Consider the following 118,265-nt stretch of genomic DNA (forward strand, 5'->3'; position numbering starts at 1 on the left):
AACATTATGGGTCCGAGCTGACACATGTACAGTAACGGAAGAACTTCCTTGTAGCTTGCTATTGTGAGTGGAAGTGTGTAACAATAGCTGCAATCTATGTTTCCAACGTTATGTCATGTCCATCAAATTGAATGCTCACGTGACTCGATGGCTTCGCCATGTAAATGCGTCGCCGTGAACCGAGCATGGCGAGTAAGATCAGCGGAACAGCGGTTTTGTTTGACTACGGTATGATGCTAAATGCATCATGCCATCTTGTGATTCTGAAACTTTGCAAGGACCTTACTGTGTCCAGAGGAAGATGCTGTTCGTAGTGAATCAACGTCTATCACAGACAGCTTTGTGGCTGCTGAGGCAGAGTAGCTTGTATATGTATACTGTAGCCTGACAGCCTGGGACATGATTGACACATTTGCCGTATTTCTGCCCAGAGAGTAATGTTTAGTCATTCACCAAATTCCTCCCTTAATAATACTTATCAATTGATTGGATGCCTAATCATGATTGACAGCAAAGTCAGAGGATTGACAGCAAAGTCAGAGGAATGTAACATTAGATTGTAACCGTGTCATAATGTCATCCCCCTTTATGACGTTGTTCCGAAATTTGTACGTTTCATAGGATGAAGTATTGCCTGTGCATTTCACCTGTCAGTAAAGAACACAGCACTGAGAGTGTTACTGTTACACATACCCCCCAAATTGTAAATTTGAACCATACCTGGTTACCTTACAAAACAACAAGTGGACGTGTAGCGAATTAACTTTGCGATTCAAGTATTCGATTCTCCTCTTGACGGAATGCGTGATAAAACCGTGAGACGTTGTTGCTGCTATGGGTTTATTATAAGATATGAGAAGAATGATTTTCTATTCAAATACAACTCGACCCCATCTACAAAATGATAGGTAAACCATTGCTTCAATGCATGCACAGCACAATAGATCCCGACCCTTGCCCGTAATCACTATAATAGCAGACTCCGAACGTCAGATGATACTGCCACAGATCTGTTTCGAGTGACGTGAGCTCCTATCCCTCAAATGTGACAAAACACAGTCGCATACGGCCCACAACGTCGTCACCGCTCAGTGTCGTGCCTGCTTATCTAGAGGTTATAGAGGTAAGCTGAATCATCAGATAAAGAAACAAATGAAAAATGCAATGCATAGATTGATTTGAATAAGAAACAAAATAAAGGAGAAGCAGTCACTAAATCATCCGGTGCGTGTAAACAGATGATTTGGTACACGCATAGATGAGATTCGTTGACCGAGGTCTATCGCTGTGAACACTGTTGTTTAAGAACAAAAGAACAGTTTTTTAAATCGTTTTTGTTAGTTTCGTATAACTAAGGAAAAAACTCATTATTACATAAATGGGTCAACTCACAGTTTGGGAAACTACCTGTGGTTTTGACATTGATCACAGACTAGCTGTTTTGGGAGTCCGATATGGAGCCGACAGACCCACAAACACGAAGATTTGGGAGCTGCAGAGTAGATTACAATGTATGTATGAGTAGAACATCGTTACACTATTGGGACTATATGCTTCTGCACAGACACATCTTCAAACGCGGCATGATCTGAATCTAGTTGTTTAAGTCACGGCGGGCTTACGAGTACATGCAACAGACTGAGGGTCAGAAGAGGACCCTACTGGTATAGGGAAGGTGGTTCTCTCTCACCTGTTTATACGATAGACTGACAAGCTGTGCTTGATAATGCACCCCGAACTGGAAACACATAAACGTCATGGACGTAGCAGAGGCAATTCCTGTTCATGTTGTGGTTCTTCATCTCCTCTGCAATCACCCAGCATTTACAAATATTGAACTTGGTGGAATGAGGACGACATTAAACGATTATTCTTTACATGATTTGAGCATTTTGCAATGTCTCTATGTAAGTAGGTACTTAAAAGCTTCATTTGTTAGATGTGACAAATTCTACTTGCGTAACCCGTTTGTCAAGCCAGGGCCTCATCTTTCAATTTCTAAGATGGCAATTATTTTCTCCACAGAAGCACTTGCAAAACAACTCTATCAGAAGGTGCTATCTTTCAGTCCAACATATAGCGAGGCACTTAAACGTACTAAATCACAGGAAGCAAATACAAGCTGAATTAAAGGCAGCCCAACACACACAGACAAACTAAATTACAGACAATAAATCTCATCCATTAACAGGAACATACTAAATTACAGGAATCTCAGCACACACATACACACGCACACACACAGAGTTGCAGACACTCACACACAGAGAGGATGAACAACTTTAACGACCTTCATAAATTGATTTTTAAGTCTGAAAAATAATTGAAGGAGGCAGCTTTGTCCTTCGCCCATTCAAGTAAACTCGACATGTCACGCTGCCAACGCACCAAGTGGTTCACAGGAAATCGACATTGCAGCAAACTGTTATTCTTAATGTTACTCTTAATACGTGTGCAATCAAAATTATTCAGTTGTCATACCAGGTGTCAGTCCTGAGTCACAGGATGAGTCACAATTCATATACAGGAATATAATTCATAAACGAAATGCCTATTTCATATCACGTATTACCCCGCCAAGTTTGAACGATAGTCCTGTCAAACTCGACACTATCAGGCTTACAGCGGTTCAAGACAATTCCCTCTCAAACAGACACTGAGGCAGACGTGCCACAATCTGTTTCGTGTTCAACATGGTCTTGCATCTGTATTGGAGAAAGAACATCTACACTACCACAACCATCTGCTCATGAAGCAGTGATGAAGTGGACACCACCTTAGATCATAGCGACGCTCAGAATAGACAACGGGATTTTGTCCTCAGAAGTCGCGTTGGCTTAATTGCATACCTGGCGATCCTTCTTGCAAAGAGAGTAGCACTGGCAACAGCAGTTAAAGAACAGTAGGACGTTCTCTCTGCCGTCAATTTGGGACAGTGCACAATTTATTATTATATTATTTATATTTGTATATGTTTCTGTATGTATATATTTTGCACATATTTGAGACAAATTTCACTTTCATTCTATATTGAAATGTCACTTCAATTATCCTTCATGTCATGGCTCCGGCTCGGTGTCCGCCCGGGAAAGCCACATTTGAAAAATACCAATTGCCACTAAAGCCACAGTTCAAGGACAAACCTCGGTGCCGCGAATCGCCGCGAAAGCCACATTGAGTAAAGGAATCAATACCGGGTTTTTTTCAAATAAGCGTCACTCATTGTTTCAGTGACTTGTCCTTTGTTTAGTTAACATATGATGGGCGGCTTCTTTATTCTGGTTGAAGTTTTAAGTTAACATATGATAACATATGTTCTGAGATAAAATGACACATGCTAATAGGCTGTAACCCATGGCTCAATCTGATGTAACGCACTTTGCAAAGGTAATTAACATAAGCCTTATAGCATTGAAAGTGTCTACTTAAAACTATCTATTGTTTCTTGCACCAGTAAATTTCTTAATGACCACTGGACATACATCCAGACCACAACTGTAATAAATCGCATCCAGTTGAAGCCAATTATCACTGTGTCACGGTCCTGCGACATCAGCTATAAAAAAGACTAATTTGACATCCATACAAGGGCTGTAAAACAAACTGTAATTAAGCTGATGTAATTATCTTGTCACGGTCACGTGACTACACCTCCAAAAGCTCATTTCGGCTTGTCCAAATAGTTACTATTTTGTAAAATATCTGATCTATGTCACCAAACAAAAATCATAATTAAGACATATTATATGTTTTGGACAATCACAAAAGAATTCCAACATTGATCAGTGATGTTTCGTCTAGGTAAGTGATTTTCTGTCAACATACCTGACCTCACAATAAATGTTGAAACATATCCTTGACTTATCATTGACTTAAGGAATTCTACATTCTATTTTAAGGTAAGTTCATTGATACAGCTCTATGAATTATTTCAGATAATGTCATGACTGAAATGTATTCTTTATGAATAGAAAGTGGCAGTATCATGTATACAGCGTATTTGCATGAACATTGACATGCATATATCTCAGTCGTTATTGAATGTGTAAGTGAACTAGATGTGCTGTCATGGTTAGTTGTGCCTATATTACACTTATGTATGGACACATTAGATGTACTTTATAACATTTGCCGATAGTGAACTAATGTAAATATTTGGTTCAGTGGCAAATATATTTTGTGTACGTTTTATATAACGACAGCTGAGGCATAATTGAGATATGTGTTAAATGATTGTATGAATGATTCCTGATTATGGTTATTACTTGATGTTAGGTTGAAAGAAGAAACATTGTAACTGTTATACATACAAGGTCTACCGTTTGAGATGCTAATTCCCCATCAAAACGTGTATATAAGCTTATTGTTTGAATATTTTGATGTATATGTATTCATGTATAACACACTTGACCTTACAATAAAGGTTGAAATATCTCCTTGCCTGACCATTGACTGAAGGAATTCTACATTCTATTTTAAGGATTAAAACTTGTTATCCCATAACGAACCGGGTACCAAATTCATTAAACGCAACCTCACTTGCATACCAAGTTGGTACACGAACGCACGAAATGACCTTGTACACAGGTCACGATATTGAACCATGTTTATCACCTGCCCAGATACATGATGTCATGTCCTGTAACCCATCAGCATGTATTGTTGTCACCATGGGACACTGGCACACATTCGTTTCTGTTTCTGACATACTTTCTAATATCGACTGCACTGCAATTTATTTTTCGAAATATTTGCTATCTCTAATTTTCACATCAATGTTATCAATACTATGCATTAACAACCCCACATTTTTTTATTCCTGACTGTCATTGCTATTGGTACCTCTTGGTCCAGACCGATATTATTTTGAAATATTCCGGTATGCAATGTATCCCGGAATGTGTGTTGGCGTGTATTGGGCAAAACAGAATTGTGAAGTAAAGTTCATGAATCAAATCAACAGTTTTGTGTGCTCGTTTTAAACTCCACCTATATGACAGTAAGATAGTGCAGTCAATACAGCCAGTTGAGAATGGCATGTTGGTTGTTGACAGAATATACCAAACCACATGTCCTGATACTCTGTGTGTTGACTGGCGCTATGTGACGCCATGATAGGCTTGGTGTGCCTGATGCTAATTGCTGACCATACAGACGCAAAAGGCAGGTCAGAGGTCAGCACGAACTAATTCACACATTTGTTCCTGATTCCGTCCTCTGTGATAGTTATACAAACACTGGTCCCGGCAAGTTAACCAATGGTGTCCCACATTATTTCCTCGCCATTCACTATATCCACTGCTGTGTAAAACTACAGACATCATGTACTTGTAAGTAATCTACTTGGACACATTGTGATTTTACACAGGGCCTACATTGTAAGCCAACTTGTACTGGTGACATCAGAACCGGTTGAACCAAAGCTTCCCTTATCGACGACTAGGTTAATATTTGTTTGCTTGAAGGACGCGAATAGACTGTGAATCGTAAATGCTTACTTTGAAAACATCTCCACGGTTCAAATTATAAATATATATGTGTTAAATGAAAGCAATACATATTAAATGCACCAAGTAGTATTTCATGTTCACGTTACTTTCAGATTCTGCTGAAATTGTTCTGTTTTCACTGAATGTCTCAACCAGTTTAAATGTCAAATGACAGCAATAATAGGGTGTTTTACAATAACATAGTAATAAAGATAAAATAAAGGCCATTTCAGGAAAAATAATCACATTCCAGATTGGTAGCATTTGATCTTTCAGCGTCTTCTAAACGCAATCGATATTTCAAGATTCTACATTTCATCACAATAGGTGACCTATTTCCGTGTCAATGAGGTAGTGAGGGAACATTGTTTACTGTCGAATCGTCAGTCAGCAACATTCCAGACCTATCAGAGCGGTCTGTACAAGCGTGAGTGGGTTTAGTTTTACACAGGTTTTAGCGCTATTCCAGCAATATCATCTCGGGGGACACCACAAATGGGCTTCACACATTATACCCATGTGGGGAATCGAACCCGGGTCTTCGGCGTGACGGGCGAACGCTTTAACCACTGGGCTACCCCACCGTATGTACATGATGGAGAGTGGGTCGTACAAATCAATGGTCGATATTATGAGCAACGCCAAGCGAGTTCGGTCTGTGATGAGACACAGTTTACCTGATCACAGCAACTGACCAATGGCGTTTGTGATGACAAGCAGAAGGGTATAGGAGATCTAATGTAGTTCTAGGTGAACGACTAAAGAAAATCGCGAATTAAGGATGCCAACAAATATATATATTTATATATTTAATATATATATATATATATATATATATATATATATATATATATATATATATATATATATGTGTGTTTTCAATTAAAGAAAGTTAACCCACGCATTCTGCTTTCTTTTCCTCCTGTCTTCAAATCTGAATTGAAAGACTCATGATTATACTACAATGTATGTACATCAAAGTGATGTTCAACCAACATGGTGAAAGTAAACTAAATTAAATGCTCTGGAAATATCAGTCAACATGATATATGAGATATGAATGAAAAAGAAAATCATCATTGTGTAGTTCCATTGACCACGTTTTCAGAAATATTCAAAACGTAGGGTAATGTTGAAAAGGAATTATAAAGATAAACTAAAAAAATGACAAAGTGATGAAAATGTGGAGTCTGAGAGACCTTACACTTTAATAACTATTTTAAAGAGTTTGATTATACCAACACTTAATTATGTTTTCACCTCGCTAGCAAACCTTAAATTAGAAACAATAGTGAATCTTCAAAAGAAATGTTTCGACTTTATTTGGAAAGGTAAACCTGATACAATAAAACGATGTCGGATAACAAAACATACCAAGAAGGTGGTCTAAAAGAACCAGCTGTACATGAAACAATTAAGTCCCACAAAATATCATGGGTCAGAAGAGAATTCGTACATGACTTAAAATTAAATAATTTTTTTATATACTCCACAAACAGTGAGCAAACTAAACCCCATAGAAATGGGACCATTGTATCTGAGGACACATTATGTTCCCAAACTCATCAGCCCATTTTTTATGACGTATTTGAAGCTTGGTCTGAATTACAAGGACAAAGCAAATATGAAAATGACCATCTCAGCAGACAGTACATGTGGGCAAATGATAAGATAACAATAGGGAGAAAACTGCGGTGTATAACCATTACCTACAATCAAATGTAAAATTTACAAATGACTTCCTAGAAGATGACAATGCTTTTCTTTCTTATAAAGAACTCGTAAAACCATATAGGGTTAAAACAAATTTCCTTGTAAATACAGGATTATTATCTTCATTGAGAACATATTCAAAACAGGGTTCGTTCAAAATTAATATTCCGAAAGATTTACCTTTCATTCCTCCAAATTTGGAAATACCATTTAAGCTAAGAAAGGATGTAGCATATTTTACAACCGGCTTTTTCACAAGAGGTTATAAACCAAAAACTGCTCTATCAAAGTAAATGGGATAGGGAATTGAACATCACACCTTAATCTATGGAAAACACATAATTTTATTCCATTTCGAGCATCTTATAGTGCTAAGCACAGATGGCTTCAATACCGTTTTCTCTGTAGAATCCTCACAACAAATAAAGATTTATACAAATACAAACTAATAGAATCACTACTTTGTGCATTTTATGATTTTGAAATAGAATCGATTATTCATCTTCTATATGAATGCAAATATGTCCAAAAGATGTGGCAAGATCTACTAGAATGGATTAAAAATAAAACCGACACCCATTAGAAATTAAACGCAGAAACCATTATTCTCGGATTCAAAGGGAGAAGAAATGATGTACATAATTTTATTTTCATATCAACTAAAGAATACATATATTCCAGAAAAGTAGCAAACATTGTACCTCCTCTGGCTGGTTTGAAACCAATATTGAATTATCAATTACATAAATTTAGTGCCTACACTCACTTCAAATACGACACTTTTGTTTCAGTTTGGTCGTCTTGTCACAATCTATTTACGTAGATAATGACTGTAATTTGACTTGCTTTATATACTACAAGTATGCCGACCTATTAATCGTGTATGACCAAAAAGAAATAAAGTGATAAAAAAGAAGGGTATATAAAATGAAAAGGTGAAATAACCATTGTCATATATCGTTCATGAGATGAAACAATTAACATTGTAACTTGGACATCAGACTGAGATTTGCATTAGTTGAACGGATGACCATAAATTGCCTTAGATGAGTGGCCAAATCGCCCTACTGTGTATGAACCATGCATATTCGTAACAAAGATTAGGGGAACCTGAGTTTTCAATTTAGATAGGAAGTATAAGCGTTCATAAACTTTTCAAAGACAGACATCTTATGAATGCACTACCATTTCTCTTTATCACCACCCCTATACACATGGATGGGATGTACAAGCACAACGCAGTAGCCCCATATTCGTGCATGGGGTGTCATTCTTGATTTTGGCGTTTTCAAGAAGGTCGATATATCACTGTAGGCCTTTAATTTTGACAATCATCTTGCATTATACAGTTGTCTATCCATTTGTTTTGTTTGAAAAAGAAAATCGTACACATGCAAATTTCATACACCAATTACCAAGAGCGATTACAGTACAAACAACTATGGTCATAAGGAAGTGCAAGTAGTGATGCACTCTCGAAACATTCATTATTATTTTATCAACATTGATTGACTCCGATGTATCTCGTAGATCGTAAATTAAAAATGATGTTCCCCTGCTTTTTTCAGAGTATATATGTACAATGAAAAATCAAACACCTTTATATAGCGTGAGTTTGTCTATATTCTCAAGACAATCCCTGATTCGACGAGGTATAATCCTAAGCAAATGTCCAATGTCAGCTTGGTTCATTCCATCATTTTCGTCCAGTCAAGGTCAAGTCTACTGAGAGTGTTTTCGGTGATGTCGTCCAAGGATATCCCAGGCATGTGTGGTGTGTGACAAGTCTGAACTGGTTGCTAGCAATGGAAAGGTGATTGTGTTCTCATGTAATACGAACCCTGTTTGTTCTTACCTTGTCAGCCTGAAACAAAGTCCATGTCAGCACCACGTTTGCCTCCAATATGTAGTCATGGTAGTACTACCCTGCGACACATGGACAGGTGTTCCTCCAGTCACAGTGATTCCACCCCACACCAATACTGAGCCATCCCTACAACGATCGTTGTGCGCCCAAAAAAAGTCTTGTTCACCAGTTATCGTCCTTGGTCGACCAGATCGACGTCTTTCATCAGCGATATTTTTCTGTCGCTATGTGTTTATAATGTGCTAAATCGTGAACTCGTGCCACAATGATGTCTTCATCCCCCTTCACGTGCGCATCATGAAAAACGCTTTCAAGAAATTGGCATGTTTGCACGAAATTCGTTAAATGAAATTCATGTTTTGAATGAAATACGTATATTCTAAATCCATGTACAATGAACCTGGTTGCCAAATGATATCACCCCAAAAGGAATAGACCAAACTTTATGTTAAATATCCATCATCTAATAATGATTGAAGTGCCTTTCTTAAAAATAATTGCCCTATTGATTGTAAAGCTACCACAAAGTGGAACAGAATATCCACCATGAGCACCATGTTATATATATTGGAGAAATACAGGGTTGCGAGTTATAAGTGCGGTACCATCAAGTATCTTGCAATAAAGTAATACCCTCCTGGGCACAATCCACCAGTGCAACACAAGTACATCTGCTGTCAGTTGATACACACAACACAAGCAAATGGTCTTCATATCGAGAGCACAGTATGCCTACCCAATATTTGTACACATTGGTGCCATTGTTAACATCGTTATCATCAACCAGTATATGTTGTAATCAAATTGTTGCTGATTTCAACTTTGGGAATCGAATTACAGGTCGATATTGCTCTCCTGCCATGTGTCTGTATGTTACGTTGTACGTGATGTTTTAAATACATTATGACTATATTAGCAAGAAAAAGAGTGAATCTATTCAATAGATCATGAAGTAACGACCTCTTAAAGAGTAAAGCTGCTGCACAACGTGTCGTCCACTGTTGCACAAAGGTCATCTATGTCCAGGAATAACATCACTTTGTGACATAATGAGGTTGTCCTCATACATTAGATACCCTCAGACGATGCGGTGAATGACATGTATGTGTGGACATGTATGTGTGGACATGTATGTGTGGACATGTATGTGTGGAGGATTGCGTTGTGATTATTGTACTGGAAATAAATAATACGGTAAGTGTGGTTGATATGACTTATAAGAAGGTGTGGCAAGGTATCCTGGAGAGAACATGCCATGCCATGGCAGGCCTGCGTGCTTTGCAATAATACGTGAGTACAACTGCTGAAATCTGAAAGGTTACCGGGGTCACTTAATATCCCCTGCTGAACATAGATACACGTTGTGAGATAAATTAACATGCAGCTGATTCCTGTACACGCTGCGTTAACAAAAATCAGAAAAAAAGCGGAAATAGCAAATGTGCTTTAGAGAAACATGTTTGTCTCGATTCATATAATTTTCATCTCCCCCTTAATATACCCTAATTTCTCATGCTAGTGACAGAACAACCTACTTCAACGTTCAAGGAAGTGTATTGAAGGGTCTGTTTGTTGAAGCCTATTGGCGAAGAAAGAGGGCGTTTTCCATTGTGACGCCTATATGGGCATAAGTAATTACATATTTAACTGATACAGCTATGGCGCTGGGTGTACATGCTTGGGAAAAGGCTGTTTATATTTCATTTGTGAATTTCTGTTCATTCTCCCATCATTCTCAAGTACATAGACGTTCCGGGACCAGTAGGAGGTGCCTCCCTTTCAGACCTGTTCAGAGCAGTTCGACGGTTCGGTTTCAGATATCTGTGTCGAACATTGGAGACCCGGCTTTTATTATGCACTTATACACCTTCTTGTTGCAGGCACTTTGTGACTAACCGTATTCATTTCGTAACTGAAGGAATTTTGTCACACATTGAACATTTGAAATGATACCAAAACAAATAATTAAGGTATTTGGGAATGTGCATGACACCGCAGCAATCATAACCAGCCGGGCATTAAACGTTCCCTGTCAATGATGTCAGTACAGTGTACTACAGTATGACTGTGTCTGGGGCCTGGTTAAACACACACACACAGTGGTCACTGAGACATCACCGCTGGCGGTGCCAGCATGTCCTTGAGCGACAGACCGTGTAATGTGTGACGTTGTAATACACACCGGCTGACAGATGCTTCAGGTTTCCTGTTTAGTCTCAATCAGCATCTAATCTACTTACCACGATATCGGTTCTCTGGTGATGACTTTTGACATGGACTGTATAAATAGCCTCAGTAAGGGCGACAGGACCAACTACTCCTGCCCTTTACATGTATAGTAGCCGCACGCTGTTCCCAGTGTTTCCTGTGTTAATTGATTCTACAGAGACACCATCAGAGACACGTTAAGTTGGAATTGAGAATATACGTTGAAATCTGGAAATCGCGTTTTGAAACGTTACATAGGAATAGATCTCAATAGTCCACTGCTATGTCAGTGCCCTGTCATCTAATGAGTGGGAAATCGAACCCGAATTCTTCAGAGTGAAGAGCGAACGTCTTAACCACTAGGCTACCCTACCGCTCCTGTCATCTAATGAGTCTCCAGTGACGATCTACTGTTAACTAGCTGTCTTAAGACATAATCCAATCAAGTGACAATGCATTCAATACATTTCACTTACTAAACTGCCAGAGGCACTTTCAGTTCGTTCCTTGTTTGGAGTCCTTTGCTGAAAAATGAACACCCTGATAAAATATTTTCACATTATGCATCTACCTGAAATGATGATATTTGTGTTTCCCTCAGCAACGTGTTTAGGACATGTTGCCCGTTGACCACGGCTGGAGCTTATGCCATACGCTTCCGACAATAAGAAACATTTGTATTTATATCAGCTGTGAGTAGGGTTTCTTTCAGTGAGATATTTTAATGTGTCTACATTTCATAAAAGTTACTAAGCACTGGCGTGAATCTAACTACAAATTTCTTCATTAATTATCACTATTAAAGTCCGGTTAACTAAACTCGGATAAGTAAACAATACCGCTTAACTAAAAGTCTTCTCACAGTCCCTGTAAGTAAATTACTTAAGAAGAGACTGGATAACTTAATTAGCGATCACCACATAATCCGACATGAGGGGCACGTGTCAGTCTCCAGTTAAACAAACATCCTACTTACAGCTCGCTGGCGTCATGCAGTTGACAATACACTGACAACTGGAGGCCAGCCCTGATAAGTTGTTCATTGTTACATATGTATATATATACATGCATATGGTTGTCATTTGCAGGTTTTGATGAGTTTGGATAAGTAAAATACCTGATAAGTAAACAAGTAAACGAGTCCCTTGAAATTTTACTTATCAGGTTTCTACCGTATACGTGGACTGGAGAATGGCAGACGGTTTCCAGCAATACTTCAGGACTTTCAACGCGAGAATGCCAAGAGCCGCCATTATATGTTTGTTATATATGTGACAATGTATTTTGTAGTGGAGCGAAGACTTACTGCCTGTTATCATTTTGTAAATGCGTTTACTGAAATATTTAATGCTGTAGAAATATCATAACCTTCAGGATTGTTTTCACATCTTGAAATAAAGCCTTCCTAATTGCTTGGGATTCTGTTGTGTTTTGGAAAACAGGTTTATTGTTTTCAGCTGATCCATCTCTTTGTTTTATATTCAGAGTTTGCGATGTATGCAAGGAAGAAAATTGATTTAATCCTACTGTACTTCAATTGAACTTTTATAGTTATTGCCAAGACGAAGAGGCCTTTATATTATTATACGCAAGTTCTGTTTGTGAGTCCATGTATATTTACGATCTAGCTATTGTAGATTATGTGGTTGCGGAGTATATTTTACAGCTATTATTTTAAGTGAGTGAGTGAGTTTAGTTTTACGCCACACTCAGCAATATTCCAGCTATATGGCGGCGGTCTGTAAATAATCGAGTCTTGACCACACAATCCAGTGATCAACAGCACGAGCAACGATCTGCACAATTGGGAACCAATGACATGTGTCAACCAAGCCAGCGAGCAGCTATTATTTTAACCTCTATATAGCCATATATAGTCATGTAATAATTATGTTTGCTTCTATGATCATTTTGACCCTTGACATGCAAAATGCGTACTCATTATTAATCAAGTTTCAGTTAATTGTTCTTACAGCTCGTTAACTTGGAAGATCAATTCGTTCCTTCGTTGATAAGCAAATATGAGGCCTTTTCAAATGACAACTGATCAAATATGGCAAGTTATTGGTATACAGAATGCTGGTATGTCATTGAGGGCTGTTGCAAGAGCTGTTGCAGCCAGCTGGCCAGGAAAAAATCCGCATACTAATTACGTTAATGACCGTCAGCATTCATGTCGACATATAATGAGGATATATTCTCCAAATTACACCGTGCACATGCCGTTGGCGATTTCTTACGTCAGGAGGCAGTAGTTACTCCACCTTGGTCTCAATCTCAATCCCACAGAACATGTTTAGGACATTATTGGTCGAAGAATACGCCAGAAAGGTCTTCCAGAACAAGATCTTGATGTACTGGAACAAACCCTCCATCAAGAATAGAACCCAATACATCAACGTCAAATTCAACGTCTAATATGTTCAGGAGGGTCGGAGTCGTTACTGCAGTTGGTGGAGGTTACACCAGATACTGACATTGTGCTCGTTTTTTATTTGTTTATCCTTATGTGATTTCTTGAGGGTTGATTGCCGGAATACTGACGATGGCCGCAACTGTCCTATGACAGTTGTCATCTCTTCAAGACTTGTCCTTTTATCAAGATTTGCTTGGATAAATAAAGTGCCAATTTACACTCAGATCAGAGGGGTACACAAAGTCCGTAGTCTAGACTACCAATTGTCCGACTTCCATTTTCGTGGAAGCAGCGTTGGCTGAGTTGGTTAAGTGGATGACGCTTGTGTGCTGGCGATTAGATGCCTGGCTCTGAGGGTGGGGGTTCGAATCCCAGATGGGACTACAATTTGTACTTTACTGAGAAAGTGCAATCCCCAATATAACATTTGTTAAATTTGACCACTATTCTATATGGCATTGTGTATTCAAAATAAAGTACAGTTTTACGTTCTTTGACGTTCATATTTAAGTATTCCCTGAGGGCCAGTCTATCCAGGTACTGATTTTCCTTGCGGTTTGGGTAAGTCCCTTTGTTATGGTTAATGGTTACATAGTGATACTTTGAAGAATATGGGGTGTTACGATACGCTTTTCCTTGTGTTTATAACCGATCTCTTTGTAAAACACCCAATACTGCAATTCCAGGTTTGGGTTCAAGTCATTTCTGAAACTTCTGATGGTTTCCTCCAGATCTTTGGTCGTGTTTGTTTGCGCCTGTTATATGTCAGTAAGATTAGTTTTCAATAATTTCAATGACCAGTTTTCTTCTTTAATTCCATTTTTTATTCCCAGAGTCTGGTTCATGTTGAATATGGGTTCACCCGTTCACGACATTTACAATGGAAGAAAAAGTTAATTATGTTTGATGATAGCTTTACTATGGTAGAGTTTCAGATTACAGCGTGGTTTAGCGTGGTATTTCACAGTGCTATAATTCGTTGTAATCCTATACTTGAGTACAATACATCAGATTTGTTTTGTGATAGGTATACGGCTCATAAAATCGAGTATAGCTCGAATAATACTCGACAAAATACACATATCTGGTGATGACTATTCTACAGAGAGTAACTGTTCTGTGGGTCAGTGATGACTATTCTACAGAGAGTAACTGTTCTGTGGGGCGGTGATGACTATTTTACAGAGAGTAACTGTTCTGTGAGTCAGTGATGACTATTCTACAGAGAGTAACTGTTCTGTCTGTCAGTGATGATTATTCTACAGAGAGTAACTGTTCTGTGGTGCGGTGATGACTATTCTACAGAGAGTAACTGTTCTGTGGGTCAGTGATGACTATTCTACAGAGAGTAACTGTTCTGTGGGGCGGTGATGACTATTTTACAGAGAGTAACTGTTCTGTGAGTCAGTGATGACTATTCTACAGAGAGTAACTGTTCTGTGGGGCGGTGATGACTATTCTACAGAGAGTAACTGTTCTGTCTGTCAGTGATGATTATTCTACAGAGAGTAACTGTTCTGTGGTGCGGTGATGACGATTTTACAGAGAGTAACTGTTCTGTGGGACGGTGATGACTATTTCACAGAGAGTAACTGTTCTGTGGGGCGGTGATGACTATTGTACAGAGAGTAACTGTTCTGTCTGTCAGTGATGACTATTCTACAGAGAGTAACTGTTCTGCGGGGCGGTGATGACTATTTTACAGAGAGTAACTGTTCTGTGGGCCCGTGATGACTATTGTACAGAGAGTAACTGTTCTGCCTGTCAGTGATAATTATTCTACAGAGTGTAACTGTTCTGTGGGCCGATGATGACTATTTTACAGAGAGTAACTGTTCTGTGGGGCGGTGATGACTATTGTACAGAGAGTAACTGTTCTGTCTGTCAGTGATGATTATTCTACAGAGAGTAACTGTTCTGTTGGCCGGTGATGACTATTCTACAGAGAGTAACTGTTCTATGAGTCAGTGATGACTATTCTAGATAGAATAACTGTTCTGTGGGCCGGTGATGACTATTCTACAGCGAGTAACTGTTCTGTGGGCCCGTGATGACTATTTTACAGAGAGTAACTGTTCTGTGGGGCGGTGATGACTATTCTAGATAGAATAACTGTTCTGTGGGGCGGTGATGACTATTCTACAGAGAATAACTGTTCTGTGGGCCGGTGATGACTATTTTACAGTGATGACTATTCTACAGAGAGTAACTGTTCTGTGGGTCAGTGATGACTATTCTACAGAGAGTAACTGTTCTGTGGGGCGGTGATGACTATTTTACAGAGAGTAACTGTTCTGTGAGTCAGTGATGACTATTCTACAGAGAGTAACTGTTCTGTGGGGCGGTGATGACTATTCTACAGAGAGTAACTGTTCTGTCTGTCAGTGATGATTATTCTACAGAGAGTAACTGTTCTGTGGTGCGGTGATGACGATTTTACAGAGAGTAACTGTTCTGTGGGACGGTGATGACTATTTCACAGAGAGTAACTGTTCTGTGGGGCGGTGATGACTATTGTACAGAGAGTAACTGTTCTGTCTGTCAGTGATGACTATTCTACAGAGAGTAACTGTTCTGCGGGGCGGTGATGACTTTTTTACAGAGAGTAACTGTTCTGTGGGCCCGTGATGACTATTGTACAGAGAGTAACTGTTCTGTCTGTCAGTGATAATTATTCTACAGAGTGTAACTGTTCTGTGGGCCGATGATGACTATTTTACAGAGAGTAACTGTTCTGTGGGGCGGTGATGACTATTGTACAGAGAGTAACTGTTCTGTCTGTCAGTGATGATTATTCTACAGAGAGCAAGTGTTCTGTTGGCCGGTGATGACTATTCTACAGAGAGTAACTGTTCTATGAGTCAGTGATGACTATTCTACAGAGAATAACTGTTCTGTGGGCCGGTGATGACTATTCTACAGCGAGTAACTGTTCTGTGGGCCGGTGATGACTATTTTACAGAGAGTAACTGTTCTGTGGGGCGGTGATGACTATTCTAGATAGAATAACTGTTCTGTGGGGCGGTGATGACTATTCTACAGAGAATAACTGTTCTGTGGGCCGGTGATGACTATTTTACAGAGAGTAACTGTTCTGTGGGCCCGTGATGACTATTGTATAGAGAGTAAAGATTCTGTCTGTCAGTGATGATTATTCTACAGAGAGTAACTGTTCTGTGGAGCGGTGATGACTATTCTACAGAGAGTAACTGTTCTGTGGGCCCGTGATGACTATTTTACAGAGAGTAACTGTTCTGTGGGGCGGTGATGACTATTCTACAGAGAGTAACTCTTCTGTCTGTCAGTGATGATTATTCTACAGAGAGTAACTGTTCTGTGGGCCGGTGATGACGATTTTACAGAGAGTAACTGTTCTGTGGGACGGTGATGACTATTTCACAGAGAGTAACTGTTCTGTGGGGCGGTGATGACTATTCTACAGAGAGTAACTGTTCTGTGGGTCAGTGATGACTATTGTACAGAGAGTAACTGTTCTGTGGGCCCGTGATGACTATTGTACAGAGAGTAACTGTTCTGTCTGTCAGTGATAAATATTCTATAGAGTGTAACTGTTCTGTTGGCCGATGATGACTATTCTACAGAGAGTAACTGTTCTATGAGTCAGTGATGACTATTCTACAGAGAGTAACTGCTCTGCGGGCCGGTGATGACTATTTTACAGAGAGTAACTGTTCTGTGGGCCCGTGATGACTATTGTACAGAGAGTAACTGTTCTGTCTGTCAGTGATAATTATTCTATAGAGTGTAACTGTTCTGTTGGCCGATGATGACTATTTTACAGAGAGTAACTGTTCTGTGGGGCGGTGATGACTATTGTACAGAGAGTAACTGTTCTGTCTGTCAGTGATGATTATTCTACAGAGAGCAAGTGTTCTGTTGGCCGGTGATGACTATTCTACAGAGAGTAACTGTTCTATGAGTCAGTGATGACTATTCTACAGAGAATAACTGTTCTGTGGGCCGGTGATGACTATTCTACAGCGAGTAACTGTTCTGTGGGACGGTGATGACTATTCTACAGAGAATAACTGTTCTGTGGGGCGGTGATGACTATTCTACAGAGAATAACTGTTCTGTGGGCCGGTGATGACTATTTTACAGAGGGTAACTGTTCTGTGGGCCGGTGATGACTATTGTACAGAGAGTAACTGTTCTGTCTGTCAGTGATGATTATTCTACAGAGAGTAACTGTTCTGTGGAGCGGTGATGACTATTGTACAGAGAGTAACTCTTCTGTCTGTCAGTGATGATTATTCTACAGAGAGTAACTGTTCTGTGGGGCGGTGATGACTATTTTACAGAGAGAAACTGTTCTGTGAGTCAGTGATGACTATTCTACAGAGAATAACTGTTCTGTGGGTCAGTGAAGACTATTCTACAGAGAATAACTGTTCTGTGGGACGGTGATGACTATTCTACAGAGAATAACTGTTCTGTGGTGCGGTGATGACAATTTTACAGAGAGTAACTGTTCTGTGAGTCAGTGATGACTATTCTACAGAGAGTAACTGTTCAGAGGGTCAGTGATGACTATTCTACAGAGAATAACTGTTCTATGGGGCGGTGATGACTATTTTACAGAGAGTAACTGTTCTGTGGGTCAGTGATGACTATTTTACAGAGAGTAACTGTTCTGTCTGTCAGTGATGATTATTCTACAGAGAATAACTGTTCTGTGGGGCGGTGATGACTATTTTACAGAGAGTAACTGTTCTGTGGGTCAGTGATGACTATTCTACAGAGAATAACTGTTCTGTGGGCCGGTGATGACTATTTTACAGAGAGTAACTGTTCCGTGGGTCAGTGATGACTATTTACAGATAGCAACTGTTTAGTGGGTATGTGCTCTCTGATATTTATTGACTGACTAGTTGAAAGGTAATTCATAACTATTTCAGTGCGCATGACTGTTCAGCTAGGTAGCCTATGATTTCGCTGGACAAGGTTATGTTGCGTGTCAGCGTGAAAAGAGCAGAATTGAGTTGATAATTGTGGCAGAAATGGTATGAATATTGTATTAATGTGAACTGCGTATGGGGCTGGGAATGATTATCTCGTTCTGAGAGACTGTACAGTGGTAATGTCAAGTCTTATTAGGTGCGAGTGACTGTTCGGGGGTAATGTCATTGTTAGTGACTTTTTAGTGGGCGTGTCAAGTTTAGTGGGCATCTCATAATTTATTCATGGTACGTAAAGGGTGAACGGATTGGTTGTATTGGGTGTGTTTGTTCATAGGAGTGAATGCTTATCGGGCGTGCAATGAGTATGGGCAAATATTAGTGTTCCTGTTCATAAGACATGCAAACACTGACTCATTGTTAGTAACGGTTACGTGGTACCCTCTTCTGTGTTCTATGAACCAGGATTCATGAATTACCCACTCCACTCTGCCTACCCTTCGTATGGATTCATCCACTACTTACCCACGTCTGTCCACGCTCAACTAGGATTCATCCACTGCCTACCCACGTCTGTCCACGATCAACTAGGATTCATCCACTGCCTACCCACGTCTGTCCACGCTCAACTAGGATTCACTCACTGCCTACCCACGTCTGTCCACGCTCAACTAGAATTCATCCACTGCCTACTTCCGCCTGTCCACGCTCCAATTAGATTCGTCAACTGCCTACCCACGTCTGTCCATGCTCAACTAGAATTCACCCACTGCCTACCCACGTCTGTCCATGCTCAACTAGGATTCATCCACTGACTATACACTTCTGCCAACGCTCAACTCGGATCCACCCACTGTCTACCAACGTCTGTCTGTGCACGTTCAACTAGGATTCATCCACTGCCTACCCACGTCTGTCCACGCTCAACTAGTATTCACTCACTGCCTACCCACGTCTGCCCACATTCAAATAGGATCCACCCACTGCCTACCAACGTCTGTCCACGCTTAACTAGGATTCATCCACTGCCTACCCACGTCTGTCCACGCTCAAGTAGGATCCACTCACTGCCTTTCCACGTCTGTCCTCGCTCAACTAAGATTCATTTACTGCCTACCCACGTCTGCCCACGCTCAACTAGAATGCATCCATTGCATACCCACGTATGTCCACGTTCAACTAGGATTCACTCACTGCCTACCCACGTCTGTCCACGTTCAACTAGTATTCACTCACTGCCTAGCCATGTCTGCCCACATTCAAATAGGATCCACCCACTGCCTACTCACGTCTGTCCACGCTTAAGTAGAATTCATCCACTGCCTACCCAAGTCTGTCAACGCTCAACCAGGATTCACCCACTGCCTACCGACGTCTGTCCATGCTCAACTATGATCCACCAACTGCCTACTCCTGTCTGTCCATGCTCAACTAGGATTCACTCACTGCCTACCCACGTCTGTCCACGCTCAACTAGGATTCATCCACTGCCTACTCACGTCTGTCCACGCTCAACTAGGATCCACGCACTGCCTACCCAAGTCTGTCCACGCTCAACTAGGATTCACTCACTGCCTACTCACGTCTGTCCACGCTAAACTAGGATCCACGCACTGCCTACCCACGTCTGTCCATGCTCAACTAGGATCCACCAACTGCCTTCTCCTGTCTGTCCACGCTCAACTAGGATTCACGCACTGCCTACCCACGTCTGTCCCCGCTAAACTAGGATTCACTCACTGCCTACCCACGTCTGTCCACGCTCAACTAGAATTTCTTCAACTGCCTACCCACGTCTGTCCACGCTCAACTAGTATCCACTCACTGCCTACCCACGTCTGTCCATGCTCAACTAGGATTCACTCACTGCCTACCCACGTCTGTCCACGCTCAACTAGGATCCACTCACTGCCTACCCACGTCTGTCCATGCTCAACTAGGATTCATCCACTGCCTACTCACGTCTGTCCACGCTCAACTAGGATCCACGCACAGCCTACCCACGTCTGTCCACGCTCAACTAGGATTCACGCACTGCCTACCCACGTCTGTCCACGCTCAACTAGGATCCACGCACAGCCTACCCACGTCTGTCCACGCTCAACTAGGATTCACGCACTGCCTACCCACGTCTGTCCATGCTCAACTAGGATCCACCAACTGCCTACTCCCGTCTGTCCACGCTAAACTAGGATCCACCCGCTGCGCCTGTCCACGCTCTAATTAGATTCAACCACTGTCTACCTACTTCTCCATGTTTTCGTTAGTGTAATTTGAATTAAACCTCAGTGCTTCCTGCGAACGTGTGTGTTATGACAATACCTCACCGCGTAACTTACTGAAACACAGCAAACATCCAGATTGTCTGAGCTAGAACTTCTATTCAAGTCCTGCATGTCTGAACTAGAAACACGTCTTAACCCTTATATCTGAGTTAGCGACACTGTTCGTCTCCCGGAAGTCTAAGCGAGATACTCCGGTAAACCATGGATGGCGGTGGAGTAGTTCTTCCAAGAGCTAAATCTCCAGTCATTCACTAGTTGCTCATAGTTTTCTCGCCATTCAGCAGTAGTACGAGATTCATTGCTATACACACATACAAATATCACATGCTTCTGAATAATCTACAGGAATACAACATACCTATCACATTAAACAGGACCTACAGTTTAATCTAACGTTCAATGGTCACATCTGAATAAGTAAACTGGACAATCTTATCAACATCTAGGTCAATATTATGCAGTTGTTTTCTTGAAGCACGCGAACGGCCTGCGATACATAGCGCATTTTTTGGTTGTATTTTGTTTTATTAGAAATGAAGCTACAAACCGTTATTTGCACGGTTATTTATTTAGAGTCGTGTTTCATCTTCACCTTTCACATTCAGTTGAAATTGATTGGTATTCACTGATATCTCAACACGTTAAACTGTCAGATCAAAGCTGTAATATGGTCTTGCACTGTACCATGGTAATAAAACCTATTCGTTGACATGCTCTAAAAATCTCTCCATTTCATGAAAAAAACCAATCACATTCTACAAAGCTTACTTCTGATCTGTCAATTCCTCCTGAACGCTATCGATCTTTCAGACTTCTATATCCCTACACAATAGGCACCCTATTTCAGCGTCAGTGAGGTAGTGAGGGAGCATGATTCACTGCTCGACTAGTCAGTAAACATTCCAGATTTATCAGAGCGGTCTGTACATGATGACGTGTGGGTTGCACAACTCAGAGGTTGATAATATGAGCAACGCCCAACGCGTTGACGCGGTCAGGAAGGAGACGCCGTTACCCTGGTCACAGTCCCTGGCCACTGGATCAGAGTCTGACAGGGTATTGGAGAGGTACTATAACTCTGGATGAGTCCACATACGCCAAGATGTAATAGCAACCACTGAAGAACTTAACGAAGTAAGGATGACTACAAATATATATTTCAAATATGTGGACTCTACCTCTGCCATCTACCGTCGACAAATCTGAACTGAAAGAGTCAGGATTATATTATGTACATCAAAGTGAGGTTCCACCAACATGGTGAAAGTAAACGACATGCTCTGGAAATATCAGTCCAGCATGATAAACGTAATATCATAGATAATGTATTGCAAATCTGTTGTAACTCATGGTGAGTCCCCAAATCTATACATATACTAACGGGAAAAAGTAACTGTGCATAACATAAAATTGCATAAAATAACAGTTATTTGAAAAGGTACAAAAATAACCCTTAATAAACATGTAGCAAACCACTTTGCATGAAATTTGATGTTACGTATCGCGCGTGGCACGTGCTGTTTGAGCACAATGAACTTACTCACTTTTTGCATGCTTTTTCTACACCTGAAGTTCACAAGCCTGATATTGAAAACTGAAAAACGGTTGATTGTGCCTCTGAATGTTGTGCAAAATACGTTACTTTCAACCTAAACCTATAGATAATCAGCGTCTCCGCATTCTGAGTATGCCGGAGACTGGAATGGCCCAAAATGAAGTGGCCAGACATCTTGGTGTCCATCGAAACACGATCTCATCTCTATGGAGACGTTTTAAACACAATGGGAACACGAGAGATTTGCCTTGGACCGGCTGTCCACGCGTGACGTCAAGTCAACCAGACAACCACATTCGGCTTACCCATCAAATGACAGTTTGACTACTCGGACCATTCCTGGCTTACGTCTAATCAGTTCCAGGACTGTATGGAACAGACTGAGGTAGCACAACATTCGGCCCCACGTCCAATTACACTCCACCGTCACCGACAGGCACGACTTGCCTGGGTGCAGACAGTACCTACGGTACAGGAGACAAGATTGGGATGGTGTTTTGTTTACTGACGAGCTGAGATTTCATCTAGACAGGCAAGGGTGTACAGACGGCGAGGTGAACGGTATGGTGACGCGTGCGTTGTTCAGTTTGGTGGTAGGCGTTATGGTATGGGGGGAGCATCACATCTCTGACGTGCTCTGACGTATAACGTCGTAACGTTACCGAAAGTGTATAGCTTATATTATCAACCAACTCTATGAAAAGAAAGTCCAGAAAAGAAACCAGTAATATGAAATTCTTCATACCTTTACAGCTTTGAACGTGTAGTGCAGATTCAGATGTGATATTCCTGAGGCATTCCTGAGTAAAACGCTCCAATACAGCTACAAGTTACACTTGTCATTAACTTGACTGCTTTTCTTTCAACTGCGTCTAGGAATTTCAGTACAATGCTTAAATAAGTTAAATGAGATTTGGGAAAACATGTCTTGTCACGATTCGTATAAAACGTATGGTTGTGTTTTATGATCATGTGGCAACATATTGCGTGATCATATTGTTGCTGATTTCAACTTTGGGAATCGAATAAACATGTCGATATTTCTCTCTAGCTATATGTCAGTACGTCACGTTGTACGTGATGTTTAAATATAATATGACTATATAGGAAGAAAACCAGTAGATCTATTCAATACATCACGAAGTAACGAGCTCTTAAAGAGAAAACTGCTGCACAACGTGTCGTCAACTATTGTGCAAATGTCATTTCCTTCCACTCTAATGTGACACGTCCTGGTATACATAGAATACCACACGTAATCTCGAAAATGAGCAATATGTTTGTAATTAAGATAGCATGAGACGGTTTTCTGTAATATGTAAGCACAGAAATGTCACGAATGACCTTTTAAGGCCACTCATCATCAGTGCAAGAGAACTACAAGCAGTGTCAGGTATAGTTAAACGATCGACAGTTATTATCTATATGCACTTGAAGGCATTTGTGTGTAGTGAGTAGGAAATCAATTATCAGACTCAGGAAAATGTCACCGCTAACGTATGTGTAAACAGTAGCAATGCTCACTGTCGTTATTTGAGAATTAGTTCAGTTACAGGTAACCCAAAGGCTTAAGAGTTAGTAATCAGACAAATTGTAAGAAATTTTACTTTGTCAAACAGTAGGGCTGTAATAATCTCGAATGTGTCCAATCTGTCACTCGCATGGTCTCTTTTACAATGAAAGGTCCCATGATCTTCACCCATCTGCTAACTTTGGCTGTGGTTTGGACAAAGTAGATTATAGTGGCTACCAAAGAAGTTCGTGTTAACTGCACGGCGATGTTCTGGAGAAGTGAGAATCAAGACAACCACATCTGCTAGATAAGTATGTCAAGTGACACAGTTACGTAAATGTCAAGGTCAGCATTGAATTAAGATAAGATAACCGTGATGGCAACACAGTGTTCTCCACAGCTGACATGAATGTCTCTGTTCTTTCAAACTTCCAAAGTGCTACATTAGTAATTTCAGGGGTGGGGATCTACCCCAAGGCTTACCCAAGAAATAGTTGACATAACGACCAAATCAACATACTGCCCACGTACAAAAATGTCATCAGATGTCTATAAAAGCAACAGACGACCCCCTGAACTCTCTCCACCCGTACACACAGCATGCCTATGCGACCCATGTCTTGGAAGCCACGGAACATGTTATAACATCCATCTGGACTGATAAAACAGAAATACCGCACAGTGAAACAAATGCTCTCGCTGGAGGCGGTATATACACATGTTTAAGGCACACTTTCAGATTGATTGTAAGTTTGTTCCAACTTCGTAACTGAAGGAGGTTTTGTCAGACATCGAACTTACGACATGAACCCAAAACGGACGTAGTTAATGTGTTTGGTAATTGCGAATGTTCACGATACCATAGCAGACAAAACCAGCCGGGCAATGAGCGTTCCCTGTCAATGATGTCAATTCAATGTACTACATTATGACTGTGTCTGGGGCCTGGTTAAATACACACACAGTGGTCACTGGGACATCACCGCTGGCGGTGCCAGCATGTCCTTGAGTGACAGACCGTGTAATGTGTGACGTTGTAATACACACCGGCTGACAGCACCACTCAGATGCGGACAGATTCTTCAGGTTTCCTGTTTATCGTATGCAAGAAGTCTCAATTAGGACCTAATTTACTTACCACAATGTTGGATGTCTGTGATGACGTGACCTTTTGACATGGATTGATCGTAGTTTTTCATTGTATAAATAGCCCCAGTAAGAGCGACAGGAAGCACAGCTGCTGCCATTAACATGTGTAATAGAAGCAGTACTCTCTGTGGAAATTGTTCATCAGCGACACGACCAATAACGACCAATAAGAAAATGCGAACATACGTGAAATTTGGAGAGCTGCGTAATGAAACCTGGCCTACAAGTGGATACCAATAGCTCTCTGTTGTGTCAGTACAAGCGTGTTAGGGACATGGCATCCTATTGTTATTGCGGGTACTATTGGTATTGTGGGTACTGTTGGTATTGTGGGTACTGTTGGTATTGTGGGTACTGTTGGTATTGTGGGTACTGTTGGTATTGAGGGTACTGTTGGTATTGTGGGTACTGTTGGTATTGTGGGTACTGTTGGTATTGTGGGTACTGTTGGTATTGTGGGTACTGTTGGTATTGTTGGTACTATTGGTATTGCGGGTACTGTTGGTATTGTGGGTACTGTTGGTATTGAGGGTACTGTTGGTATTGTGGGTACTATTGGTATTGCGGGTACTGTTGGTATTGCGGGTACATAAGCTTAGCGTCAGTTCTTTAAGAAACATCTATATTTTATCCTATGGTGTATGTGATCCTGGATATTTTTTCTGTGATATGTTTGAATGCTACTAGACTTTCTAAACAATACTACATTCCATCAGGAGTCTCTCTATATATTTCTTTGAAACCGACAAGGGCCTCCTGTGTTAGCGTTCAGTAGGAATATCCAAGATCCTCTGCATATTCTTTCGTTATATCTGGAACCTTGTATGGTGTTTTGTTGCACGTTTAAATTATTAAATATTTATTTACTGCTGTGCTACACGTAATGCGTAAATGCATTTACTGGTATATTTAACATTGACCAACTAGTAGAACATATGTCTTTTCACACGTTAAACCATTCTTCGCAAAGGAAAACTTCCAATTTTTCTTTATACAACTGATTCTGATTCTCTCATCTTTAGGAAAGTTGTTCTAGTTATTTTTTTAACTGATGTATCTTTATTATATTTTATGTTCTTATTTCTTTTTTATGCCTTATACAGAGAACGAGGTTGGCTATGCCGGATATGTTTGTAGTCGTTGGTAGCGTGAAGATGCCTCAAAATATATACCCTGTATGTGTAATCTATAGAATCCGAGAAGGGACACTGTCGCTCTGTCGCATTGTCGCCCTCTCAAAAACAAGTAAAGTGAGGCAAAATAAACCAAAACGCGACACGCGACATCGCGACAATGTCCCTTCGAGGATTCCATAGTAATCGCCACTACTGCAATCCAAGTGTCCAGGGAAGTACGAAGCAAGTTCTTTAGATTTCACAGTTCACCACCATCTAAATCTTAGTTTGTCTTTGTTTGTGTTAACGTATATGTCAGAAAGATAGGTTTTCAGTTATTCATGTTACCAATTTCTTTCTTCGATAACATTGTCCGTTTCATAGCCAAGACTCAGATTCCTGTAGAATATAGTTCACCTATCTCACTTTACGAGGGATAAACATTTAATATGCTCGACAATGACAGTGGTACTAACGCTGATTTACAGCTTGCATCCTGTGATGTTTACCGATGTATTTCAAGGTGCTATGATCAAATCAGATGATCAAATCAGTCTAATGTGATACGTATATGAGTCGTAAAGGATAATATCTCGAAGTGTGCTGGAAAAATAATACATATGTTGCAAAGTGCAAAGGTGATAACTGTCTAACTTCATATCTATTTACTATTAACTTGCTACGTTATTTCCACTTCAGTCGGCTGTCAAGACATTGTTTTGCTCCAGATCTGGAGGGCATATAATCGGGGGTGACCTCGCCATTGCTCCAACAGCAACCCATGTCAGCTATTCAAATTTGGACCTAATTATCGGGAACAGACGCCTACCAACTGAAAATCATTATGGGTGCTGTCTAAGCATCTGCTAAAAAGGGGTCAAAAGAGGAACCTGTAGAATGTCTTTCAGAGTGGGTTAAGTCAGATCGTAATGTTGTCATTAGTAGAATGCACAAACTGGATAAGAGGAAATAGTATTGGAGTAAACCGATTCTGTCTCGCCAGCTGTCATCCAGGGTCTTCTACCGGCTTGACAAGTGTGTAGTTGTTCGCAGTGACAAGGCCTCAAACACCATAACCCTAACATGTAAATATCATTGCAGAGCTTGTTTGATCAAACAGCTTGGTATACGTGACATATCATATAATGACACATTTAGTCCGGTATGTTAACGGAGGAAGAAATCTGCCATTCCCCGGTGCTATCACGGTTTGGCCCTAAAACCTGAAGACATAACCATGCCTCTTTTGTTCTGGATACCCAAGCTACATACAGAAATCTCTACATAGAGAGATATATTGCTGGGTCAAGCAAATGTACCACCAATCCACTGCCTCAATGATTAACCATAATCCTTTATACAGTCAAAGAAGGACTTTCTCTGTATTCAGAGCCTTTGGTTGTTACATTTCCCACCTTTTGAGCTTCAGTCGAGCATGTTCGTTTTAACAAGGTTTCAAAGAGCCAACGTGAACTCTTGAAGTTTTTCGATCACACTTAAACATTCAAGGCCTCAGTAAAGCTTTCAAAAGGATTTACGGCAGACATGTGGAGGACACTTCAATTGAAATTTGATGCATCCGCGACAAAAATTATGTACGATGAAATTCCCTATTTGGAGTTGTGCCGTACGTTTCCGTATTTGTAAGGTTGTCAGTAGACAACCTTTGTATATGTCTATGGCGGGTGCCACAGGTGGGGCAGCATACGCTCACATTTGATATCATCGCTATTTCATAGTTGTTGTGATTATATATACTGGCTAATAAGCCAGATGGACAAAGAATAGGGAAGGGCTATTCTTGACTGACCTTGATTAGATTATGGTAAGCTTAGAGTTGTAATAACGTTGATCGCTGTAGATTGTAAAATGTAGGATCGAGTCGTTTGATGTTGATTGCCTCTCAGCGCTTGCTTGTCTTGTAGTCTCACAGGTTGACTTCAGTGATGTTCATGTTGTTCCAAATGATGGATTGATGCAGATTCGCTTCGGTGTGGTCAGATTTGGAATCTCTTTTACTTCACGAATGGTGCGGGGCGTTTCAACTACGTACGAGTTACACCGTTCGCATTGAATGCGGTAGACAACACCTGAAGGATACTCTTCGTCGCTTGCAGCTGGTTTTCCGGTGGCTTGTAGAATGTACCTTCATAGCCATCATCTATAATCACAATAACTATCCGCAATATCACCACAGTACATCAACCTCTTCAATTGTATATTATAAGATGTAAGCTTCTCTCGAGGGTAATACGGTCTCATGTACGTTTTGTACCAGTGTCACCCGAGCCGGTAGAAGAGAGGGATGACACTGCTACAAAAGGCGTACATCTATGGTGTCCTATAATTGCCATCGCGTGGCGCGTAAAAAAGGACGTCGCATAAAAAGACGACGTCTTGCGCGACGTCGCTTTGTAAAATATATTTTGGCTTTGGCTACAAAATAACGGGCGACGTCGTGGGCGACGTCTGACTTTATCGAGTGGTTATCGGCCTCTGAACGTGGCTGACCAAGGTTACGTCTAAAAGAAGAATCGTTAAACGAAACAGGATTTAAAACGCAAAAATGCTTCAGTGACTCTCGATATACATTTCTGTCGACTCGAAAATGTTTTACACCTATATCCAATCAAATACCACCCTAGAAGTTCACTGTTCATTGTATGTAAGGCATACCAATCTGCAAAATGAAACGATCTCTTCCCCACACTCTAAACATAATCACCGACACTATTGTTCGGTCCGGCATACCTCGGGCCGTCAAAAGCAGCTTAAACCTCACACATGTATCTTGAATTGCGTTTTAATTCACAGATTAGTATTACATCTACCTATATATCACTTCTCCAGCCCTTTTTCTCTCTCCATTTTCACCCGTGAAGGTCCGGATTAGAAAGTGCCTTCAGTAACCCATGCTTGTGGTAAGAGGCGACTAACGGGAGCGGGTGGTCAGGCTCGCTGACTTGGTTGACATGTGTCATCGGTTCCGAAATGCGCAGATCGATGTTCATGCTGTTGATCACTGGATTGTCTGGTTCAGACTCGATTATTTACAGACCGCCGCCATATAGCTTGAATATTGCTGGAGTGCGGCGTAAAACTAAAAACTAACTCACTACTCGTACACGACGTTTACTCTTTTATGCGACGTCGTTGTCGACGTAGTCTTTTTACGCGCCACGCGATGGCAATTATAGTACACCATATACATCAGACCGTATTACCCGACGGAGAAGTTTACAACGTTTCTTACCGTCATGTTAAATGTACCAAATATCATTTTATTTCATTTTGAAGAGCGACAAGCTCCCTATCGCCTATATGACATGGAAACAAAATGCCTCTCGACTTGATTTTTAAAATCAGTGAAACTTATTCTGACAAGCTTAAAACTGCTATAAAAATGGTTGATTATGTTTAGGTTGAGTGTGCAAAATGACTCAATGTATAAAATAGTTTAATTAATGCAGTTAACTTCGGTAAAATAAATCTGCACACGGTGAACTCAAAAACAGCTAATAAAACGGTTTTCAAACTCCATGACCGCGTGCGTTATATCATGACGTCATACGACTGTTACCGATACAGCTTCTCGACGGACAGGGTGGCGGTTACCGTGGCAGCGGGTAATAAATTTTTTTTAAGTTGTCACCCTCCTGGGAAGGGTGACACGGAAACTTGTTAAAGCGTCATTGACCAAAAAATTAAAGTATTTTACATGAAGGTAAGATAAACTCAAATATCTTCATGCATATATTCTCCTTGTGAATAATGTTGTGTATCATTTGCTTGATAACACTATTAGCATCTACACCGAAACGTCACATCTATTGCATTAAAGAAGATGTCTATCTTTAAAAAATTGTTAATCTTCAAGCGTAAGCCAATCTGCCAACCCAGCCGCTTCAACTAATGTATTTACTGCTTGTTCATCTAAGAACATTTAGCCACAGTGGGAATACACTCCTCGACTAAGTTTCTGTTTCAGTTTGTCTCAATAATGTACAACTTCCTAAGATGCACACCATCTTTCAAAAGCAGTCTCTTATGAACCTTGTAAACACAGCATATTCCACTGTCATTTGTCATGTCATTCCTGAACCTTTGCCTATAATCCTCTGGTACTGACTCATAAGCCTTAAAAAATGAGTTACTTAACCAATGTCCGCCATCTTTCAAAGCAAAAGCTGAATCCGCCCCCTCCCACCTAGTACACTTTGTAATAAAGTAGTCTAACACTGTCACAACCATTTCAAAGTTATTTGCACTTATGTCAAAATAATGGAAATATGTGACACAAACGGTCTTTCAACGTCTAACTTATTCAGCTCAAATTCTCCCTCTCGCTCTTTCGCTTTGTTTTCTTATTCCTTCTCTTGTCTCTCTCTATCTCGATCTTGTTCTTTTCCTCGCTCTCAAACTCTCCCTTTCTCTTATTGCCCGTAATCGCTAATTTCCCTCTCACCTTTACATGTTCCAACTCTCACTTTCCCAACTCAAGAATAGGAAGAAAGTCCTAGTCAAATTTCTAATTTTTACCACCAAGTCCATCTTGGATCGTCTTTGTTTGCCCCTGTTAATATGTTCGTTTTCAATGAGCCCAGTTTCATTCTCTAATTTGCTGATTACCTAGTCAAGAGTTCATGTAGAATATCTGTTCATCTGTTAACGGCCATCTAAATTTACAAGGGATACAAAATTGACTATGTTTGATGGTAACCGAAGTTTTACTATGGCCCTAAGTCAGCTTATGGCCTTGGTTTAACGAAGTATTTCATGGTACTATGTTTCGGTGTTAGCCTGATCAATTACAGTACAGTTTATCTTCTGTGATACATACAAGGCTCATGAAAGACTGAAGCTGGAATCTTGCTCTGAAATATACACCGATCTAAATGAAGCAGATACGATAACTATCATTGCGGTATAAATATTACATATTATTATTGTTCTCAAAGGGTGTGATCATATAAAAACCTAACACCAAAGTCTGCCTGACAGCACAATGCTACGACATTATACAGTATTATCTCTCTCTCTCATGTTTCTTCCCTGTCTTCGAGGATGGCTTTTTGGTGTCTTTTCACAACCGAGTTAGTTCCGAGTTGATAAAGCACCCCTTCCCCCTTCTTTCTCGTATATACTGTAGAGGGGGTTACTGAAAGCATCGGTGGAAATGATGTATTATTTTGATATATACTGCCATTACGTAGGTCATTCATCAGCATTCCCGAGGGACCAAAGCTTAATTCTCGCACCCAGTCGGACACAGTGACAATTATTCCGTGATAAAAGCGTTTGATCCTCTATGTACCGAGGCTTAAAATGCAAAGGAATTCTGTTTTCGATGTACAGAAAAAGTATTACTACATAATGCATCCATGTCTATACTAATACTATGTAGTGCATATACTGTGTACAGAGTTCATACATTGTACGTATTATATGAACAGTATAACTTCACAGTACACATATCACATTTAATGTTTGCAGTACTTTAAAAAGAACTGATTATACAGCTCAAAGAACTAGTCTGACTCAGCAGAGTCTAGTGTTGTCCAGCTGTTAGATGATACTCGGTGATCAATTACACAAACGATATTTTGAGCGAGTCCTTGAAACCAGTCTGTCAGCCCTATCAAACCTTCATCATTCAACATTGCACAACGATCCCTGGCATTTATACAGCGATCTAGTTACTACATGATATTATTTATCATCATAACATCTAGTGTAGATGTTTTATCTAGACCCAATAGCGCAATAATCTAATGTGGGCGTTATGCTATAAATCAGCCACACAACGACGTGGTGAAGGCGTTCTGTTATTAAAGGCAATGATCTTTAATCATATTTCTTGTTACTAATCAACGGGCCGATTAGTAAGTGTGTGCATTATGTTATTAATCAGTACCACAACGATCTTAAGTAAACCTTTTGTTACAAATAACATCTTTATAACAATATTAGGGTTGGTGTTACTTGATCAGTCAACAGCACAACGATCTAGGGAAGGAGTTATAACGACAGCAGAAACATGTGAGAAAGGCGTCATTAGACAACAGCACAACGATCTAGGGAAGGAGTTATAACGACAGCAGAAACATGTGAGGAAGGTGTCATTAAACAACAGCACAACGATCTGGGGAAGGAGTTATAACGACAGCAGAAAAATGTGAGGAAGGTGTCATTAAACAACAGCACTCATAGTATGTCATAAATTGTCCACAATTTTCAAATACAAAACAGGATATGTCATGCCTCCAGCTACATTTAATTTGTAAAGACTGGCAGGTTTATACAATTCTCAATCGGTCTTGCTCGTGTCTCACAGTCTTCCTTAAGTCTCAATTCTCATTTTACCATAGTCCAAGGTATCTATACGATCTATTCGAAACGGCTTTATCAAAGTAAACGGGAGAAAGATTTGAACATGGATACCACACTTAATCTATGGAAAACATACAATTATACCATTTCGAGCATCTTCTAGTGCTAAGCATAGATGGCTTCAATATCGTATTCTCCATAGAATCCTGACAAAAAATGACGATTTATACAAATACAAACTCATAGAATCACCAATTTGTACATTTTGTCATGCTGAAATAGAACCGATCATTCATCTACTATATGAATGCAAATTTGTCAAAAGGCTCTGGCAAGATCCACTGGAAGGTATTGAAAATGAAACCGACACCCATTTGAAATTAAACGCAGAAACAAGTATTCTTGGTTTCAAAGAGAGAGGAAATGGTGTACTGAACTTCATGTTTATTTTAACCAAAGAATACATCTATTCTAGAAAAGTCGCAAACATTTTAACTTCTCTAGATGATCTAAAACCAAAATTGAATTACAATTATCAATTGCATAAATTAAATAACTTTTGTCTTATGTTGGTCGTCTTGCCACAATCCTTTTATATAGATGTAACCCGGTGGTGATGTTAACAGGAGGCGATGTAACCACGGGAAGATGTAAAGAAAGGGATCTTTAAAACACGAGGAGATGTAACCACGGGAAGATGTAAAGAAAGGGATCTTTAAAACAGGAGGCGATGTAACCACGGGAAGATGTAAAGAAAGGGATCTTTAAAACAGGAGGCGATGTAACCAGGGGAAGATGTAAGGAAAGGGATCTTTAAAACAGGAGGCGATGTAACCACAGGAAGATGTAAAGAAAGGGATCTTTAAAACACGAGGAGATGTAACCACGGGAATATATAAAGAAAGGGATCTTTAAAACAGGAGGCGATGTAACCACGGGAAGATATAAAGAAAGGGATCTTTAAAACAGGAGGAGATGTAACCACGGGAAGATGTAAAGAAAGGGATCTTTAAAACAGGAGGAGATGTAACCACGGGAAGATGTAAAAAAAGGGATCTTTAAAACAGGAGAAGATGTAACGATGAGGACGTTAACCATGAGGCGATGTATTTATGTGTATTATATCTATCGATTAATTCAAACACATTTCGTGTGTTTTTTCAACTTCAGTTTCTACTCGCAGATCGATGCTCATGCTCTTGATCACTGGCTTGTCTTGTCCAGACTCGATTATTTACAGGCCGCCGCCATATAGCTTGAACATTGCTGAGTGCGGCGTAAAAGTACACTCACTCACTCATTCAGTTTCTACTGCTTCTGAAAGCTATTATTAAGTGAGATGTTACTACTAAATTGTGACCTGCTCAATGTCGGATTCCCCGGAGAGACGAGGGAACTTACGTCAAACAGGATAATTGTTATTGTGATATACACTTTCGACTGACGAGAAAACAATGGCTTTAAATTTGAAGGAGGTAGCGCGTGTAAGACGTAAAACTGAGAGCATTACATCAGTGGAAACAACAAAGTATATCAGGCGTATTGGAAAATACACGTGAGCTCGACAAACGTCCCAACATACACGTCTAAAGCTGTTACAATTGACATAAACCAACCTCCGCGGCCTGTTTAAGAAGTTCATGCAATGACGATAGCCCCCGCTATATCAATATCCTTGTTTTGTTTGAAGTATTCAAACTTTAAAAGTTCATGACATGATACACAGCGGGAGCTTTACCGCTGAACACCACGTCTCCACTTCAAACTGATGCTTGATGGTTACTGTCAGAAACTATCCCAAGATGAAGACATGGTTTGACGTTTTGGTGATGAGTTTTGGTTCAAAACATCCAGAAACAGAACATTGCCCTGATATGTTTTGTGTGTTGAGTGTATGTCATCAATAACGGAATCTGTGGTCAGGCTGACCTGGTTGATGAATGCTTAGATGGATGCTCATAATGTCAATCGCTACCTTATCTGGTCCAGACCCGTGAAGGTCAGGAGTAGAATATTGATCTTCAGTAACCCATGCTTGTCGTAAGAGGCGACTAACCGGATCGAGTGGTCATGTCACATGTCATCGCATTCCAATTGCGCAGATCGATGTTCATGCTGCTGATCACTGATTGTCTGGTCGAAACTTGATTATTTACAAACCGCCGCCATATAGCTGGAATATTGCTGTGTGTGGCGTAAAACTTAACTCACTCACTCACTCTGGTTCAGTCTTGATTATTTACTTAAGCACACGACAGATGCAGGCATAGTTTTATGCAGCAATTGAGATACATAAAGTAGACCTTATGTCAATGCAGTCGGTTGACGTTACTGGTATCCAAACATACTCCGAGTGACTTACATACACAGAGATTCCATTACAAACTTGGGATTGATCGAACGACTCACTGCAGTACAGTATTGTGGAAGCTGGAAGCTGTTCATCATACCTTCATCATCTGTAAACGAACGGTGAACTGAATATCAAAAGGACGTTGAATATGGCAAGGGTTTCAGACTGTGTGAAGAGTCAATCTACTCTGAATAGCTGTAGAACAGTTCAGAAATGTGTCGGAATGATAAGACGACGAGATATCTGTCACGGAACCTCTCTATATTATGTTTGATATCCGTCTAACGACAGTAACAAAATCGTTATTACTCTATACTTTATTTTCAAGTACTATCCTAAAGGGAGCAGATACTCTAGCTAACATAGCAGCTCGACGCCACGACAAGGTATCTGAACGCGGGACGCCTGCTGAGAAAGGAGAATTGTCCAGGTGCTAATGATACTAAACCAGCCCCACCCAACCAAATATATCTCTAACCTCAACATATGTGGATCTCCACACGCCTCAAAGCCTCGTGGTGGGTTCATAGTGTGTAGACCTGTCATGATCCGGGTAAGAATTAGTCTTCAGTAACCCATGCTTGTCGTAAGAGGCGACCAACGGGATCGGGTGGTCAGGCTCACTGACTTGATTGACACATGTCATCGTATCCCAGTTGTGTAGATCGATGCTCATGCTGTTGATCACTGGATTGTCTGGTCCAGACTCGATTATTTACAGACCGCTGCCATATAGCTGGAATATTGCTGAGTGAGGGGATAAACAACAAACCAACCCAACCCAGTGTGTAAGGTAGCCTATTGCATCGTGTGACTCAGGTTACCGTCAATGTTAAGATATATCAACAGGTATATCAACAGTCGGGGACAGCAGCTGGACGCGGCATCCTCCCCACGGTCAGACTTCATACCTCCACCCACACGCAGGTTCGTAATTCAGGTAATTGATTACTAGGGCAATACAATTCTGCACTACCTGTGTAGCTACACAAACACATTTACTGCCATATTGGTTTTAAGGAATTCTTTATCACAGCATGTATGTCTCTGTCGGCACATGAACCGGGGAATGTGACAGGCACCCCGCTTCTTAACATTTACAGAATAGGTTTGTCAGTTATTGTTTTGATCCTGCACACGACTTGTATCATTCGAAGGTTTTTGAAAATAGCAGGATTGCCCATGGGGACTTCTCGCGCGACTTCACTACACACATGCCACAATCCCCGCATTTAAACCACACACACCGACGCCGCTATAATACCCGCATTTAAACCACACACACCGACGCCGCTATAATACCCGCATTTAAACCACACACACCGACGCCGCTATAATACCCGCATTTAAACCACACACACCGACGCCGCTATAATACCCGCATTTAAACCACACGCACCGACGCCGCCACAACACCCACATCTAAACCACACATACCGACGTACCCGCATTTAAACCACACGCACCGACGCCGCCACAATACCCGCATCAAAAAGACACACACCACTCAACCACCCCGTACCTATATATATATATATCAACCTTTATTCACTCAAAGCTACCGCCAACGGCAGGACATGAGTTGCATTAATATAATGATAAAAGAAACATAATATTTACAAGGTGGCAAATACTTCCTTGAAAAAATGTGACAAATTCTTTAATAATCTAAATATTTACATTACACATTACTTTCTTACAGTTTACTAAACATGGACATTGGTAATAATAATCACTTAACAAACTTTTTCTTGAGTTGATAAGGCAGTACAATCAAATAGATAGTGGAATTCATCACCGATAAGTCGTGAGGTACACTCTGTACATACTCTTTCTTGACGAGGGATATTATAATATCGTCTCTTTTATATTGGTAAATTGTGGTTGCTTGGTCTAAAATATAATATTGGTTTATAAACGTTTTCACTCAAAAAAGATATTGCTCAAATCATGGGGAATCCTCAGTGATACAATAATAAAAGCCTTTAGATGAATCGTTAACATACCCGCGTTACAACCCCCACACACCTCTCCACCACCTCTCCACGCACCTGGCAAACCCACACACCCCGCCATCACCTCTCCACGCACCTGGCAACCCCACACACCTCTCCACCACCTCTTCACAAGCCTGGCAACCCCACACACCGCTCCACCGCCTCTCCAAGCACCTGGCAACCCCCACACACCTCTCCACCACCTCTTCACGCACCTGGCAACCCCACACACCTCTCTACCACCTCTCCACGCACCTGGCAAACCCCTGACACCTCTCCACCACACTCACCTGGCAGCCCACCTGGCAACCTCCCACACACCTCTCCACACACCTCTCCACGCACCTGGCAACCCCACACAAGTCCCCACACACCTCTCCACGCACCTGGCACCCCACACACCTCTCCACAACCTCTTCACGCACCTGGCAACCCCCCACACCTCTCCACCACCTCTCCACGCACCTGGCAACCCCACACAAATCCCCACACACCTCTTCACGCACCTGGCAACCCCACACACCTCTCCACCACCTCTCCACGCACCTGGCAACCCCACACACCTCTCCACCACCTCTTCCACGCACCTGGCAACCCCCCCCCCCACACCTCTCCACACGCACCCTCACACGTCCCCACACACCCTAGCAACCCCACACACCTCTCCACCACACACCTCTCACCACCACCTCGCACCTCGCACCTAGCACCCCACACACCTCTCCACCACCTCGCCACGCACCTGGCAACCCCACACACCGCTCCACCACCTCTTCACGCACCTAGCAACCCCCCTCACACATCATTTCTCTGTTAGGTTCAAATCAATTTCCAAATCAACACAACTCTGCCGTACTTTTCCCTTGAAATATCTAATCCAATCAACGCAACAGAATTTTGAAACGTGTCGTGGGATTTGGAGTTGTATCAAATACAAGTAACATAAACTCGACAGGAGATTTTTGCAGGGATTGTAATTGATGAAGTCTCACCAAAACTCCAAACAAATAAAAACTATCTGAAGAGCCAATATTTCGCTCCTGAGAGATCCGCGAGAGCTCTGATTAACCACTCTTACTTTCACTACAGCGTATCGTGATGCAAAACATCAATTCTCTTCATTCCGCGTCCTAGATTCGTAAAGTTTCTTTTGAACCGACTGCCTTTACAAATATGACATGGCGGGGGTTAAACATCACAGCTTGTGGTATCCACATTTCATCCGACAACAGATTATTGAATCTTTTAACATCTTACCTGCTTTGGCAATATGTCAGTGCCACTTGGTTTTTTGGGGCAAACGTTTCAGTGAGAGACCCGTGTCGCCTGGTTGGAAGTAATTAGTTAGATGGGTCTTTCTATGAAGTTGAGCTGCTGTCGTGTTCCACTTGGAAAGTGAAAGAAATAAGAAGGTGAATGCTGAAACGTGCTCAGAAGATTGAGTCGTCATTCAAGGTTATCAGTGTGTCTGATGTGTCTATGATTACCCTCATTGTGGGGTTTATCAATGTGCGGTGTCCCATATTGGGTTGTCTGATGTGTCTATGATTACCCTCATTGTGGGGTTTATCAATGTGCGGTGCCCCTGGTGGTGTTGTCTGATGTGTCTATGATTACCCTCATTGTGGGGTTTATCAATGTGCGGTGCCCCTGATGGGGTTGTCTGATGTGTCTATGATTACCCTCATTGTGGGGTTTATCAATGTGCGGTGCCCCTGATGGTGTTGTCTGATGTGTCTATGATTACCCTCATTGTGGGGTTTATCAATGTGCGGTGCCCCTGATGGTGTTGTCTGATGTGTCTATGATTACGCTCATTGTGGGGTTTATCACTGTGCGATTCCTCTGATGGCGTTGTCTGATGTGTCTATGATTACGCTCATTGTGGGGTTTATCAATGTGAGATGCCTCTGTTGGTGTTGTCTGATGTGTCTATGGTTACCCTCATTGTGGGGTTTATCAATGTCCGGTGCCCCTGATGGCGTTGTCTGATATGTCTATGGTTACGCTCATTGTGGGGTTTATCAATGTGCGATGCCTCTGATGGTGTTGTCTGATGTGTCTATGATTACCCTCATTGTGGGGTATCTCAATGTCCGGTGCCCTGATGGTGTTGTCTGATGTGTCTATGGTTACCCTCATTATGGGGTTTATCACTGTGTGATGTCTCATGGTGCTGTCTGATGTGTCTATGGTTACCCTCATTGTGGGGTTTATCAATGTCCGGTGCCCCTGATGGCGTTGTCTGATGTGTCTATGATTACCCTCATTGTGGGGTTTATCAATGTGAGATGCATCTGATTGTGTTGTCTGATGTGTCTATGATTATCCTCATTGTGGGGTTTATCAATGTCTGGTGCCCCATATTGGGTTGTCTGATGTGTCTATGATTACCCTCATTGTGGGCTTTATCACTCTGCGATGCCCTGATGGTGTTGTCTGATGTGTCTATGGTTACCCTCATTGGGGGTTTATCACTGTGCGATGCCTCTGATGGTGTTGTCTGATGTGTCTATGATTACCCTCATTGTGGGGTTTATCACTGTGCGATGCCTCTGATGGTGTTGTCTGATGTGTCTAGGGTTTACCCTCATTGTGGGGTTTATCAATGTATGATGCCTCTGATGGTGTTGTCTGATAGGTCTATGGTTACCCTCATTGTGGGGTTTATCACTGTGCGATTCCTCTGATGGTTTTCTCTGATGTGTCTATGATTACCCTCATTGTGGGGTTTATCAATGTGCGATGCCCTGATGGTGTTGTCTGATGTGTCTATGATTACCCTCATTGTGGGGTTTATCAATGTCCGGTGCCCTGATGGCGTTGTCTGATGTGTCTATGGTTACCCTCATTGTGGGGTTTATCAATGTGCGATGCCTCTGATGGTGTTGTCTGATGTGTCTATGGTTACCCTCATTGTGGGGTTTATCAATGTCCGGTGCCCTGATGGTGTTGTCTGATGTGTCTATGGTTACCCTCATTGTGGGGTTTATCACTGTGCGATGCCTCTGATGGTGTTGTCTGATGTGTCTATGGTTACCCTCATTGTTGGGTTTATCACTGTGCGATGCCCTGATGGTGTTGTCTGATGTGTTTATGATTACCCTCATTGTGGGCTTTATCATGTGTGCGATGCCCTGATGGTGTTGTATGATGTGTCTATGATTACCCTCATTGTGGGGTTTATCACTGTCCGGTGCCCTGATGGCGTTGTCTGATGTGTCTATGGTTACCCTCATTGTGGGGTTTATCAATGTGCGATGCCTCTGATGGTGTTGTCTGATGTGTCTATGATTACCCTCATTGTGGGGTTTATCAATGTGCGATTCCTCTGATGGTGTTGTCTGATGTGTCTATGATTACCCTCATTGTGGGGTTTATCAATGTGAGATGCCTCTGATGGTGTTGTCTGATGTGTCTATGGTTACCCTCATTGTGGGGTTTATCAATGTGAGATGCCTCTGTTGGTGTTGTCTGATATGTCTATGATTACCCTCATTGTGGGGTTTATCACTGTGCGATGCCTCTGATGGTGTTGTCTGATGTGTCTATGGTTACCCTCATTGTGGGGTTTATCACTGTGAGATTCCTCTGATTGTGTTGTCTTGATGTGTCTATGATTACCCTCATTGTGGGGTTTATCAATGTGCGGTGCCTCTGATGGTGTTGTCTGATGTGTCTATGATTACCCTCATTGTGGGGTTTATCAATGTGCGGTGCCTCTGATGGTGTTGTCTGATGTGTCTATGATTACCCTCATTGTGGGGTTTATCAATGTGCGGTGCCTCTGATGGTGTTGTCTGATGTGTCTATGATTACCCTCATTGTGGGGTTTATCAATGTGCGGTGCCTCTGATGGTGTTGTCTAGTGTGTCTATGATTACCCTCATTGTGGGGTTTATCACTGTCCGGTGCCCTGATGGCGTTGTCTGATGTGTCTATGGATTACCCTCATTGTGGGGTTTATCAATGTGCGGTGCCTCTGATGGTGTTGTCTGATGTGTCTATGATTACCCTCATTGTGGGGTTTATCAATGTGCGGTGCCTCTGATGGTGTTGTCTGATGTGTCTATGATTACCCTCATTGTGGGGTTTATCAATGTGCGGTGCCTCTGATGGTGTTGTCTGATGTGTCTATGGTTACCCTCATTGTGGGGTTTATCAATGTGAGATGCCTCTGTTGGTGTTGTCTGATATGTCTATGATTACCCTCATTGTGGGGTTTATCACTGTGCGATGCCTCTGATTGTGTTGTCTGATGTGTCTATGGATTACCCTCATTGTGGGGTTTATCAATGTGCGATGCCCTGATTGTGTTGTCTGATGTGTCTATGGTTACCCTCATAGTGGGGTTTATCAATGTGAGATGCCTCTGTTGGTGTTGTCTGATATGTCTATGATTACCCTCATTGTGGGGTTTATCAATGTGCGATGCCTCTGATTGTGTTGTCTGATGTGTCTATGGTTACCCTCATTGTGGGGTTTATCAATGTGCGGTGCCTCTGATTGTGTTGTCTGATGTGTCTATGATTACCCTCATTGGGGGGTTTATCAATGTGAGATGCCTCTGTTGGTGTTGTCTGATATGTCTATGATTACCCTCATTGTGGGGTTTATCAATGTGCGATGCCTCTGATTGTGTTGTCTGATGTGTCTATGATTACCCTCATTGTGGGGTTTATCAATGTGCGGTGCCTCTGGTGGTGTTGTCTGATGTGTCTATGATTACCCTCATTGTGGGGTTTATCAATGTGCGGTGCCTCTGATGGTGTTGTATGATGTGTCTATGATTACCCTCATTGTGGGGTTTATCAAAGTCCGGTGCCTCTGATGGTGTTGTCAGATGTGTCTATGGATTACCCTCATAGTGGGGTTTATCAATGTGCGTTGCCTCTGATGGTGTTGTCTGATGTGTCTATGATTACCCTAATTGTGGGGTTTATCAAAGTCCGGTGCCTCTGATGGTGTTGTGTAATGTGTCTATGATTACCCTCATTGTGGGGTTTATCAATGTGCGGTGCCTCTGATTCCAAAACACAAATAGGCTATACATTATCCCAAGTAGTTATTTACAAAGATGGCCATGACGTATTTCTTCACCAGTAGTTAGATTACCTGTCATACCAACATAAACGTTTATTTTGCTTATCACGTAGGGCACGTGACATCCTTTTGAGTTTTGTAGGAGTTGTTATAATCGCATCCAAATGATTCCATAAAAATACTATTTGTCGCTAGATTTGGTATTCAGCAACCAAAACTTGTCATTAGAAGCGACTAACGGGATCGGGGGCTCAGGCTAACAGACTTGGTTAACACGTCATCGTATTCCAGTTGCGTCGACCGATGATCATTTTGTCAATCACTGGATTGTCTGGTCCAGACTCGATCATTTACAGATGGCCGTCACATAGTTGGAATATTGCTGTTTCTGGCGTTAAGCAACAAATCAACAAGTTCCATAATTTCAAGAAAATAAATACACGATTGTTGTTGAAAAGAAACACACGTGTTGCACTTTGCAAATTACCAGACACCAGCCGAATCCTCGTGGGAACGAAGCACTCAAATATTTGATTTGCTCAACACAAGGATCATTTCGCGCACAGCTGTAGGGATAACAGTTTCTTGTGCGTTTCATTTATCGACCTTTTGATCTGGATTCACATATCGTTGTCAAAATATCAAGTAACACTGTTTGATAACGTGGCAAGAATCTAATTCGAAACCTTGCTAATTGGATGAAAACCAGTTGTTACCCTAAAGTTGTGTATTTATGTATCTGTTAACCTACATCTCCTTTTCGGTTTGGTTTGGGGTTGTTAACCTGAGGGTAGCAGGTATACAGTTAGGAATTGCGAGCTGACACCTTGGTGGTGTTATATTCTTCATACAGTGTGAAAACACCTTCCAGCCAGGCAGCAAGGTTTCAGAGGGTATTTTACGTAAACTTCATACACTTAGACATGAACATATCAGCTCTGTGCAGCGTGAATTGATTGAAGCTCCGGGAAATCTCCACTGATACTTCATACCAAAACAATTAACACTTGAGCCCCTGTGGCTGGCAAATGTACTCGCTGGTTCAGTGAGTGAGTGAGTTTAGTTTAACGTCCCACCCAGCAATATTCCAGCTTTATGGCGGCGGTCTGTAAATAATCGAGTCTGGATCAGACAATCCAGTGATCAACAGCATGAGCATCGATCTGCACAATTGGGAACCGATGACATGTGTCAACCAAACAAGCAAGCCTGACTACCCAATCCCGTTAGTCGCCTCTGACGACAAGCATGGGCTGCTGAAGACCAATTCTAACCCGGATCATGGGTTTCTAAGTGTATAACATTGTCCATGTGGATCGTGAGGGAAGCACAACTGTGGCTGAAGGCTGAAGGTGATACCAGTTATTGATGTTCAGGACAGTTGACAATAGACATGACTCCTTATGGCGACTCTACAGTCAGTTAGGGACACACGATGTGTACATGACTAATGTTATGCGACACTGTTCTCGTCGTGTAAGTATATTCCAAGTGTATGTACTTGGTCGGTTTGTTGTTTAACGCTACGCTCATCAGTGTTCCAGTGTGGCGGCGGTCTGTAAATAATCGAGTCTAGAACCGACAATTCAGAGGTCAACAGCATGAGCATCGATCTGCGCGTTTGGAATACGATGACATGTGTCAGCCAAGTCAGCGAGCCTGACCACCCGATCCCTTTAGTCGCCTCTTAATACAAGCATGGCCTGCTGAAGACCAATTCTAACCCGGATCTTCACGGGTCTCTAAGTGTACAACATTGTCCATGTGAACAGTTAGTGAGGGACGGTTGTGTGCTATATTTAGAAGAGATCTGGAAGATGCTACAGGGTACTACTGTACAGGTTGTTGGAGAGCCTTCTGGAATTTTTGTCTGATCTATATAAGGGGGATAACTCTTTCTTCGCATCTCACATGACATCTCATGTTACAAAGCTTGATATCGGCACCTCTTATGTCACTCCTGTCTGTCACAAACTAGAAAGTTCGACGAACATCGTTTTTATAACAGTTAAGAAAACCCGTTACAAGCAAATCAGGAATATTAGTTACGAAAAAGCGACTTGTTTTCGGCATGTGATGTAGGGACTCTACTTCAGTACAACCAGAAATTATTGAGAATTTAAAGATTGTAATTTTTATATTTTTTTCACTCATTACTCACGTATTAATGTGAATATTAGCAGAACATAACTCCAGATTCAAAGACAGGTGAACAGTTAGTATTTTGTCAAGTCACCACGGGTAGCAATGCAGGCTTCAATGCGGCGGGGCATACTACTGATTAAAGAAGTTAGAAAGTCGTGGTCCATGCTGTCCCAATATCGGACCACCTCCTCTTTCATTTCAGCAATTTTTGTCAGATTTTTCTTATTGATACTTACCTTCATAAGTCCCCAAACATTTTCCATTCGATTTAGGTCAGGTCTGAAGCTTGGCCAATCTAATAATGTCATATTTTGGGTCCGAAACCAGGCCTGTGAATGCTTTGAACGATGTTTTGGGTCGTTGTCCTGCTGGAAAATCAAAAAAATTCCATAGAACACGTGAGCAGATAGATGCAAATGTCCCTCGAGAATATCTGTGTACCGCTCACTGTTCATATTCCCTTCAAAAACACAGAGGGGCGTTGCCCCTAACACAGATATGCCACCCAACACGTTAAATTTCGGACTGTACTTTGGGCGCTGATACAAAGGTTTTTCAGTTTGTTTGGTCCAGAATTTCAGTGTATTAGGAAACAGCCACACAGAACTTTCATCTGAGAATATCACATTGTCCCAGTTAACATTTCTATGCTGTAAGCACCAGTTCAACCTTTGCTCCTTTTGTTCAGGTTTCATGATCGGTGATGGAATTCCTCGACTTTTCTGCCAAACCATTGCATGCAGCTCAGTTCTAATTGTCTCCTTACAGACAGCCACAGTTCCTCTATCAATCATATCCAGCCATAAGTTTTCTAAACTCCTTCGTTTGGTTTTAGAAACAAGAATACCAAGCCGCCTCCTGTCACCGACAGTCAATTTTCTGGGCCTACCTGCACCTCCCTGGTGCTCAATGCCATATCCATTTGCAACATTTTTCAAAGCGCGATAAACAGTGGACAAAGGGATGCCTGTTCTACTTGAAATCACTTTAGCTAATCTGATGTCCTTGTTGTAATACTCTAAAATCAACTTACTCTTCTCTAAATCATCCATACTGAGGATCACTGAAAATCTCGTCTGCTATCAAGTAAACAAAGGGAGATAACTCTTCACAAACTAATGAAAAAGGATTAACGGAGTTGTTTCTCTTGAATGAAACCAAGCACTTGATAGCTGGTCAAGGTTGTTTATACTAGAAATCCAATTAAATATATTCCTAAAATTCTCAATAATTTCTGGTCATACTATAACATTGGTTTATATTAAATGAGGCAGTGTTATTCCGTGAGCAAGAATGTGCCACATGTAATACATTGTACCTGTGGAGGAAAAAGCTGTGTTGTATATTTAGACTCATGGTAAAACATTATAGACATGTCCAGTGACCCTGAGAATATTTATAGGCTTTTTCGTTTGTTTTGAAGGGGGCCTGGCTATTGCCGCTCATCTCACATTACATCTCAAGCCACACCCCTGACACCACTCCAATCCACGATTTTTTCACATTTTGACTGACACTTTGGCATCCCCTGAAAGTCAGTGGACTATTTGGGGGGGAAAGCTCATGAAGTATATTCTGCCTTACCTATTGGTAGGAGTTCTGATTATCAGACTGTTAAGGCTGGAATTGTGTAAGGCTTATGCCTAAAGCTTACAGTCAAATGTGTAGGTCTGCAGAGAAAAGAGATGAAACTATCTTTGTTGCGTTTGCTAGGGGGAAAGAAACTTTGGTTGATAGGTGGTGTACTTCAAAATAGTTCAATGGTAACTTTGACAGTTTGATGTATTTGTGTTTTTATTGAAGATTTTAAACGGTTTGTCTCCAGAGACACTCCGACTTCTCTTGGCGTGCAGAAAGGGGATCAGTTGCACCAGACTGCTACCGTTGGCTGACGATTATTCACCAACACATAGGGTAAGTTCTAGGCAGTCAGGGTTTTCAGGCAGGAGTTTAAAGAGTTATAAACCAGTTAAATTTTCGTCCGAAAATTCTTGGAAAGTATTGCCATAACCCAGGGCATATCATTTCTGGGTGTAGAAAGTCATTCCTCCCCCAATGTTTTTTTTGTGCATGACAAATAACAGCCTTGTTGTGGTTCATCTAGTGTGGAATCAGCTTTAGTAGACCAGTGTTGTGAGAGAGGAATTTACCTTTCGTTAATAAAGGTGACCGCCCCAGTGTTATGCCCATTACCGGGGGATACTGGTGCTTTTAAACTCTGATTTTGGGTGGTATTGTGCCACTTTCTGTCGTCAGGTAACCCTAAGATTTTGTTTATGTGATTTTACAACTGCGCCACTCCATTTTGTGAATTTGAAAGCTGACTTGGAGTCTGGGTTGGTTTAGGTGGGTCTTGTAGAAACTCTCCATATATAAGGTGTAGACTTGGCACTTCTATGGATCATTCTCTTGACCTGTCGAAGGGAGTACTCGAATGTCTGACAGTCTAGCCTTTGAACCTGTACTGGGCAGAGAACATTTGGTTAAGTTACAGGGAGAAGACCCAGAACTCAATGTTCTTTCCAGTAGTGCACTCTCATAAGTTGACAAGTTATCAGTTGGCTAGAATTTCAAGGATATCATCTTGTTGAGGTAATGTTGCGGAAGGTGTGTCATCAGATCGTTCTTCCAATTCCTATCGAAAACATGTTTTGAGTTTGGCGCGTGAAACTAGTTTAGCAAACCTGTAGCAAAATTATGTCCCATTTCCTTTGGCCTAATTTGCACCATGATGCCGCTGAATATTGCAAAACCTGTCATGTGTGTCCAATGGTTTGCAATCTAAATCCGAAGATACGACTCCCACCATTAAACCCCATTCCAGCTTTTGAAGTGCCTTTCAGCATGGTCACCATTGGTTGTATTGGTCCTATGATGTACAACTAGGTCAGGTAATCAGTATATGTCATGAGTGCTTACACATGATTTACAGAGGATTTTCATTTACGGAAAATCACGGAATATGTCATTAACAAGCCTTTGGTGAAGTGTTTCACAATGTTCGGACTGCCTGAGATTCTTCGGTCAGATCAAGGCTTTGGTGAAGTGATTCACTATGTTCGGATTGCCTGAGACTCTTCGGTCAGATCAAGGCTTTGGTGAAGTGTTTCACTATGTTCGGATTGCCTGAGACTCTTCGGTCAGATCAAGGCTTTGGTGAAGTGTTTCACTATGTTCGGATTGCCTGGGATTCTTCGGTCAGATCAAGGCTTTGGTGAAGTGTTTCACTATGTTCGGATTGCCTGGGATTCTTCGGTCAGATCAAGGCTTTGGTGAAGTGTTTCACTATGTTCGGATTGCCTGAGACTCTTCGGTCAGATCAAGGCTTTGGTGAAGTGTTTCACTATGTTCGGATTGCCTGAGACTCTTCGGTCAGATCAAGGCTTTGGTGAAGTGTTTCACTATGTTCGGATTGCCTGGGACTCTTCGGTCAGATCAAGGCTTTGGTGAAGTGTTTCACTATGTTCGGATTGCCTGAGACTCTTCGGTCAGATCAAGGCTTTGGTGAAGTGTTTCACTATGTTCGGATTGCCTGAGACTCTTCGGTCAGGTCAAGGCTTTGGTGAAGTGTTTCACTATGTTCGGATTGCCTGGGACTCTTTGGTCAGATCAAGGCTTCAGTTTCATGTCAAGTGTGTTCCAACATGCTATGCACAGTTGGGCATGATCAAGGCTTCAAGTTTCATGTCAAGTGTGTTCCAACATGCTATGCACAGTTGGGCATGACTCAACAAGTGACATATTGTGTATGTCATCCTGAATCTCAAGGACCTCTGGAAAAATGTCATCAGACTGTTAAACATATGCTGAGGACTTACTGTTGTGAAACAGAGACGGATTGGGATGAAGGTGTTCATGTGTTGTTGTTTCCAGTGAGGGAGTCAGTTCAGGAACATTTGTTTTCAGCCCTTTTGATCTGGTCTTTGGCAATGCTATTTGTGGACCTTCTAAGCGCTTGGAGGAGCATTGGCTTAATGATAGGTCTTAAATCAGTTTTTTCATCATTTGAACTTAGGCTTTCGAAAACGTGTGAAGTTGCTATGGATATTTTGAAAGAATGCCAGGACATTGAAAAATCAGAAAACCTAGGAAACGGGAGAACGTATATCTATGTACTGTTTATCCAAGCACAGAAACTCCAGCTCGTGAAGGACATTAAAGCACGTGCAACAGTGAACATAGTCCACGTGAGACGAGCAGTATCGACACACAGCGTACAAATACTGACTGCAATTTGATATCATTGCATAGAACAATGGTTTGTCATATCTAACGGTGGGTGGTATTTTGGAGCCCTTCTTTTCACCTAACTGCCTTGCGTTGCGTGTGGAATGTTACAAAGAGGTCGTAAAATATCCAGTTTTTAGCCAGCCAGCATTCTGGACGCGTTGCTCTTTCCCAAGATTGACGTTTACTCCCTGAACATACATATTTGTGTCAGAAACAAAAGTGGGTGAGTGTGGGTTTACGCCGCTTTTAGCAATACGTTAGCTTCATCACGGTGACGGACACAAGAAATGGGTTTCAAACGAAAACAAATAATTCCATTTAGTGAATTTGTATTACATAAAGGGAAGGGAGAGTGCGGTTGAGTAGCTGTGAGACATATCGATACCCAAACAAGCCGTATTTGAAGATAATGTGTAGTGTTGCAGAATCGTCATCGGGTGTGAAAGAAACAGACGAACAGAGGAATTTTAGATACAACGTCATGGCAATGTGACATTCATGTGCCCACCACCCACCTCACCTACCCAACCTTCGATCCAACCCACCCGTCTCACTCCGAAAGTATACACTTCTACTGACAATCCACTTCTTAACTTTTATTCATTGTGTTATATATTTATATACTGAAAGGCAAAAGAAACGTCGTAATATTAGAAATGACATTTGAGTATCAATGGAGTATTTGAACCTATTTTTTTAAATATACACCAGAAGTCAAGTGTGAGGAAACATGAATCGTGGTCGTATAGCCTGCATTGCCCAATAAAGTATTGTTTGAGATTGAAGTTAGAATGTTTTTGTTTTTTTGGAGAGGGAAAAGTTCCCACAAACACAACATTGAAATCGAGATGCACGTGCATCATAAATGCATTCAGGCATAAACTGCCGGCTTGAATGGCAATCGTTCACTTGTTTTCTGAACACAGCAGCTATGACTAGGTTAACGAGAGATCAACCACAACAAGCTATTGGACGTCTGCACGCTGGTCAACATGCTCGAGTCATTGCTAATGACTTCAGTTGCAGCGTACGAACGATAGAACGTCTTAGAGTGCGACGCCACCAGCGCCACCCAGCAGCACTGTGTAACAACACGTCGCCAGGACCGTCATATCGTCCATCAACACGTGCAAGACCTATTCGCAAGGGCCAGAGAAACAGCTTGGGTGACCATAGGAAACCACCAGCGACCAGTCAGTGACCTACCATTCGGCGACGTCTCCAAGCCAGGAACCTGTTTTGTCGATGTCCTGCCAGGAGACCCATATTCACCCAACGTCACCGCCGGGAACGTATCCAAGTGGACACAACAGCGGCAAAACTGTCGTGGGGGACAATGGAGAGGGGTTATCTTCTCTGATGAAAGTCGGTACTGCATTTCAGTGGCGTATTATTTTAAAAAAATAGGTTCAAATGTTCCATTGATACTTAAATGTCATTTCCAATATTACGACATTTCTTTTGCCTTTCAGTATACACTTGGCCACATTTCAGATTATGTTTTCATTGATATTTTGCAATATCACTATTAGAATCCCCTAATATCAAGAACGTAGCTATCACTATCAGAATTCTCAGTCAATATCGTACGCATTTTCTTTCGGAATTTTGGTCTTGAAGATAGAGGCCTGTGTGTGGACTGACTTCACAAGGCTAACCCAGACATGGATTATAACCATGTTAACCTTAAAGATAACTGTATCATTACAAATTCCGGGACCCCAAACTAGAGTTGGTCACTGGTGAGAAATCGGTAATTTTAGGCTTTCAGTTGATCGTTTCGGCCTTGGGCACATGACTGAGTTGATAATGAGTTAGTGAGTGAGTTAAACGTTTACATCGCATCGGCAATATCACAGCCATATATCGATGAAAACAAGTTCATCAATTTAAAATATCTGTCGACAAAGGACAGTAAAACTAACTAGATCATCACAGATATATATTTAAAACTAGTAATTAAATCTAACATACTTTAACTATAAAGGACGATACAATATAAAAACAGGCTATAGATCGCCAACAACTGAAGGTAGATCACCATACTAGGAACCATGGGGACTTACAGTACCTTTGCTACCTGCATGGACTCTAACTGGATTTACACCATCCCTTCAGCTGCTGGCGATTGTAGGCAAATTTAGCCACAAATTAAAATGACAATAATACTACGAGTAAAAAGTGGAAGATGAAATTTTACTGTTTGGGGACTTACGTCTGCTCTCAGGAGGACAATAATTTTACAGTACTTTAACCCCTCCTTGAGGATACAGCCACTAACAATCTGAGGTACTTATTCAGACTTCCAATCATGAAATACTGATCTATCTACAAATCGTTTAACAAATCTAATTCTATTTTAAAAAATGCAATAATTAAATGATAACTGATATTATTAAAATGATCCTTCATACTTCGTGATTTAAAATAGTTATCCCTTGTGGTGGAATATTCAATACAGTCAAGCAAAACATGCTTGAGAGTGATTCTTTCATTACAAGGTATACAAAACGGAGGATCCTCACCTTTCAATAAATATTCGTGAGTATATCTTGTGTGGCCAATGCGACATTGTCGCGTAATGACCTCTTCAAATCTGGACTGACAACCCAAGTAGGTGTTACCGATAGTTGGTTTACTTGCATGTAACTTATTGATACCTACTTCGGCGTCCCACAACTTCTGCATCAGGTCACGGTTGTAAGTTCTAATGCTAGCTTTGTAATCAGAGTATGGAATAAGAAGTGGTGTCACAGATTTGTTGAGTGCTGCCTTAGCAGCAAGATCGGCCATTGTCTTCCCAGAGATTCCAACATGGCTGAGTAACCAACAGAGGACGATGTCGTATTGGCCTGTAGCAAGATCATTATATAATTCAATAATTTCTATTAAAAGTGAACGTTTACAAGATCAATTTTTAATAGCCTGAAGGCAAGAAAGAGAGTCAGAAAAGATTATACATTGTTTGTACTTACGATGTTTTTGTATATATTTAAGCCCTGTTATATGGCATTTGCTTCGGCTGTGAAACTAGAACTATCGCCTGGTAATCTAGATGATATTGATCTGGATCCAATGACAGTCGCACAAGCAACTGCGACACCATTCTTGGACCCATCTGTAAATAAGAATTTACATGTAACTATCATATTTACTTTTTAATTGATTATACTCTTGTTTATATTGTAATTCATTTGTTTCAGATTTTTTAAACGTTGTCAGTGTGAGGTCAACTTGTAGCCTCACCAATTGCCAAGTAGGAGAAGAAAGAAGACGGGAAGGAGCTATAATTTCCAGCTCAATGCCGGCAGCAGAAATGAATGGTTTAATTCTGTGCCCCAGAGGCGGAACAAGAGAAGGCTTTTTTGTTGTACAAATCCTCATAAAGAGGATTAAAGACACAATTAAATGCAGGGTTAGACTCATTGGAATATAGTTTTGTAATATATTGTAAAGATAATTTTATACGGCGTTGGATAAGAGAAGTCTCATCTGCCTCGACGTAGAGTCTGTCAACAGGCGAAGTTCTAAAAGATCCACGACAAAGTCTTAGACCTTGGTGATGGATAGAATCTAATAGTTTTAGGTTGCTTTTGCAGGCTCCACCATATACGATGGTGCCATAATCAAGTTTAGATCGGACTGGTGATCTATATAAGTGAAGGAGGGTAGCTTGATCCCCTCCCCACTTATATTTGGAAATGATTTTTAAAAGATCAAATGCCTTCAGGCATTTAGCTTTAAGGATTTAACATGTGGCAGCATTAAACGTTAAATGAGAGTAAAAAAATAGACCCAAGAACTTAGCCTCCTTGACAACTTTGATGGGAGTGCCAATTAAAGATAGTTCCGGGTCCTTATGTGGTTTATATTTTCTACAAAAGTGTAGACAATTAGTTTTTGATTTAGAAAATTTAAAGCCGTTTTCAAGACACCATTTATTTATTTTGTTTACAACATAACTGCAGTTGTCGTTCAATAGTATGCATATTTTACCGCGACTAGAAATATTAAAATCAAAAAGTGATCCATCGATTGAATCGTTTAAAACCTTGGAAAAACTGTTGATCTTGATACTGAATAAAGTGACAGACAAAATACTGCCTTGTGGGACACCCTGATCCTGATTATAATGGTCAGACAAGGTTGATCCCACTCGGACTTGAAATTGCCTGTCTGTTAAAACTGTGAGATAAAAAGAGGTAAACGACCCCTCAAATCAAAATCATGTAAATCCTTCAAAATGCCATGCTTCCAGGTAGTATCGTATGCTTTCTCGAGATCAAAGAATATCGATACAGCATGTTGGTTATTTACGATTGCATTTTTAACAAAGGATTCTAAGCGTACCAAATGATCAATGGTACTACGATTTTTCCTGAAACCACATTGAACATTGGTTATAAGGTTATTGGTTTCAAGATACCATGTTAATCTATTGTTTACCATTCGTTCCATGGTTTTACAGACACAACTTGTTAAAGAGATTGGTCTGTAATTGGGTTGATAATGAAGATAGTAATACATGTTATGCATATAGTAGATCGGTGATGGCGACGTGCTTACAGGTGTAAATGTACAGGAAATTATATAATATTTTACCGTTAACCAACTCTGTGTAGCCCGTCTGAAAGCAGGTTTATCGTAAAAGGAATACCATGTTTGGCTATCATGGTTAAATCAGGTATATGCTTGGGAAAAGCAGCTTGTGGACGCAGTATGCTTATATCAAGAGATCAGTTCAGTTCAGTTCGGTCCAGTTGAAGTTTAACGTCACATCGGCACTGTTTCAGTCATATAGCGACGAGACGAAGTATGTGCACACACATATTTCAGTTACAAAATCCACAAAAGCTCCTTAAACTTCGTATTTCTTCATTACAGTATTGTTTGCAAATAGAAAGGTCAATTGCAATTTATGATAGAGACCAATTTCTCTCAAGTAGTTCCCAGTGAGATCAGATCTTTCAGGTTTATTGCTTCATAACGAGAGTCCGACGCAGTTGAAAAGTCCACACAGTCGAGCAGAATAAGCTTGACGGCGAACACTTATTATAAGAGACACACTTATTATAGGAGGTCTGTCTTGAGCAGATATTTATAAGAAATTGCCAGAGAGGTATATTTTTAAACACGAAACCTATTTTGAACGTTATGTTCTTACTCCAGTCTAGATGTTTTTCTGATATATTACGTCAAATAAATCATTTGAAATCTATTGATCTCGGGTAACTGTTAGTGCCTAGCTACCGCTTATCAGTATCAAGAGTACGTTGCACAAGCCACAACTTCGTGACTGCTGAGGGACGGAAGCTCACCTATCTAGATCAGTAAAACTTTGAAGCTATGTGCATTTCTTTGCTAGTAATAAAAAAGAAGAACTTCTGCCTTGTGTGACCTTTTTATGGGGATCTTAGGAAGCATGCTTTACCCACGTATCATCACACGTACCCCCAAAGGCTGACCCGGCTGACTGGTGTTGTTGTATAGGTCCCCCAAAGGCTGACCCGGCTGACTGGTGTTGTTGTATAGGTCCCCCAAAGGCTGACCCGGCTGACTGGTGTTGTTGTATAGGTCCCCCAAAGGCTGACCCGGCTGACTGGTGTTGTTGTATAGGTGATCCAGTGGTGAGCTAACTTTGTATTTTTAGCTTTAAAGAAAGGAATAAATGTATTGATATAAATATGGTCGTCAGATTTATTTAACTGCAATAGTGTGCCGATATTTATGTAGTGTATTATTGTTGACACGTGGATTACAGTCTGTATGCTTTGTATGTTGCGTTGCTTATTTGTACATAATTATGATAATAGAGATGTGCTAATTTGCATGACATCACTTTGATTTACTTGAATTATGAATTGTCTCGATGTTTGTTCATGAAAGGAATTGAAGGATCGTGTGATGTGTTCACACGCGCGCGCACGCACACACACGGACAGAGGATAATGTCATGTGAGAATATAATTATGCATGTCCCCTTGAAGGTATGTAACCGGGTGGTGTGGATACAAACATTTCACACCACTGCTTATCACACAAAAACATAAGATTAAGACATAAGAGTTTATAATTGGTCATTACATCATTTAGATGCGAGTAACCATTAGACAAATTAAAAACAAGGGTCGAATACTCCTTGAATTACTTTCGACATATGAATGAAATAAATGTAGTTAGGGTACAGATTTCTGAATTAATTACACATGCCCAGATGGAATCGATGTAGTGCACAGTATTACGTCAACATATATATCCAATACACAGTAGTTCCTACCTGCTGTATGGTACCTAGGGTATAAAGGTACAGCTCCGCCAACCAATCAGGCCAAGACCATCAAACGTAACCTATAATCCTATAATACAACATATGAGTTATGATAATTACAAATGGATATGTCTTAATCATTAGGAAACCTGGGATATAATCAAAACGTTAATATCATACTTACATTCATCTCTACGCTATCCTTTCTCTCATTCATGAAATGAAATGAATTCATTCATCAGTCAAATGTCCAAACATGCAACCATTCACTCATAGGGAAATTAGAAACACATTAATTATAATTAGACGAGTTATTTTACTTGTACATTTACACATATGTTACGGTATATATTTACACGCACACATTAAAGATATAGCATGTAAAGGTATACACACCCATTAACTTAAAAAGGTCAAACTGACATTCCAGGAATGAGAAGTTGGTGATTCAAAACGCACAACAAGCTTCTTGTAGTGCAGCGGATGAACTGAAGTGCAGATTTGAATAAAGGAAAGGGGACAAAAGTCTGAATGATCCTACCAGATTTGATTACATCAGGACACACAATTATGTGATGGCCCTACCTACCCATCCTTGAATAAACTAGAATGATACTGGCTAGATAGCTAATAACAGACCTTTGTTAAGATTGGTATAGTCAGTTTCCAGATGAGCAGATCTCTTGTAAAAGTATTCATTAGTTTCAATTGGATTTGATTTGTTTGTTATTTAACGCCGCACTCGACAATATTCCAGCTATATGACGGCGGGCTGTAAATAATCGAGTCTGGACCAGACAATCCAGTGATCGACAGCATGAGCATCGATCTACGCAAATGGGATACGATGACATATGTCAACCAAGTCAGCGAGCCTGACCACCCGATCTTCTTAGTGACCTCTTACGACAAACATTGGTTGAAGGAGATCAATTCTAACCCGAATCATCAGGGGTATGTATTCATTAGTACAAATAAGAAATGATATACCTGCAGCTTTGAAAGCAATGGTTAATATATCTACAAAATTATACATTGACATACAAGTAATATAGGCATGACTGTAAAATACAATATTAAGTGCCTGCCACGTATGTGATGTGTTCACACGTGTAAAAGTAGCCCAAGGCTTGAGTAACAAGGTCGTGGGGAATGAGGGCGTGTTCCGGCCCCACGTGTGTGGATCCTCCCCACATCCCTGTATACCGTGGCATCTCTCCCAGTGGATCCTCCCCACATCCCTGTATACCGTGGCATCTCTCCCAGTCACCTCCAGGTGTTACCCAGCCACATCTCACACCAACATTGGAGGAAACGTGTGTAAAGGCCAAGAATATTCAGAACACGAAAGCCCACGAGCTCAACCTGTCAGTCTCGCGAATATAGCCGAGTCAAGAACCGTGCTACATTGTCAGGCGAGAACACAGTATCGGCTTATAAAACAGCTAATTTCTGAAACCGTCCCCATTAAAACCAGGCTTGTAGAACAATGCAGCTGTTTGGCGACAGAACTTGAAACTGACTGAAGTATTCAAACCGGCTGTAATGGGTTGTTTTTCTAAATATTTAAGAGCAAATTTAGCGTTAACACAGCTTGCTCCGGGAATGCCGCGAATAATTTGTATATCTATGGATGATTTGTGCTATTGAATTTGACAAATAACTATAATGGAATGTGTGGCATGCGTCAATTACATGAACGGAATATTATAGACGATATTATAGGTAAGCTTGGGGTAGTAACGTAATTACATACTTCTGATCCTGCAGACGGGTCTTCACAAACATGTACATGTGATACATCGAAGATCTAAGAAATTATAGAATCCTATTTGATAAGTTTATTGTAACACTTAATATGGAGGCATTTTTAGAAAACGTTTTCACACTAACTGCCGGGCTAAAATGAGTCTACATCCTCCCTAGGTGTTGGCTAAAACTGAAACAAGGATGAAACGAATATTTGTTGGTAATGTAATAAGCCGAGTGAGGCAGGTATTTTCATTATCGGTTTCAGCTGGTACACAGATCCGAGACAATCAGGCCACTAACGTTTGTAATTTCTTGGTCAAATTCGATTTCCTAAAGTATACTCCTCTGTTCATTATGACTAGGTCAGTTTCTCAACTGACAGAAACAGAGCGTCCCATGTATCTTTGGCATCTTTGACCTCACTAAACAGAGTGTTCCATGTACATTTGACCTCCCTAAACATTATGTCACATGTATGTTTGACCTCCCTAAACAGAGCGTCCCATGTATCTTTGGCATCTTTGTCCTCACTAAACAGAGTGTAGTATGTATCTTTGACCTCACTAAACAGAGTGTTCCATGTACCTTTGACCTCCCTAAACAGTGTCACATGTATCTTTGACCTCCCTAAACAGAACGTCAAGTGTATCTTTGACCTCCCTAAACAGAGTGTCACATGTATCTTTCACCTGCCTAAACATTATGTCACATGTATCTTTGACCTCCCTAAACAGAGTGTCACATGTATCTTTGACCTCCCTAAACAGAGTGTCACATGCATCTTTGACCTCCCTAAACAGAGTGTCACATGTATCTTTGACCTCCCTAAACAGAGCGTCACATGTATCTTTGACCTCCCTAAACAGAGTGTCACGTGTATCTTTGACCTCCCTAAACATTATGTCACATGTATCTTTGACCTCCCTAAACAGAGTGTCACATGTATCTTTGACCTCCCTAAACAGTGTGACATGTATCTTTGACCTCCCTAAACAGAGCGTCACATGTATCTTTGACCTCCCTAAACAGAGCGTCACGTGTATCTTTGACCTCCCTAAACATTATGTCACATGTATCTTTGACCTCCCTAAACAGAGTGTGACATGTATCTTTGACCTCCCTAAACAGAGTGTGACATGTATCTTTGACCTCCCTAAACAGAGTGTGACATGTATCTTTGACCTCCCTAAACAGAGTGTGACATGTATCTTTGACCTCCCTAAACAGAGTGTGACATGTATCTTTGACCTCCCTAAACAGAGTGTCACATGTATCTTTGACCTCCCTAAACAGAGTGTGACATGTATCTTTGACCTCCCTAAACAGAGTGTCACATGTATCTTTGACCTCCCTAAACAGTGTGACATGTATCTTTGACCTCCCTAAACAGAGCGTCACATGTATCTTTGACCTCCCTAAACAGAGCGTCACGTGTATCTTTGACCTCCCTAAACAGAGTGTCACATGTATCTTTGACCTCCCTAAACAGAGTGTGACATGTATCTTTGACCTCCCTAAACAGAGTGTGACATGTATCTTTGACCTCCCTAAACAGAGTGTGACATGTATCTTTGACCTCCCTAAACAGAGTGTGACATGTATCTTTGACCTCCCTAAACAGAGTGTGACATGTATCTTTGACCTCCCTTAACAGAGTGTGACATGTATCTTTGACCTCCCTAAACAGAGTGTGACATGTATCTTTGACCTCCCTAAACAGAGTGTGACATGTATCTTTGACCTCCCTAAACAGAGTGTGACATGTATCTTTGACCTCCCTAAACAGTGTGACATGTATCTTTGACCTCCCTAAACAGAGCGTCACGTGTCTCTTTGAACTCTGCATTAAGAAGGTCAACCCCTTAAAGACGACACATCATAGAACGCAACGTATCTACCGTAATGACTCACGATGTACTTTACTCTAACTATACGTGTACCTCTACATAAAACAGGTAAGTCGTAGAAACTATACATCTGATTCATGTCTAGTTCAACAGATACATTACCAGACAAACATATGCTTGAAAAACTTGCTCTATGGAGATACTGATTTCATTCTTGACTGTGATGACTTACTGTTATTTGATGCACCCGCGGGACGCAATTCACGTGCTGTTACACCAGTAATCCTTGACCAGATAATCTCTGAAGGGTTAAATCTCTTGAAACTTAAATGCAACGTTACAAACCGAGGTGCACTGTTCGATGGAACAGTTTCAAGTAGAATACTCTCTTTCGCAGATATTTAGTTTTAGATGTACCTATTTAAATACAAGATTAGCTGTAAAGATATAAAGATTTTATGTTCTGACGAATTCCAGACACGGGTTTTGCATGGGTCGCTGCAGTTTGAATGAATGCTGCGGAAAATCTAGATCTTAGTTTTCATGATTAATTTTACCAGTGTTGTAGATATTCAGTACACTGCGGGGCGGTGGGGTAGTCTAGTGGTTAAAGCGTTGGCTCGTCACGCCGAAGACCCGGGTTCTAATCCCCACATGGGTACAATGAGTGAAGCCCATTTCTGGTGTCCCCCGCCGTGATATTGCTGGAATATTGCTAAAAGCGTCGTAAAACCAAACTCAGTCGGTCAGTCAGTCAGTACACTGCGTTTCATTCCACGTTTGTTCTGAGACTGTACACTGTACTTAATGACGAAGAAATCAGTGTGGCCCTGTGGCAGTGTATCTGTTTAGACAGACTCTCAATGACGGATTTGTTTTAATGGAAATAGGAACAAGATTACAGCCGATTTTTACTTGTTTGATAAGAATTATCCATTCCACTGACTGCAGTTACTTCAATAAAGTAATACCCGATGTGTTGGCATGGATGGGGAAAGTTGTAGTAATCATATGCTGCATGTGTTTCAGACGCATGCATGAATCTCTTCTGACAGAATTCATTATAAAACTAGGACAGATGATCCTAAATCACCATGCACCTGTATGCAGTTACATCATATCAGTTTTCATCATGTGATATCAATATTGTTTAAGCTGTGTGCTATTGCTTTTGTCTGCACACGTGGAAACTTTGCTCTGGGTCAGTTCTTCTGCACCGGATCAGGGACGGTGGGGGAGCTTTGTGGTTAAAGTGATCGTTCGACACCCCGATGTGCAGGGGTGGATACATCTTCTCGAGAAAGGGGGGTGGGGTTTTTTTGCCCTCTTTTTGAGAAGGGGTGGGGGTGGGGTGGTTTTTGCACACTTCATTTTCACCCGGTTTCACATGAGTTTCAATTGTCATTTAACTAGCATTCAGGAAAAAGTGTGTGTGTGTGTGCGTGTGTGTGTGTGTACACCCACCCCCTCTGGATCTGCCTAGGATGTGTGAAGCCCATTTCTGGTGTCACCGTGTGGTGGGTGTTTTTTAATTTGAAAACAAACGTGGTACATGTATTGGTTAGTTACATTTTTTTAATTACATTGGCTCGATGACACTGCCACAGGTAAATCTGATACCGTATAGAAGAGAATGGACGTGTATATCAACTGCTGTAGTGGAACAGCCGCGTTTAACAGTGAAGGAATACAGCGGCCAAATACCAATGACTGAAATAATCAATAAGTTATGCGATGTACATTGCTACCAGCACTGACGTTCATTATGGTGATCGATATCAATATGGTTTGTAATTAATATATATATGACGAATAAATGTTATTGAACTTATGCAAGCATGCTTTCTGAAAATACCTGTTCTTTACAAATTGACGTCAAGCACGACTGGTGACCTTGAACCACGTTTGACCTGTGTAACCCGTGTTGCGCACATAGCCGGAAGCCGACACACAGCACATACGGCTATATCGAGCGAGTCGCTGAACGCAGGGACACGTAACCAATTCAACTGTCATCAGATTTCTATCTCTACAGACATTAAACGGACATGGCAAGTGAAACCCCATCCGTGGAAAGTACTCTAAAGCAAGCGGCTGCATATTTCAGAGATAAATTTGGCAAGGATCCGAACTTAGCGGCATGTGCGCCTGGTCGCGTGAATTTGATCGGCGAACACACAGATTATAATGAGGGCTTCGTATTTCCCATGGTAAGTGAAAGTCTGAAATCGTGTTCTGAACTCTTATATTTGAGAAATGTCAGTAACAGCTGTGAAAACAATAGCGCTCGTTTCTAAATTCGTCATTCATGTTGAGACTAGAAGGTAAGGCCTATTTCTGTGGGCAGATCGTGTTCAGCTGTATATTTTTGTCAAGACCCCGCCAGGCTTACTGAATGTAGGAGCCTGACTGCCACGCTTCGCTTCAGGCTTCACTGATCAAGCGGGGTGGGATATGCTCGTGTCTCCATTTTTGATAGGTTGGTCGATAGATGCCCATGTTAATTTTGAGTGATGGCAAATTGAAAGGGAAGTTTCAGACATTTTGTGAATGAATATAGCCAGAATGTATGCGTGGAGAAATATTTGAGGTATGGAATTTATGTTTGACTTTATTGTGGCAACCCTCGAATAGGCTGAAAACCGTTGATGCCAAAGTACATGTGCTGATTTGTGGGTTGGTCATTAGAATAAAAACATGAATGACACACCGATATACACAAAAATGGGTCATATATACGCGGGTGCTCCCGGATATTCTGTTTGCGGACGTTCTCAAGCGGCCAATAAATTCACCACGCATATGGCTGCAATACACCCAAACTGTTTAGCTACAGATGTTTCGAAAACGAATCCGTCGTGGGTTGGATGTAATTCATGAAACGCCAGTCAACATTATGGACTGAATCAACTCGAGACGGCGATCGCTCGCGCATACTGGTGATGCAATACTGCAGACACAACTCGCCTGTGATTGGCTAATATTTACACACCTTAAAGGCTGATTGGCTGATCGCCTCTGTTTCTGACACGCCAACAACATCACGACCCGGTTGTCTGTACGCATGATTTATTGGACTTACGGCGATCTAATTCCCCCACTGCTTGTTTGCTACTAGAAGTGTCCTGCTTTGTCCTACTTAAATTAAAGAATAACTTTACCACAAGGTGTCCAGAGAAGAAAACTTATTAAACCGTTTTATGCCTCCCTTATCGTCTTACGATAAACATAAGGATATGTTACCCACGGAATTAACGAGGATGGATCGAGAACAGTGTTTGATGATCATTGTTCTCTGAGGGATCAGTATGAATCCCAGTGGACATTTCTAACGGCGAGTTCATAGAATTAGAATAAGTCCACTCGTATATTTTACTTTACACTGCAGTCAAAAGATGCATGGCGATTTGTCGATAGTATGAAAGACAATCATGGTAAATGTTTAATGTTACTCGGGTTGTAAAACCGCTTTAGTGTTCACCACTCACCATAGACTAACGCTTAGTCTCTGAATATATATAATTAAGAGTAACATTTAAATTGAAAAGGAGCCCCACTGAGATGGGAGATTCAGAACCCGAGGAAATCGAGACTTGCGTCTTTAAGAGCTTTAGCATTGCAGGGAGGGCGGGGCGGGGCAGTGAGGAAAATAAGGTGGTTCAGGGACTGTGAGACAGTCTAGGTCCACCAGTGTGGTTTGCTGGACATGGACACAATCAATTTGATGCGCATATTGAGTGGGTGAGTGAGTATGGTTTTACGCCGCTTTTAGCAAAATTCCAGCAATATCACGGCGGGGGACACCAGAAATGGGCTTCACACATTGTACCAATGTGGGGAATCGAACCCGGGTCTTCAGCGTGACGAGCGAACGCTTTAACCACTAGGCGACAGCACCGCCCTTATAGCATACTGAACATTTACAAAAACATAATAGGGTACATAAAGATTTATGAATTTGTTCAATGTCTTTCTTTTAATTTAGCTTCAAATGACCCTCTTATATCACTGCTGTTGAGTAGTATGCAGTATGCAGTATTCAAGTACGAGTAACAAGAACAGTGACAAAATATAGTTTTATTAGAAACTGAAGCGGGTGTTGCTATTGCCAGTGTCATTATGAATACTGGAAAATCTTACCGTTATTTATTTTACCAAATATACACTACTTGATAGTTGACCCGTGAAGGTTCGGGTTAGAACAGGTCTTCAGCAACCCATGCTTGTCGTAAGAGGCGACTAACGGGATCGGGTGGTCAGGCCGTCATGGCTGACATATGTCATCGGTTCCCAATTGCGTAGATCGATGGTCATGCTGTTGATCACTGGATTGTATGGTCCAGACTCGATTATTTACAGAACGCCACCATATAGCCGGAACATTGCTGAGTGCGGCGCAAAACTAGACTCACTTGATATATGCGGCCACGTGTGTGTGATTGTCTGCCTTGCCTGTATTGACTCCTCCGTGTCATGATAGTTGTGTGTGTCACAAGTGTACGTGTCTCACATCATCCAGACAGCCTCTGTGTAAATATAGCTGACATTATCCGCAGTCTTAAGCCGTCATTACTCATGCTGTTTTCAGCGAGGGAGTGTTTTTATCAAACTTTTAACAATATGCCAGCTTTGCCAGCATACAAGTAACACGTATGTTTTGTCTCACGCGCAGTTTTTCAAAATGCGGTTATCCTTGACTTTTCTTGTTCCTAGTATATTTGCCGGAATGTATCTGTAAAATGTTGGCATGATTGTGACATGTCAGCGTGACTCATGCGTAGGTCACCATGACGATTGAATACACACCACACAGATTACATGCTAGGAAGGAAACGAGGATGGTTTCATGAATGTCCTCCTGATAAACGATTGCCAGGCTTTGATAATTATGATACAATACTCTAGAATGTGTATTTGTAATGCCTGACCGCACCACGTGCACCCATGAAGATCCGGGTTAGAATATATATTCCGTAACTCATACTTGTAAGATACGACTAACACGATGGTCAGACTCGCTGACTCTTGTCATCGTATCCTAATTGCGTAGATCGATGCTCATGCTGTTGATCACTGGATTGTCTGGTCCAGACTCGATTATTTACAGACCGCCGCCATATAGCTGGAACATTGTTGGGTGCGGCGTAAAACTAAACTCACTTTCTCACTCCTGACCGCACCGTAGCAATGTGCTAATGTGGGTCGGATCATGTAGTATTTCTTCTTTGTTTAACGCCGCACTCAGCAATATTGCAGCTATATGGCGGCGGTCTGTAAATAATCGACTCTGGACCAGACAATCCTGTGATCAACATCATGAGCATCGATCTACCCAGTTTGGATACGGTGACGTGATTTAATAAACAGGATATACAGTAAACCTGTTCCTCTCATTAACTACCAGTCTTTAAACGTGTCTGAAGCACATAGTACCTTCTATCTAATGGGTGTTAGGGCGGTCTACATTGTACATGTATATTTCATGGTAAAGGAACCAGATGGAACAGGAAAAATTGTATAGCTTAGGGGTATGAGTGTGTATGTTCATCCATCGTTTCAAACATAAATATTAATATATTCAAATCTCCTGGTATGCGATAGCAGCTGGCTGTTCGAATCTGGCCCAGACACACCAGTCATAGTATAAACAATGTTTTATGTTTTCATACTGTCAGGTTAAGCGTGTCTGACCACCCGGACTGGAAATAAACAGTTGGCGATGAAATCCATGCGTTTGTTACCATGTCATACCATTCCTTTTTGCAGGCGTTGCCAATGGTGACAGTGGTAGTCGGAGGCAAGAACGACGTCGGTAAATGCCGAGTATTGACGAAGGCTGAGGGCGTTGACGCACCCCATTTCATAGAATTCCCTCCCCATTCGGAGACAACGCCCCTGTCGCCTGGAACTCCCAAATGGGCGAACTATTTCAAAGGTGTTATTGCCAACTTCCCAGGTAATTTTATTTTAATAACTTACAACACACACCTTAGTGACGTGTATATATGTAATAAAAACATACATCTTTTCAAAGTAGACCTATATATGTGGTTCACCTGAAACTATTTCACAGCGCTGAATGTTAAAAGTGCAGAGCGATTACAAAAGCACAGCAGTGATACGTTATGCCACAAAGGTCCGCCATGATTTAATCCACACCTTGCGTGTCTTTGAAATGTTGCTTCACAAGTAGGTCGTGCAGATCAGTTGGTTAGGATAACAATGCCAAATATCATATATATTATATATTATCAAGAGGGGTATATGTGGTTTTATCTGTCTCGCCTTATGTTTTATACCACAAGCCAGTGGTTCGATGCGAGCTACTCGCTATTTGATAATGCTACAATGAACGCGTCTTACCGACGTGTTTTCATGTGCCAGTTTAACTTAACCGATAAATGACTGAAAACGGCTGTTTGATTGAGCCGAGGTTAACGTGTGTTTTGTCAAGTGACATCATTGACGTCAAAGGGTTTTTGTTTTCATGCCATCATGTTCAGAAATCCATATTAGGTCTCCTTCTTTGTTCCGTGATTGATTTTCCCTCTCAGAAAAACTCATTTCCCTCCTCTTCGGGATCCGTAATATAATATAGTGAATTATGGTGTAAACAACTCCAGTCCCGATTTTCTGACGTTGAGGTATTTTAAATTGCAGAAGTGGCCCTCAGTCCGTGAATGTCTCAGCTCTTTAGCATAAGAATATGTCCGTTAGGAATGTTATGGACGACATTTAATCACCAATCCTGCCTCAAATAGCTATGAATGAACTGACGTGTGCCTAGCTATACTTCTGTGAGAACATCAGGGCCAGAATTCGACAGCAATTCGAATCAATTTCTATTTATATGTATGAAGAGGCATAGGAAAACTATATTGTCTTTTAGTGACATCAAATAAATAAACTGGACGATAATGTAAAGTATGGACTTTCATTCATTATTTTGTGCTGACATTGTGGTTGAACATACTTGGTGTAGCGCCGCCTATATCCCGCTGGGGTCATGTTGTATGGGTATTGAGTTACTTTACGTGTTGGACGTGATTAAACAGAACCGGTCATGACAGCTCCGCTGTGTTTGAGTAACGATCCCCTGGAGGGCAGGTACACCACAAGGCTTATGTCGTCATTCGCGCAATACCTTATCGCTCAGTGAAGAAACTGTGAGACATACCTGGTCGTGTAGTGACACTGCAACATACCTGGTCGTGTAGTGACACTGCAACATACCTGGTCGTGTAGTGACACTGCGACATACTGCGACATACCTGGTCGTGTAGTGACACTGCGACATACCTGGTCGTGTGGTGACACTGTGTGACACACCTGTCATTCAATAGCATTGTGAGACATACCGCCTCGTGAACAGAGGAAGGCCAAACATATATATGTCCGTATCCTATTTTATCTTGGTGTGTGTGTGTTGTTTAGCATAGGGTCGCATATTTTCTGGGGGCCTAATCGGTCGCGTTGTATTTGATACCAGTACTATTGCTGCGATTGTTGAAAATAGTCATCACAGTGGCTATGCGTCATTAGGGGCACTACCTACACACGCGAGACACACCAGTATGCGTGTGGATAATGTCGTGTGCATTGATCCCTATATTTGCAGATTGATAGATTATGAAGTCTATAATGAGGTCTTAATGTTTCTCCACAATTCACAATAGGCCTCGACTAGATACTCAGTGGCGCCGGTTTAGGAAACGATCGCTTGAGTTCGGGTTGTCTTTTCGTACATATATTCTTTCTTCAAAGTTAAAACGGTTGTCTTTGGCGTCTTTGTGAAGCCGGTTTGTTACCTAAGGGTAGATCCCAGTCGACCACTATCGGCATCCCGTCAATACATACGTGTCATGTTACTCGCATACATCCCGTCAATACATACGTGTCATGTTACTCGGATCGGCATCCCGTCAATACATACGTGTCATGTTACTCGGATCGGCATCCCGTCATTACATACGTGTCATGTTACTCGGATCGGCATCCCGTCAATACATACGTGTCATGTTACTCGGATCGGCATCCCGTCAATACATACGTGTCGTGTTACTCGGATCGGCATCCCGTCAATACATACGTGTCATGTTACTCGGATCGGCATCCCGTCAATACATACGTGTCGTGTTACTCGGATCGGCATCCCGTCAATACATACGTGTCATGTTACTCGGATCGGCATCCCGTCAATACATACGTGTCATGTTACTCGGATCGGCATCCCGTCAATACATACGTGTCATGTTACTCGGATCGGCATCCCGTCAATACATACGTGTCATGGTACTCGGATCGGCATCCCGTCAATACATACGTGTCATGTTACTCGGATCGGCATCCCGTCATTACATACGTGTCATGTTACTCGGATCGGCATCCCGTCAATACATACGTGTCGTGTTACTCGGATCGGCATCCCGTCAATACATACGTGTCATGTTACTCGGATCGGCATCCCGTCATTACATACGTGTCATGTTACTCTGATCGGCATCCCGTCAATACATACGTGTCATGTTACTCGGATCGGCATCCCGTCAATACATACGTGTCATGTTACTCGGATCGGCATCCAGTCAATACATACGTGTCATGTTACTCGGATCGGCATCCCGTCATTACATACGTGTCGTGTTACTCGGATCGGCATCCCGTCATTACATACGTGTCGTGTTACTCGGATCGGCATCCCGTCAATACATACATGTCATGTTACTCGGATCGGCATCCCGTCAATACATACATGTCATGTTACTCGGATCGGCATCCCGTCAATACATACGTGTCATGTTACTCGGATCGGCATCCCGTCAATACATACCTGTCATGTTACTCGGATCGGCATCCCGTCAATACATACATGTCATGTTACTCGGATCGGCATCCCGTCAATACATACGTGTCATGTTACTCGGATCGGCATCCCGTCAATACATACGTGTCATGTTACTCGGATTGGCATCCCGTCAATACATACGTGTCATGTTACTCGGATCGGCATCCCGTCAATACATACGTGTCATGTTACTCGGATACATCCCGTCAATACATAGGTGTCATGTTACTCGGATCGGCATCCCGTCAATACATACGTGTCATGTTACTCGGATCGGCATCCCGTCAATACATACGTGTCATGTCACTCGGATCGGCATCCCGTCAATACATACGTGTCATGTTACTCGGATCGGCATCCCGTCAATACATACGTGTCATGTTACTCGGATCGGCATCCCGTCAATACATACGTGTCATGTCACTCGGATCGGCATCCCGTCAATACATACGTGTCATGGTACTCGGATCGGCATCCCGTCAATACATACGTGTCATGTTACTCGGATCGGCATCCCGTCAATACATACATGTCATGTTTCTCGGATCAGCATCCCGTTAATACATACGTGTCATGTCACTCGGATCGGCATCCCGTCAATACATACGTGTCTTGGTACTCGGATCGGCATCCCGTCATTACATACGTGTCATGGTACTCGGATCGGCATCCCGTCAATACATACCTGTCATGTTACTCGCATTCATCCTAGTGGCGTAAATATTGTACCGCGTGGTGTTTGTGTCACGGTATCTTGATGCTGGGGTTAATGGCACGTAGTACTCAGAGTACCTGGCTTATAAAGTTATCTATAATGTTAGCTACATTATTAGTTCAATAAGGAAATCTGTAGTAATCAGGACCCCCCAGATCTCGGTGTAGTAGTCTCAGAGATGAGACTGGGTTTGCAGCTGCTTGAAATAAACAGGGGTTAAAGGGGAGCCTGGTGAATGTATTACAGGCTATTTGTAACATAGTTTAATAGTGGACCGCTAGGTTAAAAGTGTCGGATTGAGATCAAATTCCAGGTCCGTGAATGGTCAAATAATGACGGACTGGATTCCCGATTGTAAATCACCGACGTCTGTGTGCAAACATTGTGGGTTTAGAGTTCAGTAACTGTTTGATCTTTGTTGTTTGGATCATCATCACCGCCTAGATAATCAACAAATTTGGCGGAAGGTGTTTGACGAAGATTCACACTTGGTACGCATTGTGCAGTAGTAATCTGGTTGACGTCACAAGTGACCCTTGTGTTACGCATTTACACAAGACTGTTATCAGGAGTAAAGACCAAATGTGCATCGATTGGGTTGTAAATGGTACGTTATGACGGTGTGTAAGAAACAGATTACTGCACTCGTGCAAGGGAGATACCTTTCCGCTCATTTGATGCAACTGTTTGCTAGATAAGCTGAGCCAGCCAGATACCTGTGTTGCAATCTATAGTGTGGGAGAAATCGTCAAAGGTTACGTGCCTTGAGGAGAATATCTCATATTTACTGTTGAGAATGAGAATAAGAATGCTTACCGTATCTTGAGCTTAAAGGCATATTTACCGTATCGTGATATGTTCATGTTTACCGTATCTTGAGTGAGTGAGTATGGTTTGACGTCGCTTTTAGCAATATTCAAGCAATATCACGGCGGGGGGACACCAGAAATGGGCTTCACACATTGTACCCATGTAGGGAATCGAACCCCGGTCTTCAGCGTGATGAGGGGGGCGCGTTCACCACTAGGCTACCCAACCGCTCCGACCGTATCTTGAGCATAAAGGCATATTTACCGTATCGTGAGAATACGCTCCTGTTTACCGTAATTTCAGCATCAAGGGATATTTCCCCTATCGTGAGAATACGCTCCTGTTTACCGTAGTTTCAGCATCAAGGGATATTTCCCCTATCGTGAGAATAAGATAATATATACTAGATCGTGATCATCTTTACAGTATCATGACCATGACATCATATTAACCGCATTGAAAATATGCACGTGTTTGCTGTCTCGCGAAATAAGATAATGTGAAGACAATATGGTCATATTTACGTGTCGTGACAGTATAGGAATAGGTATTGTATCGTCTGTATAAGGTCGTCTTTACCATGTAGTGAGCATAAGGTCTTATTAATTATATCCTGAAGACAATGGTATACGTATCATTGTATTAGTGGCATCGTACTATGACGGGCAAGCGTCATCCCACGGCAGGAACGTGTGTCACCATGATACAGATAGCATGCTTAATTGTCCATTTATTTATTACACACAAGGTATTTCCTTCGCTGACCACCCCTCTCAGCCAGCCGCACCCTCCAATCTAACCCTACACCAAGACCCTGTTGTTATTTACAGGTACAGTACCAGCTTTTGACGCGGTGATTGTGTCCACGGTGCCCGTAGGAGGCGGTGTGTCCAGTTCTGCGGCGTTGGAGGTGGCGACGTTCACCTTCCTGCAGCAGCTGTGTCCCGACGATGGTCAGAACGTGAAGACCATGCAGAAGGTGTTGGCGTGTCAGAAGGCCGAGCACGACTTCGCCAACGTGCCATGCGGCATCATGGATCAGTACATATCAACGATGGGCAAGGCTTCACATGCTCTCCTCATAGACTGCAGGTATAGGGATTTGCGAGATATAATATTTGAATATTGAATTGATGTCAATAGTCACTGAGGGTGAAGGAGGATGAGGGAGAAGGTCACGTGTATTTAAAACATCCAACATCATTAAGTGTGCATGTTTCGTCGACTGAGTATGTAAATGAACACAGAGCTAGGACAGCTATTTAGGTGAAAAAATGTCCCTGGTTGCCAGGCTACCCGACTACCAAGCTACATCTGAAACAATATAGTCTTCAGATCACAACTGACCCGTGAAGATCCGGGTTCGAATTGGTCTTCAGCAACCCATGCGTGTCGTAAAAGGCGATTAACGGGATCGGGTGGCTAGGCACGCTTACGTGTTTGACACATGTCATCGTATCCCAGTGCGTAGATCGATGCTCATGATGTTGATCACTAGATTGGCTGGTACGGACTCGATTATTTACAGACCGCCGCCATTTTGCCAAGTGCTGTGTAATAACCAAACAACCAACCAACCAGTCAGACACCAATTCGTCCTTTTAATAGTCACGTTGCTGTCACTGGCTCCAATAACAGAGACAGCTTGCCGTCACTCGCCCTGGTAATAGGTTCACGCAACTGTCACGCGACATAGTGAGGAAGTCCCGTAGCTGTCACGCTCTCTCATTACGAAGGAAATTTACCGTCAGTTGCTCTCGTTACGTGACTATGAATACTAATGTGTGAACTGTTGAATCAACCGCTGCATGTGAATGTTCTCCTAACATTAGCACGTTTGTTTAGAGCTGATTTATATTGTCATAAATTTATTGTAATAATTGCTATTTGATTGGTAACTTGAAGGAAACCACATTGAAAGTCACTCCAGTCTTTCTCAATCGAGGTCGCCGCCATATAGCTGGAATATTGCTCAGTGCGGCGTACAACTAAACTCACTCACTCACTCAATCGAGGTGGTGAACTGCATATAATTATCCGTGCACAATATGACAGATATTTTTGCCAACAAATTAAACTGTTAAAACACAAGTGATGCTGAGGTGTGTAACGTCAAAAAAAGTAGCCGTGGGGACATAGCAACACATAACTATTCTGGTAAGTTCGTCACATTGAAGGGCGGTCCGGCTGCTTCTCTCCTATTACATCGTGGTGCTGGGTTGTGGCCTTAAGCTGCACCAGGATCTGCTACTCCCTAATCATTCTGCTCCACCTGTCTACGTGGGTTTTCCGAAGGTCAACATTCATAACCTCAGGCCCTGGTTATTGCGGTTCACCCCTACTCGTGGAAGACCGCCTCCGTGGTGTAGTGGTTAGAGTGTCCGCCGGGGAGCGGACATACCAATAGACGTTAAAATATGGTACTTGTTGTTCCCTGCCTGGTGCTCGGCGTGAATGGGCACACCAAGGACTGGTTGTCTCGGAGTGGGGTATTCGTGCTTAACTGTGGCATGGTATCTCAGTGAGACAGCACTATAAAACCAACTTAAGTCTGGGCTAGCATAAGAAACCACACATACACACTCATGCACGTCGTCATATGAGCGAAATATTCGAAAGTACGACGTTATACCTCATTTCACCTGACCTCACCCTACTCGTGGACACAATATGTGGTTACTATTACGGCGATGTGGCTTCAGAGTGAGGCAAAGCACAATTAGTTATAGTAATACAGGGGTGGAAGTAACTTTAAAATTGCTAGTGTACTCCGGTACTCACTTGCCCTGATCATGTTTCTTCTATACCGGCCGTTTTCTTAACATAATTAACAGTGGAAAGTCAACTGGACACCGGTACAGTGTGATATACAAATTTGCTTGCCCGACAGAAAAAAACACTGGACTCGGACGTCGGGCAATGGGTTATTTCCACCCCTGTAATACACTATCAGTCCGGCGAACAAGTTTGATTAAACACACTGGTTTCCAACTTCGGCTTGAGTATGCCAACAACGGCTTATATAAATTCTCTCACGGGTTGGTCTCTGTCCGGCGATGTGCCATCTTCTTAGTAATTGTATACTCATACTTTAATCAGCTTTTCGCCAATCCAAATGAGTTGAGTTATCAAGTTAAACCTTTATTCCGTTACCAAGGTAACCCTGGTTTGTTTTTTTCAGGTCCTTTGAAGGTCGACTAGTGCCCATGACTGACCCCGAGGTGGTTGTCTTGGTGACCAACTCGAACGTCAAACACGAACTGAATGGGTCAGAGTACCCCACGCGGAGACGGCAGTGTGAAACAGCCTCCAAAATCATGGGCAAGAAAAGTCTCCGAGAAGCCGCCGACTTGACACCAGATCAGTTGGCAGGTAGGTGGTAGTCACGTGACAGTAACTCAGGTAACGATGTAGCTATCTCCGTGCGGTACGTCAATAGAACCCGAGAAGCGAAACTACGTCATCGTGGGGATTAAAGATGCTGGAGAGGGGCTGTTTCCCGCTGTCTGAAGCCACTATACGTCCTGCAGCGCGATGAAGGCGTAGCAGCTGGTGGAGGGTTGGGAAGGACTGTATGTACAATCATTAAACATTCATGTCTTGTAGGGCATCCCAAGTAATTGGAATACTCCTCTGGACAGATCGACAAGGACGGATCTATTTCAGCATCAGTACAATACAAATCGATTTGATAAGGTTTTGAGAGGTATTCCTTGTCCATGAGTGAAACACGATATTGACCATTAGTACTGGACAGAGTGAATGTACAAATATAGACACACTTGATTCAATAGATCATCCTTACTGGCCAGACTCTTAATTAAATGTGAATACTGTAGCTATATTGTTACGGCTTTTACAAAATGAACAGTAATAAGTATACATACCAAATAGTCACACATTCTGTCCGAGCGAAACCGCGATAAGATTGTTTTAAAGCCGATATTTGTCGATTTCCACGATGCAATACTTAGTCAACCAGAAATATCTCCCTTAGAAATACTATGAAACCAACAGAAAACAGTGTAAAAGAATTAACTAGGACTGCACCGTTTTACTGGTATACCGGTATACCGGTAAATCGCCATTCGCTTTTTAAACGATACATATTGCAATATTTTGTTCTGAGAACCGGTATATTGGGTAAAGAACATATATGAAGTTTTTGTGATTATCTTTATGGTTTAAATTAAAATCTACACACTTTCATTAACAACAAATATTTTCCTTCGTTATTCAATTACAATACGGCATACTGTAATACTATAGTTGAGTTGAGTTGAGTTGAGTTGGGCTTTACGTCACATCGGCATTATTCCAGCCATATAGTGACGAGAACAAGTCTGCATTAATATACATTGTAAGTACAAAGTGGTTTCGTTTCAAAGACATACATTCATTACGTTGTCATTTTAGAACAGAGAATGTCATAGCACTAGATTGTAATACTATAAATTGTATAGGAAAGAAAAAAGAATCCCTGACTATGCAACCTAATTTTGAGATTGCTGTTATCAGGACCATAGCATATATGTTTAGGGACGTATAATGTAGAGAATAGGATCGACATGTACAGTTAGTGTCACTCACTGTCAAAAACTAAAGTTCCCAATATATCGCAATACGTATCGTAATACGGATACCTGAATCGCAATATATTGCAATACAATTTATTTGCCAATACACAGCCCTAAAATTAACAAAATTTTAATGTATTCTAAAATTAACTAACTTAACAAAACAGTTCAAATTACTGCGAAGGAATTAAAATGCCGGAACAAAATAGAATGGCAGTAGTAGTATACACAATGGGGCTACGGGACCAGGTACCCCACAAGGGTAATTTAAAAATTGGTGATGGCCGAGTCGGTCAAGTTGCTGTAAAAGCGGTCGATGGGAGGTAATCGCGTCTGATCGAACTTAGACCAATCGTCCATGTACTCGTAGGGGTAGACGCCGTTCCTCAGCAGCACAGGTTGAGTCTCGGTGTTGGTGTAGATTGGTGATGTCGAAGTCGTCCGGGTCGTTGGCGTTCACCATACTGTCTAGAGACGACAGCAGGAACTCAACGCTATCGATAAATCTCAGACCCTCTAACGAGAACGAAATGTATTTTTCCATGTTGTTGGGGATACACGTTATGTTGCTGTCAACCTTCGCGATGGCATGCATGATCAGGTGAGAATCGTAACCGCGAAGATTGTGAAACATGACGGGGATTTTGATGGTTTTGGGGTCGATTTTGAGCTTCAGGTTGCACGCGTTGTGAGCGGCACCTCTGTACTTACCGGTGATATGGAACTTTTTTCCGCGTACGACGGCGCGACTGTGTCGACGGTTTTGACGAGGGCTTCGAAGTCGGTGTAGATGACGTAGGGCATGGGCATTTGTTGTTTGTGGTTGAAGAATTTTAGTGTGTTTTTCTTTTCGGCGGGCATGTCTATTCGGATGGCCGTCTCTCCCACGCCCTGGCAATCCTCCCGGTGGGATTCCAGCAGGTCGGCTCGCGTGAAGCCGTACAGGCACCTTTTGCAGAAGTGTTTCTTTTCCTTATGCTTCGATTGATCATACAACAGTCTGTTGAAATATTTTATCCACGTGTAGTGATACTTGTCACCTTGCTGGAACATGAATTTATTGATCGTCTTGCGGTGGTCGTTTGTGAAGGAGCTGATCCTGTGCACGATCGTTTTATTCCCTTCGTGTCCGAAGATATTGATGGCTATGTCGACGTTCTTCGCGGATCTGATCGCAACCCTCATGCAATCATCGCCTTTGTTTTGACGTTGACCATGGCTTGTTTATTCTTGTAGTACGGTGACAAGTCTAGGTACGTTCCTCCTTTGAACGGCATGTACATCAACGGGACGCGTTGATGGATTCAGGTTGAGTCGTGACTTCTTGCTTGCCTCTGAAGTAGGGCTGCATGTGCTCGGTGGTGCCGTCCGTCTGCTGTTTGTCCAGCGATATTCTCACCGTGAGTTGAAATTTGAGGCTTCCCAGATCGTTCAGTTCCTCGTTGACTTTGTCGGCGACCAGGGGTTTGATGTCGTCGACGTCCATGTTTTTGTCGACGTCCATCCTCCAGCCTCTCAGATACTTACCTACGGCATGCTTCGTCTGCACGAACCGTAGTTCGACGGGTTTGTGTACCTCCAGCAGTTCGACGAGCTTGGCTTTCCTCATGCGCGAATAACCTATGAGCCACGCTCCTTCTCTTGGAGTTTCAGCTGTTTCACCGTGGGTTGAGGAAGTTCGTCGATGATGCCGAGCAATCTCAACAGCTGAGATTTCCTCAAACGGGAGTAACCGATCACTCCGCGTTTTTTGGCAATCCTTTTCAGTTCTCGAACGGTAATCATCCTTGCTATATCAATGTGTGAAAACTTCTTTCTAAAATGAAAAATAATTATATTCAGATGCGAAGTCAAATCTCGAATAGGTTGTTCGCTATAGTCAGATGCAAAATCAAATCTCTAATAGGTTGTTCGCTATAATCAGGTGTGAAGTCCAATCTCTATAGATTTTCATGGCATGATGCGAGCACCCGCGAAGATCAAAGGTCTTCAGCAACCCTGCTTGCCATAAAAGGTTGTTAAGAGGCTATAACGGGATCAGGTGGTGTTTCACTGACTTGGTTGACACATCTCTCCCAATAGCAGATCGATTTGCTGTTGATCACTGGATTGTCTGGTCCAGACTCGATTGTTCAGCATATAGCTGGAATATTGCTGAGTCGAAAAAAACTCTCACTCAGTAGTTCAAAATTAGTAGTTCATTGGTGAGCGAAGTATGTCTCGCTGTTAAATGTTAGCAACTCCGTTAATACGTTGGATAGTTTCAACTTTCAACCGACTTAAAAAAAAGCGATTTCCATGATGCACGTTAGATTTTTATTCTCAGCAGTCGGTTGCGTTCATTGAGATAGTCTCTTTTCGTCAAGTAGATGAGATGGCCTCGTACCACGTCCGCTCCATGGGCTTTGCAACGACGATAATGGCATTTCACACCCACGCCGCAAACTTCGCATGTGTAATTCACAAAAACCTTTCGTATGGGAATCATGTGTATGCCGCAATATTCGGTGGTGCATTTCCTGCCGCAGGTTTCGGTTTTTCCTAGCAGCACTTACTTGCAGTTATACAGTGCACGCCTTCCCATCTTTATGTATATACACATAAATATATTTTAGTCTAACATTTTGGCGATCAACACGGTCGACGCTAGACCCAGCACCACGAAAATCAGTTCCTGGTCTTTCCGTTCCGGGGCAGGCGTGTAAAACTGCGACTCACCCACAGCGCTCGCTCGGTGATACCGAGATGACGACCTGGGGAGGAACTGCCGAGAGATGCGTTTCATTCGCTTTCAGACATCTGTAGCCTCGTGCATCATCATAGCCGAGCCGAAACACACACGTGCACACACTTATACTCGTCCACGGCGCTCGCTCAAAGCAACCCCCGAGATGGTAGCGAGATGATGACTGCCGAGACCTGCGTTTCCTCGGCTGAATACACCTCTCGCCTCGATAATATATAACAAGTACGACAATACGTTGGATTGTTAGCCTTTCGCCAGACCGACCCCCTGCTCACTTAAAAGTGATTATTTCCTAAACTATTTGACCGATTTTCTACCCTGGGGCTCATTTTTTAACTTGGGGGGGGTGGGGGGGGGTGAGCTGGTCCCGTAGCCCCATTGTGTATACTACTGCAGTACAAAATCAGTGGCAATACTAAAGCAGTGATTACAGCGAAAAAGCCTGTGATGATAATGATCACCTAGCAGTATCTATGGTCAAACTTCACACAGTGATCTTCACACAGCGATCTTCACACAGCGCCGGTCTTGATGCGAGTTATCATACACATGTGGCTGCCGTACTTATAGTCTATCTACCTTCTGGAACATTCTGTAATTGTTCTAGAACCTTCCAGATTCCTCTAAACTCAGTCAACTAGCACACCACTGCCTGAATCTTCACAGAAACAATGTAATACAATTACGAAACTGTTTAAGAATGTATCACATCGTTACGTAACAACACCCGACCCGTGAAGGTTCGGGTTAGAATATTGATCTTCAGTAACCCATGCTTGTCGTAAGAGGCGACTAATGGGATCGGGTGGTCAGACTCGCTGACTTGGTTCACACATGTCATCGGTTCCCAATTGCGTAGATCGATGCTCATGCTGTTGGTCACTGGATTGTCTGGTCCAGACTCGATTATTTACATACCGCCGCCACATAGCTGGAATATTGCTGAGTGCGGCGTAAAACTAAACTCACTCACTCACATAACAACACCCAGTTTTGATACGTTTTAGAGAACCAGGGAAAGTGACATTGATTAAAGATGTAAACAAGAACAGGTCGAATCCTAAGGAGCCCAGAAGAATTCTCAGTTGAAGGAGCTGGATCTGTGAAATCTGGGGCTTTCTCAATCATTCTAGACATCAGTTGGACTATCTTTATTTGTCTCGAGTGTCTGGACGACGGACCATCTGTCTAGCTCAGTTACCTATTGATTCACATGTCGATGTTGGGGATGTATAGAGACAGATAATGAGAAGCGGGAATTATTTGCATAATGTGTCTCCAAGAATAACAAACCTTGTATAAGGCCCATCCTTACACCTGCTTCAAGATGCACAGCTACAGTGTTCGATATGTTTATCTGCAGATTTCAAGGATGAAGTTGACGCTGAGACGTTCCGGAGAATACGTCACGTGATCACAGAGATTCAGAGAACAGAAGAAGCGGCTGGCGTGTTGGAGAATGGAGATTATAAGAAGTTTGGCCAACTTATGGTAGCCAGTCATAACTCATTAAGGTAAGTCATGTCTGTACATCACCAGTAACAGTGAGTGAATGTGAATGAGTTTAGTTTTACACAGCACCCAACAATATTCCAGCTATATGGCGGCGGTCTGCAAATAATCGAGTCTATACCACATAATCTTGTGATCAACAGCATGAGCATCGATCTACGCAATGGGGATACGATGACATGTGTCAACCACGTCAGCGAGACTGACCACCCGACCCAGTTACATCCCTCTTACGACGACGATGGGTTACTGAAGATCAATTCTAACCCGGATCGTCACTGGTCTCGAGGATAGTGTGTGAGCTGTTATGTCAGAGGTCGGATTTCGGGGCGGATCAATGCACAGTGTAAAACAATTCCGTATAACGCTAGCAACGAATGGTCAGATATGAAACATGGACTGACTGAGTGAGTTAGTGAGTGTGGTTTTACGTTGCTTTTAGCAATTACTCAGCAATATCACGGCGGGGGACACCAGGAATAGACTTCACACATAGTACCCCTGTGGGAATCGAATCCGGGTCTTCGGCGTGACGAGCGAACTAGGCTACCCCTACCTGAAACGTGGATGACACTGGCCTCTTTCCAAAATCACTTGGCTGGGCGGGGTAGTCACCAAAGATGTACTGGATAACAATTACTCTGGGACTACTGGGTGTGGAAGGGGGTTGTTGGTGGTGGTTGAGGCTCGGCATGGATCTTTCAATACAGTGTTACGGGCGTGTATGTCAACAGGTTCCAGGCTTTAGGCTGCAATGTGCCCTGCTCTCTGTCGATTGACATACGTCACATTGTCATGGGATATATGCTAATCGGCAAGATTTGCCTTACCGAACACGTCACAATATCCTAAAAGCATGGAGAGGGTCACAACTATAATCTCGCTTCAGAGAAAGCCCAGGACGAGTTGCACCATTTGCCCTATTCTGACGGGCAAACAAACACATTCTGACGCCTGTATTTGTATCTACCGCTATGTCAGTCATCCTTACTTATCAGATACCTCTTACACGTCCGTGGCATACAAGCAGATTTCAGCTATTATTGTTTCACCTTGAATCGTGCGCACCTTCAACAATTATGCCTCGGTCAAAATGAATCGATAGCCTTCACAACAACAACTTTGCAATCCTGTTAATCAGAAAATATTATTTTTGTAGTAGACTGCCTTGGTATTAATACGAACGATAGTCGGCTACACTTTACTCGAAGGGTGGACCTGTGAAGATCCGGGTTAGAACTGATCTTCATTATCCCATGCTTGTCGTAAGAGGCGACTAACGGGATCGGGTGGTCAGGCTCGCTGACTTGGTTGACACATGTCATCGTATCCCAATTGCGTAGGTCGATGCTCATGCTGTTGATCACTGGATTGCCTGGTCAAGACTCGATTTTTTATAGACCGCGGCCATACAGCTGGAATAAAACTGAACTCACTCTCACACTACTATCAGTGTAAGGTCTTATCAGTTGAGTTAGTCGTGTCAGGGAGACGATACATGGATTCTCGTAATACACAAACGGTGGGGTAGTACCATTCATTAAGCGTTAATGGTCACGCCGAAGAAAAGAATCTTTCCCACATGGGCACAATGTGCGGATTTTACGTATGATATTGCTGGATATTGCTCAAAGCGGCGTTGCTAACGTGGCAGTCGTCAGATCAGTCGCCGATTTTAATACCATTCATTAATGTTAATGGTTAAAAGAATCATTATTGGATACGTGAACATATGGATAAGTCAGTGATTAAGGGTCCTGCCATAGGCAGGTGTTAATTGGCATTATTGATAAAAGTCCTGCCATGGGTGTTGGGGAAAAAAGTACCGGTGAAAAAGTACTAAATTTGCCTAGGAAAAAAAGTCCTACTTTTCTTTTTTAACAAATGTTAAGAAAGAAAATTGATATTCTGGTTTTTAATACTTTATTCACATACAACAATGTAAATTCACAAATATAATATACATTTGCAGAACTTTGTAATTTTATAATATTTTATGCACATAAGCACTCTCACAAACAACAATGTAAATTAATTAAAAAATGAATCTGCACTGATACATTTGCACTTTAACAAACAACAATGTAAATTGATAAATAATTGCATCTGCACTGATACATTTGCAGGACTTTTTAATTTTCTAATACTTTATTCACATAGGCACTTTCACATTGCACTGTAAATTGACAATTTGCAAGACTTTCCTGACATTTACTGAGTTTTATGCAGTCTAATATTGGTGGCCACACCATGGAGAAACTCTGGGATTGATGTTGTTGTGAACACTAATTATTCTTGGGTTCAAGCAGCTAAAATCCCATTTTGACAAACAGAACTCAAGCTAAATCCTGGATTAGATCTGCCCAGTTAAAATATCCTTGTCCTTGGTTAATTCAGTATTTAATCCATGTCTTTTATACACAATCACTTTGTTTTCACAATAATAGGACTTTTTTCCTGTACTTTTATAGAGGACCTTTTTTTTCCGAGGACTTTTTTTCCTTTAATCCTTCAAGGAGGGGGTTTATGATAAGAGGAGATACACCGAATGTTTGTTGAATATATTAAACAGACAATGGGGATAGAATTTTGGTGCACTTTGGACATATATTGAAACGAATTGATCGTTTAAATGTATGAAGTTTCAAAGAAACTTATTGAAATGGTTTGGTCTATGACAGAATAAACAACATGTGCACAAGTATGTTTTGTTATATGTTAATGTATACTCCTGTGTCGTGTAAGAGTGTATAATTCTGTGTATCTGTGTTTGTATTTGTAAGACGAGACCATATGGGTTAATTGGATAAGACAGGGGATTAGTTGCCCATTGGCCTATAATAGTTCATTCTCTTCCCACAGAGGTTACTCCTGTCATATCTTCCTACGTAACCTCTGTTCTAATACGGCCATATTTCCCGGTTCTCGTAAAATCCCCCTAGCGGCAAAAGATCGCAACACAAATTATCTCCCTTCTTTCTATCCAATCAGAACACCTGTTACATCGACTTAGATTCAACTTGACTAACACAAGCAAATGTGGGGCCACAAATATCCCCCATCTGCCGGGGACTTGTGTTGATGTTACACACAAGACGTTTAATGGCTAGCTTGTCCGTTGTCAACGAGGGCGATGGAGACGCCACTGATCCGCCATAACATAACTGAGTTCTGTCTAGAAAAAACGTTTGCGCATCGCGCAGGGGAAGAAGTTTAGTTTTCTCGAAGCATACGGAAATTACCGAGGCCTTGCGAATGATCACTTTTGAAACAACGTTGCTGATTGCACAACTAAATCTGATTGTCTCCAATCACGAGTCTTGAACGCTCACACCATGAAAGGGCCGTATTAGAACTGAGGTTACGTAGGAAGATATGACAGGAGTAACCTCTGTGGGAAGAGAATGATAATAGTTTAGACTGTAGGGTTTCACCAGGAATCAGAAACATGGGCGACCCCCCAATTAGTTTTTGTGTAAGGGTCCTCAATATGAGTTACAGTGTAGAGAAGTGTACGTTTTGATAATATCTTTAGAGCCTCTAATAAAGCAATGACTATGTGGACTGGTGAATGAAATGATGCACTGAACTGCTCTGACAGAAACAACACACTTAGTCATCGATGTGTTGTGGGTACATTGAATAATATTGTGCTGTCCAAGGAGTTCGGAATTCTGCCGGTTTATACACGCACATTTACCAGTGCCAAAAAAAAAAAATAGGGTCGGGCCAAATTTTAAGGACGGCTCTAATAAGAAACAAGAAATTATTTTTATGTGGCCTTATGTTGTTGTTTTATCTAGCTGCAAAAGACGTGGTTTGAATTATTAGACGTTATCATGTAATCAGAGGTGACCTTCCATTCATTTCTCAAATAACTGAAATAACTCAGACAGCCAGCTTACGTAGCATAGATACTTATTTACACTGATGCTCCGTGAAATCTGATTTCTATTCTCCATGCAGGGACGACTACGAGGTGTCATGTTCGGAGGTGGACCAGCTTGTGGAAGCAGCCATGGAGGTAGAGGGCGTGTTTGGTTCACGCATGACGGGCGGAGGCTTCGGAGGATGCACGGTGACTTTGCTGAAGAGAGACGCGGTCGGCAATTGTATACTAAATATGAAGGTGAATACACAGATTGCATTACATTAGTCAGTGAATGTTTAACGCAACAGACAGTGATATGCGCATAACAGCGGTCTCTTCATAATCCTGTCTTGGGGGTTAAGGTCAGCATGACCTACAGCACGAGGACACAGTGACATGGCCTGGCAGGTCGCATCGCCTGATCCCAGTAATAATCGGCCTTTTAGAATGTCCATAAGACCAGATGTTCTGTGCAGGGGATGATTCAGGAGTGATTACCAGGTGTAAAGTATTTGCGAAACTGATAGTCCTCTTTTGTATCCATTGTATTCAAGCAGGGAAGCGATTATACAGCTAGTTGTGTCAAGCTGGTTATCACTCAAGTTTTGCAATAGTGATTAAACTTGTGTAAAATCTTATTTATTGCTCAAAATCTTATTCATTGCTTAAATTTCTTTTGTTGTTTAACGCCGTTCTGAACAATATACCAGCTACATGTATAGGAACCCATGAAAGTCCGGGACAGAATGCACCTTCAGTAACCCATGCTTGTCGTAAGAGGCGACTAACGGGATCGAGTGGTCAGGCTCGCTGGCTTGATTGACCCATGTCATCGGTTCCCAATTGCGCAGATCGATGATCATGCTGTTGATCACTGGATTGTCTGATCCAGACTCGATTATTTACATACCGCGGCCATATAGCTGGAATATTGAACTGAACTCAGTCACTCACTACATGTAAGTGGTGGTCGTCTGTAAGTAGTCTAGTCTGAACCAGACAATCTGGTGACTAACACTATGAGCCTCCATCTACGCAATCTAACGACAAGCATGGATTGCTGAAGACCAGATCCAACCAGGATCTTCGCGGTCCAAAGTATTTAGAGAATTATCGATTAATCCAGATTATAGCTTGTAAAAACTGGTATATATGGTATTAATAATCGTCTTCAAGTCCTTCAACCATAGTGAAGTTCATTCGTTATTTCAGAACCGTTACACGGGTACAGCAACGTTCTACGTGTGTCCAGCGTCTGACGGTGCGCGACCACTCCAGATTTGACCAGCGGTCAGCTGACTATTTCCATACCACTAGAGGACCATAGTCCTGCCGGCCATACTGAGCATAGCTTATTGTTAACATATAGTGACGGGGTACAGGGAGCTTGTCAGGTTTGTGATTACTGTTGATAAATACTCAAATGGAGTTAAGGTTTTGTCTTAAAACACAATGTACTCACGCTTTTTAGTGTTTTTGTGATAGTGAGGATACTGAAGGTGTATTATACTGACAACGTTTGAAGAAGTACTGTCGGGGTTTTAGTCTCTATCAGGTTAAGGTGTCTTCCCCTTTATCGGAAAATATTCGCAGCAACACATGCAGCTGGGAGGCTTACAAATTAAAATGGCAATTTTCTAGAAGGGTTATATACAAATGATGCCTGTACTTTCGATTGTTTTGTTACTGATGGTGTGTGGCTTCAGAGGCAGGTATGTTTGTTTTGAGGGTTGTCCCACAGGCTGGACACAAAGGCTTGACGTACGGCGTAGATAGGCCATCTTAGCGTTCCTTGTGTAGTAGGTCATTGTGGTGGACCGATTAATTGAAATAATCGAAGATTGGTCGCAGTGACTAAACGACCAAGCAATCGATCATGTTTTCTCATAATCGAACACAAACAATTCTAGAACACTTGTTTTCATTAACAGTATTTTCCACTAGGTTGGTTTTGTCTGTTACATTTCATAAGCACTACAAGCTCGTTCCAAGTCATGATTGAATTTATCTTAAAGACTCTAAGAAATCTATGTTCCACCATACTAATCATCCTTTAAAGATGTGAAATTTTGCCCCAAAAACCCCAAAGAACTACATGTTATTTTCCTTATTTTTTGTGCATTAACACATTTCATAAATGACGCTAACCAATTATTTTCGATGATTGATCGGTTTTAATGAACCAATCATCAATTATGAGATTTTAACCAATTCCCAACACTAGTAGGTCATCGACAAATCAACTAACATATCAGAATTGATTGGTCCCAAAGTCAACTGGCTGGAGTGGTAAGGGAATATAACACATCCATCAGATGTAGGAAGTACTAGAAACAGTGTTGGAAATACGGAAAAGACACAATGTTGGAAATAAGGAACAGAAACTGTACTTCAAATATTGATAGTAAAAGTTGAGTGAACCCCCAAAACTTTAAATTTAAAAATAACGAATGCAAATGATATTCCTGGATATTTTTTATTAGTTAATTTTTCATGATAAACAAAACGTCACTGATTACCCATGTTTACGCACCTGTACATGTATTTCATGCTTTTATCGTTTACATGTTTGTATTTTTAATAGCTTCGAACAAAATACATCAATCATTATTCCCCCCGCGTCTGTCCACAAAATGATCGTGATGACCAGCCGAGGTTGTATGCTAGTTCGATGCATATATTGAGGAAACCTGTGTACATAATTGCCATGGATTTTTTATATATTTTTTTTTTTAAACTGCAGCTTATTGCTGCGAGGATTTATATTTGAAATCACTGGCAACAGACACACTCTTATTTCCAGCACTGCGTAGATATGTAATTTAGATAAGGAAGTAGGGGTGTTGTTGCAGCACGCAGTGTAGACCGCGTTCCAAATAGTAAATCGTGCTCTGTCGTCTGAGTAAACACTTACACAGACTCCAATCAGTATTATTGATTTGTCATACTTATCATGAACACAGATCGATCACCACCACTGCAATTTATATGTCTGCCCCCATGTGACACGCCAAGCCCCCGGCGTCTCGGTATTTGTACACGTACGTGTAGGGTTTCCTTTACAACGACAGTTTGTACAACCGACAGTATCTCTTCAACCCTGAAGTTTTATAGGTGATAGAGGATGATATCTCAATTTTGAAACAGAAGGCAGCTATTTTGTCCGCACTCACATGTACACACGTTGGTAAAGAGTTGGTCAGTTGTGACTCACAGAGCTTGTTCGTGTATATAGGGAAGGATTTATTCCAATATTGATGCATTTAATGCATATTTTTGTGACTTGTTACTGAACAGGTTATGGTGTTAATAAACTATGTGTCATAGTTGCAAGCGTGTTGTGTCGTTGATATACAAAAATTACAATCTGCTATACTGTTATATCGCATCACAGGGTGGCGGGGTATCCTGGTGGTTAAAGCGTCCGCTCGTCATGCCGGAGACCCGGGTTCGATTCCCCACATGGGTACAATGTGTGAAGCCCATTTTTGGTGTCCCACGCCGTGATATTGCTGCAATATTGCTAAAAGCGGCGTAAAACTGAACTCACTCATTCACAGGGCGTTGTTCTGCGTGTACACTTGGAGATTACCATCACCGTGTACCATCACCCAAGCTTGCTGCAAGAGCCCGTGATTAGGAGGAATGAGCGTGCCTTTTGTTCTAAAACCAGTATAGGTCTTTACCATTTCTGTTTCCTCTCTACAACTGTTTCTCAGAAGAGAGCGATCGGGCGACGAGGTGAGGGGTCGAAAAAATAAAATAAAATACATGCTGCTTACTCCAGAAAACGTTTAACTAAAAATAAAAGGGCTCAAATACAGGTCAAAGTCTTTAGCGGTAAATGCCAGAAACATGTATTTTACAATATTTATACAAATATCTGGTTGACTACAGTGAGCTAGTTGAACATGGAAAGATCTTTAAACGCATTGTGGAAAATGATCTATGAGGAAATGTGGAGAAGACATTTTAAAGACCATTCTTATCATGTGCATGGTACTTATCATAAGTGTTACATAACACCAGGCCCGAATCAGTTCCTGCATAGCCATCATTTTAAAATACAGGTATGCTCTGACGTGCAGTCTGCAAAATGGAACCGGATATATAACACTGTCGACGAACGAACAAGAAAAGGGCATTTCTTACCCAGGTTTAGATCTAGATAATTTTTTAATTTTTTTAGATATTTAAAATGGCGGTGACCTGCTTCCATTTCAACTTTCATCAATATCCCTTAAGAACGCAGACCGTGACTTACATATACGTCGGTTTTCATTATAAGTTTGAATTTAAAACTTGCAATGTCTTTGTAGATGCCCTGTCAAACATAAATAGATTTATTCCTGAATAATTCACGAATACTAACAGAAAAGAGAAATTAGCATGCTGCGAGAAACGAGAAACACAACCGTATGTAAGGACGAATTTATACAACCTGGAGGCATTCCTTGCATACATTCCCAATGACTTTGTCAGATGGGTGTACTTTTTTCCCAATCGGATTAAACCAGTTACATATCATATGACCTTTAGCTATTTATTGTCCTCACGCTACTACTTTGGGAACTGTGGACCCACGAACACTGGGAAAATAGTTGAAGTGGAATGTTATGAATTATTGTTGGTAGTGTGTGACAAAATATGACACTATTTCACTCAGCATGTGGGAATACGGGTTAGAACTGACCCCGGCGAACTATGCTGGTCCAAAGTGGAGACTTCATGGACTAGGTGGTAAGGTCGGTTCCCAGGTCAACTGGTGCTCTCGGTATGCTGCGCTGGCGCTCTACTGCTGACGTACTGCAGATATATCCAAATAAGCTCACGCAAGTCTAGAAAATGTGGCAAGTCAAGATTTCCAGAGCTTCTGGAAATGAATAAAGTCTCAGGGCTCCTTTTAATTATTATTTTTTTTTTTTACTATGAACTTTTTTGTCTTTAAAATATGTTCATTTCAGAGACTAGTTGTTAGTCTACTGCTGACGCTGCATTGTGTACAGCCTGTGTAGCGTCCGCGCCCACACCAAGGGGACCAGTCTGTTACTTGGTTGCATCTCATTGCTAACAAATGTCAATCACTGGATTATCTGACCCAGCAGGGGCTGATTCAGCTTTTTGAGAAAGGGGTGGGGGGAGAATGTGCATACTATTGAGAAGGGGGGTTGGGGTGCACACTTCATTTTCACCCGAGTTTCAATGGTCATTGAACAAACTTTCAGGACACAAAAAAGGGGCGGGGGAGGGCACATCGAGCTCTTGTTTGTCATAGTCCGACACGAGTTCTCTCCCTTCCTCTGACCACGACGGGATGCGAGTACGCCTAGTTTGTCTCTTCAAACCTTGGTTATACGTTGTGTCATGTTTTGCCACAAGATGCAGTGATCAGGCTGATGTGCTTGTGTATGTATATGTGGTGGATGTGGTCATCTCTCTGACGCGGGAACTTCAACACCAGTTGTACCAATATTAACATAACAATACCCGTGAAGATCCGGGTTAGAACTGGTCTTCAACAAACCATGCTTGTCGTAAAAGGCGACAAACGTGATCGGGTGGTCAGGCTCGCTGACTTGGTTGACACATATCATCGTATCCCAGTTGCGTAGATCGATGCTGTTGACCACAGGATTGTCTGGTCCAGACTCGATTATTTACAGACCCAGAATGAATTTTTTAATATGCTGAGAAAAATAGTGAGCTCTAGCTGATATTGAGATAGTCGTTAGGTCGTTGATACCTATTACAGATGTTGGATGTGATTTTCGAGGCGACTGTTAACGTGTTCGCAACGTGAAGATGCCACTCCAAATGCCAATTACCGTTCAAACAGTGTATAAAAAACAGCCCGTCCTAGACTGTCTATTTTTGTAAAGGACAGTCTATTAAATAAGAAAGGCCGTCCATTAGTCGGGGGAAATATTGAAAAAAATAAACTTAACTTGGTTTGAACTTCGTCTTATCTATTCTTTTTCATTGTTTCAGTTTTTGGGACTGCCTGTGTTTGTTCAGAACTGGTCACTTGTTCGGACAGAAAGTCCTTGGACAGGCCATATTTCAAAACTATTTTATACACTGGATCAAATGGCAGTACACATCGCAAAACACTATAATCATCGATGGATCGATCGCGAGCGTTTATTTTCAGCAATATTCCAGCCAACATCACAAGAGAGAGCAAAAAGGGGTTTCACACACTGTACACTGGGGATTTGAAGCCAGGTCCTTTTGTGACGCCTTTAACCACAAGTCTAACCCACCAATACCCCTGCATTCAAAGAAAATGTTTAGGGGTTGTAACAGCTGATCACAACACTGAAATATCTGAAGTGTTACCACTTTGATAATATACAGCATCATTAAACCTTTCAACCAAAAGTTGAAACATGCAAAGCATACCAACAAAGACAAAATATTGGCTCAAATTTCTTTATTACTCATGATAAATTATCATGATAGTTACGCACAGGAGATGCAATGGCTCATTCTGTGCACAGAATTCTTACATATATTACATGAGCGGCAGCATCATGAGCGCCGCGATTCAATGATTCAATGAATATATATGCATGGAAAACAAACAAATGACCATCACCCAAACTTCCGTAGTTCCACTGAAATATTAATCTTATTGTTTCCGTGGAAACAGCTGCTGAGGTGATTGCCATGGTTACTATCACATGACTACAAGCTTCCACAATGTCTTTGCAGAACCTTCTTAGAATGGTTGCCATGGCAACATCACATGACAAAATTAACATGCATAATCATTCAGACCTTGTGGCTTGGAATGGAACAGAGCATGGAAGGATTAAAATAGGTTTCTTCTTGTTCCGTTCACATAAGCTAATATTGCATAATTTAATTTTTTGTGACAAAAATATTGCAGCTACTATTTAAGTGGCTATTTACAGTTTTCACAGTTTGACTCGAACAGCCACAAGAGTTTTTACCATGTCATTTCCATGAAAATGACTAGTACAATAAAACTTAAAACAAGGCTTTGTACAAGTGGTCTGAATCGTAACAGGAACTAAGAATAACTATCCCACAGGCCCCAGTTGTCAAGAAAAAAAAATCCCATAAAAGATTAACATGTTAAACATGTCTGTATGTACCACACATATCTCGGAAACTCTTTGGTAGTTCCTCTAGTTTTATATCACAATACTAACTCACTGTAATTATACTTGTGGATTCAGAGACGTGAGTGGAACAAACAGAAGTTAAAAACATAACGGTACAACTACCAGTCATCCTCAGTTTGCCATTTCTTCTTTGAAGTACAATTACTTGGTGCCATGGTAAGGTAGATATAGAACTCCAAATAGGACAGTGTCAATAAATGCCCAAGGGGTAGATCACAACTACAAAATGAAGAAATGTTTAAATATTTCTTCAGGTTTTATTTATATAATAACAGCAGAAAAACAAACTAAAAGCAGGCTTTAGCTTTATAGAAACCCTCCAAAGATTGACAGAATTTACTATGTCGCAAGCTACCATGTGGTGAGTTTAGTTCTTGCGCTTTAATGGACCCCAAGCGTGACTGGACTTGGGTGCCACTACAGCACCGAACGCAGGAAACTCCTCGGTACTGGCAGTGTCGGGAGTCTTGTCCCATGGTGCATCCTTCACAACAAAGCCACGCGGATCTGGTGGCCCACCGCGGTTGTCCCCGTCCTGCTTGCTGGGAGGACGCTGAAGCTGCTTGATGTACTCCTGGTCAATGACATCTTGAAGCTGGAACAGGTAGAATGAAATCAGAAATATCCAAATATATCTCTTAGTACATGAACTGAAATAAATTGTCATGAACCAAGATAGAGTCGACTATGCCATTTTATTATAATGCACTGTACTGAACTACAGCGGTCTGTCTATGAGAATCTTGTAAAATCCCTCCCAATGTTGGCATGTACTGGTAAAATGATTGGTCTGATGCCACCTACTCTATACTTTAACACTGAGTGTCTGCTCCCAAGAGTAATACTGATTTACTTGTCACACATCATGTCACTGAGAATAAAATGTAAACACTTATTGCTATCTTTGCTACATGCATGAATTGTTGGGTGTTTGGGATCTCATGATCACAATGTATGCATTAACAACCTAGAAATCTTGTTAGCACATCTGACGTCTAAGATAGAGTAACAAAAAGAAAAAAAAAGGACAGCGGCAATTACAGGGGACCACATCAAAAGGAGAAAGAAAAATTTCAATCATGCAACTCCTTCATTAAAACACATGTTCCTGTGTAAATGTGATCATGAACTAACAACATGAAACATGTTATTTTCCATAAACTGAATACTTAATTAATTTAATGCATCCATCTAAGTACTTACAAATTCCTCCTGCAGATTGAGCAAGTGGTCCTGGCATTCATACACATTGTCTTCCATCCCAGTGATGGTGACAATGTCTGGGTCCCCATCCTCTGGTCGGGGGAAACGGATGTCCACCTGGTAGTCGTCCATCACCTTCCTCACAGCTCGCCCCTTGAAGCCAATGATCCTGGGATGGATGCGGTGATCAACACGCACCTCAATAGTCACCATCTCTTCCTGCAAATACATCACATCCATCACATTACTGAACATTTTCAATACGAAAAGCATCGAATACAATGTCTTGCATTAATGAAATGATTTTAAGTTGCAAAACACTAAATTTAAGTTCAGTCTTACCGTGCTTCTAGATTTTAATGTGTCAAATATATAAGTTGTTTAAGAAACAAATTGACAGTGTCTTTTATGACACAAACCAATCCAATTAACATGGTATCACATGTTCATTGATAAATGCACATGTGGTGGGCAGAATATAATTCTAATGGTCAATTCAAGGGTGGAAATATTTGGCAATGTGTATCAACTGGGGAGGTTTACTACAGCTTTGTATCCATACACTATTTCTTAAGTTATAGAAGTGAGCGAAACAAGATTAAGGAGAACAAATCTGTACCTCTCTGCTTGTGTATTGTAATTAGTTATCAGGAGTGAAAGATAAACACATGGAGAACTGATTGCTGACTGAACTGTGATCAGTGGCTAGAATACAAGAGCGATAACTGCTGTACTTGTTCCACAGGTAACTTGCTACCTTTAGACTGAGATAGCTAGACACATACCAGTTCCTTGACAATCTTGAGAATATCCTCCTTAGCAAAGTGAGTTTTATCTTCGTAACCCACAATGGTGATGATATTCTGATTCTCATCTCCTTTCTCTGGGAACTGGATGCGACAGCCATGATCCTCTCGGATCTTCTTCACAACTAGCCCTTTGCGTCCAATGATCTTTGGGTGGTGCACAGGTTCCACTTCCACCTTCAGTTCAAAGCTCTGCAGTTCCTACACAAATATACGACAGCAAGTTGAATGACAGTTCAATCCGGTCGTCACACACATAATACTTAAAAGTGATTTTTTAAATGATCTGGTCAAGAAAGTATGTCAAAATCTGAAACTAAGTAACTGAGAACTGATTGTTATGAAACAATGCTCTGACAGAATGCTCCCGTCCTCACCCTGTCCTCTCTCTCCTTCTCCAGCTGTTCGACCCTCTCCAGCAGGCCTGCCTTGGCCCTCTCAACGTTGGTGATGGGGCCAGAGATGCGGACGATGTCACTCTTCTCCTCCATCGGTGGAATGGAGATGTTCACATTGTAGTCCTGCATCATCTTGCGCACATCGCGTCCCTTCTGGCCGATGATGAACCGATGGAAATCAAATGGTATCTGCATCTCCTCAGTGATTGGCACCAGAGCCTGGAATTAAAAAAAAGAGATGTATGAAAATACCTTAACATGACAATATGTTGAAAACAAAATCTATTCAGAGCAGACATTTTCATGCATCAAAATAGTGCTGTTGGTTTGAAACCACGATCAGTTTTCCTGCATATCAAGGGACATAACTGTGCATGTTTCATCACCATGCAGGATCGGAGCACCCTTTAATCAGAAAGTGTACACAGAGCATGGTGAAGTTGGCAACTGCTTACCAGCAGGGCATCCTTGGCTTGTTGACAGTTCTCGGGTTTGCCAGTGATGATGATTATGTCTCTCTTTTTCGTCTTCTCTCCTTCCCCTTCAGCACTTTCCGAGTCGCCGTTCACCAGCGGCTCCTCATCACCAGCTGCTTCTGGTCTGGCTGCTAGCAACAAAAAGGCAATTCTTAGACAGATTCATCTCTGGTTACATGGAAGGTAGATGGGAGGGAACTAACATTTGTTTCAGAATATCATTCAGCAGCATCAGAACGCAGAAGTCACTTTTACAAACATTTTATATTTACATAATGTATTATTTTGAAGAAAGACTCCATTTAGTGAAACAGGTTTTAGCTATTTTCACATCAAATTGAGCAAAACAGGACCTGAATAATAAAACATGTTTTAATTGGATGTATCCAAGTTCTAATTTGGTGATCAAAATGCATAGCTGGACTTACCTCCATTGGCAGTGGGCTTGTCAGGGAACTTGATTCCCACCTCAAAGTTCTTGGTGATCTCCTTGATGTTGTAGCCACTGGCCCCCATGACTGTACGGTGATGCTGCTGGGATATGACGCACTCCACCGTCACTTGGGCATCCTGCAACACACCATAACACAACCCCCGTCAGTATGCGATACAGTCCAACAAGATAATCAAGTAAATCTTCTTTCCCATCAACCACAGCAATGTATACTCGGCATCAATACTGCTTGTTTGCTTTGTGTGATGTTTGTTCAATGTGATTTGTCACAATATTCCTACATTGTGTAGGTGTCTGGAGCAGCAAATCGGACATTCTGAGCCATGTAGTCACTTGACAAACAAGCATAGTTGATGTGAATGCACATTAAACACAACAAAGTAAGTACTTATTTGAAGACGAGCGAGTGAGGTTAGTTTTACACCGCTTTTAGCAATTTTCCAGCAATATCACTGCGGGGGACACCAGAAATGGGCTTCACACATTGTACCCATGTGGGGAATCGAACCCGGGTCTTCGGCGTGACAAACCAATGCTTTAACCACTAGGCTACCCCACTTGTAGATGAGAACATCCCAAGTGTTGGGATGTGATGCAACATGTCATGATCCCACCAGATATTCACAAAGCCACTTTCACCGATCCCACAAACTACACATATGGGCCCCCGACAACTGATTGACCATAATAAATACTCACCAAATCAGCCACTATGTCTTGTATTTTCTTTTTAGCTCCCTCAACACAATCTTTAGCACCTTTGATAACGACCTTGTCACTCTTCACTCCACTACGAGGGAAGCTGACCGTCACTCCACCATACTCATCCGCAATCTGTCTCAGCACTTCACCCCGGCGAGCAACAAAATAGCGATGATGTTTGGGGTCTACATTTGTATCTATCTCAACAATGTTGTCCTGAAACACACAGCACATTGATCACATTTACTTGTTCAGGACAAAGAAAAACCTTAGATTACAGCAGTACAGAATTTCTGTGTATCAACGACTAAGAAGATACTTTTTAAATGGAGTAGAGTGTAATCCTTTCTGACGCAACATACCAGATTGCTGATCAGTGCCTCCAGTTCCTTGGTGGCCTTGTTCACAGAGTCCTGTGTCCCGACAACAACAATCGTCTCCTGATCAGCATCGTTATTGGCTGGGAAGATGATACGAGCACCTGTGTTTTCACGAACCTGAAGCACAACAAAGTTGAAAGAAATGACATTCGGAAATAGAACAGCAATTTTTATGGAATGCACATAGAAAACAAACATCTTCCAATCTCCATCCAAACATACTCATAGCATATAAACACGTCATGGGTATGTTGGTGGGTATTTGAATCATGCAAGAATAAACAGCTTGTTTGAAAACTGCAATTAAGATTTAATCTCCCCAAATGTGCTTACCTTCCTGATATTTGTACCTCCTCTTCCAATCAGGAACTTGTGGTACTGTGCCCTGGCCTTAATTTCATTGGTGAAGCTTGACATTTGCTGGAATTATAAAATAACTCAATGTATAAAGTAGAAAATATAATTACTTAATATGCAACCATGAGAACCAGGGTGCCGTTTCACTAACCGATCAATCTGGGCAAGGTACGCCAATTCCACAATCGTCTTAGCTAAAAGCTACGTCCATTCCACTAACCGATCTTAGGCCGATCGTAGACAGTCCCTATCTTACGATCCGATGCTAGCTAAGGTTGAGGGTCTTTCGTGTGAATGAGGCACGAGTTATCTCCCTTTACATAGTTAGTCAAGCAGACCATGGAAGTAGTTTTGGACCAAGTGTAAATGTGGAAAAGAAACCTAGATATGCTTGACTTAGATACCCATTTAAGATCTGCCAGTTCAACAGAAAAATCCACCCTTCCCGAGGTATCTTAGGGTAGTGAGCACCTTGGTTTCTGGGGAAGAGCGCGTAATATGTGGCTGAACCGATCAGAATAAACAAGGTGTGACGAGGCATCCTGTACCTCGCCACAAGCTCATCATGTGCTAATGTAGCTAGAATCTGTAAGCAGTCTCTAAATTCACGCTCGCGGTTTAATGCTTGCTCTTTTTCTTTACATATAATAATGAAAACTGCAATTTTGGTTTCTCAACGATTGATTTTAGGGAACCTAAGTTGGTCGTGAGCAACTTAGACTTTGGATCTTAACTTTACGATTGACTTGGGAAAGACTGGTTAGTGGAACAGTATGCCGATCGTAACATCACCCTAAGGTTGGTCTACTATTGGTGTAGGGCAAAGATAGGTTGGTGGAAAGCCACCAAATGCAGACAGTTTTTTACCTTCTCACTGGTGAGTTCCTGCAGCTGTTTCTTGGCATTCTCCACGTCGTCCTTGGGTCCCCTGATCGTCACTCTGTCGCTGGTGCTGCCCTCGCTGGGGAAGCGGATGATCACACCCCCACACTCGTCCATGATAGCTCGGATGAGACGTCCCTTGGCACCGATGATGGAGTTGTGAAGCTTGTGGGGGATTTCTATGGTGATCTCCTTGATGTTGGCCTGGAATCAAACAACGTGTAGAGTCAGTCTTCAGAGTCTCAACAACAATCATGTTACATGTCATGTTAAAATGGTTTTCAGGAAAAGAATGAACGTTCTACCAAATTTTAGGTATTTTGATAGTGCTAACAGATTCATGCTTTTAATTTGTCAGTCAATATGAGATGAAAATTAACAATAAAATATAAACAACTGGCAAGATCAACCTACCAGTTCCTTCTGAATTAACTCGATCTTCTCTTTAGCCTGCTCCACATTAGCTTTCTTCCCTGTGATGGTGATCACATCAGAGTCACTCAGTTCACTGGGCAGGTCAATCCTTGTGTCAGTTTCATCTCGGATCTGAACACAAAGAAAATCATCACATCCACACCAAACTCAACTTATATGTTTGATACATCGTTACATGCTTGCCGTGATCAGAGTAATCAGGAAATTTAAAGAAATGATTGCCAAATCAGTTTACATTGATTGTCAACCTGAATGAACAATTCAGCTCTGGTGGAGACAGAAGGAACTTATTCTTACCTTCCTGATATTGGCACCACCTTTGCCAATAATGTTCTTGTGGAATCCTTTGAAGATATGAACTTGAGCTTGATGATTACTTTCAACCTGAAAAACAGAGTACTGTTTACAACAGATCAGTTTCACCATGCATTGTGGGTAGTTAGAAGACAGGGCGAGGAGATAACCAGTGCATCAGACTGTACATTTACATCAACAGATGACTGTTATGTTGAGATTTCTCAGAAATGTTTAATCTACAAATGCTGTGAGAATAGTGAGGTGCGTACCAACTCCTCGTGCATCTTCTGCATGTACTTGAAAGCCTTGTCGACATCGTTCTTGGGGCCCGGAGCGTTACAACATCGCTCTTCTTGCCAGGGTCGGGGAAGGTGATTTGAACTTGGTTGAACCTGTCTCGGATCTCCCGGATTTTCTCTCCCTTCGCTCCGATGATGCTCTTGTGAAAACGCTGTTCGATTATGATGTCCTTGGTTTTCTCATTTTCCTGTAGAAATTGTAATTGTCCTTTACTTCTGATATAAACACATGTTCTTAAATCACCGACACTCATACGCTTGTCGTAAGTGGCGACTAACGAGATCAGGTAGTCAGACTCGCTGGCTTGGCTGACACATGTCACCGGTTCCCAATTGCGGTCGATGCTCATGCTGTTGATCATTGGACTGTCTGGTCCAGACTCGATTATTTACAGACCGTCGCCATATAGCTGGAATATTGCTGAGTGCGGGCGTAAAACTCATTCACTCATTCAAATTTTCTCAACTGATGCCTTTAGCTACAGTGTGTGAATCACTGTGTATGAGTTATATAATACTCCATGGAATAGGTTTGTTTAGAGCAGCTCACCATTCGCAGTGCCATCTCTTGGAGTTCCTTCTTAGCCTGAATGACACCTGCAGGGTCGCCCTCGATACGAATCACCTTGCTGTGCTCGCTGTCATTCGGAATCCTTATCGCCACCCCAGTTTCATTCTTGATTCTTGTAACTAGAAGTTGATGAGACAACATCAACATATTATATCTGGTTGGCCTATACACACACAAAAATTAACTCTGTTCCCACCAAAATATATGTACAATCTTAAAACAATTCTAAAATACTTACTGTTTGATCCATTTTTACCGATGATATGCTTGTGAAAACGTTGGTCAATAAGAACTTCTGCAAAATCCATCCGAGATTTCTGAAGTACACAAAAACAGACTCAAACCATGCATGTGGAAATCTATTAAATCCAAAAAAAATATATACACACATACATCTCTAATGAATTTATATAAGTAAATCTGTATGAAGGAGTTCGAACCCAGTGACATAGCTGAAGCCACCAGGTCTCACGACCTCATCTTTACTTTCCCTAGCCAGTGACAGATCCCATCCTAACATGTAGCATGGGACTTGGCCACAGTCCAGGGGAGGTAATTTGTGACACCTCGATGGATGGTAAACATAAGAACAATGACCGCAGGAACATACTACTAATGCCAACAAGTAGAAAACACTAACAACAATATTGCACCAAATAGACACCTTAAAACATGCTCGAAATGCTACCATCTTCACATGACTGAAATATTTCCAAACATCCACTCAGTAGATGAAACAAGCATATGATTCTGATATTTGACCTGGCAGACGATCATCTATTCTACAAATGTACTCATTTCCAAAATATATCCAATTCATGGAATGTTTTTTATGGGAAAGCATTAGCAATAAATCCATCTTTATGCGTAATTTCTTTCATGGTAGGAAAATTGCTGTAAATTTCTCTTGATGCATAATCTTACTAATTCACTTAGCATGATTCCTGAACAAGCCCTTACAGTGAACAAGCCCTTCAACTGAGTAAACATAATGTAGGGGAGATGGATCAAGACTACAGCACTATCTGCAGCTTGCATCCCCTCCCCATTTCGTTATACCTTGCCTATGACAGACACCTTGCCAATATCTGACAAGGGTCTTGAACAAGACAGGAGATGTAACTCATACGTAGTCTACACTCAGTTTACCAGCAAATGACGTACAAACAACAATAACATTAAGTTATTAAACTTACCAGATCTTTAACCGCAGTCTCCAAGGACTTGACAGCCAAATCAACCTCCTCTGGGGGGCCTTCAACCGTGATCTTGTCTTGGCCATCCGTGAATTCGATATGGACCTGAAAAACATGGATGTATGCTGTTTGTGAAATTCTGAAACATCAAACAACAACCAATGCACTGGTTTTTGTACATGTGTTCATGAGATAAACTAGCAGGGCCAGCAGGATCATTCAGAACAGAAACATCACTGATATGATCAAAAAACGGTTTAAACAGCAAAAGGAAATTCAGGGTTAATATATTCCAAGCTGTCTGCTCTAAGTCTTTCCTGGTTTGGGCAATGGTGAAAGGTAAACTATCAGTTATGAAAAAGGACCAGTGAAAATCAATCTGTATGACTACAATATATCTGCAAAATCCTGTAGTCTTGATTTGGGTTTTTTTGGAAGCAGAGATTAACAGGGATTAAGATCTCACTCAAGATTACTGAACTCAAATAGCAATGTGAGTTTGTATAGAAATCTCTGTTCTCACCTTGGTGTATTCCTCCGTGATGTTCCTGATGTTAGCTCCCTTTTTACCAATGATAAACCGATGCAGCCAAGATGGAGCCACAACATCAGCAAACACTACACTGTTAGCCTGGAAAACACAACACACTGGTACATCAGAGAGTCACTCTACACCATAGGGCAGATAATCCATTGTTTGTAGAGCATGGATAATCTCAAATGATAAAAAAACCATACATCCTTTACCACACACTTTCAAAGTCAATAATGTTATATGCAGGCATGGCTGTTATTTACAATTACTGTATGAAGGAGTTCGAACCCAGTGACATATCTGAAGCCACCAGGTCTCACGACCTCATCATTACTTTCCCTAGCCAGTGACAGATCCCATCCTAACATGTAGCATGGGACTTGGCCACAGTCCAGGGGGAGGTAACTTCCCCCACATCTTATGCATGAAACTCGCACATTGCTTATGCAATATGATTTACAACTGTCATTTAGTGAGATACAGTTGCCATATTATCACTATAAACACATTGATACACTCAGTGTAGTTCCTTATCTAAGTCATGATGAAAGGTGAAAGAAAATCTATTTACAAACAGGGCTACAGATAAGGGGCGTACAGGCGTCATGTACGCCTCAAAATCAATTAAGTATGACATAATATAAGATTTCAAGCGTATCGTGTACGCACATAAATATCTTTGTACGTCTAACATTTAATTTCCGTGCGTATCGTGCAAATGGAAATCTATTTCGGATAAATACTTGTCAAGTTTCTTTTGCGAAACACGATTTGACACGAGGAAACCCCGACAGTAGGAATCACATGCGTTGCCATGCAACGATATGCGTCACTATTTTTCGATTGGCTAAAAACTACACTGTTCCCATTTATATCCAGTCGGACCTGACATTTCGCGCATCACATGGTCACTCAGTTATTTCTCACGTGTCTTCAGATACAAATACATGGTAGGAAATAGTGATCGATGAATCGTCCAGACAAACCACATCACAACTCGCTCACACAAAAACATGTCAGTACTCCTTCAAAATTTTCAGTACACCTCCACTTGCAATATGATGTGTAAGTACACCCGCACCCCCCAAAAGTTATCTGGAGCCCTGTACAAAACAACCCTCTATAGGAATGATAAGCTTGTACATAGAGGGATTTATCTAGAACTACTCAGAGGCCAGAAACAATTTGTATTCCACTCATAACAGGACTGATAAACAAGATGATGCTCAATTTTTACTTCTAAATTCCAGCTTCTTGTTTTCAGAAGATACTAGTATGTAATTGTTAGAGTAAAATTGATATTTTATACTTATCCTGACTCATGCTCTTTTGCTTGTCTTCTTCTTCTTGGGAACCTAGTGGAACACTTGTATCTCCCTAATTGATGCCTATACGAGGTAACTAACTAAATATAATCAAAGGATATAGTGTGTCGGGAGACACAGGCGCTCTCACGTCCAGCTCACTGGGCGAAGAAGGAGAGAGTGAGGCACATGGGTGGAGGTGGCGCCCTCGTTCCCGCGCTTGTGGAGGGCAGGTAACTCGTGAGTACTAATTAGTGATTTCTTTATTGAAGGGAACTTCAATTAGGGAGATACAAGTGTTCCACTATGTTCGTAAAAGAAGAAGAAGACAAGCAAAAGAGCATGAGTCAGGATAAGGAAAAATATCTATTTTGAATCAAATTCTCTTAAATCCTTTTCTGGTTTGGAATACCTATATAAATCTTTGCTATGTTACTGGTTCTTGTTGGGTATTACCCCAGCCTACCTTGGAGTACACCATAGTGAGGGCAGGACCAAGCTTATCCTGCTCGCCGCGCAGTGTGATGGTCTCTGAGGAGCTGTCAAGGGCAGGGACTTCCACCGAGACCCCGCAGTTGGCAAGGATCTCAGATATGCCAGCACCACGGGGTCCGATAATGTACTTGTGTTGAGACTTGCGGACCTCCACTGATACCGTTTGACATTTCCGGCGCTGAAAACAGAAAGCTCATAGTTACTTTGAGATCATTTATGACCAAAATAAAGTGTTTCTCAAATGGTAAGATTGCTTGATTTTACATTCATTGTATTTGCCATCTGTCTTCCTTCCCCTTTGAGAGATTAGCCGAAACTGGGCAGCAAGGTGTGAGATACCCACCTTTTCCTCACAGATCTGCATGATTGTAGCCTTGCACTTCATCACCCCATCCTTCTCACCAGATACAACGATCTCGTCCTTCATCACACTGGGTGGTGGAACATTGATCTTTGCACCTGTATCCTCCATCAGCTGTTTGATATTGGCGTTGTTAGGACCACAAACAAATGGATGGAACACTTTCGGTACTGGGAGTCGTTCAAACGCCAACTTAGCCTGGAAGCAAGCATTTAAAGAAATCTGTGAGCAATGGAATCTGTTGGGAAACAATCACCATCAGTGGCCAATAACCTATGTCATGCTACGCTGGCAGTGCAGTGTTCACAAATGTTGTTCCTGTAAGTTTCAGATGTTTGTCTGACCCACTGAAAATTCTGGGGACCCACAGAAGAAAAAATATACACACAGTTCAGATGCAACATTCCTTGTAATTGGCATTGAAATTACTAACAAGCATAAAAGATATCAGCAGCAAACAAGTGTGAAGTGTCACAAATAACAATTTCAGTGAATGTCATTATGAACTATACAGTTGGACCATGTTAATTCCATAAAATGAAAAATTGATAATTGTGTCAAACTTCTAGTTGTTTCAAACTGAATTCTTGTCCAAGCAGATTTCTAATGCACTGTTTTAGTTTGGAAACCAACACATTTTAAAACCTGCCATTTTAACACCTGCTATGTAGATCAGCGCTAGCATCACCTTCAATGTCTAACAAAGAGCAAAAATGGCAGCTCACCTGTTCGTCAGAAATGATTTGGATCTCATGTCTGGCCTTGTCAATGCCATCCTTCGTTCCAACAATTCGAACAATGTCCGAGTTCTCTTCAGCACGGGGTAGGTATATCTTAGTAGCCGTTGCAAGTTCAAGGTCTTGCAGTTTCTTCCCACTTTTGCCGAGGAGGAACCGATGGTGTTCACGAGGAATCTTGATTTGAATGTTGGCCTGAGAACAAGAAGCAAGTACAATGTTAAGACATTCAAACAGAGACAAGGCAAGGCAAAAACAAATTAAGTATCGCTTTCAAGATTATTGTGTGTTAAATCTGATTAGATGGTGACATTTCCCACCTAATATTGTTTCTCCTCAACATATACAGTTTGGCTGTGACAACCACCCAGAAGGAGATCAGCAATCTCCAATGTTTCCATGGAATCTCAAGACGTTGAATCGTTTGGTGTCAATTTGTGGAGAAGTGGAAATCTTGTTAATAATGTAATGTTCTAAGTAAAATTGATATTTTAGACTTATCCTGACTCATGACCTTTGCTTATCTCCCTCTTCTATGCGAATGTTAGTGGAACACTTGAATCCTTTGTAGTTCCCTAAAGCGGACGTAAAAGTACAATCACTTACGAGTTACCTCCCTTTTCCCACGCAAACAGTCATGTGACCAGCCTTACTTGTCACTCTCTCCTGATTTTCTGCCAATGCACCTGGATCTACTGTGAAATCTGAAGTGCTTCCAGCAGGGAGGTTGGGAGGGCTTGTCCTCATGAGTCAGGATAAGTATAAAATATCAATTTTACTTACAAAATTAAATATTTTTCCTTATCCTGACTCATGATCTTTGCTTATAAAATCCTTCGGATTGGTGGTGGGTCAAACCACTTCCTGGATTCATCAGCTGTCCATAGATACGTCGTGTATCCCCCCCCCATGGGAACTGCATAACGGCATTTCCTAGGTCCTATTCTTCCAACTTCCATTATAATTTGGGGGGACCACAATCTTGTCTTACTTCTCTCTCAGACAAGTGAATCTTCTAGATTCATGTGGCTTAATATATACTAGTATCTTCATTTTACTAGTTACCTATAACAACCCATAGATTATGACAAGATCTTTATCATAAATGAGTTGCGACCCCTTCACGTACAGGTAAGATCTTTACCCGTACACAGTCTTAATCACTCATGCTAGCCTAGTCTAGACTCTGCGCATGGACTTTCAAAACTAGAACTTTTTCCATATTAAAAGTTTTCAACAAGTCAACGTGATTAAATGGTGAGATTTGAAACTCAGCGCGCCTTTGAGGAACCGTTAGTTGTTGTGCTACAACGAGAAGCCCAAACTGGTGAATGCTGGAGACATCTTGGGTGGCTATGTCTCGGAGGTAGTGGTTGGCAAACACCGTATCCGACTTCCAAAAGCAGCCCTCCATAATTCATGATATAGAGCAATTTCCATGCAGAGCGAGTGGTGACGCCAGTGCTCTGACTTCGTGTGGGTTGGAAGCTCTTGGAGGGTCTAATCCTGCTGCTTTGTAGGCTCTTAGTATAACGGCTCTCATCCAAATGATATTGTCGTTCTTGAGACTTCCACTGATGTCTCCGTTGACAAGGGGATGAATAGACGCTTGAATTTTCTTCTTGTTTTAGTCGTTTGAAGATATATCTTCAAGGCCCTGACAGGAGACAAGGATAAGTCCTGGGTGTCCTCTGGTCCTAGGATCGTAGATAGCGCTGGTACATGGAACTGTATCTGGTTGACCAGGTAGTTGATTCTTTCTAACAAAGTCCCATCTAAGTCCTAGATGTACTGCATCTGGTTGAATCCAGTTTGTCCAAAGTCGGAGCATGATTCATTTTGGCTAGAGACAGAAAGTCTTCCAGTCGTGGTAGTCTGTCCTAGATGCATCACTCATGAGATGTTGTAGAATTACATTCAGATCCCAGGCTGGTGCTCTGAATTTCTTTAGTCCTCAGTTTAATAGATGGCAGCAGAGCAAGTAATTCTGGTACTTTCGTCAACTTATACCTGACTTCATAGTGACGACTGTACTAATATCTGCCAGATATGTGGATAATGTCGAACCTTTCAGGTGTCTTGTATATCTAAGGTGACATAGATATTCCGCCACTTGAGGATGAGAAGCTTTCATAGCTGTGAAGCCATTCTGCCTTGCATATTGTTCAAATTTCTGCCATTTGTCGTCATACAAATTGCGAGTAGATCTGCGTAACGCTAAGGTTACTGCTTTCGCTGCTCTGGCAGAGTATCCTCTTTTCTTCAGACAGGTTTTGATACGGTCCACACATGTAGCTGGAACAGTGTTGGGTTCCTGTGGACTTGCTTGGTGTGCGGATGACTGAGTAGGTTCGGCCATTCTGGTAGTTTGAGGGTGGGACTTCCGAGATCTTCTATTAGGTCTAGGAACCAGACTCTTGCTGGCCAATAGGAAGCGGTCAGTTGTAGCGCCTTTGTCTGTTTGATCTTCAACAGTACTTTCGGTAGTAAGTTAGGAGGTGGAGGTGGAAATGCGCATGCGATTAGTCCTTTCCATGATATGTTCAGTGCATCTGTTGCCCAGGGCTTGGGGATCTGCTACTGGTGAGACAAACGTCTGTAGTTCTTTGTTGAACCTCGTGGAGAACAGGTCTATGCAAGGGGATCCTACTTCCCTTATGATGAGCCGGAATGCTTCTTGATGGAGCATCCATTCCGTGGGTGACGGACGAAGTGGTCGGGAAAGAGCGTATGCTAGTACGTTCTTGGCTCCCGGTATGTGACACGCCTTTATCCAGATGTTTGCATCCTCCGTGATGTTGAACAACTGGAATGTGAGCTGAAGTAGGCTTGGTGATCTTGTTGATCCTTGCCGATTTATGGAGAATGCCACTGTAGAGTGAGCTCGACCATAGTTGTACGGCGTTGATCAGAGCTTTCATTCTAGCAGATTGATGTGAAGATGCTGTTCTGTTATCGACCACTTCCCTGATGCAACTTGGTTGTTGAGATGCACACCCCATCCCTGTAGCGATCGTCTACATAAAGATGCGTGCCGTCAAGTCAAGTCAGTAAACTTGCTGGTGCCTGTTCTGTCAGTAAGAGGCGTTGTCTGTCCTGGACCAATCAGGTTCCAGTACGACGTCACTGGTGTTGTAGCAAGTTGGCCTCCATAAAATCTGGTGCAATAGTTGGTTGAGTACAAGCGCGCATAATTCTACACCGCTCATATAAACCTCTTGAATAAGGGTTGCTCCAAGTGTAAAATATTGTTTAGTGATATTAATCACGTATTCCCATTGTGGATAATATAAGCCAGCATGATGAAGGAGGCTGTCGAGACATATGTCTGTATGGATCTTGAAGAAATACTGATGTTGAATCAAGTTGAAGGCGTTGTTAACCTTAAGCACCTTACGAAGGTTGCTTTCAGGTTCTCCAGTACTTGAGACATCGGCTTCATCGTGATATCATATTGGAGTCGAAGTCATCAGCATATATGCAGTACATCTCTGTTGGGTTGGAGTGAGTGAGTGAACGACAATATCAGCAGGCCATCTGCCACCCAGGATAAGACCTCCGCATCCGTGTAGATGAAGGAATTCCCCTCATCAAGTAGGCTGTCGTCCAAAACTGAACCTACTACATGTGAAAGGTTCGTGCAGGTTGTAGAGTTGTGCAGGCTGTAAGCTATAGAGATCGCACATGTTGTTGATCTTTTTTTGTTGAGTTATAAGCGCTTACAAAACCATCCGTTTTCATTCTGACCGCGGATTCTTGAAATATTTAATCATTGCTTCGTTTTATTCAGTCGTATGGTAATAGAGTCGACGTCATCATCCTGCCTGTTGATCTAAGGGTTCACGAACCCTGTAGACGTCTGCGTTGCTGATATTTGCTTCTGAGGGTTCGCGAACCTTGTAGATGTCTGCATTGATGATATCTGCCTGATGATCTGAAGGTTCGCGAACCCTGTAGATGTCTGTGTTGCCTCTTCTCGAAACTTCCTTTCTCGAACCTTCATCTTCCATGATGATAGAGTCTTCTGAGTGTGAAGATCTTCCGAACCTCATCTGCAGTTGTAAACCTCTGGGGTCTAGCTGCTTCAGGTTCGCGCAGGTCGGAGGGTTTGCGAACCTTGACTGCCATCGTAGATTGTGCCGAACAACTGCTTCTACAGCGAACCAACGCTCCATCAAGGCCATCATCTGAGTTGTAAACTGCCTCATAAAGTCGCCCGGATCGAAGTTCTGCGTTGTAGGCTGGAACTGCTGTGACGTGGATGAAGCGTTCGCGAACGCTGAGGTGTTGTCTATGTCTACTTCGCTGATGACTGATGTCTGCGTTGTTGGAGGCTGGTCATTGGACAGCTGAGCAGCTGCTGTAGTTGCAGGAGACGATCTAGTCATCGTGGAGGTCAACTGCGTCGCTCGTCTTGCCAATCTGAGAGGTACTTCAAGTAGAAATATCGGCGGGTCAGCAAAAAACGTCTGCTTCGGCAGGCGGCACAATTTCTTCATTAAACGATCTCTGATGGGATGTTTTACCGGAACGAGACGACTTCACTGATGGTCTGGATGCAGATGACTTCTTCTGTGTCGAGGTCGATGGAGACATCTTCTTCGTAGACTGCCATGATGACGTCTCGGACGAGATAGACCTCTTCTTTGCAGCAGTTAAATCACAACCAAAGCAGACGACTGCCCCTGCAACGTACTCGGCAAATCCCTAGTATTATGTATTTCTGCAGTAGAAGACAACACACGGTTACCAGCATTATCTCCGGTTGATCAACAGTGACTTGAGATGACTTCCTCACCTGATCCATGGCACATGCCGTATACAGAAATCCAGAGAGTGACAAGTAAGGCTGGTCACATGCGCGAGAAAATGGAGGTAACTCGTGGGTGAGGGAACTACAAAGGTGAAAGTGTTCCAGAAGATCATGAGTCAGGATAAGGAAAAATAGTAAAACCTAAGTATCTTACAATGTTGAAAGGACATGCTAATTACTTTGTACCGTGTTTAAAATATCCATAAAAAATGTATAATGCTGCACTCAAAGATATTCCAGCTGTGCGAAAGCAGTCTGTACACAATGTCAGGACTGAAAACATGATCATTAACCCTTGCTTGACCACCCAATCCTCTTAGTCACCTCTAACGAGAAGCACACTTTGCTCATGACAGATTTTCTTAACCAAAATTCCCTGGATGTCAATGAAACCGAAAGCATTCCACAACCAAGCATGCAAACAGACCTATTCTATAAAATTGAAAGGGGTTAAAACTAATAAGTTGTAAGGGGTGTATTTTTATGTAACAGAGCAAACCTCTGCATACTAAAATACATCAAGGTGATTGACTTTGAAAATCACTGACTGCTGGGCATCTACATGAGAAGAATCGTGAGATATCCCACCTGAGTCTGCAGCCTTGTGAGAACTTCACGCCGTGCCTTGATCACGTCCTGTGCCTTGCCATGAATCACTACTGTCAAACTTTGGTCCTTGGCCAAGCTGATTTCAATTGACACATCTGAAATGGAAGTGTTAATGAATGATAGTCTTCCACTACAAAGCTGGTGAAAACTCATTTATTCCATTAATTACTTCATTGTCCATTTCAATGAGCATCCCAAACCATGCTGAGTAATCTACAACAGATCTTCCCTCACCAGTTTTATTCATGATTTCCTTGCAGATCTTGGCTTGTTCACTCTCTTCTCCAAACTGGGTCTCCTTCATCTCCTTGAACCTTCTTTCTTCCAGGGGTACGGTGAAGACCTGCACAAAATGTCACACATTCCCTCATAGTTGGTCATCAAACACATCATATTTCTCAGAAGTGCAACAGCTATTTCCTCAAGAAAGTGCAACAATTTGTTCTTAAGAATGAGTTCCTTTTCATTATATGTACTATCACTGCAGTTTTGGTTATCTTTGGAGTTTATATTGTGGTGCTAAGTACTTTGTACATCTTCTCTTAATCAGCTGTTATTTGAATTTTGGATTCTATGATAAGCATCAATAATTACCCTTCAGAAAAAGAAAAGTGTTAAATGTTCCTGTTCTGAGGGAAAATATGGGATAAAGTAACTGTGACACTGATGATCCCTAACGGTCACCTTCACTTATAACAAAATGATTTATATGTATGCTCTGTATCAGTGTTTGCTGTGTAACTGAACGACTAGCGATTAGAAATCACAACCCACCTGAGTACATTTAGATCGGTTCAGAAACTTGGGCTGCCATGTAAAGTCATCAGTGATGGGAGTTGGTTCTCGCACTTCCGCCTTGAGGGCTGGGAAGGCCTCGTCGTATGTTGGTGGCTCAAAGGCCTCATCCTCCACATTCGGCACCGCCTCAGAGTTCGTTGCCATGTTCTATACTCAGTAGTCAGTAGACAGAGCCGAGTCGTACAGTACTTGCTGAAAGTACAAAAACACAGTTTAAGAAAATGACAGCAAATAAGCTGTACCTGTCTGTTGCTCTAGGACAGCTAGCAATAAGAAAAACAATCACATAATAGAAATATGAGAATAACAGAATGTTGAAATGTAATAAATTGTCATACTATAATCATGCTAATATGTTTGAAAAACATAGGCCACACAGATGCTCTTGTCAGACAAAGAAATATCAGGGACTTTTCTAAGATACAACACAAACTGTTGACTCCGCTATTTATGGCTAAAATATTGCCAATGTGGCGATGAATTTAACTCAGTACATCAGAGTCCATGAAAGACAACATGAGAATAAATGTAATTTGGTTCATCGGTATATTCCTAAATGTCCATTTCAACTATTAATTCAATACAAAAATGTAAAACAAAAATATAAGGTCTATCTGTTAATTATCCCTGTTAGTGAAATGCATCTCACGCCTTCAAAGGCGTAACACTATGGCTACATATAAATATAACATAAATTTCCATCACTATTTTAGCCAAATGTGTCATGTTCACTTCTTTGCTGCTATAATGTAAATTTGAAAAAAAATTACACAGAATGTGAAGTGTGAGATAAAACAAGAAGAGCCTATGCACTTCTGGTCAGGATCCAGTAAATATAGTACATGCCCACTTCCATCTTAATTCCCATATTCACTTTCTAACAACACAGTTTCAGTACTTTCCCAACACCAAATTATTGCTTATGTTATGAAAACCCCTTTTAAAATATCTTTTACACATATCAGATATATGGCTTTGGGAATGTGCTGAACATTCCCCTATCATGACACATGATTTTCATTTCCATCAAAGAACATAGTTTCCTCATTGATGAATTTGAGAATCTATGGTGTAATATATAAAATTATATAACATACTTTTCAGTCCACCAATCAAAATCATGGAAAGCTTAATTATCACCAATAAACACTGCACAAACAAAATGTTTTCGTAAATTCTAATCAACATTCGTACAGTAAAATAGTGTAACGTATACTATCAAACATCTGAACTACAACAATTTCCCTTAATCGGGAGTTACTGAAATGTTATGAGAGACTGATGACCAAAGAATGATGTGTATCAGATTGGATTACTTGCAATTAGTCAAACTGATGTTCAGTTGCTCTGCGGCTAAATAATTAACATCCCAAATGTTTTACTGTTTATCAAATTGGCAGTTCTATTTTAAGTGTATAGAGTTTTGGACTGAAAAGCTTTAACTAGATTTTAAGCTTACCATCACCCACAGGCTTTTCGTCCCAAAGCTTAGCCTATATTGATATATACCCCCGTACCTGACACGTATGCCCACGAAACAAACTCATGAATAATTGAGCCGCATTGCCATCAAATTACACCATAGTACAGTCATACATACAATCCGATTGGAAATAAGTGGCAGGCTGATCCATATTTTGTAAGATTTGCGAAAATATGGCAAAATGTGTGAAATGTCCTTGTCCACGTAAACACTTTGCACCCATCTTGACAGACGGGTCGACGTGTCGCATTTGGTCGAGCATTCTTACCGTACTGCGTCCGTTTATCCGTCCTAGTGTTTAGGGAAACCTTCGTCTGGCTCCAATGTGGCTGCGTTTTAATCTGAAATCACCAAATAAGATAATTACTAGACGCTTCAGAAAACCATTTCACGAGAGATTCTTATACACTGATGCCACACTTACCAACCACGTAGAGAGAGGATCTATGCCCGATGTGACCTGCGGGGGTATTCATACGCCGATTGATACATCATCAGACAGTTGTTGTGATTGGTCAGTTCTCATCGGGCACCTGCACTTCCGGTATTTTCAACGAATCGCTACTAAGCTTACATATTAGCACAGCAAGTGGTGTCATTGACACGCATGAGAAATAGATTGCTCAAGTAGAGTTATCTAATAGCGTCAGTCGTTTCATACACAAACAATGCGATGTGTTGCAGTAGCGAAGCGTGACCAAATGACATCATCCATATATTATTCTGATCGGTGCACTATTTTATCATCATCAACAAAATGAATGACATTGGGTTCAAAGTTCATATTCATACAATACACTAGGTCAATCTGACTCTTATCGAAGTCACCCAGACTGGAAGTGTTTCAGTTTAAAATAGTTAAAATCTTAAGCCGTTATATATGTGCCTGTCTATATGACACGATGTAAATTGGCATTTATTTTGTAAGATAATATTCAATTCATAAACCACGTATTCAGCCTTCGATCCATTAAAACTTGCCACGCCGCTTTTCCACGACCCAGCTACGGGAAGGCAATTCTGTGATTGTTAAAGTTTAGATCTCTGCGACCGTACGACCGTTCAAACAAAGTTTTATGTCCTACTCAAAACTGGTAATTAAAATACCGTCAGCAAGCTGAACAGCATACGCATATATATATAGCTGTATGCATAAAACTGTACACATTCTTATAAATATATTAAGAATCGACATTTTCGCCGGAACAATAATATAGCGTAATTGCGAAAGTGTATTGAAAGGTTTAAGTGTAAGGGCATTGCGGGCATTACATGAGAATGTCAACTCAAGATATGACAGGAATTTCGAGTTGTAACGACACCCTACGCGAATGCTTCTGATGATCGAGATTAATGAGTTCCAAGTTACTATATACTATATGTGTCTGTTGTAAACAAAAGTATGTTCTACAAGGGACCGTTCATACGTTATGGCTGGGGGTGGTGGGGTGGGAAGGATGCATGATGATTATATTAGGAGAAGCAAAGTACAATGAGAATGACCCCCCTAAAATTATTGTGAAAGGTAAGTGGCCCCATCCCATCCCATCCCACCCCAAGCATGTCACTAAGGATCATATATGAGTTCTGTCTCAGTTTTACATATGGAGATCTCACTTGTAAACACCTCACCCCACCCCAAGCATGTCACTAAGGATCATATATGAGTTCTGTCTCAGTTTTACATATGGAGATCTCACTTGTAAACACCTCACCCCATCCAAAGCATGTCACTAAGGATCATATATGAGTTCTGTCTCAGTTTTACATATGGAGATCTCACTTGTAAACACCTCACCCCATCCAAAGCATGTCACTAAGGATCATATATGAGTTCTGTCTCAGTTTTACATATGGAGATTTCACTTGTAAACACCTCACCCCACCCCACCCCAAGCATGTCACTAAGGATCATATATGAGTTCTGTCTCAGTTTTACATATGGAGATTTCACTTGTAAACACCTCACCCCACCCCAAGCATGTCACTAAGGATCATATATGAGTTCTGTCTCAGTTTTTTACATATGGAGATCTCACTTGTAAACACCTCACCCCATCCAAAGCATGTCACTAAGGATCATATATGAGTTCTGTCTCAGTTTTACATATGGAGATCTCACCTGTAAACACCTCACCCCACCCACCCCATGCATGTCACTAAGGATCATATATGAGTTCTGTCTCAGTTTTACATATGGAGATCTCACTTGTAAACACACCTCACCCCACCCCAAGCATGTCACTAAGGATCATATATGAGTTCTGTCTCAGTTTTACATATGGAGATCTCACTTGTAAACACACCTCACCCCATCCCAAGCATGTCACTAAGGATCATATATGAGTTCTGTCTCAGTTTTACATATGGAGATTTCACTTGTAAACACCTCACCCCACCCCACCCCAAGCATGTCACTAAGGATCATATATGAGTTCTGTCTCAGTTTTACATATGGAGATCTCACTTGTAAACACCTCACCCCACCCCAAGCATGTCACTAAGGATCATATATGAGTTCTGTCTCAGTTTTACATATGGAGATCTCACTTGTAAACACCTCACCCCATCCCAAGCATGTCACTAAGGATCATATATGAGTTCTGTCTCAGTTTTACATATGGAGATTTCACTTGTAAACACCTCACCCCACCCCACCCCAAGCATGTCACTAAGGATCATATATGAATTCTGTCTCAGTTTTACATATGGAGATTTCACTTGTAAACACCTCACCCCACCCCAAGCATGTCACTAAGGATCATATATATGAGTTCTGTCTCAGTTTTACATATGGAGATCTCACTTGTAAACACCTCACCCCACCCCAAGCATGTCACTAAGGATCATATATGAGTTCTGTCTCAGTTTTACATATGGAGATCTCACTTGTAAACACCTCACCCCATCCAAAGCATGTCACTAAGGATCATATATGAGTTCTGTCTCAGTTTTACATATGGAGATCTCACCTGTAAACACCTCACCCCACCCCATCCCAAGCATGTCACTAAGGATCATATATGAGTTCTGTCTCAGTTTTACATATGGAGATCTCACTTGTAAACACCGCAATGAGTATCAGTGTTTTATATGGGATGTTGGCCCAGTAAGAAATACAACTCAGCATGTTAAATCTTCCGTTGTTGATAGCAAGCGTATACAATAGTGGCCATGTATACAACAGATCTTAATGTTTCAGGCTGGAATCAGTCAACAGGAAGGATGAGTACTAAAAGTCTGCATGATTGATGTGCCACATGATCAGTATCATTGGAATTTGTAAAATAATTCCATAATACTAGACACGTTTCTTGTGTACATTGTATTTCCCCTATTTGCTAAATCTATCATTCTTGTAAATTATTTGACGTACATAAATGTAAAAAAAGTGCAATAAAATATATGTTTCTATAACATCTGGAAAGAATGGGCCCTCCCTATACTCTCTACGTATATTGGTATATACTTGCAACAATACAACTCAAGTGTTATAATTATCTAAATAAACTATTAAATACTTTTTATTGTACTGATCTTTGCTCACACGTGAATATATGGCATTAGTGTCGATATCTACATCGGTCATGATGAAAATATATGAAAGGCGGAAATATGAAACAAAAGACAGTTCATGGGAAATAGCCGGAGGCCAATAGGCAAAATATAGTATGTAAGTGTCTACCCATCATGCCCGAGGCAGGGAGGTGACAGTTGCACTTCATTAGTGCTGTATACTTCCATATCCCCCCTTCCCCAATCCTATTTTTACCTATCAAATACAGTTCGCAGAGACGACCCCTGGCCATGTAACGGGATTTGAAAACGTGGCCGCTGTTTAAATACGTGACTTGTTTAAGTTCCCTTTCATCAAGGCCGCCTACCAGGCATCTGTGGCAGATTTATGAGTTTAGGGCAGACTGGACAATTATGTCATAATATGTCATGAAATATCCACACAGTTGCGTGGTGTTTGATGTGTATACAATGTAATAGTCATGGAATTTAATGCTTGGCATAGTTTTTATCCGGGCCACAAGGTGCACTTCCCCTAACTAAATGCACCCTATAATTTGTAATTATTTGAAAAACGTACCGCTGTGCACAGTGTTTGCTTCGTCCACGGAATCTGATAAGGAGATCACTTTTGACTGGCACATGGTTTAGGACTGACGAGACTGGACACAACATGTATCATGTTCTGCCGAGCATCCACCCCCACCCCCACCCCACGATGTCCGCCGGGAAAGCCACATTTCAAGTACAAACCTCGGTGCCGCCAATCGCCGCGAAAGCCACAATGAGTAAGGGAATCAATACAGTTTTTTCTAATAAGCGTCACCCATTGATCACAATGGATTGAAATTGTTTTAGTGAGTTGTTCTTTGGTGGGCGGCTTCTTTATTCTCGTTGAAGTTTTTAGTTAACATATGATATCATATGTTCTGAGATAAAATGAAACATGGTCATTCTATGGAAAAGGGCAATTTCAGCTTTTGCACTTAAGAAAAAAATATTTGTATTTTCTGTATTTTTTTATGCCTACATGTAAACTACTTTGGATTGTATGATTGGTATATTGCATCAGAAGTGTGGACAAGAATTTTCCATAAAATATATTGTGACGTTTCAACTTTAAATCAAAATGCCATTACTGCAACGGCGGTAGAAATATTGATTTTTGAAAATATAGTCATACATTTTGATTAATATAAATTCAATTCACCCTCTCATAAGTTCAAATGCTTCAAAGAAAGAATTGGTCTGTATAATCATAAATAATTCGTAAAATGTTTTTGAGTACCGCCGTGAGGCAGCTATAGTTTGCGTGATCTGGACTTTTCTCCACGAACACTTCAACTGGATTTCTAGAATTTACATAATGAATATTTCACATTATTTACGGTAACATGGATTAGCTAACAGCGCATTGCCGGGAGACCCACATTCACACGATCACTCAACTATGCCCATTGCCGGTTGAGACACATCATTTTCAACTCTGTTTTTCTTAAATGTGGCTTTCCCGGGCTATAACCACACCCACACCCTGGCACATGGTTCGTTTAGGACTGGCGACTCTGGACGGAGGAATGTATCATATGCTGCCGTGCATCCACACCCCACACCCACAGCAAAATTTAAGGTTTTTGTCCTCGTGTCTCCCCAAGTACGGTTTACATGGGGCGCATATTAGAAAAAGCAGACTGAGTCGCGAAGGGGACAGGACACTGGTCACTTACATTAAGTACCTTACTCTATATAACTTCACATAATATCTAAACATTATCTTGCTCTGTATAATTTCACTTGCTTAAAGTACTTTATTTATGGTTGTGTTACATGTTGGCGACCTTCTCTCTTCCATTGTATTTCCAGAAGCTTGTTACAACAATCAACAACGGTAACAACGGTTCAAACTCATAACGCCGACCTTTCCACCAAACTTCACGGTTGAGTGGAAAAGAATATCGGCGTCCTGAAACTAGTTTCATTTTGTCAATTAATAAAGGATTACGAGGACAATGAAGGATCAACGAGTTGTTAGAAGAGGATAATCCGGATTATGCGGATGAGAGCACACCTAAAGAGAAGACGACAACAGTTTATATTTTATCAGTTTATTTCCATACTTTAAGTAATCTAACAATAATTACAAAAGCATATGCAAAGCGGTGCAAGCGTGCACGTCTGTCGCCTTAGCGTAGGCGATAGCAGCGCCGTTTCAAGGGAGCTAGTTCTATTCTACTGTAGATGTTATGTACAAGGTGAAAAATGTGGTCAAAGGGAGGTAACTCTTGTCCTAACTCAAAATACATTTTATGACATAAAATAACACTTGAAGCACTCATCAACAAACTCAGTCTACAGATTTTACGTTTATTTTACAATTATTCACATAAGTAAATAAGTGACATTTTTAATAAATACATATCCGATGTGCATTCATGATACATATAGCACACATTTTTACCAAATGCAACAGGTGGAATGCTGAATCGGCAAACTGTCTCATGGACAGTGTTCCTTGTCTGAGCTGTTGACGGATGTCATCCAGTCGGTTGTTGGTTCTTGGCCCATCTGAGTTGTGGTGGTTCCATTGCATTCCACTGCTATATATGTTCACCTAGTTCACCTTATCAAAACATCTAGAGTAGATTATCCGTAACCCTAGTCACATCTAATCAGAAACTAACCATCAAAGGAAACCGCAGGTCGGCGTCCTGAGACTAGTGGAAAATCGAAAGGTCGGCGTCCTGAGACGACACCTTTGCCTCGTATACACCGTCGAAAATGGCAATCAGCTTTGCACACTTGTCCCCACGATCTACCGGTGATTTAGTTAATCGGAGTGATCGGGAAAATATAGTATTTGAAATTATTGGTGTCGTCTCAGGACGCCGACCTTCCGATTTTCGACTAGTCTCAGGACGCCGACTTGCGGGTTTCTTTGAAGGTTAGGTTCCGATTAGGCGTAATTAGGGTTGCGGACAATCTCCTCTAGATGTTTTGATAAAGTGAACTCGTCGCACTAGGTGAACATATCGCAGTGGAACGCAATGGAACCACCACAACTCAGATGGGCCAAGAACCAACAACCACCTGGAAGGGTGGCATTCACGTCTGAAGAGATACGTTGTCAAGGCTCACCCAAATATCTTCGAGAACGTGCCGTTCCTGTCACGAGAACAGACGAACACGGAAAACAAGCTGATCCAGTACGCTGCTGACCAGAAGCGTCCGTCCAAAAAAAAGAAATACAGGGACTTGAAGCGACGACTTCATGACATCCGTCACCAGCTCAGACAAGGAACACTGTCCGTGAGACAGTTTGCTGATTCAGCATTTCACCTGTTGCTGTGGATCAATCTCTGTGAAAAAATGTGAGCTATATGTATCATGAATACGCATCGGATATGCGATGTATTTATTAAAAATGTCATATATTTACTTATATGAATCATTGTAAAAAACGTTAAAATCTGTCAACTGAGTTTGTTGATGAGTGTTTCAAGTATGGAAATAAACTGATAAAAATATAAACTGTTGTCGTCTATCATTAGGTGTGCTCTCATCCGCATAATCCGGATTATCCACTTCTAACAACTCGTTGATCCTTCATTGTCCTTGTAATCCTTTATTAATTGGCAAAATGAAACTAGTCTCAGGACGCAGATATTTCTTTACACTCAACCGTGAAGATTGGTCGAAAGGTCGGCGTTATGAGCCTGAACCAAATTATTATGTTACCATGAAAATATATTGTTTCATTTTAATCGCCGGTTTTGCTCTATTACTGTAAAATATCTATACTCATAACTAAGGTTATGCGACAGCACTTTGGTGTATTGCTGGATAGTATTTATGCAAGGTTTCGCGAGGTCTCGATATTTGCACCGCGAAAACACTTCGTTGACATGTGATCGTCCAGCTACAACAAATGTTACTTTTAGCGAAATAAAATATGCATACGTATCCATTTTCTGCCAAATACACTTGATGTCGAGGCGTGAGTAGATGCAATATGATAGTGATTTTTGTGACTAATGCGGACCGAAGTTAAAATATCGGGGAGAAACAGGATTTCAGTGCAGTTGATATAAACATTCTGTTTTGAACTAATAATAAATTAATAAACTGGATTGCAAAGTACAGGTATAAAAACATGTTTGATTACGAGATAAAGTAACAACATGATTAACTTGCGTAATTAAATATGGATTTGTGCACACTATTTCTAATGAATGATCACGACGAGTGAGTTAGTTAGTTTACTTTTACGCCACACTCAGCAATATTCAACCTATATGGTGGCGGTCTGTATATAATCGAGTCTGGACCAGACAATCCAGTGATCAACAGCATGAGCATGGTCTGCGCATTTGGGAACCGATGACAACTCCTGAATAAACTGGGGCTCCGACATTAATATTTGCCTGATGTCTGGTCTGAATACCATCTAAACAGGCCCATTTGAGCCAGTCGGGACTATTCAGGTTCTCCCTATGATACACTGAAGCATACAAGACGACTCCTGAATGAACTGGGACTCCGAGACTGTTATTTGCCTGATGTCTGGCCTGAATACTATCTAAACACCGCCCATTTTGAGCCAGTCGGGACAGTTCCCATTCAGCTATCATATACTGAGGCATACCAGACGACTCCTGAATAAACTGGGGCTCCGACATTGACATGTGCCTGAAGTCTGGTCTGAATACCATTTAAACACAGCCCATTTTGAGCCAGTCGGGACTATTCCCATTCTCTTATCATGCATAGAGGCATACTAGACGACTCCTGTATGAACTGGAGGGATTCATTTTTTAATTGTAAATGTTTGGACATCATTCTAGTGCAAAAGTCAATAGAAAAGCTTTAAAATGTTTAAAAGTACCCTATTGATATATGAAAGTGCAAATTCTGCCAGTTTTCAAAAATTCTACATTTTCTGTAAAGTTTTGCATGATCAGAACCACAATACTTGTCTGGAACTACTTGGTATGAGAGTAAATACAGTTTGTATTGAAATGTTTCATATATGTCATCAAAGACAGACTATCTGTACATAACGCTATTCCATGTCTATCAATTAATCTCTTATTTGCAAAGATTCATGAGGCATTACTTCATGGGGCAGGGCCCGATTTTAATCCACTTGCACCAGGTGTAACCTAGCTGCACCAGTCAAATTCCAGTTGCACTGTTTTTATTGCAATATGTCATATCAGAAATATGCTATTGAATTATTTAGATGTTTTGTTCAGAAGTTTACCCACTAAATAATTGACTTGCACCTTGTGCAAGTTAGATTAATAACTAGGTTGCACTTTGTAATATTGGGTTGCACCAGTGCAAGTAACAAAGCACTAAATCGAGCCCTGTGGGGTATTGCAAGTCTGTGGTGCTACATTCTAAAAGTAGGCCAGAACATTGTTAAGGGTAGGGATGCCACGATACATCGATGCATCGATACTTTTTCAAAGACGGGCCAATTATCAATACATTCAAAACTGTATCGATATTTAGTTTTGAAATTATCGGTTTAAATATGTTTTAACATTTGCAATGTTTCACGATGGATTCTGTGAGCACCTAGAACTAACGTGCGAAATGAAAGGTTGGCTGGTTATCTTAGGTGACTTCCATGTTCAGTATGATCCTTCTTATGTGCCAGAAACGAAATTTATTTTATAAATCTGCAGTTTGACTCAACACATTTCCGTCCCAACCCATAAATCCGGACACCCTCCCGACTGGATAACCACACGAGAGTCTGAAAGCGCAGTTTTGAATACAACTGTTAAGGATATTCAAATATCCGATCACTCTTTGGTGAATCTTGATCTGGATACCAGCAGACCCCCAAACCCCAATATCTCTGTGAGATGTAGAAACTATGCCAGAATGGATCGCGACGCTTTTAGACAGAGCTTACTTGATTCTGATTTGTTTCATAATGCTTCTGACAACACGGTGCTCCAGAACACCCTTGACAAACATGCTCCTGTGAAGGTCACGACAGTTCCTTTACGACCTGACTCCAAATGGTCATTCACACCAGAGGTAAAGGAAGCTAAAGCAAAACGCCGTAAAACTGAACGTGCATGGAGGAAGTCGCATCTTGAAATCCATGGACAACTTTATGTGCAAGAGAGGAAAAATGTGACGGATACGATCAGACATGCTAAGAGAGATTACATCACGGCTAAGATCACCGACTCGTCCTCCAACCCCAAAACTCTGTATAGACTCATGTTTAACCTAATTGGAAAGGTTCCAGATAAATCATTGCTTTCAACAGGCAGCAATCAGGACATTGCACAGTCATTTTCAGAATTATTTGTGAGAAAGATTGATACAATTCGCGAGACCTTTGTACCCTCTAGCGATGCCAGTGATGACATAGTAGAAGTCTTTCAAGGAGAGAAACTGACAGATCTGAAACCCTTCACGTTTGGTGAAATTCTAAATCTTCTCAAAAACGCAAACACGACGACATGTGACTTGGACCCAATACCAACAACACTTCTTTGTGAAAACACAGACATCATGCTGCCAGTCATGAGAGGGCTTGTCAACACCTGTATTACCAAGGGAGGTAGTCCCCATTGCCATGAAGAAAGCTCTAGTCAAGCCCCAGCTTAAAAAGGTCAGTTCTCTACAGGGACAGTCTTAAAATCTACAGACCAGTTTCGAACCTATCATTTGTTTCTAGACTTATTGAGAAAGCAGTATCACAGCGTCTAAAC

At 41.5% G+C, this 118,265-nt stretch overlaps 2 protein-coding genes and 1 long non-coding RNA gene across 3 annotated transcripts; 1 reads left to right on the forward strand and 2 right to left on the reverse strand.

Moving 5' to 3' along the window:
* Positions 1–53,864: 53,864 nt before the first annotated feature.
* LOC124273341 lies at positions 53,865–60,068 on the reverse strand. Its single transcript, XR_006897619.1, has 3 exons — positions 60,050–60,068; positions 54,605–54,683; positions 53,865–53,977 (listed from the first exon to the last, which is right to left on the reverse strand). It is a non-coding gene; the product is annotated as an uncharacterized LOC124273341 (long non-coding RNA).
* A 61-nt stretch (positions 60,069–60,129) lies between these two features.
* Positions 60,130–84,599, forward strand: LOC124273353 (galactokinase-like). Its single transcript, XM_046708589.1, has 8 exons — positions 60,130–60,404; positions 63,961–64,150; positions 69,395–69,656; positions 71,746–71,936; positions 77,251–77,401; positions 81,366–81,528; positions 82,483–83,073; positions 83,498–84,599. The coding sequence occupies exons 1-7, from the start codon at positions 60,243–60,245 to the stop codon at positions 82,552–82,554; spliced, it is 1,191 nt and encodes a 396-aa protein (XP_046564545.1). The 5' UTR covers positions 60,130–60,242; the 3' UTR covers positions 82,555–83,073; positions 83,498–84,599.
* Positions 84,600–87,688: 3,089 nt separating this feature from the next.
* LOC124273355 (vigilin-like) lies at positions 87,689–108,505 on the reverse strand. Its single transcript, XM_046708590.1, is given in 26 exon segments — positions 87,689–89,016; positions 89,625–89,843; positions 90,410–90,631; positions 90,808–91,047; positions 91,284–91,435; positions 91,733–91,874; positions 92,458–92,676; positions 92,823–92,957; positions 93,174–93,260; positions 94,065–94,283; positions 94,494–94,625; positions 94,812–94,898; positions 95,081–95,142; positions 95,145–95,298; positions 95,661–95,800; positions 95,920–95,998; positions 96,878–96,982; positions 97,401–97,508; positions 99,183–99,389; positions 99,555–99,770; positions 100,298–100,504; positions 105,711–105,826; positions 105,966–106,074; positions 106,506–106,721; positions 108,281–108,353; positions 108,437–108,505. Coding segments are annotated over 24 exon segments (3,753 nt in total). The 5' UTR covers positions 106,674–106,721; positions 108,281–108,353; positions 108,437–108,505; the 3' UTR covers positions 87,689–88,788.
* Positions 108,506–118,265: the final 9,760 nt, after the last annotated feature.

This window comes from Haliotis rubra, unplaced genomic scaffold, assembly GCF_003918875.1.
Source record: "Haliotis rubra isolate DU_JTF1 unplaced genomic scaffold, ASM391887v1 Scf18, whole genome shotgun sequence".
NCBI classification, from domain to species: Eukaryota; Metazoa; Mollusca; class Gastropoda; order Lepetellida; family Haliotidae; genus Haliotis; species Haliotis rubra.

What these genes read in the sequence shown, in the direction of transcription:
- LOC124273353 (XM_046708589.1), top strand. Translation starts at nt 60,243, where the DNA reads ATGGCAAGTGAAACCCCATCCGTGGAAAGTACTCTAAAGCAAGCGGCT. An exon ending in GACACCAGATCAGTTGGCAG is followed by an intron (nt 71,937 to 77,250) that starts GTAGGTGGTAGT and finishes GTTTATCTGCAG; the next exon opens with ATTTCAAGGATGAAGTTGAC. An exon ending in GCCAGTCATAACTCATTAAG is followed by an intron (nt 77,402 to 81,365) that starts GTAAGTCATGTC and finishes TTCTCCATGCAG; the next exon opens with GGACGACTACGAGGTGTCAT.